The 120,092-nt window shown below is 37.8% G+C and overlaps 12 protein-coding genes and 1 pseudogene across 17 annotated transcripts; 5 read left to right on the forward strand and 8 right to left on the reverse strand.

The window, feature by feature from the left end:
* Nucleotides 1-6,467: 6,467 nt before the first annotated feature.
* Nucleotides 6,468-8,375, forward strand: LOC121762979 (splicing factor 3B subunit 6-like protein). The gene is made up of 2 exons (XM_042159007.1): nucleotides 6,468-6,684; nucleotides 7,845-8,375. Exon 2 carries the CDS (start codon nucleotides 7,853-7,855, stop codon nucleotides 8,231-8,233), a length of 381 nt encoding a protein of 126 aa, XP_042014941.1. The 5' UTR covers nucleotides 6,468-6,684; nucleotides 7,845-7,852; the 3' UTR covers nucleotides 8,234-8,375.
* A 1,445-nt stretch (nucleotides 8,376-9,820) lies between these two features.
* On the reverse strand, nucleotides 9,821-11,136 carry LOC121760038 (60S ribosomal protein L31-like). The gene is made up of 2 exons (XM_042155641.1): nucleotides 11,005-11,136; nucleotides 9,821-10,239 (listed from the first exon to the last, which is right to left on the reverse strand). Exons 1-2 carry the CDS (start codon nucleotides 11,088-11,090, stop codon nucleotides 9,960-9,962), a joined length of 366 nt encoding a protein of 121 aa, XP_042011575.1. The 5' UTR covers nucleotides 11,091-11,136; the 3' UTR covers nucleotides 9,821-9,959.
* Nucleotides 11,137-12,452: 1,316 nt separating this feature from the next.
* On the reverse strand, nucleotides 12,453-14,697 carry LOC121760376 (60S ribosomal protein L31-like). The gene is made up of 3 exons (XM_042156058.1): nucleotides 14,559-14,697; nucleotides 14,310-14,388; nucleotides 12,453-12,777 (listed from the first exon to the last, which is right to left on the reverse strand). Exons 1-3 carry the CDS (start codon nucleotides 14,695-14,697, stop codon nucleotides 12,498-12,500), a joined length of 498 nt encoding a protein of 165 aa, XP_042011992.1. The 3' UTR covers nucleotides 12,453-12,497.
* A 7,961-nt stretch (nucleotides 14,698-22,658) lies between these two features.
* LOC121761073 (ADP,ATP carrier protein 1, mitochondrial-like) lies at nucleotides 22,659-25,333 on the forward strand. 3 transcript variants are annotated; one of them, XM_042156662.1, is made up of 4 exons: nucleotides 22,659-22,741; nucleotides 23,581-24,084; nucleotides 24,187-24,558; nucleotides 24,655-25,333. In XM_042156662.1, exons 2-4 carry the CDS (start codon nucleotides 23,587-23,589, stop codon nucleotides 24,949-24,951), a joined length of 1,167 nt encoding a protein of 388 aa, XP_042012596.1. In that variant the 5' UTR covers nucleotides 22,659-22,741; nucleotides 23,581-23,586; the 3' UTR covers nucleotides 24,952-25,333. The 3 variants fall into 3 exon arrangements, with proteins under 3 accessions (XP_042012596.1, XP_042012598.1, XP_042012599.1); XM_042156664.1 differs by having other exon boundaries at nucleotides 22,676-22,741; nucleotides 23,585-24,084; XM_042156665.1 differs by having other exon boundaries at nucleotides 22,677-22,737; nucleotides 23,585-24,084.
* A 690-nt stretch (nucleotides 25,334-26,023) lies between these two features.
* On the reverse strand, nucleotides 26,024-38,044 carry LOC121761288 (pheophytinase, chloroplastic-like). The gene is made up of 7 exons (XM_042156933.1): nucleotides 37,023-38,044; nucleotides 35,443-36,209; nucleotides 34,808-35,034; nucleotides 34,538-34,729; nucleotides 34,285-34,441; nucleotides 34,057-34,105; nucleotides 26,024-26,391 (listed from the first exon to the last, which is right to left on the reverse strand). Exons 2-7 carry the CDS (start codon nucleotides 36,193-36,195, stop codon nucleotides 26,222-26,224), a joined length of 1,548 nt encoding a protein of 515 aa, XP_042012867.1. The 5' UTR covers nucleotides 36,196-36,209; nucleotides 37,023-38,044; the 3' UTR covers nucleotides 26,024-26,221.
* Nucleotides 38,045-40,254: 2,210 nt separating this feature from the next.
* On the forward strand, nucleotides 40,255-45,466 carry LOC121762879 (U3 small nucleolar RNA-associated protein 21 homolog). The gene is made up of 7 exons (XM_042158895.1): nucleotides 40,255-40,543; nucleotides 40,631-40,658; nucleotides 41,117-41,217; nucleotides 42,331-42,534; nucleotides 42,655-44,551; nucleotides 44,649-44,866; nucleotides 45,042-45,466. Exons 5-7 carry the CDS (start codon nucleotides 43,039-43,041, stop codon nucleotides 45,189-45,191), a joined length of 1,881 nt encoding a protein of 626 aa, XP_042014829.1. The 5' UTR covers nucleotides 40,255-40,543; nucleotides 40,631-40,658; nucleotides 41,117-41,217; nucleotides 42,331-42,534; nucleotides 42,655-43,038; the 3' UTR covers nucleotides 45,192-45,466.
* A 1,961-nt stretch (nucleotides 45,467-47,427) lies between these two features.
* Nucleotides 47,428-51,315, reverse strand: LOC121761407 (protein FAR1-RELATED SEQUENCE 5-like). The gene is made up of 3 exons (XM_042157055.1): nucleotides 51,150-51,315; nucleotides 49,032-49,743; nucleotides 47,428-48,902 (listed from the first exon to the last, which is right to left on the reverse strand). Exons 1-3 carry the CDS (start codon nucleotides 51,202-51,204, stop codon nucleotides 47,468-47,470), a joined length of 2,202 nt encoding a protein of 733 aa, XP_042012989.1. The 5' UTR covers nucleotides 51,205-51,315; the 3' UTR covers nucleotides 47,428-47,467.
* A 14,106-nt stretch (nucleotides 51,316-65,421) lies between these two features.
* On the forward strand, nucleotides 65,422-66,651 carry LOC121760377 (exopolygalacturonase-like). Its single transcript, XM_042156059.1, has 2 exons — nucleotides 65,422-65,541; nucleotides 65,599-66,651. Exons 1-2 carry the CDS (start codon nucleotides 65,422-65,424, stop codon nucleotides 66,649-66,651), a joined length of 1,173 nt encoding a protein of 390 aa, XP_042011993.1.
* Nucleotides 66,652-71,563: 4,912 nt separating this feature from the next.
* Nucleotides 71,564-73,708, reverse strand: LOC121762199. Of its 3 annotated transcripts, none has more exons than XM_042158008.1 (3): nucleotides 73,351-73,708; nucleotides 73,165-73,274; nucleotides 71,564-72,044 (listed from the first exon to the last, which is right to left on the reverse strand). In XM_042158008.1, exons 1-3 carry the CDS (start codon nucleotides 73,382-73,384, stop codon nucleotides 71,856-71,858), a joined length of 333 nt encoding a protein of 110 aa, XP_042013942.1. In that variant the 5' UTR covers nucleotides 73,385-73,708; the 3' UTR covers nucleotides 71,564-71,855. The 3 variants fall into 3 exon arrangements, 2 of the variants coding, with proteins under 2 accessions (XP_042013942.1, XP_042013941.1); XM_042158007.1 differs by having other exon boundaries at nucleotides 71,564-72,062; XR_006042176.1 differs by having other exon boundaries at nucleotides 71,564-72,062; nucleotides 73,200-73,708.
* A 212-nt stretch (nucleotides 73,709-73,920) lies between these two features.
* On the reverse strand, nucleotides 73,921-78,776 carry LOC121762197 (zinc finger BED domain-containing protein RICESLEEPER 2-like). Of its 2 annotated transcripts, none has more exons than XM_042158006.1 (6): nucleotides 78,490-78,776; nucleotides 77,663-77,789; nucleotides 76,872-77,038; nucleotides 76,334-76,410; nucleotides 74,191-76,236; nucleotides 73,921-74,116 (listed from the first exon to the last, which is right to left on the reverse strand). In XM_042158006.1, the coding sequence occupies exon 5, from the start codon at nucleotides 75,875-75,877 to the stop codon at nucleotides 74,612-74,614; it is 1,266 nt and encodes a 421-aa protein (XP_042013940.1). In that variant the 5' UTR covers nucleotides 75,878-76,236; nucleotides 76,334-76,410; nucleotides 76,872-77,038; nucleotides 77,663-77,789; nucleotides 78,490-78,776; the 3' UTR covers nucleotides 73,921-74,116; nucleotides 74,191-74,611. The 2 variants fall into 2 exon arrangements, with proteins under 2 accessions (XP_042013940.1, XP_042013939.1); XM_042158005.1 differs by having other exon boundaries at nucleotides 74,191-76,253.
* On the reverse strand, nucleotides 75,883-87,041 carry LOC121760378 (exopolygalacturonase-like). Its single transcript, XM_042156060.1, has 6 exons — nucleotides 86,934-87,041; nucleotides 85,819-86,849; nucleotides 77,663-77,789; nucleotides 76,399-76,410; nucleotides 76,125-76,253; nucleotides 75,883-75,975 (listed from the first exon to the last, which is right to left on the reverse strand). The coding sequence occupies exons 1-6, from the start codon at nucleotides 87,039-87,041 to the stop codon at nucleotides 75,883-75,885; spliced, it is 1,500 nt and encodes a 499-aa protein (XP_042011994.1).
* A 6,332-nt stretch (nucleotides 87,042-93,373) lies between these two features.
* LOC121760379 lies at nucleotides 93,374-94,900 on the forward strand (annotated as a pseudogene).
* A 17,814-nt stretch (nucleotides 94,901-112,714) lies between these two features.
* LOC121762149 (ABC transporter G family member 15-like) lies at nucleotides 112,715-117,003 on the reverse strand. The gene is made up of 9 exons (XM_042157948.1): nucleotides 116,420-117,003; nucleotides 115,680-115,759; nucleotides 115,115-115,576; nucleotides 114,912-115,034; nucleotides 114,592-114,723; nucleotides 114,210-114,494; nucleotides 113,864-114,136; nucleotides 113,683-113,790; nucleotides 112,715-113,255 (listed from the first exon to the last, which is right to left on the reverse strand). Exons 1-9 carry the CDS (start codon nucleotides 116,652-116,654, stop codon nucleotides 112,899-112,901), a joined length of 2,055 nt encoding a protein of 684 aa, XP_042013882.1. The 5' UTR covers nucleotides 116,655-117,003; the 3' UTR covers nucleotides 112,715-112,898.
* Between the last annotated feature and the right edge of the window lie 3,089 nt (nucleotides 117,004-120,092).

The raw sequence follows: 120,092 nt of genomic DNA on the forward strand, positions 1-120,092 counted from the left end.
GGGCGGTGGAGGTTCGTCAACGCCGGGGACGCAGGGTTCGGCGACGCCGGGGGGGTACCAACCACCCAATTTTGACCTTGATGCAGATGTTCGTCCCAACGTCCCGCGGTTTTCGCAGGGATTATCCCAGATCCGGGAGGATTTTCCAGTTGATCCCACGCCGGGCATCGGCCGAGGCGGTGGAAGTGGGCGAGGCGGTGGAAGTGGGCGAGGCGGTGGAGGTGGCCGAGGCAGTGTACAACCCCAGACGGGCGAGGACGAGGAGAAAGAAGAGGAAGAGGATCTTGGCCGACATCCGTACAACAACCTCGAAACGATGGCCGTGTACAACGCCTGGATCACGGTCTCGTACGATCCCATCGTCGGGAATCAACAAACCCGGAAGTGTTTCTGGGAAAAGGTTGTCGAGGTCTACCACCAAATAAAGCCGAACCGCTCCCGCAAGCGCACACTTAAAATGATCCGCTGTCACTTTGACCGAGTCGACCGACAGGTCAAAAAATTTTGCGGCATCTACTCGACTGAAGAGGCGCGCTACCAAAGCGGCACCACGGCCACCGACATTTTGACGTCCGCTTTGCGCGCCTACTACCAGGACGAGGGACATCAATTCAGATTTGTTGATGTTTGGCAGGCCGTCAAGGACGAGGAACGATGGGCCGGCGGTTTCCACTCCAGCTCGGGCTCAAACTCGAAGCGCACGAAGCATACGGCGAGTGGCCAATACTCGTCTAGTGCTGGTGCGTCTGGTGGTGACACTGCTGAAGGCATCAGCCAACATGATGCTGAATCCCAGGAGTTTGCGGGTACGGTCGGCGATGCAGGAGGATCCGCGAGTAGGCGCAGTCGGCCGCAAGGGACGAAGGCGGCGAAAGCGGCTAGAGCAAGGAAGGGCCGAGGCGAATCAAGCCAGCCGGCCTCAGGATCGGGCTCGCGAGGAGGCTCGGACACACTTATGGTGGCTTACATGACCGCCACAATGGCGGACACTTCCCGCTTCTCGCACTCCCAATACGCGGCCTGGTGGAACGGAATTGTGCATATGGCAGCACAACTTGGCCTTCCGACTCCCCCTCAACCTCGACCGCCTCCGGAGGATGATTAGCCCTTCCGATTAGTTTTTTTTTATTTTGTGTGTTTTTTTATTTTGTGTGTTTTTTTATTTTGTTTTAATTTTAATAAAGTGTGTTTGTTTAAATTGAATTGGGTTTTAAAAAAAATTATAAATTAAATTGAATGAATAGTAATTAAGAGACGGTATAGAGACGGTTAAGAGACGGAGCGTTGCAGGTTCCGTCTCTTAGTTAAGAGATGGAGGCAAAAAGGACAGTGGGGCCCTCAAATAGTGCTCAAATAGTAGTTAAGAGGCGGTTTAAGAGACGGTATAGAGACAACATTGTGGATGGCCTGAGATGGTTCCCGTTATGGTCCTCCAAATTTAAGATTATATCTCGAAGGCCCCAAAACGTGCTAATATTTTATTTTGGGGAGAAAATCTGGAATAAATTAGTAGCAACTAGGTGGCTTTCGGTTTACTGGATAAAATACTACTAAAATATAATTTTGGATTGAGTTAGGTGGTGTTCGGTTTCTAAGATAAAATAATACCAAGATAAAATTTAAGATTGAGTTGTGAGATTATTTTAGTCATAGGGGTTAGCTATGACTAATTATCTCATGATTATCCATCTAGGATTGAGTTATGAGGTTGAATCTCATTAACCAAACACACTACAAATTTAATCTCGGATACAATCTTGCAAACCGAACACCCCCTTATAGGACTGTTTTAGTCCTATTGGATTAGCTATAACTAATTATCTCATGATTATTGAATTGTGAGATTAAATCTCAGGAACCTAACACACTACATATTTGATATCGGGATATAATCTTGCAAACCAAATACCCGTAGAGTATTATAACTATGCCTCTAATGCAAAAAAATAATCCCTTAATTTTTTATTACTACCTCTGTCTCGCATTAAGTGTCACATTTAGTGTGGACTCGGGTTTGAAGAAATGTAAAGAAAAATGAATTAAATAAGTTAGTGAACTATGGGTCTCACTTATAGTATATCAATTTTATAATAAAATATGAGTAGAATTGGTTGGTGGAATGTGAGGTTTACTTACCATTTATGGTAAAAGTGAAATGTGACTCTTATTGTGGGAGGACCGAAATGACAAAATGTGACACTTAATGTGGGACGGAGGGAGTATCATCTTATTTCTCTTTTTTATTCTCTTACATTATCATTTCTTCTTTTTTAGTAGTAATAGTGTTATCACCCGCGCTATGCACAGGACAAAAGATTTTCAAGTAATGAAGATATATTAACAGCTAAATATATTTTTAAAAAATGAATATAGAGTAAACAATATAAAAATTTATATATACAAAATATAAACTAATTATAAAGAGTATCTATAACATTATAAACAACACAAAAAAGAAATTTGTACTTCTATCAAGATACTGTATTGAACCCTTTCATATTCAATATATGTTTTTATACAATTTTAATATCTAATATGAGTGTAGTAATATTAAATAAAAGAAATAACTAGGAAATATGTGGACGAAAATAAAGGAAAATATACTGCTACATCCAAAAGAGAAAAAAAACAAATAATTTGAACAAATAAATAGTTTTAAATTTCGAATTTGAAATGCTATCAGCGCTCAAATATACTCGACCCTGAAACTGATCCAACGAAATCAAGAACTTGTTAACCTCATCAACAACGTCCAACGTGGGAGCAAGTATAACACGATCTTGCAAACAATTGCTCAAGTCTTCGGGATCCATATAAGAAAGATAAATTTTTGAAATAATGGTTTTGAGAGAATATCCAGCATTAGATAAAACAATGTCAGAAGGAAGATGAATATTCATTTCGCTATCACTCAGCAAACGATTTTATACAGTTTTAACTTTTGATGCGAGAGGGATGAAATAAAACAAAATAGAGGATAAAGAAGATATAAGGACATTAATATTTAAGAATAAGATATAAAAAAAGAGAATGTGCGCTAATATATTAACAGTAAATATACATGTTTATGTTTCAAGTATAAACAAATATAAAAATACACAATGCTAGTTAGTATAATGTTTTTTACATTTAAAATGAAAAGAAAACATACATATTTTTAAATCATGTATAGTTTATACTAAAAAAACAAGAATACAAATAGTCATCAAACAAATTACAACAAACTAATAGTTAGATTGCATAAAAGATAGTACTATCTAACATATTCATACTTCTCCCTTCTCCCTTCTCCCTTCTCGGGTCACGGGTCATATGATTTTCACTTATTAAATACAAATTTAAAGTAATTCAACATAAATAAGAAATAACATAATTATATACACTTTATAATTAAAGAAATGTATATCGTATTATCTCACTCCAAATAAAGCATTTCGAAAAGAGATTATAAATATTTTTATTTTTAAAATCAGAATATATGGAGAGAAAATGTTTTTGGGAATAGAAACATATATCATGATATATGTGGGAAAGGTAAAATAATTTTCTTAGCATATTAAAACTTTGCTTGCAATTATTTATGGTTTTACATAGCAACTGTTTTACTTTGGGAAGAAAAAGCTGTTTTTGGGAAATGAAAAAATTTAAATTCTATTTGTAATGGTATGATAAAAGGGGAGTGATCAATTGCTAACTCATCATTTAATTGCTAATTGTAACTAATTTAAGACCATAAGATTTTAGAAATCTAGTGGTCTAAAATTTGCCATGTATAATTTTTATTTTTATTAATTAAATCGAAAAAGATAAAAAAACTACCAAATTAGGGTTTTGGATGAAAATGTCAATATAGTATTTTGAAAATATCAACACAATGCTTTCGAAATGTCAACACATTGCTTTAGAACATCCGCAACGACGGCCGTCCAGGACGTCCGACCGGCGTGCCGGAAGTCCGCGTGGGATTTCCGCCATTAAGCAGCAGGGAGGCGGACGCGGACGTGCATTGCGGACACCGAAGTTCTACGGCATTCCGAGGACGTCCGTCGTGACGTCCGCCATTACGGTGCCACGACGGACGTTCCGATTTTTATTTTTAATTTTTTTAAAAAAACTCTATATAAACGGCTCGTTGAACTTCATTTCATTCGCACCACTTGTTTTAACAAGTTTCTCTCTCTACTTTCATTTCTTTTGAAGATAAATGGAGCACCACGATAGTGATTCCCCCGCCACGAGCGAGTCACAAACGCTGACTTTTCCGTTAGAGTTGGGGGAAATGCCGTCAGAAGTGCACCGATATCCGGGATGATGCCCGGAATGGCGCCGATGATGCCCCAACCCCAAATGGCGGGGATGATGCCCGGGTACTACAATATGTACCCCCCTTGGTGTGGGATGATGCCCCAAATGCCCGGGATGAGTGCCGCAATGACGGGGATGATGCCCCAAATGCTGCGGGGGGAGCAGGCAGGGGGTCCCCCAATCACTTGGGGACAATGTCTATCGCCCCTACATGGATTTATTGTCTAGTGATTCCCCCAGAGTACTTCTCTGGAGACTCAGTTCACCGACATTGAGACTTTCTCTTTTGAGGAGTTGGGGCTATCTCTGGTCAGGGAGTCTCCCACTAAGATGCCACCGGTGGCAGGGAGGACGCGGAAGCAAGGGAGATGGAAGAGCAAGGGTAAGGGCACTACCTCGTCCTCGTGTGCGGGGAACGAGGGTGGGGCGGGGGCCGAGGAGGAGGGGGAGGAAGCCGGCGGGAGAAAGAGGACCATCTGGAGCATAGGGGAGTGTGTCGCGCTGGTGAAGGTCTGGATCAGTGTAGTCAAGGATCCCTACGTCGGGGCTAACCAGCATATCTACAGAATGTGGTGGCGCATTAGCCAAAGCTACCTCCAATTCAAACCGCCAGGTGGGAAGCCTCACGATGGAGAGCAATGCCGGAAACAATGGGAGCGGCTGAGGAGACAACTCAGCCGATTTGCCGGCATCTACCAAAACAACCTCCGCACGGCAACCAGTGGCATGTCCGCCGATGATATGAAGCTTCTATCTCATCAGCAGTTCCCCAATAGTGAATTGAGTTTCAAGGAATTCAAATATTGGGAGGTCTATCTTGTGGTGCAGACTTCCGCCAAGTTTAGTTCGGGCGTTGAAGCCGGCTGGCCGAAGCGGACGAAGATCAACGCCTCCGGGGAGTACAGCAGCAGTGTCGGTTCCCACGAACTCCCTGACGCCGAGGCAGAGTTCCCGACCCCTCAATCGTCTTCCCGCCGCCGTTGTCCGGTTGCGCGAATGGCTAGGGGAAGCGCCAGCGGGTCCCTCGAGGTCCAATCGATAGCTCCTTCCCAGATCGATCCTGAGCTCTCCTCACTCGCCCGCATACAGCAGCATGAGACCCTGATACACACCATGGAGAAGTGGTATGCAGCGACTGACCCCTAATACAAGTTGATGTTGAAGGATGTCATCGACAGTATGCGGCACGATTTGGGGATGCCATCCCTGCCCGTGAGTAACGTCGGGACCAGCCACGGGCACGGCGGGACTGGCGGCGGGGACGACGAGGAGTGAGACGGGGGCCGCATTTGTTGAAGCTTGAGGTTATTTTTTTAACTATGTATTTTTTTAAATAATTATATATGTTTTTTGTTTTAAATAAAGTGGTTGCATTTTCTCCGTATTCGTGTCGAAATTTTAATTCCATAAATTGTTTAATTTGATGAATTTGTGAATTTTTATTATTGTGGATGTCCGTGGGGATGTCCGCCATTGTGCAGTGGGATGTCCTTATGCCGTGGCAGTGCAGTGAGATGTCCTTTTGACGTGACAGAAGGTGTTTTGGGAAGTCCGTCGGGATGTCCGCCGGGACCGTCCCACTATGGATACTCTTAAGAATGACATTCTACGTGTATTATATTGACATATTTTATATACTATGTTGACATTTGTTGTTGTAAGAAAAAATTGAAAATTTTCAATTTTTTTTCAAATTTTGACATCGGAACATATGCAAGTGAGATCTCGTTAGAATCCTTATAAAATTATCTTTAATTTGATATATATTGTGCGAAAAAATAATTTAAATCGCGAAAGTTATATGCGTTTTAAAGTTATATGATATTTTTCAAAAATTAATTACAACTAATTTGTTGTAAATTAACCTTTATACCCTTATTGACATTTTTTGGTGATTGTATTGACATTCCGACCCTTAATTTAAATATCTAATAATTACTATTATTTAATTATAATTAACAATTAAGAATTGAGTTAACAATATAACACTCAGCCACGTTATAAAAGTGCCTTTTTTGCATATAAACAATATGCTGAAAAAGATAAACTAAATTATAAGCATATTACAATAAAAGTCCAATCTAGTGCCTTTTTTGCATATAAACAATATGCTGAAAAAGATAAACTAAATTATAAGCATATTACAATAAAAGTCCAATCTAATGCCCAAGTATTATACGTAGATTAATATACCAAACCCTACTACTTTTCGAAACCTACACCAACCAGATCGGCGCACCCAATTCTCTATCCCTTTCTCTCCGCCGCCTAGACGACCACCGCTGCTTCTGCCTCACCGCCGTTGATGTGTGTGTTCCAATAGCGTTAGGTCAAGGCGGACTACTCTCGATCTCACATCGTCTACGACTCTACGCTTAGGTAACTTCTCTACTCATTTCTCCGAAATTCCTGGTTCAATCATTGCAGCTCGACTGGTTTCGTAATTTCCCTCGATATTTCATCGCTTTCTTAACTTAGTTTCAAATGTTGTGTTTCTGCTGTTTACTAAGTAATTTTCGGCTTGATTTATACTCACCTTTCATATTCTGTACCCAAATCTTAGATCTGAAGGATGTGTATGCAATGATGCAGTTTTTTTTCACGATTTAGTATCTCTCTCATCATGATGGCATTTTTACCTACTTTTAGTTCATCTTTACCGATCTGATGCACATCTTGAGTTCCCCAGGACTTAATGTGTAATTCTACTAGTGATTGATGTTAATGTGCTGTTGATTACAACAAAACTTGATTTCATGAAGTTGTTATGGTTGAATTTAATCGATTGGCTTCGTGTATTCAGTATTAGTTCTAGTTTCGTAGTAATGTTTTTAATAAGTAAAACGTGTTGGAACTTTCCGTGTATTCAGTTTTAATTCTCAGTTTTTCTAGATATAGCAATGGTCATATTTCTCAAGTGATTACTCAAGATTGTTTATTTTCTAAAATTTTTTTGGTGGTTTTTTTGGTGATTCTAGGGATATAACAAATCTATCTTTGTTGCTGGCTTATCGAAGAATGAATTTCAAGTAATTTATTTGAGTCGGACATGTAATTTTCATAATCATGGCATTTTCTATTCATAATTTGAAATCAACATTTCAAATCCATCACATTTGCTTTGATGATTATACTTATTATAGTATATCATAAATTATTTTGTGATAATCATTTAGCTGGTATATGTTTTACATAATAATGTGATTTTGGATATTCACCTCCAAGTCCACCCCCTCCATCCTCTTCTGTGCATTGTGCATGCATGGTGTGTTATACCTGGATCTCATGTCCAGTTTTGCATTTTTTTGCTTAAGTTAAACTTGAGAAGAATCACAGGGCTTGAGATCTTGTTCTGGTATGTCTCTATATAACAACCTTAAGTGAATCATACTCCAAATGTCAAATACAGTTAATCTTTTTATCTCTGTTGCTTACTTTTTGTGGTGATACTCTGTACCATGATCGCACAGGTGGATGTATATCTGTATGAGTGGTATTGTTTTTATTTCGCTTAAAATCAGTTTCTATTATTGATGCAGGTGCTACAATGGCGGCAGCAATCAGCCTCCGCAAAGGGAACACCCGGCTCCCGCCGGAGGTGAACCGCGTGCTCTACATTCGGAACCTTCCGTTTAACATCACGAGCGAGGAGATGTACGACATCTTTGGCAAGTACGGGGCGATACGGCAGATCCGCATCGGCACCAACAAGGACACTCGCGGCACCGCCTTCGTGGTCTACGAGGATATCTACGACGCCAAGACTGCCGTCGACCACCTCTCCGGCTTCAATGTGGCGAACCGTTACCTGATCGTCCTCTATTACCAGCAGGCCAAGATGGGGAAGAAGTTCGACCAGAAGAAGAAGGAGGAAGAAATTCAGAAGCTCCAGGAGAAGTACGGCATCTCCACGCCCAAAGATAAGTAGTACTAGTAATTAATTTCATGTTATCTGGAAAATAGATAGCTTAGGAATATTGACGATAACGCAAATCAGCTATGAGTTTGGATGTGTTGTATTGTGTTGTTTATTGCTCCATATTTTATATTTGCAATAACAATTACTGATATAGTAGTATGCATTAAGATTATATGTTAAATTAAATGACAACTCGTTTGACCATACCATGTTATAAAATAGAGGTGGTGAAATTAAAATATGTATAACTACTATAATTCAGTATATTTTAATTTTAGTGGGGAAGATGAGTGGAGATTGCAGTGTGATTTGTATTGTTCAAGTTTGTTAATTTAGTGATTTATTATTATTTTTATTTGTTTATATTCCTATTATTGCACACAATTACGCATGTCCTACATGTCTCTCTTTTATGTCGATATATATTTTTAATGTATGTGTCATGGACACACGATATTTTGCACACACTAATTATTTATTCTTTTATTTAATACTAGTATTTTATAAAATAAGATACATTAAAAGCAGAGAGAGAAACAAAATATAGTATCATAATATTATATGCATGGTAAAAAAATGTATACCTTTAATAGTATATTTAACTAATCAAAATTTAAAAATTTAACATATTTTAAGTAAAATCATAAGTAAAACTTCTTTTTGTTGGAAAATACTAAAATTAAGCATATATTGAAATCATAGTTTAAGTTTCTAAGTCCCAACATTGATATAATAAAATTCATTACTTTTATCAAATATTGAAATTTTAAAAAAATTGGAATATAGTGATGTATTTATATTTATTAAACGCAAGTTATATATCCAAAATAAGAAATTATCTCTAATAATAAGTTTATTAGAAAATTGGTACATGTAATTTAGTAGTACACGTCAATCATGCCCCAACATATACATCAATAATTTCTCGATTTTTCTTTCATTAAACATCAGATTATAATCAATATGTGCTTGTGATTGACCTTTTGCAGTACGGGTCGAAAAGTGTTTTTATTGGTGTGTCTTTTGTGTTCAACTTTTAGAATCGAAACTTAATTGATTATTTGAGTTTTTATTGGTATAGTAAATTATTATTATACTATATATTTGTGAGTTTACAACTTGTTATAAAGATTTTATTTCTATTTTATAAATGTGAATTCAGTTTTTAAATAATGCAAGTATAAAATTATTTGAGCGTGCATCGCACCACACAAGTTTGACACTTGCATGAAATAATCCTCCACATTCAGCTTAGACTAAAGATTATAGGATTAAGTTAGTTCAGTTAAATACTTAATGCTTCTCTTTTAATCAGTAAGTTATAGTTTAAGTTAGTTAAAGTATGTTTGCCTAAATTGTAACTAAAAACAATTCTTTTTTAATTAATAGATTATAGGTTAAGTTAGCACAAATATGTGTGCGTGAATTGTAACTAAAAAACAATAAAGTTCTAATCCATTTTCAAATCTGGAATAAATTAGTCCGATAGAGTCGAATGTAAAACAATTGTGAAAGATTTTTCATATATTACTAGTAAAAAACAGGGGTGTAAACCTTTTTTTTTTGAAAAAACAAAACGAGTTTTACAACTAAAAATTAGCAAAAAAACGCTTGAAAGCCGTATTATGAAATGAATACCAAATTCCAAAATACAAATATGAGTTTCGAACACACAAGGGGCCACAACTGCATAACTTTAGTAAATAGAAAACCTATCAAAATAAAATATGGATTTTCACTCTTCCTCTTCAATGACTTGGGTTCCCAATCCCTTCAACCCTCCTTCCGGAATTTCTGCAACGGTGACCAAAGAATAGAGCTCTTCCTTGGCATCTTCATCGTCATTTCTCTTGCGTGCAATGCGAACACGGATCCTTCTTGGCACACTCCGGATTCCACGGCTCCATATGTGCTTGTTCAACTTGACATCAACCCTTACATCATTTGTTCCCATGGCCTTCTGGGCAAACTTCCGAATCTCCTTGATAGCATTCGGTGCCTTCTTCTTGAAGGTACTGAGTACATTTCAATAAGCCAGTCATAAGTACAATCCAACGCACCAATTAAATTCAAAACAAGCAAACGACATATAGCTAGCTAGATTCACTATAGCATTGTATTCTAATATTTTCAGTATGTAAATATATGGCATCAATTATAACTCATAGCTATGCTAAAATCAATAAGACTAAAGCTCAATCCAATTTTACAAAGATGGAACTGCATGCTACATAGCAAGGACTGTTTTTTCATAGAATTAGACTAAAATTCAATATAGTGTTGTAATAAATACTATCGCATGCATATAACTCTAAATATAGCTCAACAAAAACTAATAAAAACAATTATACAGTACAAGCAGATGCCGGGCTAGTATTTAGTTGTATATTCACCAGGTAGCAAAAAGGTACTATATGAAATCTACAATAACTAGTGATCAGTTTTCATTTGAAAGACAATTACTTAAAATAAATGAATTAATTCATTCTAATATTCTCCTAATTCATGTGCTTCTGCTGCACTTCTATACTTTTAATTACTGATTTTGACCCACCATCCAGAATAGAAAAGGCATACGAAACTCAAGCAGAAATTAATCTCTACAGAACAGCAACATTTCATCTATCATTTTCAGACATATTGGATCGCAAATAAATATTGAGAATCTGATAACATAGCAGCAATTAAGCCTAGAGATTGAAAAGATAATGAAAGAAAGTAGCAAATAGCTCAGATACGGAGAGAATAGTGTGTATCTCGTAGAGAGAAGCGTTTCATACCATCCGTGGAGACGTTTGTGCAAATTGATGGTGTATTCTCTGGAGACAACCTCCTCTTTCCTTGGCTTGTTGACCTTCTCCACCATTGTTGCTGCTTCAAAGTTTTTCGCCTCTTTCCTTTTGTCTGCAGAGGAAAACAAACCCTAGCGATTTATGTGTGATTTTATTTGGGCTTCAGCGTTAAAAGGCCTATTTCTGTGGGCCATTATATTCATGGTGGGCCTTAATAATAAATCTATTAGCCTAATGTGAGGTAACCAATGCAATATTAGTCACTTAGCTATTCTACTTTGATTCTGATATTTTCTGTACATTTTAGAAATTGTTCCTGTTTTTTTCTAGCCTTTAACTTATGTGAGAAAAATTTATTTTTTAAAAGTTTAAAGTGTCATTTTCGTTTTCCATTTTAAATTATGTGATTTATTTTTCAGTTATTAAATTTTAATATTACCCCATTAGTTACAAAATAAACTTTCAAATGTCACAAATTTTAATGTATAATTGAAAAACTAAAAATAAAAAGAAAAAATAATTAAAGTATTGTTAGTGCAGTATAAATCTCCCAGAGAGGGGTAAGGGGCTTAAGCCCCTTCTATCGAGATATTTTTCCATTTTTTTCTACTTCTAAATTATTTGAAATTTTTAAAAAGAAGACTCCCAAAATAAGTAATATGAGTAATATTTTTATATTATGAAAATTTATTTTTTAAGAGTGAGCAAATATTTTGAAAGAAGTGTATTGTCCATTGACTTTTACTTGTAAAGTTAATTTTAAAATTCTCTAATTATATAAGCATTAATTAATGATTAGAAACTATAAACTACTCCTTTCGTCCCACTTTAGGAATCTCAGTCAATTTTCTGCATTTTTTTTATAAAAATGATAATAAATAGTTAAAGTGGAGAAATGGTAAAGTAAGAGAGAATAATGTTGAGAAGACTGGGAGGGAGTAAAAATTTTTATAGCAAATAAATCGCTAATCTCAGTTTCAAATTTTTTTTCCAAAAAAATCTACTTATATTCTACAACTCAATCATAGTAGCAGCTTCAATTTGTATATACTTATTTCTTATACTACATCCTTCTCTTAAAAATAGAGATAGAGGAAATATATGGAGTATATAGGATTATAATTAATGTTGAACTAATTTCGAACTATCTAACCCTTCATTTAAGATTGTTTTAATTCATTTTAGTGTATTTTTAGTTTGTTTCAATTCATTTTATACAGAGTCCATTTAAGACCATTTTATTTCATTCTTTCTTAATTGAAATAAAACAATTTAAAATGATGTAATAATAAACTAATAAATCTATGTATGAAATGAATACATCCAAATTCCACAATATACATATGAAAAACAGAATATGAAAAAACGAAAATCCATTATCTAATTGCGTAATATCCCTTGTTCTGAATTTCCAACACACGAGGAGCCCACAAGTGCAAAACTGAAGTTAATAAAAACCTATCAAAAGAAAATATGGATTTTCACTCTTCTTCTTCAATGACTTGGGTTCCCAATCCCTTCAACCCTCCCTCTGGAATTTCTGCAACGGTGACCAAGGAGTAGAGCTCTTCCTTGGCATCTTCATCGTCATTTCTCTTGCCTGCAATGCGGACACGGATCCTTCTTGGAACACTCCGGATTCCACGGCTCCATATGTGCTTGTTCAACTTGACATCAACCCTTACATCATTTGTTCCCATTGCCTTCTGGGCAAACTTCCGGATTTCCTTGATAGCATTTGATGCCTTCTTCTTGAAGGTACTGAGTACAGTTCAACAAGTCAATCAACTTCATACTAAGCGAGCAACAAAGCTAGCATAAATATAGCATTGTAATAAATACAGTCATTATGTGAACATATAATATAGATTTCATCAACTATAACCTCATAGCTACGCTTGATACTTACAACAAATTAAACAATACGACTAAAGTTCACTTCAATTTTACAAAGATGGAACTATATATATAGCATGCAGAAAGAAATTTATAGCACAAATCTCACATGGTATAAGTATGATTCAAGGCAAACAAACAATTCATTAATTATGCACCTTTTCACAAAACTATCAAATCAATGTATCAAGCCAATAATAGAACTTTTCATCATAGGCAACTCGGTCTGATGTCCCTAAACATGAGTATTTCTAAGTTTTCTATGTTATGCTCATGACTATATTCTCCTTGAGTTTTTTTTTTAAAAAAAACAAAACTAACAAAAGTAAGCAAAAACAACTAAACTCACGGTCCACCACTTCATCCCCTCAAACTTATTCAAAACTACGTTAATAAGTTTGAAAAGTCGGTAGTAGGGACGTGAGTAAACTAAGAAAACAGATTAAACTAAAACAAAATCAAATATGAAAAAAAATGATACCAGTGTTGGGTTGCCACCCAACAAGCGCTTGGTTAAACAATTAAGCTTTAAAAAATATACACAATTCATGCAAGATAAAATAGTCTCACAATACTATGAACATAAACTGTGTGCATCAACAATCAAGTAAAAGGGGTATTCAAATTTCATCCACAAAGATCAAACATACTCAAGCACAATCAACAACAATTAATTCCAAAAATCCAATACTCACAAATTCATCATTGGTCATCAAACTCCAATCCAAACTACCAATACATATCAACAACAAAGTCATTCAATGAAAGAATTCAAGTTCAAAGCTCAGAAATTAAAAGAAGAACATACCTTGTGTTGGTTGACAATTGGGCATAAGAATAATTGGTAGAATCCAAAGAAATTGACTAGGTGATGAGAATTTGAAGGGTGAGTGTGTGAATTGTGTGGAGAAAACAAAATAAAAAGTGGGGAACTGGGATCTAGCGTTTTTTTTTTTCTTTTAACAGAAAATTTTTGAAGTTTTTTAAATATTTTTTAAAAAAAACGAAAAATCAGAAGCAAAATAAAACAAAATTAAAAAAACAGAAAATATTTTAACGGAAAAAAGTGTTTTTTCAAAATATTTTTTTATTCAACAGAAAAAAAATAATTTCCACAAACTAAACAGAAAACCCAGAATTTTTTTTCAACGGAAAATCCCAGCAGCCGTACCATTTTTTTTTTTAATTTTTTTTACTTCAGCTCTATGGAGAGAAACTTCAGCTCTACGGAAGAAAAACAAACTAAACTAAAAAATTAACAAAAAGTGGAGAGCAATTAACATGGAATTTTATATCTCACCCACGCTCTACGGAGCTTATCAAGTGATGCAGCAGTAGATTGTGCAGACACAGAATTTGACCGTGGACACATAAAATTAAACCCACACAAATGGTACCTCAGATGATATTTCAGCTTGACCTTGGGTTTTTCAGCTTTACTTCTACCTTTCCTGCATGCATGACTTAATTGTGGATCTTCAACAAAATCAACTTCGTCAGCAATAAAAGAATTAAAATTATAGAGAGAGAGGGTTTGAAAGATTTCACCCATTCGTCGAATGTATGGATATGTTCACTCATCACTTTGAGTAGCCCATCGTATCTCTTCTCTGTATCTTCCATAAAACTTGTCAAAGCTTTCATACCAGTGTCCCACCAATCCTTGATTTCAGAAACCTTCTCTGCACGTCTCTTACTTCTTTCTAAGAATCCACTCATCACGTCTTCAAAGCTCTCACAATCCCATGTCCAAATCTGAAGCCTACTATATAGGGAATAAGGCATTGTTGTGCTCTTTGCTCTCCTCAAATATCTCGAAAAAATAAAATAAAATAAAATAAAACAAAATAAAATAATAATATTATACTCTAAATTAGTATTGTCAACCTTTCTACAATATCAGCTTAAAGTAATAATATTCCCCGGCAACGGCGCCAAAAACTTGATGCACTATTTATTAGTACTAAAAATACTTGCAAGTATACAAGGTAGATCTAGTATAGCTAAAAGTCAGTATCGAGATATCGAATATATGGAATAAGATTGCAACTGTCTATTATATACTAAGCGTCATATACTATCTAGAGACACAAGATTTTAGTTTTGGATTTATAAACTAGACAGAAAGAAATAAACAAATCACATAAAACAAAAAAATATAAATAACAAATAATACAAAACAGGCTAAGGAATGTAGAGTTTTAGGAACCACAATCAAAAGCTAATATCCAAATGACTTCCTTGAATTACGGTCTCTAGAGTTACTAAACTATCACAGATGTAAAACTATATCTTCTTTTGAAGCATATAATTTGTAGATTGCTACCTAGAACCGAAGTCTCATTCCTAGAACTAGGCAACAACTCCTGAAAGCTCCTAAGATAAATTTGCTTCATTCAAAGGCTCAAATCTCTCAATTTTATTGGCAAAGACGTCAATTTCTGCTCTTTCAAATTAGACTACTCACTTCTCAATTCTTGTAGTAAAATCCACATGCATTTATTAGATGGTCAATCAAATAAACGTATAAGCACAAGAGAAATTGAAATAACCACAATAGCTAACAAGGAAAAGCACTTGAATAAATAACTCAAAATCATAGCATGTTTACCAAAAATTCTACAAAAGATGTTTAATACTTATAAACAAGTAAAACAACAAAAAGTACTAGACATGAAGAAAAACAAAACAAAATAAAACCTAAGGTTGAATGATGTAGTGTTCAGTCTTCTCTTGACTGGATCAGCAGAGCTCCGCTCAAATGGAAGAATAGTATGTGGAATATGGGATGAAAGAAGTATAGAGATAGAGGATTGGAGGCTTTGATATAAATATTATGAATTAGGTTATGAAGTATATATAGGCTTGAAAAAGGTTTATGATTGGTAAAAAGTATCCTCCAAGTAATGGTAAAGATGGTAAATTTGAATTCTTCAATTAATAGGAGAGATTTGGCAACAATTTCTTTCCTTCCTTAATTTCCGCCTAATTTCCGTCTGCTTTTGACTGAACTGCACAACGTTCGTAGAATGGCCATAACTTTCTCCACAGAACTCCGATTTAGATGTTCAAGGTACCCATGCGAAGCTCTTTCAAAAAAGAAGAGAATGGTATATAGTAAGTGTAGGAAAGAAATCAGGCACATTATATGTAATTGATATGGAAGAATAATTACCTAAGATAGAATGCATTAATGTAAAATTAGGTTTACCTTCTTTAGCATAGTTGTAGCCTATATATGAGTTGTATAGCCTCTGTGAATAATCGATCAATGAAGAATGAACCTTTATACCAATTTTTACATGGTACCAGAGCAGGAAGAAGCTCTTAGGCTCAGAAAATTCTCATCATAGCCCGAATATACCAATCCCGACCTTTTTTTCAAGCCTAAACGATCCAGAAAATACCCAACCTACAACACAGAAAAATGTCAGGTACAGAAGACAACAAACCAGATCCAGAACCAGCGACGAAACTGAAGAATAACAAGAATGTCATCGTGGCATTCAAACTTAATGGAACGAACTATCCATTATGGTCAAGACTTATGAAAGTCAAGATCGGAGGCCGAGGAGCCTATTCACATATCAGGAACGAACCCCCAGAACCTGGGAGCAAGGGTTATGACGATTGGGAAGAACGACTTGGTGGTATTCTCGTGGATCGTTGACAACATCGAGAATGAAATAATTGCCGACTTCGCCCACCACCTAACGGCCAAAGCGCTTTGGGACAGCCTCGCCATCACATTTGAAAACAAAGCAGATAAGTATCTCATCTATGATCTAGAGGAGAAAGCAATCGCAATTAGACAAGGGGATCTAGATTTGGAGACGTATTACCGAAGAATCAATGGTCTGTGGATTAACATAGACCGCTGCCAAAAGCAACCCGTTACATGTTGCGACAAGGGCGTGAGCCAATACAGAACACACGCAAATGAGAAGAGACTGTTCAAGTTTCTGACCGGCTTGAATCGAGAGTATGACTCAATCAAATGAGAAATACTCAAAGAGGACCCTTACCCATCAGTCGAGGCAACATACAGATGGGTGAAGACAGAGGCGGCTCGACGGAACATCATGCCACCAGCATCGCCTTATCCCACCGACGCCATCGGCAATTATGCCGGAGATACATCATCTGGGGGTATCGGGAGCGGATTTGGCGCCCAGAGCCAACGCTCATCTCCGCGACACGGACCATCACGCCCCGCAGCTACCGGCTGACTGGGGAACCGGCAAGACACATCCAAACTCTGGTGCTCGCATTGTGGCAAGCAAAAACACACGTACGAGACGTGCTTTAAGAGGTTGGGGTACCCAGAATGGTGGGAAGAACGACAGAGAGCAAGAACGCCCCAATCTCAGGCCAAATTGGTAGACGGCGTAAACGAGGAAGGAGCACCGAAGCAAATCGGGACCAACAATCATGGGGGAAATGGTGGACAAGGACCGACCGTGAACTCAGGAGCTTAACCCGGCGGCGGCAACGTGAGGGGGGCCGGCAATTTGCCGGACGCACGGAGATGGTGGATGGGTCAGACGGGAAGAACGACGGATGGAATGGAGGTAAAAGGGTTTGGTTTAAAACCAAACCCTAGCTTTTTGCCTAAATTATATTGTCCCCCACATAAGTCTCGGTATTTACAGAATGAGCCCCAGAATTTTGAAATTGAACCCCCTGATCCCTATAAATCCAGATTTGACCCCAACTGCAATCCAAAATATCATATTGGCCCCTATAGCCTTGGAAATCAGAAATCAGCCCCAATTTTGTGTGACTATTTTTCAAAAAATCCGTTCTCACCACTTGAAAACATTTCCGCTGCATTTCATGTTGGTAATATGACTGATACACATACGAAGGGGTGGATTTTTTACTGTGGAGCAACCAATACTATGACTCCAGAGAAAGATGATTTTATTGATCTAAGTTGTGAAGTTGATAAATCTTATATTAGAACTGCTAATGGGGAATTGATCACAGTTGTCGGGTCTGGAACTATTGAAATATCTCTCACTCTTCGTCTTAAGAACTGTCTTTATGTTCCCACTTTATCTCAGAGACTCATGTCTATTAGTCATGTCACGAAGGAATTGAACTGCACGCTCCTGATGCACCCTGATTTTTGTATCTTGCAGGATATTCACACGAGGAGGATTCTTGGGCGTGGCACTGAGAAGCAAGGACTCTACTACGTGGACGAGGTAGCTCAACATGGTAGTGCGATGCTGGCTCACGGATCCACGAAACAAGAAACTTGGCTTTGGCACCGAAGACTAGGCCACCCCTCCCCGGGTTATTTTAAACTACTTTTTCCGAAACTTTCTATTCCTGTTGATTTTTCTTGTGCAACATGTGTTTTGGCCAAGAGCCATAGACAATCTTTTAAACCTACGAATACTCGAATGAATTCTTTATTTTCCTTAGTGCATTCTGATGTGTGGGGCCCAGTCCCGATTGTGGGTGGAAACGGTTTTAAGTATTTTGTGATATTTATTGACGATTGCACTAGAATGACATGAGTCTATTTTCTAAAACATAAGTCTAAAGTATTTAGTAGGTTTGCCTCCTTTTTTAAGCTTATCCAAACACAGTTCCACACTACGATTAAAACCCTTCGGTCCGATAACGGGAGGGAATTTGTGAACACTACCATGGCCCAATTTTGCACAGAAAAAGGTGTTATCCACCAGACCACTTGTCCATATACACCCGAACAGAATGGGGTAGCTGAGAGAAAGAACCGAACAATCCTAGAAATGACCCGAGCCTTGATGATTGACTCCAAAGTTCCAACTTCCTTCTGGCCTGAAGCAGTTGCTACTTCTATCTATCTCATGAACAGACTCCCCACGAAAATTCTTCGAATGAAAACACCTCTTGATACCTTGTCCAAACTTGCCAAAATTCCCGACCATTTGAACCTTTCACCAAAGATCTTTGGCTGTACTGTCTATGTTCACATCCCGAAACATGAGCGAACTAAACTGTCCCCGTGTGCAACCAAATGTGTCTTCGTAGGATATGGGTTGAATCAGAAAGGGTACCGATGTTTTGATCCCCACGCCAAAAAGATCATCACTACTATGAACTGTAACTTCTTGGAAACCGAATTCTTCTACCGAACCCACCTTAGTAGCTAGGGGGAGAGTGATCCAGGTAGTACTAGTGACTATCTAAGTTGGGTTGTGCCATTGTCAAGCTCTTCGATTGAGGATCCAACAGAACCAGTTGTCACTACCGCCGAGCAAGTCTCACCACAAGAGTCGACTTAACCACTGCCTCAAGACCCTCCTCCGATGATATCCGAGGTAATACCTGACTCAGAATAGTCTTCAAAACCTTTTTTGGCTAACCCAGTTGAAACAGAGCCTCAAGCAGAGGAAAATGGCATCGATGGAGATACTGGACGGTATATACTCCCACAACGTACAAGGGGGATACCGCCAAAGAGATACTCCCCTGAGAAGATAGGAAAGAAAAGCCGATATGGAGTAGCGAACTTCGTACAAGGAAATCTATCTAAAATGGCAAAGGCTTTTGCGGCTGCGTTGTATGAAGAGGAAGAGATCCCACAAACGGCCGAAGAAGCAATGAAACATAAAAAATGGAGGGAAGCCATGCTTACTGAGATGAGGGCTTTGATGAAGAATAACACGTGGGTAAAGCGCAAACTACCTAAAGGGATTAAAACTGTTGGGTGTAGATGAGTATTCATAATCAAGAGAAGGCCGGACGACACGATAGACAGATACAAAGCTCGACTTGTGGCGAAGGGATATACTCAGACGTATGGTGTGGATTATGCTGAAACTTTCTCACCAGTAGCAAAGATCAACACAGTTCGAGTGCTATTCTCCATTGCCGCCAACAGAGACTGGCCACTTCATCAGTTCGATGTAACTAATGCATTTCTCCATGGGGAATTACCGAAGCCTGTCTTTATGGAACCCCCTCCTGGGTTCACTCAAGATTTTCAGAATGGTGAAGTCTGTCAATTGAAGAAGACACTTTACGGATTGAAACAATCCCCACGGGCATGGTTCGGAAGGTTCACAGAAGTAATGAAGAAATATGGGTACAAGCAGAGCAATTCAGATCACACTCTGTTTCTCAAGAAGAAGAATGGGAAGATCACGTGTTTGATCATATACGTAGACGACATGATCATCACAGGGGATGATGAAGAGGAAATTGGCGAGTTGAGAATGAACTTGTTCAAAGAATTTGAGATGAAGGATTTGGGGTTACTCAAGTACTTTCTGGGAATAGAGGTACTACGGTCGAGACAGAGAATCTTCATAAACCAAAGGAAGTACATACTAGACCTATTGGCAGAAATTGGGATGATAGACTGTAAGCCAGCAGAAACCCCCATAATTCAGAATCATGGGCTACAGTTAAAGGAAGGAGCAAGACAGACCGATAGGGGGAGATATCAGAGATTAGTCGGAAAACTGATCTATCTATCCCACACGAGGCCGGACATAGCCTATGCAGTGGGAGTAGTGAGCCAATTCATGCATGCACCTCAGGAAGAACATTGGGAGGCCGTGCTGCGAATAGTTCGATACTTGAAGGGAACGACCGAACATGGAATTATGTTTAAGAAACATGGTCACATGGAAGTTCATGGTTTCACTGATGGTGATTGGGCTGGCAATCCAAACGATAGACGATCAACTGCAGGTTATTTTACCTTCATGGGAGGAAATCTTGTGACGTGGAGAAGTAAGAAACAGAAAGTGGTAGCACTATCTAGTGCAGAGGCAGAATTCCGAGGAATCAAAAGTGGGCTGACAGAGATATTGTGGCTAAGGAAGCTTATGACAGAATTAGACCTACGCCCTAGACATCCATGCAGGCTATTCTGTGATAACAAGGCAGCAATTAGTATATCTGAAAATCCGGTCCAGCATGATCGAACCAAACATGTGGAAGTAGACAGACACTTCATCAAGGAGAACATTGAAGCTAAAGTGGTGGATCTGCCATATGTCAAGTCTGAAGACCAATTGGCGGATATTCTGACGAAAGCGGTGAACTCAAAATCGTTTAGGGACGTATTGAGCAAGTTGAGTATCGAGAATCCCGTTACTTAACTTGAGGGGGAGTGTAGGAAAGAAATCAGGCACATTTTATGTAATTGATATGGAAGAATAATTACCTAAGATAGAATGCATTAATGTAAAATTAGGTTTACCTTCTTTAGCATAGTTGTAGCCTATATATGAGTTGTATAGCCTCTGTGAATAATCGATCAATGAAGAATGAACCTTTATACCAATTTCTACAGTAAGCACTGATTGGACTTTAAACTCGTTGGCAGATGAGCTCGAACAGAGGCTGCTGCACCTTGGCCATTTTTACACCTTTTTTCTATCTTTTTCAATTATTTATTAACAAACACGTCAAAATACCAAAATATATAATATATGCAATTTAAGAAATCTAGACCATAAAAATATGCAAAATGTTTATCAAAGCACGCACTGCTTTTTCACAGCGCAATAAGTTAATAGTAACTGGCAATAGTTTCATGGTTCAGTAGGACTAAAGTTCAACTCGAGTTTACAAAGATGGAACTACATGCTATAGTTATAGCAAACACTGCTTTTTAATAGCGCAATAAGTTGATGACTGACATAGATTCATGGTGCGATAGAACTAAAGTTATCAATTCAAATTTACAAAGCACAAGAAGTTGATGACTGCATAGTTTCATTGACTTGGTAAGTAATCTAATATATACAAAAAATAACTTTATGGGCCAGAAATGCAGTACCAATAATTTCTGTGTGTGCATTATTGTTTTTGTGTGTTAATTGATATACATAAACAAGAACACGTATAACTGGAAACTGTATGCTTCCACTAATCTAGTATTTCAATACAACTGAACTAACAATCTTCTCACGGGAAAATATTTTATGAAATTTATAATAGTAGTAAATATAGCTCAACAAAAACTAATGAAAACAATTACAGTCCAAGCAGATGCAGGGCTAGTATTCAGTTACACGAGTATATTCACCAGTGAGCCAAGAAGCATCCATTGAATATGGAATCTATAAGTTTTGTTTTGAATCTTTGACATACAAGTACTAAAACCAATGAGTAAACTACAAAAATGGTCCCTGGACTATGGGTTTATCTTGCCTATAGTTCCTGGACTTTAAAAATATCACAAGACATCCCTGGACTAAGGGTTTATCTCAAATTTGGTCCTTTTGCCATTTTTTGATATGAAAAATACCCTTTTGAGAATTTGGGCAATTTGATCTTTTTACACTTTTAATATTTTAAATCTGATATTATTTCAGTGATGTACTAAATCTGATACTATTTCAAAATTATCATTCTTCTTCCCTTTTGCCATCCTTCACTTTGTTTCTTTATTTCAATATTAGATTTAATTTTATAAAATTAAGTTTTAAATTTAGATTTTTAAATATCAATAAATTTTTAGTACCTTGATTTCAGCACGGTTTTAATAAATGTAGAGAAAAATGAGTTGAAATAGTTAGTGAAATATAAAGCCTAATTATATATTAGTTTTATTTATAATAAAATGTGAGTGTAAGGAGTTAGTGGAATGTGTGCGGTTTACTTCCTCTTTATGGTAAAAAGTGAAAGTAGACCATTAATTGGGGATGAGCGAAAATGACAAAAGTGGACCATTAATGAGGGAGAGAGAGTAATATTATCGTGCTATAAATATATCCCTCGATTTGCTCACTCCGCCGTTGATGTGTGTGTTCCAATAGCGTTAGGTCAAGGCGGACTACTCTCGATCTCACATCGTCTACAACTCTACGCTTAGGTAACTTCTCTACTCATTTCTCCGAAATTCCTTGCTTCAATCATTGCAGCTCGACTGGTTTCGTAATTTCCCTCGATAGTTTATCGCTTTCTTAACTTTGTTTCAAATATTGTGTTTCTGCTGTTTACTAAGTAATTTTCGGCTTGATTTATGCTCAACTTTCATATTCTGTACCCAAATCTTAGATCTGAAGGATGTGTATGCAATGATGCAGTTTTTTTTCACGATTTAGTATCTCTCTCATCATGATCCTACTTTTAGTTCATCTTTACCGATCTGATGCACATCTTGAGTTCCCCAGGACTTAATGTGTAATTCTACTAGTGTGATTGATGGTCGTGTGCTGTCGATTACTACAAAACTTGATTTCATGAAGTTGTTATGGTTGAATTTAATCGACTAGCTTCGTGTATTCAGCATTAGTTCTAGTTTAGTAGTAATGTTTTTGATAAGTAAAACGTGTTGGAACTTTCCGTGTATTCAGTATTAATTCTCAGTTTTTCTAGATATAGCAATGGTCATATTTCTCAAGTGATTACTCAAGATTGTTTTTCTTTCCTGTGGTTTTTGTGGTGGTTTTTTTGGTGATTCTAGTGATATTGTGTATACTAATAACAAATCTATCTTTGTTGCTTGAATAATCGTGGCTTATCAAAGAATGAACGCACAAGTGGATGTATATCAGTATGAGTGATATTGTTATTATTTTGCTTAAAATCAGTTTCTATTATTGATGCAGTCGCTATATTATGTTGCTTGCCTTTTCATTCTGACCTTTTCTATATTTATGAAGCGTACAGATTTTTGTATCCTAATGTGCACTTTTTTCATTTGAAAAGGTAGCAATGACTATGGACAAGCCACACTACCCCACAACTGCACAAAAGTTGTCTGGACAACTTTTCAGATCAACCCCCACTCAGCGTTTCGGAGCATTTGAAGGTGGTCAGCCTCAGCCATCTTTATATCAGTCACAATATAAATATGGGAACTACAGTAATGCTGCATTGACATATCCATGTCAAATGACATGCGATCTGTCTTTGGTCAAGTCTACTGCTTCCCCAGTTTTTGCACAAGCCCCTGCAGAGAAAGGATTTGCGGGCTTCGCCATTGATTTCCTCATGGGTGGAGTCTCTGCGGCGGTGTCCAAAACAGCTGCAGCTCCTATTGAGCGTGTGAAACTGTTGATACAAAACCAGGATGAAATGCTAAAGACTGGTAGATTGTCTAAACCATATGGAGGCATTGGTGAATGTTTCTCAAGAACAATTAAAGAAGAAGGATTTGGTTCTCTGTGGAGAGGAAACACCGCTAATGTGATCCGTTACTTCCCAACCCAGGCAAGTTATATGATTTTTGTTTTCTGAACACTGGTAATATGTTTCCTTTTACCCCCTAGTGTATATAGTAATACTAAATAAAATCTTTTGAATCGTTTGCAGGCCTTGAATTTTGCATTCAAGGATTACTTCAAGAGGCTTTTCAACTTTAAGAAAGATAGGGATGGTTACTGGAAATGGTTTGCTGGAAACCTGGCTTCAGGTGGTGCAGCTGGTGCTTCTTCTCTCCTCTTTGTTTACTCTCTGGACTATGCTCGTACTAGATTGGCTAATGATGCCAAGGCTGCAAAGAAGGGAGGAGAGAGGCAGTTCAACGGCTTGATTGATGTCTACAGGAAGACTTTGGCATCCGATGGTATTGCTGGACTGTATCGCGGATTCAACATATCATGTGTAGGAATCATTGTTTACCGTGGTCTCTACTTTGGAATGTACGATTCATTGAAGCCAGTTCTTCTCACTGGCACGCTGCAGGTATCTATAACTCTAAATATATGAATCTTCATCTGCATTTTAAATATTTTCGATTGTACTGACATAGCTGTCTTTGAAATAATTTGCTGGTTTCAGGATAGTTTCTTTGCTAGCTTTGCCCTGGGTTGGTTGATCACAAATGGTGCTGGTCTTGCATCGTACCCAATCGATACTGTTCGCAGACGTATGATGATGACATCTGGTGAAGCAGTGAAATACAAAAGCTCGTTGGATGCGTTCTCACAGATCTTGAAGAACGAGGGTGCCAAATCTCTGTTCAAGGGTGCTGGAGCTAACATTCTGAGGGCCATTGCTGGTGCTGGTGTGCTTGCTGGATACGACAAGCTGCAGTTACTCGTCCTTGGAAAGAAATATGGATCCGGTGGCGCATAAAAATGCTCTGATGATGATGATGATGATGATGATGATGATGATGATGAATAATGAGGGCGTGGGTTTTTCACCGGTAACAAACGGTTTTATACAATTTTGAATAATATGTTGATGGTGGAGTATGTGTATCCCCAAAACCATCTTGCTCTTTGATTATTTAATATTTTGATGGAGTAGTAGTAAACTTTGCATACGGTAAGTAGGCAATGCGGCTGAGGGCCTGATTTTCGGATTTAATATTTGGTGTAGTGAAGTTTGATGGTAGTTCTGTTGCATGTATATTACTCAGTAAACAGTTACTGAGAGCTCCTTTTGAATTTGTTTCCAAATAATGGTACTTGGCATTTTTTTTAGCTTGAAGAAAGGCGATTAGTTATTGATATATCTTATATTTGAAGTATTTTATGTGAAAATATCAATGCATCACATGTTTTATTACCAAGGCTGACATTTTTTTCTTGCATGTTTTTATCAATCTTTATGGTTTGATAACTCTGCAGTATAACATGTTTTTTGTCTATTAAATTTTGAGAAATACTAAAGCTACTTAGTTACTAGTAGTACTTTTGTTAGATTTACATCCTTCAAAAAAGTTTACTTTTAAAAGAGGGCCAAACGCCATGGTTTGAAAAAACTCGATATGATGTGATTTTCAGAAATTTCAAAGTTTGGAAGATTCTTTCTCCTCAAAACAAAGAAAAAAAAAAGAATGTGTGGAAGATTCTAGCAATTCAAGTAACGTAGCTGGTCAACATTAAGCAACAAAAGGGGTGAATCATGAAATTTGTAGTCATACTTTTCCACAATCGAAAATACTAAAGAATTTTGTGTAACGAAATTTTCTATAATTTTAACAATAGACTTATACTTGATCAAAATCAAGTTTGTTATTTGCACTTGAAAGAATCAGCCTGCCAACTCGAAGCATGCATAGAATTAATCGCTCAAATAAAATTATATGACCTAATGCAAAAATGTCACATCAGTGATTATTTAAATTTAAATTAGTTTGAATTGGCATCAATTAAGGTTTATTAATGTTTATCAAAGACACATAAATACTAGCCATTTTAAAGAAATCAATAACTAATTTCAATCCTCACCAGTCACCACTTAGGCAAGCTTATGTCACAAAAGCAGTAACTAATTTCCACAATTGATACATACAGAAAACTAGTCTTGTGACTAACAACTTATTCTACAATACTTCAGTAGGCAGACTAATAACCAAAAATCATGATTATACAAAAGGCCATTATTTCTACCTGTTTCAGATGAAAAGAGCTTTCAGCTGATAATTTAACCAATTCCAGACAGATAACTTGGAGCCATAGAACTGCACCTGCACCGATCTTCTAGAACCTTCTCTCGTAAATTCCAAGTCCTTGCAGACGCCATGCTCGCTGCTTTCCCCATCGAGCAAAGGCAGCATGGCCGAACCATCTGATGGAGTACATACTAAACAAGGTACTAAACAAGCCCAACAGCAGTAAAGCCCATCAGCCTAAAGCCCAAGAAAGAGTATCAGTTCGGCATGACTAAAGAGTATCAGAGTTCAGTTCGGCATAACCAAAGAGTTCGGCCCCAGCCTACAGCTCGGTAAAAGCCAACCAATCAAACTCTGCTCTCAGGTCGGCATCAAGCTCTACTCTCAGATCGGCAAAAGCTGCTCGGCCATAATTCAGCAGTTCGGTCTCAGTATTTGACCGAACTAGGAGATAGTGGACTCATGCAGGATTTCCACCTCCACTACACCCACGATCTATTTAGTGGTGTCAAGCAGTCATTAACTCATGCAGGATAGTGGACCCATGCAAGATCGCCACGATCTCCACGACATCCACTACCTAGTAAATGGCTGCATGCCACGATCTTGGTCCTTTGTATAAATAGAACCCAGATCTGATAGATAGGGTTACATTCTCTCGATCTCTAGAGATAAAATACAAAATAGCAAGTCTGTATTGTAAGCTGTAGAAAACAGATCAAGCAATACAACTCTGCCTTCTTTTCTTCCCGTGGACGTAGATTTACCTCAGTAAATCGAACCACGTAAATTCTCTGTGTCGTGATCTGCGTTTTTCCTGCATTCATCACCGTCAAAAGTTCGTGGATTCATCACTGGCGCCGTCTGTGGGAAACAGAGAACCAAATTTGTGATAAAGCGAATTTTTGACCCTTTTTCCACCCCAAAAAAATGCATACCAGATCACATAACACCCATAATACCGTTCGTGATAACCGTGAGGAAGCTAGTCCAGCTCGCAGGTCTGAAAAACGGCCTCGGGAGACATCTACCTCCGGTTCTCACGAAGAAGGAACAAGCCACTCCAGGAGTCATCGCACCGAGTCTTCCCAGCAGCCCGATTTAAATGAAGCTGTCAAGCTGTTCTTGGCCGAGAAGCAGGAGGAGTTCTTAACCTTCCTGCAGAAGAGCCAACAGCCGGAGAAGACAACGACGGATTCTCCCTCCTCATCTAGGCATGAAAGTCACTACCGCAGTAGTGACGTGTCTTCCAGGAGAAAGAATCCTCAACCCCGACATGTTCCTGTTCCTCCTCGGTACCGGAACCACAGGAGAACTCCATCTCCTCCGTACCGAAGAGATGTCGGGTTCGCCATGTACGGAGCATTAAAGACTCCGTTCTCGGACGATATCACCCGAACTCCTTTGCCGCGGAACTACCGAACTCCGTCGATAACCTATGACGGACTCGTGGATCCTCATGATTTCTTGGGACGCTATCAATATAACATGGCGAACCAGGGTCTCAACGAGGTCCACATGTGCAAGCTGTTCCCCGAGCTGCTCATCGGGAACGCCAGAAGGTGGTTCGACAGCCTTCCTCAAGGCAGCATTAGATCCTACCGAGATCTAATGGATGCTTTCCACAGGAGGTTCTTTCAGAAAGCGGAAGCCCGGATCACTTCGGCTCAGCTGCTTTCTATTCGTCAAGGTCGCGACGAAAAAATCAGCGACTTTATGACAAGATTCCACAAGGAATGCCTGCAAGTAGACGATCTCAACGATCTGCTTGTCATCTCGGCATTCCAAAATGGAATCCTGCCTGGAGCTCTCTACAGGAAGCTCGTTGAGTGCGGTCCGCAGACAGCTCAGGAAATGTGGGACATTGTGGACCAGTACTCCCGGGCCGATGAGGCAGACCGTCGCAAACGGTCGTTAGACAGCTCATCGTCCCGAGGAGACAGAAGGAAGCCCGATCATAGCGATCAGGGGCATCCTCGCCGGACTCCATTTGAAAGAATTCAAAGGGCTCCGGTGCGAGACAGATTGGGACCCCGTCTCAACCCCGAGAAGCCGCCTGCTCAGTTCGTACCGCTGAACAAGTCAAGAGCGGAAATTTTCGAACTACATTCCGATATGTTCGAAAGACCAAAGCGGATGACGAAATCAGCCGTGCGGCGACCTCAGGATCAATATTGCTCCTTCCATCAAGCCCACGGACACGATACCGAGGAGTGCCGAGATTTGGCTGCAGGTATTGATGTTCTTGTGAAAACAGGAACGTTAAAAAAATACCAAAGCAAGCAGCCGAAAAAGAACAAAAGGCAGAGAGGTGCGAACTGCAATCCTCAGGATCCGAAAAGACATGAGGATCCCGAAAACGACGACGAGCCGCAATATGATGGAGTAATCCAGACTATTGATGCTCTCCCTGCCGGGAAGACTAAGTCGTCCCTAAAAGCAGAACGCAGAGGTTCCAATCAAGAGGAGCCAACACATAAAAGGCTGAAGAAAGACGAAGTGATTACATTTTCAGATGCCGATCCCGTCCCAGCCATCTCTCCTCACCAAGACGCTATTGTCATTCAAGCCGGAGTGGCAAACAAACTGATCCACAGAGTATTTGTGGATACAGGAGCATCAGTCAGCATTCTTTTTAAAGAATGTTTCGATAAAATGGAAGTGGATCCAGCTCGGCTTAGTCCGGCTCCACTTCCTCTGAAAAGTTTCGCCCAGGAGGACACCCGCCCTGAAGGCATTATCAGCCTTCCGATCACGGTGGGAAAAGCGCCTACAAGCTCCAATACGATGATCGAGTTCTTTGTGGTGAAAGCTCGGTCCCCGTACAACATCATCCTGGGGAGAGACTGGCTCAACACAGTTCGGGCCGTTTGCTCTACTTATCACCTCACCATCAAGATCCCTACTAAAGGAGGGATAGCGGTCATCCGAGGTGACCAAAAGAGAGCAAAGGAATGTCTACAAATTGCGCTTAGAAGTGCCGAGCAGTCAGATCGGCACCATCAAGCATAGCAATCACAGCAGCCGGAGTCAGAGGCGATGACCGAAGTCATACCAGAGCCGAACTCGATGACAGTTCAGCTGTACGAAGACGATCCATCCAGAACGGTTAAGATCGGCTTCGCGGGAACGCCTCTACTTCGGGAAAAAACCATCCAGCTCCTCAAGGAGTATAAAGACGTCTTTGCATGGTCTCCGTTGGACATGACCGGAGTGCCCCCCGAGGTAATCACTCATCGGTTAAATATTGATCATTCGGTCCGGCCGATAAAACAGAAGCAAAGACTCTTTGCGGCAGAACGAAGTCAAGTCATCCATGACGAAGTCCGTCAATTATTGAAGGCGGATGTGTTATTCGAAGTGAAGTATCCTTCGTGGGTGGCCAATCCTGTCATGATCAAGAAAAAGGAAGGAGGATGGCGGATGTGCATAGATTTCACCGATCTAAATAAGCATTGTCCCAAAGATTGCTATCCCCTTCCGAATATAGATAAAAAAGTAGAAGCTTTGATCGGCTTCGAAATTTTCTGTTTTCTTGATTTATACAAAGGATATCACCAAGTGTTGATGGATGAGAGTGACGCTCCGAAAACAGCTTTCATTACCGATTTCGGCATTTTCGCTTATAAAAAGATGCCATTCGGTTTAAAGAATGCCGGAGCCACTTATCAAAGGATGGTAGACAAGCTTTTTCGGCACCTGATTGGAAAGGAGGTCGAAGTGTATGTTGACGATATAGTCGTCAAAAGCAAAAGCACTTCGGAGTACGAGCACAACCTTAAGTCCACTCTCAACGTGCTCAAGAAAGCCAACCTCAAACTTAATCCCCAAAAGTGTACCTTTTTGGTAGATTCGGGAAAGTTTCTGGGTTGTTGGGTTTCAAAGGACGGACTCAAGGCAAACCCCTCAAAAGTTCAAGTCGTTCAGAACATGGCAATGCCGAAGTCCATACATGACGTGCAAAGGCTAACCGGATGTCTAGCCGCACTGAATCGATTCCTTTCCCAAGCAGCCGAAAAGCAACTGCCGTTCTTCAAGGTGTTGAAAAAGGCACCAAAGTTCGAGTGGGGAGCCGAGCAGAAAAAGGCCTTTGACGAGCTCAAAAGTTATCTAGCCGAGCTTCCTATTCTCTCTGCTCCAACCGAAGCCGAAGTAATATTCTTATACTTAGCGGCATCCGATCAAACCATTAGCGCGGTGCTTGTACGAGAAGAAGGCCTAAAGCAGTTTCCCATCTACTTTACAAGCCGAGCATTAAGAGGTCCAGAAACAAGGTATCAACCTCTGGAAAAAATTGCTCTGGCATTAGTAAATGCAGCAAGGAGACTGCGGCCATACTTCTATGCTCACAAGGTATGCGTCTTAACCGATCTGCCTCTTCGGCAAGTTTTGACCAAGCCAGAAGCATCAGGCAGAATCGCCAAATGGGCCATAGAGCTGGGAGAACACTCAATCAAGTACCTACCTCGGAAAGCCATCAAGGGACAAGCCTTGGCAGATTTTCTTGCAGAGGCCAAGTTCGATCAAGCAATCCCTGTCATTGCAGAACAGAAAAATTCTGCCAATGCCGAACTAGCACAGCCCTTGGAATCCGAAGTAGAGCCGCCAGACTGCTGGAGCGGATTCGTAGATGGAGCTTCAAACAAGATGGGAAGTGGAGCTGGTATTTTACTCGTCGCTCCCGACGGACACGAGGTAACCTACTCACTTCGGTTCCTATTCCCCACTACTAATAATGAAGCTGAGTACGAAGCCCTCCTTGCCGGACTCCAGTTAGCGCAAAGTCTGCTCGTCAAATCTCTCAAAGTCCATTGTGATTCACAAGTCATAGTAAATCACATGTTGGGTACAAGTGAAGCCCGTGACGAGAGAATGAAGAAGTATTTGGACAAAGCGCAAAGCATCAGCCGAAGTTTCTCCTATTTTCGGATAATCCGCGTTCCCAGGGCGGAAAATAGCCGAGCAGATACCTTAAGTAAGTTGGCCTCAGATCCGAGCTCAAAGGCGGAAGAATTAATGCATCGAAGCATTGATGAAGCCGAGGTACATTCAGTGTCCAGCTCGCCGAACTGGATGACGCCGATCTTGCAGTATCTGGATCAAGGACAATTGCCCGAGGATAAGAGAGAAGCTCGGAAGATCACGTGCCGAGCACTTCGGTACGAATTTCATGAAGGAGTCCTCTTTAGAAAGTCTTACCTCCAGCCGTTATTGCGGTGCGTAGGACCAGAAGAGACGGACTACATCCTCAGAGAAGTTCATGAAGGATCGTGCGGCAGCCACATCGGAGCTAGAGCTTTAGCTAAAAAAGTTCTAAGATGGGGATATTATTGGCCAACCTTGGTACAAGAAGCAGTGCAGCTCGTCAAGACATGCCCGAAGTGCCAAATCCATGCAAATATCCCAAGGATGCCGCAGACCGATCTATTCACTATGCAAAGCCCTTGGCCTTTCATGCAATGGGGCATAGACATAGTGGGACCACTTCCTCAAGCTCCTCGGCAAATGAAATTCCTAATCGTTGCCGTGGACCACTTTACAAAGTGGGTAGAAGCTGAACCATTAGCTACGATAACGAGCTCGAAGGCATTGGATTTCGTCTGGAAGAACATAGTGTGCCGATTTGGCATACCCCACATCCTCATCTCGGATAACGGGACTCAGTTCACCGACAAGACGTTCAAGAATTGGTGCCAAGAGCTGAATATTCAACAGCGGTTCACTTCGGTCTCTCATCCACAAGCAAACGGACAAACGGAGGTAACAAATCGTATCCTGGTGAAAGGGTTAAAAGCTCGGTTAGAACAAGCCAAAGGACAATGGGTAGAAAATCTCCCTCAAGTCCTATGGTCCTACCGAACTACACCCACAACCTCCAACGGTGAAACTCCGTACAGTCTGGTGTACGGCACTGAAGCCGTAATTCCGGTGGAGATCGGCGTACCCAGTCCCCGAACTCTAAATTTCTCCTCAGAAATGAATGACGACGGACTGAGAGCCGAGCTAGATCTTGCCGAAGAAAGAAGAGAATTGGCATGCATAAAAGCAGCCAAGTACAAGGAGCAAGTAGCCCGGTATTACAACCAAAGGGTGAAGAAGCTGCAATTTCAAGTGGGAGATCTCGTCTTGAGAAACAACGAAGTAAGCCGAGCAGAAAAGCTGGGCAAGCTCGAACCCACATGGGAAGGTCCGTATCGGGTGTCAGAAGTCCTCGGCAAAGGATCTTACAAATTGGCTCACATGTCAGGAGAACAGGTACCCCGAACATGGCACATTTCCAACCTCAAAAAGTTCCATTTGTAAGAGACAGTCCGGTCAGTCAGTCTTGAGTCCTGTTCAGTCAATGTGCTTTATTTGGCTTACTTGGTCTTTATTTGTCTCTGTGCGTTTTTGTGTGTTTTGTCTGTCTCTGTGCGTGTCGTCTCTTACAAATGGTACTGAGGTATCTTGTTCTTCGAAGGCTGATCCCCTTCTTAGAACATATACAAGCCAACGATTGTGAGTCAAAGCTTCTACAGAAGATACAAGACCACAATTCAGCTTAAACAAGCAGTTCGTCTGAAACGAGCTGCAACAAGCCAACGATTGTGAGTCAAAGCTTCTACAGAAGATACAAGACCACAATTCAGCTTAAACAAGCAGTTCGTCTGAAACGAGCTGCAACAAGCCAACGATTGTGAGTCAAAGCTTCTACAGAAGATACAAGACCACAATTCAGCTTAAACAAGCAGTTCGTCTGAAACGAGCTGCAATAAGCCAACGATTGTGAAGTCCAAGCTTCTAAAGAGGATACCAGACCACAATTCGGCTTAAAAATCAAGCACTTCGTCTAAAACGAACTGCAACGAAAGTCCGATTCTCGCGATAAAACTCGCCGAATTAGGACAAGGGAAAGTCCGATCCACGCGATAAAACTCGCCGAATTAGGACAAGGGAAAGTCCGATCCCCAAATTAGGACAACGGAAAGTCCGATCCGAGCGATAAAACTCGCCAAATTAGGACACAAGCTTAGTCCGGTCAAAGATGTTTATTTCATCAGACCAAAGACGAGTCCGGTCAAAAAAGAGTTCACTTCATAAGACCAAGGACAAACATCGACTTACCCCGTACCTTTATCCAGAATGCCGAAGTAATTCACTTCGCTTTCCGGGGGGGGTAGTGATGGAGTACATACTAAACAAGGTACTAAACAAGCCCAACAGCAGTAAAGCCCATCAGCCTAAAGCCCAAGAAAGAGTATCAGTTCGGCATGACTAAAGAGTATCAGAGTTCAGTTCGGCATAACCAAAGAGTTCGGCCCCAGCCTACAGCTCGGTAAAAGCCAACCAATCAAACTCTGCTCTCAGGTCGGCATCAAGCTCTACTCTCAGATCGGCAAAAGCTGCTCGGCCATAATTCAGCAGTTCGGTCTCAGTATTTGACCGAACTAGGAGATAGTGGACTCATGCAGGATTTCCACCTCCACTACACCCACGATCTATTTAGTGGTGTCAAGCAGTCATTAACTCATGCAGGATAGTGGACCCATGCAAGATCGCCACGATCTCCACGACATCCACTACCTAGTAAATAGCTGCATGCCACGATCTTGGTCCTTTGTATAAATAGAACCCAGATCTGATAGATAGGGTTACATTCTCTCGATCTCTAGAGATAAAATACAAAATAGCAAGTCTGTATTGTAAGCTGTAGAAAACAGATCAAGCAATACAACTCTGCCTTCTTTTCTTCCCGTGGACGTAGATTTACCTCAGTAAATCGAACCACGTAAATTCTCTGTGTCGTGATCTGCGTTTTTCCTGCATTCATCACCGTCAAAAGTTCGTGGATTCATCACCATCCGACTCCAGGTTCCGGATCCAACCACGCAGGAGAAAGTTCACAACCTGAGTATATAAGCATGAGATATATTGAAGAGATAAGAAAATTTGATGGATATTGAAAGCCAGAATCATGATCTCTTTGTTTCAAATATCTTCCATCTTTTCAGGAGTTTTGGAATCTTAATCAAAACACACCATAAATTTCCTGATGGTCACATAATTAAGGAAAATTGGCAGCGTACCTCAGGAACCTCGTCATGGGGGCAGTGACCGGCAGGGCTTATCTCGTAATATGGAGCATCTGGAACTCTACGTTTCACCTGCAAACCCCAGACAGGCCTCACCCAAGGGTCATCCTTCCCGTACATGAGACAAATGGGTGTTTTGTTCATTCGACACCTACGTTCACAAGCAAGAAGACATCTAAACTAATTGAAACGAGAACAAGAATGCTAAAACATCACATACGTGCTGCAACTCGGGTTTTGCACCGACCTGTCCAAATTTTCCTCAAAGGTTAGTCGCCCCTGAGGAGCAAATATAATAGAAGCAAACGATGCAGCAGCAGCTGGATGTCGTGTGGTCTCAATGATACGAGAATACACTTCATCAACATCAGTTGTATGATCTGAGTAAACTTGCTTCAGTATCTCTGTGACACTTCTTGGATCACTTATTTTCTGCCATCTAGAATGGTAATAGAAATGTTACATGCTTCAACAGAGAAAACTAATGGATGTTGCAGAAAAGATTCAATGAACTTACAGAATTTCGATAAACTTTTTGAGGCTAGAAGGGAGAGGGAACGTTCCCGCCCAGGGGAAGAGTCGCGATAGTCTTGGAGATCTTTCACGATTAGGGAGAAATCCCCAAAACGGCGTTGCATTGAGCAAAGCTACACCTTTTACTAATTCAGGGTGGCATGCTGCAAAATACAGAGCCACAAACCCTCCAAGAGAATTCCCCACAAGATAAACAGGTTCTTTAATCACCTGCAATACTGATGCAATACTTCATCTCTTTACCATATTGGTTCAACTAAATAGTTTTCCGTATGCAGAAGATCAGATTTTCGATCTACAGACACCACCAGATTCAATAATGTAGAATGACATGTAATGGTATAGCAATATAACAGAGTTCCTACAATGCAAGCTAGAAACAACAAGAATTGGAAGATAAGATTCCCCCTAAGAAAAAATGCAGTGGCAGCTCATAGCAATGCAACTAACAATATTTAGCTCACAAAGAACATGCAATCAGACAAATAAGATCGAACATAAATTGATGTCGGTTTGATGGCATTATAGAATGATTAACACTATTTGGTTTGAATATATGAAAGTCATTTGCAGAAGAAGCTCAAGAAACGATGATAACGTTCAGAAACTCTGTGTTACCTCTTCTATAAAACAGCGTACTTGATCCCTCCACAGGTCGACTGAAAAGACAAGCTCTTCAGCCCAAGTCTTACTCTCATCTCCGAATCCCCAAACACTTGTTTCTCCATCTAACGAGCCCTTTTCTCTGTCTTGAGACTGCAAAGTTGGATCTTCAACCGGTAATGACATGCCCTGGCCAAGAAAATCTAAAGCCCACACTTTGTAATCACGACCAAGATCTTTGAGCTGCTTCTCATAATGAAACGACCCCACACCGAATCCAGGAAGAAAGAGAACTGGTGGGGAATCAGTATTCTCAGATCCTGATGTATCATAATGAACAATTAACTTCGGCTTCCATTCCCAGAAACGGCTGCTGATTAAATCTACACCATCACCATTTCCTCCGCCTGGCAAGCTAGGAATCGATACCTTGGGGATTGACCGAACACCATCAGACACACTGCTACCACCCTCTTCACCATCAAGAATATAAGAGTTAGAAGTTTCAGTTATGACACTTGAACCAACATGTTCATACTTGTCACGAGAGCGAACTCTCCCTGACCTTTGATGTTGGTGGAGCCTCTTCAACCTCAGACTATCTACACAAGAAAATCTTGAAGACGCAGACCCTGGTTCTGATAGAAAACAAAAGAACCTCTCCCCCCTCAGTATGGGGAGATTGGATCTCCGAATGTTCAAGTGGTTAACCCCTCTAGAGTCTAAAACATAACAGCAGCGTGCAGCGTGGCAAGAAATGGTCTCCATCGGCCAGTGCCACTCTGGAAAGGTAAACCAAATGAAAAAATCATTAACACATTCAAGTTGGTATATAACAAAATGATCAATCTTTCCTTTTAGGGGACGCTTACTTTCCATGATCGATAAGATACATGATTGCGTATTTTAATCCTTGTTACTAGGATTTATTTTATCCCACCCTTTGAATGAGATGTGAATCAAGTAAAATTAGTTCATGTGATAGAAATGATCAAGGCTCCATCTTAGTACAATGGATTAACCTACACTACTATTATCAATGCTGGTTAATCCTCAAAACTAAACGCGCCTTAGGCATGAACACGATCCTTCATTTTCTTTGGTTTTTCCATAAACAGACGCTGCACTTCCATTATAGCTCGATCTGCCCCTTGATCTTCAAATCGAGGAGTTCATTCTGAGATAAATCGTTTTAATTTGGTCCAAATAAATAATCAAATCATACAACTGTATAATACTCATTCCTCTCAAAATCTACAGATCATATTTCTTTCAATCAAAATGAGAGAACTGAACTAGATATGACCAGACAATAATTCTACAGTGTTGTAATGACATAGCCTTAAGATTTTGAAGCATCCATATACTGACAAAAATGTAAATTATGTCCACATATTTGGCAATTCCTCAGACAATGTCCAATGAACTGAATTCACAGTTAAATAAACTAATTTAGTTACAAAAAACAGAGGCTGACCAGAAAATTAAGAAGTTCGTTCTGTCACTAATAATATCAAACCAGGACTAAAGAAAGCAACTCATCTACAGCAAATTACTGCCAAAATAAATGAAGAAAACGAAGACACAATCTTTACCTCTAAGTCTAAAGCCCAGATGTCATATGGAGTATTATTAGACCAACTTCCAAGAATCCAGAATAAATTAACTGCTTCTTTTGATTTTGAACGCAATAGAGAAAATCATACACGTAACTTAAGAGTTGCTTCAGTGTCTACCTTTCTTCGAAAACCATGTAAATTTTTAATCCTAAGTTAAAAAAGTGTTGCTATTTTAATTTTTCAAGCCTTTTTTTTTTTAATTTCAATTTTGAGGTGAAGAACGCTGAGAGCGAATTGTGACTTCTAAATATGTGAACCCCTTTGTTTGAGGGGCCACCGAAGAGATGACACCTGGTTTTCTGTTTTTTTCCGTTCCATTTTCGATTTACGGATTTGGAAGTTAGATAAATTTATATACTCCATTGTCTCCCTTTGGCATTTTGATCCATCTAAAAATTTAGTCGGTTTCATTTTTGAATTTTTTTCCTCATAAAATACGTATTTAGTTATTTAGTTTGAGCATACTTTAATAATTTTACTTTAGGAGACGAAAGGAATATTACACTTCATTATAAATAAGTTATTTAGTTTGAGCTTAGCTCTATATAGGCATGGGATTTTGAGAGAAAAAACACCACACAATGCACAACTTAGAGCATAAGGTATATAGAAAATGTATCATCTATTTAACTTCTAAAAAAAGTAAAACATACGTTCCAAAAAGTAAAATATTGTAATTATATGGCTCTTGCAAGTTACCACAACTCACTTTCACATTTTCCACGCATACATTTTATTAGGTGCGTGCGTGTCAACTCATTCTGGAAATTTTATCAAGAACATCAATGCCTAGTTGATTTGAGGTGTTCATTATATTGTAGTAGTACTGTTGGAAGCGAATTTCTCCTAAACTCGACTCGTAGGTTTTTTGGTTTGATTTGAATTTTGCTTCTTTGTTTGCTTGTCATTCGGATTAATATCAACTCTATTCAGATCTTCCCTTCATAAAAAAACATTTATGATATGGATTGACCATAATCAACCAAATAAGTATCAAATCTCATGCTCTGTCTACAAATATGTCCAATCAAAGAAGTCATGCTAATCGAGAATCAACCAAAGAAAAGTTCGAAAAGCTAATCACGCCCAAACACAACAAATCATTTCGGATGCAGTTGCAGAGAGATACTCAAGAGAGCCGTAATTGGATAGAAATTGCGATAATTTTCCCAACTGAATTCAAATTTTTACAACGCAGCAAAGAAAAAAGATATGAAACTCATCTCTCAATTTCCCCTCTTCCACAGCTAAACTCAAAACACCACGCGGAACTGCGGCGCGTCAGAGCCACTCGCGGGCAGAATCTCCCACCGGCAGGGCTCGAGCTCGTCGGAGACGGGGCAGTAGCCGGCCAGCGTCACCTTATCGGCGGAGGCGGCGACCGAACCGAACTCGAAAACCGAGATATCCGCGTCGGGCCGGCGGACCTCCACCGCGCCGTTCATTCCGGGGGCCTCCGCCGCTTCGAGCTTCGGGCCGGCCGTAGCGGGTTGATCCTTTTTAGGGGCGCTGTTGCTCCTCCCTCCGGTGAACCAAGAGAGAATTCCCATGGTTTATCGCTGCACTAGGGTTTTTCGTTATCTCAACTCAAACCGAAATTATCGAAATTCCAAAGCATTTTGCTTTTCTGTTGAGGAGCTTTTATCAAGTTTTTCCTATAGATTTATTTTTGTGGGCTATGATTGAACAGACATTAGCCCAATGGAGAATTGGTGACACATTCCCATTTTGAATGGGCCATTTGTGGGCCTTTTTGAAACCTAGGCCCATTCGATGTCCACCTTAGACTAAATGGAGTACATAATATATAATACTAGTAGTAATATTTATTTGATGTTTTGCAATTTATATTATGGATTTTTTGTTTTATTAAAAACATGTCATTTGTAAATTTGCACTAACTTAATTCTATTTGAGCATATGAATTGCATTTACAAAAAACAGTAGTTTATTACTTTATGTTCCTAGTTAATTAATTAGGATTAAATGTTATTTCATATATGGGATAAGTACCATGTCAAATTGGATACCCGCGGATACCCGATCCGAAATTTTTGGATACCCGGTCCCAAAATTTCCAAAATTCAATATCCGATACCCGACCCAAATTTGATTTTCGGGTACCCGGATACCCGACTCGGGTATCCAGTCTCAATTGTGATTTTTATTTATTTATTTATTTTAGAAATTAACTACAAACTTTTAGAATTTATTTAATATTATTTAATTTGAATTTAATACAAAGTTGAAGTAGTATTCAAGAGAAAATAACTACAAACTTTTAGAAATACTAAATTCTTGTACTAGTTCGAATTTAAGAGAAAATAACTACAAACTTTTTGGAATACAAAATTCTTGTAGTAGTTCGAATTTAAAAGAAAATAACTACACACTATGAAAAGTACAAAATTCATAAGTTATAGTACATATTAACATCTTTCATCCATCCACAATAAGTCAATAACCATCAAATTCATAAGTTCAAACATCCATCCTTTATAAATATCACAATTCAATAATTCATACGAATCGAGATCTAACAATAACATCATCAAAGATTCAAAATTCAAACTATCACAAGTCATTGAAATTAAAAAATTAAATTACATATCTTATACGATACGCTAACTATTAATCGGATTAATTAAACTGTAGTTAAGAAATTAAATTACATTTAATCATCAATCCTGATTTTTGCTTATAGCGACATTCTCTGTAGTTTGATTTTCCTAAATTGAATTCGACGTGACATGTCGAATTATGTAGGTATACAAATTGACTAATATAAGAAAATGATGTCACTTTTTATGGATGTAAATAAGGTCATTTTGTGCATTACAACTTACATGTGTTAAAAAATTTGTCCCAAATTTTGATGAGATTCCAAATCAAAGGAAATTTACTAAACTGTATAAGTTTATAATTTTTTCCGATCAAATTTCAAATTGGTAGAAAATATAAATATTCAATAAAGAATTGTAATTTTGGGATCTACTAGCCAGTAGCTACTTATACTATTAACTACAAATATAGGAGTAATTTATAGAAAAATTAATTATAGTATAAATTCGTCTACTCATGATATGAAATCATTGTTGAAAAATTGAAAAAACAACCAAACTTGAGAGAGAAAAAAAAGGAAAAAAGAATATAGATAAAATCGGCAATCATTCTTGAAAATTTAAATGGGCTTTTCCAACTGTCTTAAACCCCCAAAAGCTCTTTCCCTCGCCGCTCAATAGCTCTCCTCCTTCACCGGTGGCGCGAAGTTGTTCACAGCCATCCTCCGCCGTAGCACGCGTTTTTTCCATCTGTTTATCGATTTCACATCTTTCTACGAATCTGTGCGAGAGCAACTAACGCGATTGATAATGGGGATTTTCGAGCCGTTTCGAGCAATTGGATACATAACTACTCAAGTGCCCTTCTCCGTACAGCGTCTCGGCACCGAAACTTTTGTCACCGTTAGCGTCGGCAAGGCTTTTCAAATATACAACGTATATACCTTACTTTTGTTTTTCTCTATTTGCATTCTAGAGTATTTATCTTTGAAGAATCTGACGTTTAATTTCATCTTCTGGCAGTGTGCGAAGCTCAATTTAGTACTCGTTGGTAAGCTTTTTGAGGACAAGCTTCTGCCAGTATCAATCTCATTCTTTATTTATTCTTCCGGTTATTTTTACCTTATTGTTCCTATCACATTAATTTCATTTTTGCCTTAATATAATAGAGCGGAATGGCTGAAAATAGGGATCTCCTTGAGTCGATTTCTAGTTATTTGCGTATCATGATACAAATAAATATTTTGGATGTGCATACTCAAGTAGCTTAGACTATCCATGGATGGATATCTCGGTTATAAAGTGAAAGAGCGGCAGCTTCTGTTGCTCTCTTCCTATATTTTCCACATTTTTTTTGTATTTACTCGTTAGATGTGAATGTGATTGCATTAGATTTGGCAACCATAAGTAGTATTACTATAAAATTTTGTATAATCAAGTTGCTTTTATTCTCCAGTTCAAAGCTTTTAATGTCTATAGCTAAGTTATTATTTAATGTGGAAAACGCAGGGCCACAACTACCAAAGAAAATACGAGCTTTGGCTTCGTATCGGGACTACACATTTGCTGCGTATGGATGTAATATCGCTGTTTTTAAACGTGCTCATCAGGTACAGAGGATAATCTATAATTTTGGAAGTACTATATGATGTTGTGTATAATTCTTGAATATACTTATGATTAAAGTTATTTTAAAGTAGTAAAGGATGGGAAGAAAGTCTATAGCGACTGGAACTGCTTAATTATTATGTTCCCCCAGCCCCATAAAGATCACGGAAGAATTCATGTCACCAGCCATGACACTTAATGTAGTTTTCTGCTTTGGTTTTGCATCCTGTAGTAACTACTTATTTAGCCCGTGTTTTTCTTTCATGTTGATTAATGCTAATTAGTAATTACTTCCACAAGATGTATTCTTAATAGAGCTCTTCACTTATATCTTCTTAATTCATCTATCACTAATACATAAGTTTCATTTTTTTTCTTCCTCATTTGGTTTCCTTTAAGCGCCTTGATTATATGATTAATTTTCAAGTTTTGCTTAGTGCTTGGCTTTTGAGCACATTGTGCATCATGATTCTGATAAGGCACTTGGGACATGGAAAATGAAAATTAAGTAGGTGCCCAATTTCAAAAATACTTTAGCTTGAAATTTTAGATTCATATAGTATATGGCTAGTTCTATACATCCATAGGTAATAGACCAGTTCAGTAATTTAAGTAATTCGGTAGCAATTTTAGACTTACGTCATCATTATATTCTAATTTTTATTTCTATGGGTTGCGTTAGAATGGGTAGGACTTAGGTGATTTAGGCTTCTTATCTTCTTGAATTATACAGTATTATTTTCATTTGGTATTTATGCAATTTATTTTTTCTTAATGAATTATAGATTTATAGTATGTAGATAAAATATATACTCCATCAAATAAAAAATAATTATGTATTTTTGATGTATGATATCTTTATTTTTGAAAATGACCCATTTATGTCTCCGTATCGTATATGTATTTCGTATTCATCCCTAATCCCTATGTTTCTTAGCTTATGGGAACTCAGCTTCTCATTCATAGGTGAGAATATCTGGACTTTGCAGGATCTCTTCTTGAATTACTTGCTGTAATGTGGCTTTGGAATATATTTTCCAGACTGGTCATGATAATTTTGGCTTCTATCATTCTATTAACATAAACTGAAGTGATTCTCTATGAACATTTTACAGGTTGCGACTTGGGAAAGCCATAATGCTAAGATTAATCATTTGCTACTGTTTGGTGAACATATCTTAAGCCTTGATGTAAAAGGCAATATGTTCATCTGGGGATTTAAAGGCATAACTGATAAGAATTCTCCAGTTGATTATATTTCACTCGGAAACAAGTTTTCGCCTAGCTGCATTATGCATCCCGATACTTATTTGAATAAGGTAACTTATTTCGTTCATCAATGATATGGCACTGGTGACATGTAAGAAGAAACCCCTGTATCCTGTTATTACCAGCTTTATTTTTCTCTGGACTTTTTCTCACAAAAGCATTGCAAACAGATAATTGTTGGAAGTCAGGAAGGTTCATTAGAACTATGGAATATCAGCACAAAGAAAAAACTTTATGAATTTAAAAGCTGGAGTTAAGCCATATCCTGTTGTGTTTCATCTCCTGCACTAGATGTTGTTGCTGTTGGCTGTTCTGATGGAAAAATTCATGTTCACAACATACGATATGATGAAGAAGTGGTCACTTTTTCGACTAGAGGTTCAGTGACTGCTCTATCTTTCAGCACTGATGGACAGCCACTTTTAGCATCTGGTGGTTCATCCGGTGTCATAAGCATATGGAATCTTGAAAGGAGAAGACTCCATTCTGTTATTGGAGAGGCCCATGATTGCTCAATAGTCTCTCTTCACTTTCTTGCAAATGAGCCTGTGTTGATGAGCTCATCAGCTGACAACTCTATAAAAATGTGGATTTTTGATACTAGTCACGGGGATCCTCGTCTTCTACGATTTAGAAGTGGGCATAGTGCTCCTCCACAGTGTATCAGTTTCTATTCTAATGGACGACACGTCCTCTCTGCTGGCAAGGATCGTGCCTTTCGGCTGTTCTCTGTCAGCCAGGATCAACAGAGCAGAGAACTTTCTCAAGGCCATGTATTAAAAAAAGCAAAAACACTCAAGCTGAAGGAAACTGAAATAAAACTCAAGCCTGTAATTGCATTTGATGTTGCTGAAATCAGGGAACGTGATTGGTGCAATGTGGTTACATGTCATATGGATACTGCTCAAGCCTTTGTCTGGAGGCTTCAAAATTTTGTGATTAGTAAGAACATCTTGGAGCCATGCACACAGAACCCAACACCAGTTAAGGCATGTGCCATCAGTGCATGTGGTAATTTTGCAGTTGTAGGGACTGCGGCTGGTTGGATTGAACGATTTAACCTGCAGTCAGGTTTTAGACGAGGCAGTTACATTGATATGACAGAAGGCAGGTCCTGCGCCCACAATGGTGAAGTGGCTGGTGTCGCTTGTGATTCAACCAATACTGTTATGATAAGTGCTGGTTTGAATGGCGATATAAAAGTTTGGAACTTTAAAGGACAGGATTTGAAGTCCAGATGGGAAATAGGTTGTCCAGTTGTCAAGATTGTCTATCACCGATACAATGGTCTTTTGGCTACAGTAGCAGATGACTTAGTTATCCATTTATTTGATGTTGTTGCTCTGAGAATGGTTCGTAAGTTTGAAGGTCACACAGATCGTATAACTGATGTGTGCTTTAGTGAGGATGGTAAATGGCTTTTGACTTCCAGCATGGATGGGACTCTCAGGATTTGGGATGTAATCCTGGCTAGACAAATAGATGCTATACATGTTGATGTGTCTGTGACAGCACTGTCTCTATCCCCAAATATGGATGTCTTAGCTACAACGCATGTTGATCAAAATGGTGTTTACTTGTGGGTGAATCAGGCAATGTTTTCTGCCCCTAGTAAATCTGGTTCCTATGGGAGTGGCAAAGAAATTGTGAGTGTCAATCTACCGTCTAGCTCAACTGGGAATTTCCTTGATTCAAACTCCAATGAAGCTGACAAGCCAAGTCCTCAGGAAGTGCTAGATGTTCCTCTCTCCACAATTGAACATGAACAGATACCAGATCTTGTCACCCTCTCCATGTTGCCTAAGAGTCAGTGGCAAAGCTTAATCAATCTAGATATCATAAAAGCTAGGAACAAACCAATTGAGCCACCAAAAAAGCCTGAAAAGGCCCCTTTTTTCTTGCCATCAATTCTGTCCCTGTCTGGAGAGATTGTGTTTAAACCTAGAGAATCTGCTGAAGGTGATAAGGATTCAAAAGCTGGTGAAACAGAGAACATAAGGATCAAAGCTGACATTCCAGCATCTCAGTTCTTACAATTCCTTCAACAATCTGCAGAGGAAAATGACTGTAAGTTCTTCTCTACTCAACATTGATTGTCTCTATTATTTCAATTCAAAGGCTATCTGATTCTGAACCTCATTTATATGCTCTTGAATATCTGCAGTCGCAGCCTTTGCGGATTATATCAAAGGTTTATCATCTTCGACTTTGGATATGGAACTTAGGATGCTTCAGATTGTAGAAGAGGATGACTGTGACACCGAGTCCAGCATCAGACCAGAAGTCCAATTCATTGGACTTCTGCTAGATTATTATATACTAGAAATTTCACGCAGAAACAATTTTGAGTTTATACAGGCTATGATCCGGTTATTCTTAAAGGTAAGATTTCATCCTTTCTTATATGTTATGAATATTATCAGTACTGAGTAATGTGGCAGTATCGAACAAACCCTAAACGTATCAAATTGGCTTATTGTATGCTCTGTATTAGGTTGTTGTTTATTACGTATAATTATTGGATGTTCATCTAAGGTCACTCTTTGGTTATGCACAGATCCACGGTGAAAGCGTACGCAGCCAACCTATTTTACAGAAAAAAGCAGAGAAGCTTCTTCATATTCAGTCTGCAATATGGCAAAAGATAGATAAGTTGTTTCAGAGCACGAGGTGTATGGTTACATTTCTCTGCACCTCACAATTTTGATTACAATTTTTGCTGTATTTTTTCACAACAATTTTGTTTCATTTCTATACTTATTGTATGTCTTAGACCATCCACAACGCGTCCCGCCCCGGTCTCGCGTCTCGTCCCGGAGGGACGGGTTCGCCGCGGGACGCGTTGCAGCGCCCATCCCGTCCCCAGCCCGAGCCAGTCTCGTCCCGTAGCCCGTACCCGCGAGACGCCGGGCGCGCTGTCCCGCCACGCGCCTGGGACACGTGGCACTCGTCCCTTGGGTGCGTGTCGCCCCGCGAGTGGGCGACGTCACTGATGACGCAATAATTCGTTTTTTTTTAAAATCGAATTTTTAATTTTTTTTATACAAACAGTAATATTACTGTTTGATTTATATTTTTGTTTTTTTATTTATTTTTATTTTTTTTTACTCTATAAATAATCTTATTTCATACTCATTTCAAACACAAACACACATCTATTCCTCTCAAATCCTCTCTATCACTCCAATTTGCATCTTCAATCACCTAAAATAAATGGATTCTTTTGAGCAAATGCGTCAATTAATGGAACAATCACTCGAAGAAGATCGACGACGGGAGGCGGAGGAAGCCGCGCTACCCCCACGACGCTCCCGGAAGTACATCAATCGGAACCGGGAAGAAGCTGCCGCACAGTTAGTACGCGACTATTTCTGTGATAACCCGATTTGGGGAGATTCCTACTTCCGTCGCCGTTTCCGCATGCGGAAACCGCTATTTCTCCACATAGCGAATACTTTGGCGGCCAGGGAAGAGTTCTTCCGAGAAGGGTTCGACGTGGTCGGCCGTCCCAGCCACACGACGCTGCAGAAATGTACTGCAGTCATCCGGCAGCTTGCGACTGGACAAACGGCCGACATATTCGACGAATACCTGCACATCGGAGACACCACTGGGCGCATGTGCTTGCTCAACTTCTGCAGAGGCGTCCGGGCAGCCTTCAGTGACGAATTTTAATAAAGTGTGTTTGTTTAAATTGAATTGGGTTGAAAAAAAATTATAAATGAAATTGAATGAATAGTAATTAAGGGACGGTATAGAGACGGTTAAGGGACGGAGCGTTGCAGGTTCCGTCCCTTAGTTAAGGGATGGATGAAAAAAGGACAGTGAGGCCCTCAAATAGTGCTCAAATAGTAGTTAAGGGACGGTTTAAGAGACGGTATAGAGACAGCGTAGTGGATGGCCTTAGTCTCAGACACTGAATCAGTTCTCACAGTAGACATAGAGATAGAACCATATGTTTTTCCAATGATTTGTAACTGGTTGATCCTCTGATAGTAATACAATGAAAAATTCAAATCTTGGCGAGGGCCGTGGGCATTTTATTATTCCGGTAGTGTTTTCGGGATGTAGTTAAGATAATGTGAAGATAGGATTTTGATCCACATATGATTGTACAGTACACTCTCAGATATAGAAATTGAATAAATTATTATCTAAAGTTTAAATTTGACCTCAAATATTTGTTCAAAATAAGATTTTATATATTCAAATGAAAATGCAATATTTTTCTTTTTCTCTATCATCTTTATATAATTATATCAGTTGAATTTAGTGTAAATAATTGGAGATGTTCTTAGAAATGATAACACTGAGTCATTTTTATTAGGACTGATAGATTATAATGCTCGCAGAATTATTCCTGAATTGTAAATTCAACACAGATACTATAAATTATTCAGATGCAATCTCAACTAAAGAAGATATTAAGGATTAGCCACTATTAATTTGGTTTGGTAGTTTTCATCCTTCATATTTATATATTCAAGCTATACGCAAAATTATGATTTTTTCACTACTGTCTGGTATTGATAAGTATAGAAATAAAGAAATAGAAACTTTTATTAAAAATTTACACCATACTAATAACGCTTGTACAATTCAAACATGCAAAAACATGTACTAAAAAAATATAGTCATACCTTTGGGTCATACTAACAAATGTTATGTGTCATAACAAAATATGGCTACATAGGGTCACAATAATATTAAATTCGAGTCATGACGTAATGATTAGGTTTTATATTACAAAAAATTAATCTAGTCTATTATGTCATAATAGATGAATATATAGGTCATGAAAATGTAAGGGTAAAATTAGTCAGAATAAACCAAAATTTCATTCATTACATCATCCTATTGACAAACAGAAAGCCACACGCATTGATGACTGACATCAGTAATTTCTACATACGTAACTTTGCAATCTAAGTGTTCTCCAGAAATGAATTAAACGAACATTACTTAAAAAATAAAAAACTTGAATCAAACATCAGAATTTCTTCCGGACTGCATCTTTTCTTTCTCTTTAAATTTGTCGCAATTCCTTGAATCGTAGTGACCCCACTCCTGACATTTCTTGCATTGACGCATATGCTTGCTCTTAAGCTTCAAAGCCTTCTCGACTCTTGAAGGGAGTCTACTACCACATCCCTTCGTGCTAACGACTTCAGGTGGATGTACATCTACTTCCTGGGGTGCCTCAGCCCCATAAGATTCCTCCATTATTTTCTTCTTCTGGGCTGTAGACGTTACAACCACATTGGAAAAAATCTGTTGTCGAGCTTCACGCACTATAGATGTTAGCTCATGAATTTGATCAATATCAACAGACACAGCCTGGTAAAGACCCAACATCTCTCCCAACAAAATTGCTTGGGCCGTCTTCTTCTCATCAACATAAACATGTGTTGCTACATCTGGGTTTTGGACGGCATGAACAACCTTAAGCAGAGGAGATTTCAACCATCGACCTCCAATCAGATACTCAGGAATCAATCGCAATTTTTTGTTCTTCAACACAAGGAAGATGTGGCTGCATACAAGACCAGCCCTAGAAAACATCTTACAACCACATAGACAAACATAATCCTCCACAGATAATGTGACAGACCATGTGTTTGAAAAATGATCTACAACCTTGTAAACCTCTGGACTTGAATCATTAGATATTGATACCAGACTGCAGTGGTTATAAGCCTCCAGAATCTGTTCTTGAATTTCCTTGAATGCACCATCAGTAAATATTGTGGATGCATGCTTCTCAATAGACCATTCTGTTTTCATATTTGCAGTGGTATTATAATCCATATAATCCAGCTTTGCGGAGTAGTTTCGTTGGGCATCAACAACATTATTGAAATTCATTAAAAAAACAAGGTTCGCCCTGGACTGAGTATACCTCTTGAAAAAACTATTCTGCGATTCCGAAACAGATGTCGTCTTTATCAAAGAACTATAAGGAAAGTCCCTAAAGTAGGCTGGAACCCAATACTTTCTTGTTTCGAACATAGAAACGAACCATTCAGAGCCAACAAGTTCATAAGTCTCCATCACATTCTTCCACTTGTCTTCAAAGTCAGTGGGTTCAATTAACTCAGACCAAACGTATGAATTCAAATCCTTTTTAAAATCAGGATTACCAAGAAGTGACTTAGGAACCTTTTGAGCGACTTTTGCCATGATGTGCCACACACACCATTTGTGACGTGTATTCACAAGAACTTTTTCAACGGCTACTTTCATGCCCAAGTCTTGATCAGTAATTATCAACTTGGGATGTATGCCCATGCATTTCACAAACTGCTTAAACATCCAAGAGAACGAATCCGCGCTCTCACTACAAAGCAAACCAGCTCCAAAGGACATTGCGCGCCCATGGTTGTCCTTACCAGTGAACGGAGCGAAAATCATTGAGTACCTTCAAGGAAACATAAAATAATATTAAAAGATTTACACGTGTTTAATGATATATCAAATAATATGTCATAATAAACTCAAATCGTAGCATAACAGATAAATGCATCAATTTTAATAAAAAAACTTCTACCTATTAGTTGAGTACGTAGTATCAAACGAAACGATGTCACCAAATTGCAAGAAATTCATCTTGGCCATAGGATCACACCAGAATAAATGAATCAGACGACTACAGGAATCAACTTCATACTCGTACGTGAAGGCATCACAATTTTCCTTCTTCTTCTTCAACTCATCTATAATAATTTGGGCGTCATATCCTTCAGCGTATCTTCTGATGTCCCATGTGTAGTTACGGATGTCCAACATAGTACACCCAACAGACTCATAACCTCCCATCAATTCAGTCAACAGCTTGAAAGTGAGAGATGGCCCGATATTAGCACCAGCACAATCTGAAATAAATTTTTGATGAACTAGTTCAAGCTGACGATTTAATCTCATGAACTTCTGGTGTTGTACCTCAACCATGGGGTGGTTGTGTTCTTCGTTAAAGTGTTGAATTACGTAACCACGGTCAGAATCAAATTTGAATGCAACACAAGCATTACATCCACATTTTTTGGATTTACGTCGTTGTTTGGGTTGCTGATCGTTAAACTTATGTTCACCCTCTCTGTTACACACCATGTAAAACCGTATGGTCATATCATCAACCTTCTTTGAACCATTCTTCCTTGTATCAAATCCGACACGTCGACCATAGTTCTCATAAAATTCAATCGCGTTGTCCAACGTGGGGAAGCTACGACCAACAAATGGTTTAAGCTCTATAGGGCATTCTGGGATATTTAAATATGTAAAAATTCATAAACAGAACACACGAAACAAAAACGATTAAAAACCAACAAGCAACCATATACTGGGTGTAGAATGATAATGGGTCATAATAGGCTTAAGTCGTGGCATACATCCAACACAAATATCATATATGAAAATGAGTCATACTATACTAAAATCAAAGCATAGTGAGCAAAACGCTCAAAAAAGCCATTTGACAAAATTCACACAAACAATGACGACGACATAAACATATTAGAAAATATGAACAGTAGCATAGCAACCTAATGAAAATAAAAAAATATGACGATAACCAGAATTCCCAAAAACGTCAACAGAGTATGATGGATATTAACAAAAAAACCATCATACACTGGGGGTTAGGATGATATTAGGTCATAATAGGCTTATATAGTGGCACAGAACTAAAAATAAATAAAATATGAAAATGTGTCATACTATACACAAATAGAAGCATATCGGACAAAACGATCAGATAATATATTTGCAAAGTTTCACCGAAACGCCTACGGAGAAATAAACATATTAAAAGATGTGAAACGGAGCATAGCGAACAAATGAAAAAAAAAGACAATGACCATAACCTGCATTCCCAACAACGTCATCGGAGTATGATTGATTATCTACATGCGAAGTAGGAAGAGTTTCAGATTCCATTTTTAAAGTATGGAAACTGTAAACTATGATTAAATATAATTACAAATTGAACAGATTAAACTGGAACGCAAATGGAGATGTGTTCTTCAAACGATGATGATATATTTTTAACGCTTGAAAATAATACTCTGGAAGTATTACACTGCAAATTTGGTGTAAGAATGGTTACAAATGATGAATCACAGAGAAGATGCGGTTGAAATAGATATAAACCAGAATTGACGCATATTCTTTGATAGAGGTAATATATATTGCCGACCGCAAGGAAGGAAGAAGGCGGCGGCCAACCGCCTTCGCACCGCGACTCCATCCGCCCCCGAAGGAATAATAACATAATTCACAAAACCGATTCGTAGTATTAAAAACACGATACATAAAACTTCTGAAAAAAAACCGATTCGTAGTATTAAAAACACGATACATAAAACTTCTGAAAAAAAAATAAACAGGCCATAGAAGAGAAACCAGACAGATCAATACTACAATAAAAAATTGTTCATTCCAACTCAAAATCAGTTCATTACTAAAACAAAACACATAATATTGTTATCATTCAATATTCATAACAAACATATACACAATTCGCTAAACACATAGGAGTAATCTAGCACGTATTCGGAGGACATGAGTAATCAATAAATATCATTAATTCAATCCGAGATTTCAGCTTAATAGGAGTAATCAAACACGTATTATGTGTAGTAATGAATTCGATACACAATATAATTACCTCGTGTATTTCGATAAACCAAATTAATAAGTGTAAATTTTCCAATACCGCCCATTCCGACAAGTGCAATTGCTTCAGGAAATAATCTCTTTGATTGCCATATTGATCAGACAATCCAACCATTATTCCACCAAAATTATTTCTTATAATCTCCTCCTACATAAGATGATGGAAGGATATCTGTAAGTTGAGAAAGGTTGGGAATGAGATTCTATAAATCCTGCATATTATTTTATGGTGAAGTGGACAACATATATAGATGGAGGCGGAAGAGAGAAAGGATATGAGATTAGGGCTCATTATGTTTCTTTGTTTTATTGGCATATTTTATAAGGCAAAACCCACCTTCAAGCCCACGTACTTAATTCAATCAATTGTTTTATTATATCTTTATATGATTTGCTTAATTTAATAAATAATTATGCCTTAATTTTATTTAATTTATTTTAAATTAACAAATCTTTTCATTTGGTGAAGTTTGTCGTTATCTGTATATTATTACTTGTAATCTAACCAATTTTATGAACTATTCGCAATTTAATATAAATATTAATAAAATGCCAAATAAACACTTTTAAATTAGGCCTCCTGCTTCGTCTCCATCTTCGTTGATACCTACATTGCCGATGGTGGTGCCTGGTGGCAGAATTTTTATTATCATGTGGTGTCAATTAAAGGGGAACTGAGGGAGTATATCAAAGAGAATATATATATATACATAACATATTTATAATCTATTTATCTGAGATGTGATCAAATACAAACCCCTATCTATAATATAAACTATAAACTTTAATCATACACACTTCTTGTAAGTAATCAACGGTTAGCAATGAGATTCATATGTCAATGTCAACGCCTAATACAAATTCTGTCACTGGGGGAATGTCAAAGCCTAATACAAATTCTGTCATGGGGGGAATGTCAATGTCAACGCCTAATACAAATTCTGTCACTGGGGGAATGTCAACAATGTCAACGCCTAAAGTTTGTATAGTTTGTATTATAGAGGGTTTGCAGATTATCATGACCCTCTATAATCTATCTATCTATACATGTATAAAAGGCGAGTTTTGACCTTGATTTTAATATCTACTATAAGATATGGGCATGAGTTCAAATATTTAAAAATTGTAACCTCACTATATAATTCAAGCATAATTAGCGTTATATATTTCAAACATAATATACCGTTACAATTTTATTTAACATATCAAAACTAATAATGATTCATAATAGTAATAAGTTGAAACGAGTTTTAACAATTTTGTAGTAATAATTTTTCATTCGTTAATGCATGAGAAAGTGGGGTGGCAAATTCATCATTACGAGTATAAAAATTTTCAGTTTTTGGCGGTTACAATAAGTGGAGGAGCTAGGCTGCATTCTATTTTCAATTATTATCATTATGTTTTCATTTATGTTCTTTACATAAATCAAAGTTGTAGACATTATATATATGCATATTGCCTCGGGAGGTTTGAGAAAAGGCACTGCATAAAGAAAAAGAGTATTGTATTGTGACATTTTTGGCCAAGACTTCATTTTGAAGGAATTATCTATTTATCCATTCAATGTAGTATTTTTCGCTCTCCTTAATTCACCCATCATTTTATGCATTTTTATATTTTGATTATTATGTTATTATATTATGAGTGAATTACAAAAATGGTCCATGGACTATGGGTTTATCTCCCCCATAGTCCCTGTACTTTAAAAATATTGCCAAACAACTCTGGACTAAGGGTTTGTCTCAAATTTGGCCATTTTCCCATTTTTTGTACGAAAATACCCTTTTGAGCATTTGGGTAATTTGATCTTTTTACACTTTTAACATTTTAAATCTAATATTATTTCAGTGATGTACTAAGAGCATCCACTATGTTGTCCCCCTCCCCACCGTCCCTTAAACTACTATTTGAGGGCTCTATTGTACTTTATTCCTCCATCCCTTAACTAAGGGACGGAACCTGCAACGCTCCGTCCCTTAACCGTCCCTTATTCCGTCCGTTAAATTACTATTCATTCAATTTCATTTTTTATTTTTTTTCTAACTCAATTCAATTAAAACAAACACACTTCATTAAAATTAAAATAACATTACAACATAAAATAAAAATAAAACTTAAAATTTTTTAAAAGAAACATAATTAAAATCTTAAAAAAATAAAAATGACATAATTTAAAATACAATGTTATATGGACATCCTTGAATGTTTTATGTTTCACTTTCGATGTGGGACAAAATCATTCTTGGATGTCTCTATAAAAGAGAAGCAACAAAGAATGATTTTGTCCCACATCGAAAGTGGAACATAAAACATTCAAGGTTGCCTCTATAAAAGAGAAGCAACCAAGAATGACTTTATCCCACATCGAAAGTGGACCATAAAACATTCAAGGTTGTCTCTATAAAAGAGAAGCAACCAAGAATGACTTTGTCCCACATCGAAAGTGGAACATAAAACATTCAAGGTTGTCTCTATAAAAGAGAAGCAACCAAGAATGACTTTGTCCCACATCAAAAGTGAAACATAAAACATTCAATGTTGTCTCTATAAAAGAGAAGCAACCAAGAATGACTTTGTCCCACATCGAAAGTGAAACGTAAAACATTCAAGGTTGTCTCTATAAAAGAGAAGAAACCAAGAATGACATTGTCCTACATCGAAAGTGGAACATAAAACATTCAAAGTTATCTCTATAAAAGAGAAGCAACCATGAATGACTTTGTCCACATCGAAAGTGGAACATAAAACATTCAAGGTTGTCTCTATGAAAGAGAAGCAACCAAGAATGAGTTTCATAAATTCGCAAGCCCGTCAAATATATGTGGGCTATTACGAATTTCTTGTATTTATTTATTTGTAAAAATTGTTTTTAAATATAAAAACAATTTTTATAAATAAAAAGTATATTTTTTAAAATTCGATTTAAAAAAAAAAATTGATTTATTGCGTCAGCGTGACGACGCCCACTCGCGGGCCGGCGAGTGGGCGTCACGCACGACGCCGGGTCGCGCCACGTCGCCTAGGCGCGTGGCGAGACGGCCCGTCGCTTGTCTCGGCGACACGGGACGCTGGACGGGGCTCGGGAAGGGACGGGACGGGGAGCTTCAACACGTCGCGCGACGGACCCGTCTCTCCAGGACGGATCGCGGGATGCCGGCGCGTAGTGGATGCTCTAAATCTGATATTATTTCAAAATTATCATTCTTCTTTCATTTTGTCACCCTTCACTTTGTTTCTTTATTTAATATTAGATTTAATTTTTCCTTTTGTCATCCTTCACTTTGTTTCTTTATTTTAATATTAAATTTAATTTTATAAAATTAATTTTTAAATTCAGATTTTTAAATATCAATAAATTTTTAATAATTATTAAAATTATTAAATAACACAAACTGATAGTTTTAATCAATATTTAATAGTGTCTAATATTTAATCAATAAGGTATGTCGACACCAACTTAGTTTTAATCAATATTTAATAGTTTTAATCATAAATAAATCATATAACACGATTTATGCTGAAATAAATATGCATCTAATGTAAGACTAATATAATTTTCGTTTATTTATTTGAAAACAATCATAATTAACTAGAAAATTTCAACCAAAATACTCCTATATAAAATTTTTAGTAGTATCAAATTTTTAGTTAACTTCATAATATCTAGTCACAAGCAATTATAACAACAGAAAGAAAGCTAAATAGAATAGCTCTTATTTTTCCATCATGATTAATATTATTTTTCTGCACTTCCTCAATTCAGCTGAATATTACATTAAATAACAAAAACTAATAGGTTTAATCAATATTTATAGTGTCCATGAATTAATAGTTTTAATTAAAAAAAATTTATTGATATTTAAAAATCTAAATTTAAAATTTTATTTTATAAAATTAAATCTAATATTGAAATAAAGAAACAAAGTGAAGGATGACGAAAGGGAAGAAGAATGATAATTTTGAAATAATATCAGATTTAGTAAATCACTGAAATAATATCAGATTTAAAATGTTAAAAGTATAAAAAGACCAAATTGCCCAAATGCTCAAAAGGGTATTTTCGTACCAAAAATTGGCAAAATGACCAAATTTGAGATAAACCATTAGTCCAGGAACCATTTTTGTAGTTCACTCTTATATTATATTTATTATTGATGATGATTTTGAATTTTTGGTATCTTTATTATTGATGATGATTTTGAATTTTTGGTATCTTTTTAATATTTTATAATTATTTTGATGATATATATTTGGAATCACATCACAGAATCGTGGCTAATGGTATGGAAGGACCAAAATAAAGGTATTTATTAGTTATTTTTTATTGTTTGGACCAATAGTAATAATAATTGGTTTCTTGATTTGTTATTTTACTAATTGGTTTCTTGATTTTTTTTCATTATATTTTGCCATCCATAATTCGTCCATCACTCTATGCAATTTTATATTTTGGTCAGTAGTTATCAACTTATCATATTATATTTGTTGCTGATATTGATTTTGATTTTTTTTGTATCTTTTAATTTATATTTGTACATTATTTTGATGGCATACAATCAGAATTTCATCACATAATCGTGGTTAATATAATAGTCATGGAAGGGTCAAAATGAAAGGTATTTATTGATTATTTTTGGCTCTTTAGACCAATAGTAATAATAATTGGTTTCTACATGCGTCTAAATTCACCAGTCACATTGTCAATTTTAGATTTTATAGATATATTAATGAGTATGTATGAATCAAAATCTTCCTTCGATTAGTAGTAATTTTTAAAATTTAATGTTTGGGCTTCGACTTTGATTTTCGAATTTGGGGACTCCTGGTTGGAATATCGGTGTAATCTGCCTATTTTATGGAGTTGATTCGGTTGCTTCGTTAATTGTTATGTAGCGGCGTTTGAAATGGTTGTTTAAGATTATATGCGTAATACAAACTGAGCTTATGTTTCTCTAATATATAATTAAATAAAACGAATATTAATTCAAAATTTCAAAATTCAACATATTTTAAATCAAATCCTAAATAAAAGTTTTTGTTTTAAATGTGAAAAATACTAAAATTCTACATATGTTGATATCATGTTTTGACTTTAAATGTCCCATCATTGTTATAATTGAATTCACTAATTTAATAAAAATTGTTTTGAAATGTAAAAAAAATCAGAATATCGTATACAATATTTATATTTATATTTATTAAACATAAAATTTATGTATCTAAAGTATAGAATTTTCTTAAATAATAAATTTATTAAATAAATTAAAACACGTAATATATGATAGTTTAACTTGGATTTGCACGTCAATTGTGCCCCATCGAATATATAAATATTTTTTTGTTTTCTTTCATTAAATAAAGTGTATTCTAAGTGTGTTTGTGGTTGACCTTTTTGTAGTAAAGGTAAAAAAGTGTTTTAAATAAATTGTTATTGAATATTTTTTTTAATTTAGATCTTCATATAATTATATTATTTTTCATTACATAAATGTGAATTCACGGTTTTAAAATAGTGCTTATAGAAAATAAATTGGATCGTGCATAGCACGGGTACGAGCTCTAAGTAAGTTGAAGTTTAACTTGGTCTGGCATAAATTGTTACTAAATTTTTATTATTCAAAAGCTACCTCCTTATACAAAAAAGATAGACAAAGTTGTAGTGACACGGATTTTAATGCGCAAAAGTAAGAGAGGGAGTGAGAAAAAAGGTGATGGAAGTAGTGTTAGAGCATCTCCAATGGCGGCTAGCGGGCCGGCTAGCCGATTTCCGGCGCTCGCCGGTCCGCTCGCCGAACCATTAGAACCGGCGAGCGCCATTTCGGTGAAAAAATCGGCGAGCTCTGGCCGATGCGCTCGCCGGTCTGCTCGCCGCCATTGCAGGCTTAGGACCGGCGAGCAATCGGGGAGCGAATTTAATGTTTTTTTTTTTATTTCGAAACACTATATATACGCGATTTGCACGTCATTTTCATTCGCACCACTTGTTTTAACGAGTACTCTCTCTATCTTAATTTCTGTACAAGATCAACAATGGGAAATGAGCAACGTTGGTGGTAGTAGTGGTGGTAGTGGTGGGGATGATGAGGAGTACGATCGTCGAATGAACGAATCATTAGAGGCCTATATGAACCGTGAGATTGATCGGCTGCTGCAGAGGGCCTTGCAGCCGGCGGTACCTCGACCTCGACCACGGCCAGTTGTCCACCGCCGAACAGTGATTGAACGTGATCACGTAGCTGCACATCAGCGCCTATACGCAGACTACATCGCACAGGAGCAGCGGTTTAACGACAACCATTTCAGGTGCCGTTTTAGGATGAGCAGAGCCCTGTTTATGCGTATTGTTAATGCCTTGGAGCAGCGATATCTGTATTTCCGCTTCAGGCACGATGCGGCTGGCATACCCGGCCACACACCTATTCAAAAGTGCACTGCGGCAATCAGGCAGTTGGCCTACGGAGGCGCGGGAGACATGTGGGACAAGTACCTCCACATCGGTGAGTCGACTGCCCTTGAATGTATGAAGTATTTCTGTTAGGGCGTGATTGAAATTTCTCGTGATCAATACCTTCGAAGCCCTACTCGCGAAGACTGCCAGTATCTGATGCAGATGCACGGGGAGAAGCATGGGTTCCCGGGTATGTTAGGCAGCATAGATTGTATGCATTGGGAGTGGAAGAACTGTCCCGCTGCCTGGAAGGGGTTCTACACGACCGGCTACAAGGGAAAGAATCCCACGATGATCCTGGAGGCCGTTGTTGACTACCGGCTATGGATTTGGCATGCGTATTTTGGGATAGCTGGGTCGAACAACGACCTCAACATCCTCAACTCGTCGCCCCTTTTCAACGAGCAGTGTCAGGGCGTCGGTCCGGCCATCAGTTTTGTCGCCAACGGGACCCAGCATGATATGGGCTACTACTTGGCGGATGGGATATACCCTAGGTGGCCCGTCTTTGTGAAGACGATCAGATGCGCATCGGATGAGAGGAATACCTACTTTGTGAAACGCCAGGAGTCTGCGCGCAAGGACGTGGAGCGCGCATTTGGTGTGCTCCAGTCTCGATGGGCGGCAATTAGGGGTCCAACTCGTTTGTGGCATATCGACTGCATTGCTGATATGATGTGGCAGGAGGAGTTTGTGGCTGGGCTATTGCTGGGCGAAAGCCACTGGAGATGCCCTTAGTGGATTGTGGGGTTTTTTGTCCACATTATATTTAAAACTTTTTATTTTAGAATTGATCTAATTTTGATGTATGATCCAAAATGATAAAATTAGTCTATATTTTATGGACAAAGATGTACTATAATTATAGTAATTTATGATATTTGATGTTGCAGGTGTGGGTGAGTACAGATAAAGAGATCATAGAGCAATCGTTCGTAAAGTCATGGAAATAAGTTATATTTGGAGGAAGTCAAGCATCGCACGTGTAAGTCATGAAAATCTGCATTTTTAATTGTTATTTATAAGCCTTCGTTAATTAATGTATGTATTCGTGAAATATGCAGAACAAAGTGGATGGAGCTAGAAAAGTATCTCAAATAATTAAATCTCAAGTCATTTGCAATCAAGGAAGCTTCAATTTATAACATTAAGACGAGATTAAAATAAAAAGGGATTTGAACCAATTTGAAGGATCTAGCTTAACTAAAACAAGTTAATAATGTAATTAATATTATTTCATCTATTTCAACTTAGTTGAGTCGTATTTCTTTTTGGGATATTTCAACTTAGTTGAGTCATTTATATTTATAGCACAAAATGAAATGTAGTACTAGTATATAATTACCACTTACTTGAAGGTTAGTTTAATACCGTCATGAGTTTGATTAATATCGAGCCAAGCTTTGAACTTTATTTATTAGATACTTTGAGAGTTAGAAGCGGTTTCGAGGTACGCATAAATATTACTCTATCCATCCTAGTATAATTGAGTTGTATTTTTTTTATCACTTTTAATCTTTCTTACTTATTATCCATCCTATACATTTTATCTTTTAACATATTTACTTTATTTTATTCCAAAATTAATTCTCTTTCTAACTTATTGATTTTATCTTCTTTACTTTATTCACTAAATACTTTAGTTATATTTTATGTTGAAAAGAAATGCTTCAGTCATAGTGAGGCAAATAAAATACTTAGCGTCTTGTAAAATACTTATAACATTATCTAGAGTCTATTTATAATTTTATACAACGACTATTAACTTCTTAATACAATTAAGTCAACTTTTGTACTCAAATGAGGCGGAGTGAACAAATTAAAACATCATAATTTAATGCTACTACATTTTCAAACCTTATAGAATTAGCTAATTAAAATTCATGATTTAAAAAACTATTAACTTTGTAATACAATTAAACTACCTATTCCTTTTTCTTCATTCTCTTTTCCCATTTTGATCACTTGGGCTTCTAATGGACTACATCAATACTTCCATTTTTCGTGGGCCGTTCACTGAGACAACCCATATAGCCTTCCCAATAAAAAATTATTTATTTATTTAACAATTATTATTCTTTGTATTTGTATTAATATACTTTTTATTACAATCGTATCACCCTATTTAAAATAGGTGGGAAGTGATAATAATATAAAAAACTAATACTAGACGTATTTTAATTGAAAGCCCATTTAGTACCACAACTTACAATCCAATCACATGTGAATTTGTCTAACCCTATGGATCTCTTAATCATCCTCATAAAGATGGTAATGGATTTGGACGAGAAAAATAAGCAGATCACAACATAAGGGTGTGTATCTTAACCATAAATCCAGATGTCATGTATACATTCTTGAAACAAGATCTTCATGGAGAGACATTCAAGTTGCAACACCCTCGTTTTACTTTATGTTATTATATTATACGTGGCCCATATTTAATTTAACTAAAATGTAATGAATAAATTTCGAATCCGACTCTATATGAGACCACTTTTAGCAATTAGTCTTAAATTAAAAGTGCAATAACTTTTAAAGTCAAATGTTTCTCACCGGCCACATTCTTGAGTGGAACGTGATTTTAGGAAGTGTTGTTAGGTGGAATAAAATAGAGAGGAAAAAGGTAGTTGAATTCCGTGCAATTCCGAGGCAACCCTCTCCTTCATCAATGGCAGTTCAATGTTCAAAGCAACATCCTTCATAGATTTTTGAGAAATTGAAATATAAATTATTTTCATCAATTTTTAACCGTCAACCGTGTTTTAAAGTCTAGAGTTGGTCCCTTATATCTGCACAAAAACCTATTTGGTCCAGATATTTTAAGTATGTTAGCTTTTGGTTCTAGACAATATGTATTGGTCCATATTTAACTCATCGATTACGTAAGCACCATGCGAATTTCAAGTCACAAGCACTGTGCAAATTTCAAGTTGCAAGCACTAGGCAAATTTCAAGTCTCAAGCACCGTGCGAATTTCAGAGGCATTCAACCGCTAGTACATTTTGCATCAAAGCAAACAAATCAGCATTAACTTTTACTTTTTTTTACAAAGCGTTGAGTCCTACATTGCTTACGAAATCGTGATCAACCAACTCAGTTTTGGTTGTTTCTAGGAAGTCAATAATTTCAAATGAAACAAGATCAACGGGTTTTTGAAATTCTAAATAATCACTCAAAGGCTTAACACCACACAAATTTTCTATAGTAACCTTACCGCATTCCACAAGAGCGATGAGTTCATCGCGGCTCAGTTTCTTCAACTCCTCGGACTCCGTAACCCCATATTTTACGACAGCAGTAATGTCATGCGATTTACCGATAAGAACTGTACCGTGCTGCAGCATTTCGATCAGATCTTCCTTCTGGAGTTGTTGTGGCTGCGCCTCTGGATCGGGATCTGGCACCAGCACCACAACCCCATGGCGGCAGAAGTAGTCGAGTTGCTCCGCTGCGCTCCTCGCCATTCTAGATTTTTTTTTGATGTAGAAGAAAGTAGGAGTAGTAGTATTTTTTACTTTAGGCGTCCCATTTATTTATAATAGCAACACTTCTATAATTGTTAATATCCCACTGGAATCGGTCCAGAGCCTTTGTCCTATCGGCAAAGAGCTTAGACATTATTGCATGAGATGCCGAGTTATTTGTAATTTCCTCCCTTATATAGGAGTTAATTTGCCATCAGTTGTAATTTCCTCTTATATAGGAGTTAATAGGATAGAAGTTTATTTGTAATTTCCTCACTTATATAGAAGTTAATAGGAGTTTATTTGACATCGGTTGTAATTTCCTCTTATATAGGAGTTAATAGGATAGGAGTTTATTAGTAATTTCCTCCCTTATATAGGAGTTAATAGGAGTTTATTTGACATCAGTTGTAATTTCCTCATATCTATAGTATAAGAGTTTATTTGTAATTTCCTCCCTTATATAGAAGTTAATATTTCATCCCTTATATAGGAGTTAATTTTTTAGTATAGGAGTTTATTTATAATTTCCTCTCTTATATAGGAGTTAATTTTTTTTTTAAAAATATCCCACTGGAATCGTATATGTTGAATTCAAAACAAAATAAATTATCATTTCTTCGAACATTAACCAATTTTTGGAACTCGCCTTTGATGAGTTTAATTTACCACCTGCAAAATATAAACAGTAAAAAAATTTAATTCAAACAACACGGAAAATGAATTTTTTTTATTTAAACAAATGAACTTGGGAAACACATGCCCTAGCGAAGAATAATTGAACTGATTTGTGAAATTGTCGCACGTGTTTCAGTGTCAACTCTAAAAAATACTACTCCATAATCAATTTATCAAAAATACTACTCCATAATCAATTTATCAAAAATACTACTCCATAATCAATTTGATACCTACATTGCCGATGGTGGTGCCTAGGGCTGGTAGCAGAATTTTTTAGTATCATGTGATGTCAATTAAAGGGGAATTGAGGGAGTATATTAAAGAGAAAAAATATATATACATAACATATTTATAATCTATTTATCTATCTATAATAACTATATAAAAGATGAGTTTTGGTAAGTATTTATAAATATTGGGTATGAATTTAACTATTTATAAATTTAAAACTAGTTACATATTTTCTTAAATAAATTTGGATAAATGTTTAAACAAATACTCCATAGTAATTAATATCGCAATTACCTCATGAATAGTACACTAAACAAAGAAATAAGACAATAGTGGAACAATCATGCTTCAGTCAAAAAACAAAAAAACAAAAAAAAAACAAACTTGTCCGTCTGATCATTATAGCCATGCCTAGCCAAATGAATTGAGCAATACGCAATTTAGGCGAATTTGATATATAGACGTTCATATAGAACTATGGAAGTTTCCCAAATAATGAATGATTTTAATGCGGCAGTTATGTTTGATGGCGGCATTAATGAGATGAATATTGCTTGTAACTTTTTCCTTAACTCATATTCCACTAATCCTTTATATTTACATTATACTCCCTCCGTTCTAAGATAAGCGAAGCGCTTTTTTTTGTACAAGATTTAATGATTGATATTTAAATAGTTAAAGTGATGAGAGTAAAGTATAAGAGTGAAAAAAAAGTGGAGGAGTGAAGAGATAATAAAGTAGGTGGTGAATAAATTAAGAAAGATGATTTTTTGATAAAGAGGGAAATGACTCATTTATAGTGAGACATCCAAAAAAGAAATATGACTCGTTTATCTTGGGGCGGAGGGAGTATTATAAAATAAATATAATCCATCCCTCACTAAGTAAGGCATTCTTTTTCGATATGAAATTTTAAAAAAATGTGGTTTTGTTAGTTAAGTGGTGAAAAATAAAGTAAAAGAGAAAACACAGTAAAGAGGAAAAAGTAATAGTGAATACCAAATATGAAATGACTAATTTATTTTTAAACATCCCAAAAAGAAATATGAATCACTTAACAAGGGACAAATAAAGGGGAGTATATATAAGTGGAACCTACATTCCGCTATCTTTTTCTATCAACTTTTCTTTATATTTCTTAAAACATGCGTCAAAGTTAAATAAGACTCTTATTCGCGGACGAAGTAAGTATTAGTATTTTATATTTATACTAAAAACATTCTTAAATTCAATTATGAAAATACTAATTGTGTTTATCATTTCTAAAATGAAATATCCAACTAAAATACATTTATGCCATGTTTGATTGCCAAAATTCTGTCTGCGAAAATAATCTGATTCTTCAAATTTTAAATTCTTGTGTTTGTTTCGATTTATATTCAAATTGGGAAAATAATCAAAATCCCAAGAACAAGGAAAGTTAGTACAACTTTCCAGGATTCTGAATCCTAACTTTTCGTAGGTATTCTTTTTCCTAGTTTTAGGATTCCCACATATTTAATGCAAATAGTATAGTTTTATTATTATTATTATTATTATTATTATTATTATTATTATTATTATTATTATTATTATTATTATTTACAATGTTTTAAAAATAATTTAGAATGATAAATTATACTTAATTTTAGTATAATAAATCATTTTAATTAAAATTATCATAATTATAACTATATTTTATAATATTTCATAATAGTAATTAATAAGTTATTAAATAATTAAAATATAATTATATAATATAAATCTTATAAATGAATTAATTATTATTATTTTATAAATTAATAATTAATCAATAAAGTCATAGTGAAATTTTAAAATATAAATTTATTCAATTATAATATCCATAAATATAATAATAATTATTATTATAATATTTATTATAATCATTTATTATTATAATACTCCATGTAACAATAATTACAATTATATTATTATATTTATGATGGATAATCCATATTTAAACTATTCATCGTAATAATAAATATAATAATATAATAATTATTATTATTTGTAATTAATAATTTATTAAAAAATTATATTATTATTCTTTTTTATAAATGAAAAAATAATAAGTGGAGTATATTTTTAGTTTGATGTTTCAATCAAATATAAAATTTAAAATCTTGATATCTTCCAAACATAGGAAATTAAAGTTATTAGGAATCATATTCTCGGGATTCATTTTCACAGAAATTATTTTCCTTATCAACTTTACTTTCCCGTCAACCAAACATGACCTTACAATTAAATAGTACGGCATTATATACCTTAATTCAATACTGATGAAATTATTAATTACATTAAATGATTAGGATAAAACATATGTAGAGGTTCTTATAAAAGTGCATTTTGTTTCACTAGGTCCTTCGATAAATTTTTAGCTCATCATATCCTTGTACCTACATTTTGTTTCATTAAGTCTTTTTATAATTTTTTTTTCATTAGGTCCTTTTCCTAATGTAGTTTGATTCAAGAGGTTTTTATACTTTTTTTTTAATTTGGTCGGATCTTTATTTAATGGATTTTAAAATTTAATTAACTTTTCTTTAGTTAATTAAATTTGTTTTTTTATATTTGTTATGGATTGAATTCAGTTGCAATATTGACTCAAAAATCTTGTGAAACTGGAAAAGTTATTAATATTTCCCATAATCAACTTATAAATTTATCATTTTTTAATGATTCTTGAATCGATTTTGTAAATGAATTAATTTCAAATGAATAAGATTTAACCACAAAACCTCTTAAACTAAAATGCATTTGTATAAGGACTAATGAAACAAAAACTATAAAAGGACCTAATGAAACAAAATGTATTAGTACAATGATCTAATGAAATAAAAATTTATAAAAAGACCTAATGACAGTAAAATGTAAGTATAAGGATCTCTATATGTGATTTGCCCATGATTAACTAAGAAAGTAAAAAAATTAATTAAGGATAAATATTTGTTTGAGTTGACCATCTATTTTGGAAATGATAACTACAATTAGTATTTTCATAATCAAAATTTACTATGTTTTTAGTATAAATATAAAACAATAATGTCCAAGCATATCATGCGTTTAAATATATCGGAGCTTATCATTTTATTTTAGAAATGATAGTCACAGTTAGTATTTCATAGTTGAATTTAGTGATGTTTTATTAGAATAAATATAAAATAAGCATAAAAAAGGAATGAAAATGTAAACGAGGGAAAGAAATAAAGGAGCATTTCATGAGTATAATGTTTAAATAGAGAGGAATGATTTCGACTCTTTGATATAGAAATAAGCAGTCAAAGAAACCTAATATTCTCCAATAAAAGCCAAGCAACACTCATTTCTCCTAATCACAAGTCTCTAAACCGTTTTATTGTCATAATTTAGGACCACTTTTTCAGTAATCCCCAGAAAAAAAAAAGAAAAAAAGAAAGCACATCCCATCCACGATGTATAAGAATATGATATGGTCACTAATTTTAGTTTTGGCATTACTACTGAAGGCGAATTCGGAGGCATTGTTCGACATCAGATGCTACGGAGCGGAGCCAGATGCAGACATTAGTGAGGTAATCAATTAATTCAAAATTTATCATTCCTAGATAAATTAAAATATGGACGTGCAGGCATTGACGGAAGCATGGAAAGACGCAATGGCATCAACAACGGCAAGCGTCATCTTGATCCCAGAAGGGGATTGGACATTGAGCCAGGCCCTCATGGAGGGGCCGAACAAAGCCCCGGTCAACCTTGTGGTGAGTGGCACCCTGAAAGCTTACCGGGACCCGGCCCAACTCCCTGTGAAGAGCCGAGATTGGGTGACCATCAACCACGTGGACTTCTTGACCATCTCTGGGGGCGGTGTGCTCGACGGGCAGGGCCAGGAAGCTTGGAAAACAAACGACTGCAACAAAAACAAGAACTGCGCGAAGCTCCCCATCAACCTGAGCTTGAACTTCATCAACAACTCCATCATCGAGGACATCACCACAAAGGATAGCAAGAACTTCCACGTCAACTGCATCTCCAGCCGCAACGTCACCTTCAAGCGCTTCACAATCAACGCCCCTGATGAAAGCCCTAACACCGACGGTATCCACATTGCCCAAAGCAACCGCATCAAGGTCATTGATTCCATCATCAAGACGGGAGACGACTGCATCTCCATGGGGGATGACCTCACCGATGTCCTCATCAAGAACGTGCAATGTGGGCCCGGCCACGGCATCAGCATTGGAAGTTTGGGAAAGAGCGTGGAGGAGAAGTATGTCAAAGGGATAATCGTGCAGGGGTGTACCTTCACCAACACCCAGAACGGGATCAGGATCAAGACATGGCCATCCGCCCCGGCCACACTCACCATCTCAGACCTCCACTTCATCAACCTCACCATGGTCAATGCCGGAAACCCCATTGTCTTTGATCAGAAGTACTGCCCATGGAACCAATGTGACTTGAATAAGCCATCCCTGATCAAGATCAGAGATGTCGTGATCAATAACATTAGGGGCACCAGCGCCACCTCGGATGTCATCAGCTTCATCTGCAGCAAAGCCAAGCCTTGCGACAATGTTAGGATAGGATACATTGATCTCAAACACAACGGAGAAAAGGCCACCACCATATGTGAAAACATTAAGCCCATTTTCTCCGCCACGCAGAGTCCCCGCGTATGCTAGGAGTTTACATCTTTGATTCCACTATTTTTGATATGTAGTTTCAGAGATGTAGTTGTTTTTAATAAATAGGAGTAATCAGTAATTTTAGTTCTCCAAATCATACTATTATTAGGGTTACGGGAGTTTTCCAGCTTTGTTTTTGGAGTATTTTTCATTGAAAACAGTATCGAGTATGGACAATTAAAGCAACATAGTAACATCATATAAACTACTCCCTTCTTCCAACAAATTTTATCTACTTTTCTTTTGGATTTATCGCAACTAAGATGACTCATATTATTAAAAATAGAAATCTCTTTAACCATACTTTATTATCATTATTACTTTATTCTAAATCCACTTACCATACTCTCTTCGTCCCACTTTAAATGAAACATTTCTTATTCACCTCCAGAGTTTATATACTTCATTCGTCCCGACTAAGTTGAGTCAAAAATTTTGGGCACAGAGTTTATATACTTCATCCAAGCCCCTTGGCCTAGCGGTAAAGGGCGCTGGATACCGCGTCCATCCTGGAGGTCACGAGTTCGACGCCTGGGAGGCGCATCTTGGGGATTAATTTCCCTTGGGGGTGATGGGTTCACTGGCCTGGACCCAGGCGCTGGGGGAAGGTAGCCTGTACCCATGTTTGGGGGAGGCGGCCTGGACCCGTGCTTGGGGGAAGGTAGGTGGGCTCGTTTGTCCCCACCCAGACAACGAAGGCAACTCAATGGTAAGACGTTTCACCTCCGACCGTTAGGCTGGGGGTCCAAGTCACTTCGGAGGTAGATGGGGAACCATCGTTGATCCTCCTTTTTTAATTTGCAAAAAAAAATAGAGTAAGAAAGATAAAGCGGGAGTAAAGTAGTTGATAGAATAAAGTAAGAGTGATTGGATGTTAGGTTTTTTTTGTCAAAAAAAATTACTCAACTTAATTGGGACATCCAAAAAAGAATACGACTCAAACTTAGTTTGGACGGATTGAGTAATATTGTTTTTTAGTTAAAGTAGAAAGAAAAAAAAAGTAAAGAAAGTGATGCTTCAAATTTTAATAAATGTGTCATTTAGAGTGAGACGGTAAAAAAATTTACTCATTACTTAGAGTGGGATGAATTGAGTACAAAATACTATTGCATAATTTTGGTGTTAGCCCAAGAAAGGGGTCACCATACGGAAGGAGTATATAACATGTTCATGTTTCAATAACGACTAGTATTAATAATTTATAAATTTATAATATTTTTTGATAATTTTGTATTAATAATTTATAATTTTATAATATTATTTGATAATTTTTATAAGTATATTTGATCATGGAATTACATGATGAAACTCAGTATAAATGATAAATAATTTAATCAAAGAAAAACTTTGTTATAATAAAAAATTAGAATTTGAAATTAAATTAAATTAATTACTCCCTCCGTCCGAGATAATTAGTCCCATTTTTCCATTTCGGTTCGTCCCACATAATTTGTCTCATTTCATTTTTTACCATTTTTGGTAGTGGACCTCATATTCCACTAACTCATTCCTACTCACATTTTATTATAAAACTAATATATAAAAGTAGGACCCACATTCCATGAACGGTGATAAACAATATCGATTAACAACTGGGCTATAAATCATTCACGTTTAATAAATCTGAATGTATAATACTCACTATGTTTCGTCAAATAGAAACTCTTCTATTCTAAAAAATGGTACGAACCATTAGTTCCCCACCAATGCGGGCCTGCTGCAATTAGAGCATCACAAAGTTTGCACTTTCCTTTCGGCATCTCAACAGGTGGATTGCACTTTTCTTTCGGCATTCTAAAAAATGAGTCCCACAATCCACTAACACTAATTTCACTATTTTTTCTCTTTCTTTGTCTTACTTTATCAATTTTTTTTCTCTCTCTCTTCCTTCACCAATTTTGTATTAAAACTCATCTCATTTCCAAAGTTCGCCCTCTTTCTTGAAATACTTAGCTAAACCATGTTTGCACTTAAGGAACAACTTCACACAATATGTTCTTATTGTTTGTCTTGAAGGAAGTTGTTGATGTGGACAACTAGTTGATAGAATCTTCTAAAATCTTCGTACTCCACCATCCTGAATAGTTGCTAGTCGAGGATGATCATCTCACACGTAAAAGTCTACTTGCCTTTTGGTCAAACTTCCAACTAGTCAAAGATGAATTGCCACTCGTGTATCTAGGACATAGTTCAACACAGTTTGTCCTTTATTATTGCCTTCCTCTTGTGCCTTCTTCTTCAAACAAGAAATGGTATGAACCATTAGTTCCACACCAGTGCGGGCCTATCACAATTAGACCGTCACAACGTTTGCACTTTCCTTTCAACATCTCAACAGCTGGATTGCTTCTTCATTCAGAATAATGTTGTTGCTCTCTTGTAGCGTGTTCATCATTGAGATATGACTGGTGTTCTTCCACTTGGTCTTGCAGACATCCTAAATTTAGTATAATTTGGAAAAAGTTAGAACATATCCAATTAGACATAAGAAAATCAATGTATAAAAAATGATAAGCAAATCATATTGAATCCTATATTATGCAATGACAATATAGGCAACTATATAAATACATATTACCTCCGTCCCAACACTTCAAAAAAGGAGGTGTTTACCGAGCACCAAAGTGGTCGGCAAAAAGGGGAAAATGCTCGGTATATCACACTTTACCGAGCACTTTCCGAGTACTTTAGGTGGTCGGTATTTGCTTCGTCGGCATTTTTCACTGAGTGCTTGTTGGTGCTTGGCAACCTGGTCAACTAACCCATACGCGGCAATGGCGAGCACATCCATGTGCTTGGTGTTTTGGAGAGGTGAGAGGTTTGGATGCAGAGAACATGGTACTGTTCGAGCAGGTTGGCAAGCACGTATATGTGCTCGGATAACTGCAAGCACGAATGGGTGCTCGGTGTTTTGGAGAAGTGAGGGGTTTGGATGTAGCGAGCACAACCATTGTTCGACCAGGTTGGCAAGCACGTATATGTGATCGGATAACTGCAAGCACCCAGCAAGCACCTATTGGTGCTCGGTATTTTCGAAAGGTGAGTTTGGATGCAGCAAGCACAAACTCTAATTCGAGCAAGTTTACGAGCAAATCCATGTGCTCGGAAGTAGGTTATTCTGGAATTTTTAAAATATATATATATATATATATATATATATATATATATATATATATATAGGGGTGCATTATAATGATAACATCAATTTATGTGATAACCCTATAACTAAATCTCCACCACACATTTTTAAAATATGTGGTCTAGATTTATTCTAACAAAACTATCATTTTATCAAATAAAACTATCATATTTCGGATATATTAAGGGCAAAATTGTCATTTCGTTATAAAATTGGGCGGGTAAGAAGAAAACGCGAATTAAACGTTGCATTCTATTTCTCTCACACTCAAACCCTCCGAATCGCATTTCAAACCCTTGCTGCTTCAGTTTCGAAGGAAAAATCATCCAAATTCTGGAATATATCGAAGGAAAACGCTCAAGCATCATCGAAGGAAGGCTGGATGAAGTTTATTATTTATTTCACTTTTGTTTTTGCTCGATTTTATCATTTTGCCAGAGATTCTCGCTTTTTTTAGATTCTATAGTTTTTTAGTGTAGATTTAGAGTTACATATGACAGCATGATGAATTTACTTTGAATTTACTTCATACTTGGTTTTGTATCATCAATTCATACCTTATTCCATGATTAATTATTGTTTTAAATTATAAAATGATAGTTTCAGGGGATAAAATTATAGTTTCAAATGATAAAATGATACCAGGGATAGAAATCAGTTGCTTCTACTAATGTATTGTATTTCATACCAATCATTGGCTTCTAAGCATCATCACAAACAGGAATGTACATACCTACAAATCAGTAAAACTATCATTTTATCAACTTAGAGTATCATTCTATCCAGCAAAACTATCATTTTATCAACTCAGAGTATCATTCTATCCGGCAAAACTATCATTTTATGCAGTAAATCTAACATTTATAAGCCAAAAGTATCATGTTAACACATAATCAGCAATGCATAATATAATTACATAATATCATGAACTGATTTGTTGCCCAGTTTACGAATGCCAAAACCAACTTAACGAGCATAATGTTCATAGAAATCAGCTGCTTCTACTAATGTATTAAATTTCATACCAATCATTGGCTTCAAAGCATCATCACAAACAGAAATGTACATACCTACAAATCAGTAAAACTATCATTTTATCAACTCATAGTATCATTCTATCCGGCAAAACTATCATTTTATCAACTCAGAGTATCATTCTATCCGTCAAAACTATCATTTTATCAACTCAGAGTATCATTCTATCCGGCAAAACTATCATTTTATGCAGTAAACCTAACATTTATAAGCCAAAAGTATCATGCTAACACATAATCGGCAATGCTTAATATGTCATTTTGTCAGGTTAAAGTATCATTTTATCAACTTATATGCAAAATTGAAAACATCTTCCCGGTCACAATAATGCGAGAAATATGGAAACAAAATCTGGAGATTATGGAATAATGAACCAAATCGGAACAAAATCTGGAGCCTATGGAAATAAAACAGGCGAGAAATATGGAAACAAAATCGCTGAGAAAAGAGAATCGAACTGAGAGAGAGTGAAAGAATGGAGCGAAATTCAGAAATTAAATGAGGGAAATGACGTATTTACCCTCTGCGCCTTTTTTATGAAGTAAATCTAAGTTTGAATCTCAGCCACAAGATTAGAAAATTTGTGTGGTTCAGATTTGGTTATAGAGTTATTACGTAATTTGGGGGTTATCATATGATCACAACTCTCTCTCTCTCTATATATATATTCTATAATTTTAATTAATTTATAAAAATTAAAAATTATCAGATATTAAAAATTAATCAAAGCTTAAATAACATTAAAAAGATAAGATTGTTTAGTAAAAATATATAAAAATAAGATTGTCTTACAAAATTACACTAAATTACACATTTTTCATTTGTCCCATTTTTTCATTAAGAAGGTGCATCATTCGATCTTCCATCTGTTGCCCCCTTTTAGCGGCTTCCTCTCGCATCTGTTGCTTGCTCCCTCTGAGCTACTTCCTCACGCACCAGTGCAATTTTCCTATCTGAATTGGCTTGCACTTTTTCAATTTGCAGTTGCATTTGATCACGATGTTCTTTAACTCGTTGCTCGAGCAGTTCATCGACCTGGCTGGCTAGCATTGACGGGTGCAGAACCAACAAATGAGTGAGTAGCTAATGGGAAGTATATGCGTGTTGCTTGCTCCGCGCCATAAATTTGTTTTCTCTTCTTCACCTTCCCAAAAAGCTTCAAGAAGATGGCTTCATGATCCGGGTTCTCTATTCCTTCAGCCTGTTGTTCTTCAGCCCGTGCCATAACGTCATCCTTCCATTAAACAAACATGAAAAACATTCAAAATGTGTAACAACAAAGGGGAGAACCTCACATGCAACAAGCTCATCATAGAATATCAATTAAACTTCATAGGAAAACAGTAAATAAAGCCAATCACACAATTTTGTAGAACATTATAAAGCTACAGATTCAGAATGAATATGATTCTGGTCTTTTGGATGATCAGAAATCGGATGACCAGAATCATATCTGCTTAAACTCTCCATTCAACGCCAACACAATCTTGTTGCAGTTGATTCACACACATCTATATTTATCAACACCAATCCAATCTCGTAGTTTCTATGACTTGCAGTGATGCATTGCTTCAGTTTTTACCATAATATGCAGACTCGCATTGTTGCACAGAGACTGATATCAAGTTATTGTTGGCTATGCAGAGAAAATCAGTAGTTCACATCACTACTGGAAGCCAGGCTCTTGATGAACAGTTAGGAGGTAATAATCAATCTTCTGTGTGATTTCCATTTGAATTCATCTGCATAGTATGCTGAACATAGATCATTTGTGGTGAAGGTGGGATAGAAACTTCTGCAATAATAGAAGCTTTTGGGGAATTCAGGTGAATACTATTTTCAGCTAACTTAATCAAAAGTTAACTCAAACTTTTAATTTATTAGTTTCATGATGCTAACCTAAACTAGTATTCTGATATCCATAACCAACATTTGATTCAGATCTGGAAAGACACACAGCTTGCCCATACTCTGTGTCTCTACTCAGGTGATGAGCTAAGCAGAAGAAGCCTAGACTCTTTAATGGAATGACATTTGCATATACTTTTTGTTAGTAGGAAACTGATATCTAAATTGCTCATCACAAATGTATTCTAAACCTAGCTGTGTGTTGATAAATAAGAAAGACGTGCAATGTAATCTAAGGATGAGGAGGGCTCTAAGTATGAGAGCTCTAAGCTTCTCATACAACACAATTAATCTAACTTTCCATAAAAAACTCTTAAAAGCAATACTACTAGCAATACTCATAGCATAAGACAACAAATTTAGATAATCACATACTACAATCCCAAATAAAATTTCAGAAATCAAGACAAACATGTGAAAAGACTTACTACAATTTGTTGAGCACGCTGCGAACACAACTCACCTTGTGAATCACCGTTCCTTAGCTTGTGGGTCTTTAGAAAGAACTCCGTAAATGGGGGAAGTTTTCCATTATTCTCTTTGGACATTAAGAAAATGTAAAAGGATTTAAAAACAACAAACAAATCAAACTAATGAAATACTATAATTTTTACCACTTTTGCTGTTGTCTCCGCAAATGATATACATCCATTACTATGTGTGCCAAGCGCAGTCTCAAGCCCTTGTTTACGGTTTGCCGAGCACCTCTCGGAAGCTTCAATACTCTCGGGTAAATTCCAGCCTTTTTGGTAATTTGACCATTGGGCTACGTCTTCTTTTTATAATAGTTGATGAAATCCCCGTATCTAATTTTGCACTTGCTAATAAAAACCTCCTTGCACTCGTCTTAATTAGGGGTGTGCATTCGGGTTTCGGTTTGATTTTTCACCCTAACCGAACCGACCCCGAAAAACTGAATTTAGCCTAAAACTAAAACCGAACCGAAACCGAAAAACCGAAAACCAAAAACCGAAAAACCGAACTTAAAAACCCGAACTAAACCGAAAACCGAAATTATATAAAAAACCGAAAAATCGAAAACCCTTAAACCGAAAACCGAATTAAACAACCGAAAATCTGGAGAGAAAGAAAACAGTACAGAAACTTAGAAATTTTCAACCTACAAAACATAACATGATAAAAATAATAATATCCCTAATCCATCAAAGGCATCAACCAACAAATACAAATATGCAATCAACATTCCACAATAAAAAACATCAACCAAAATGTCTTCAATAGTTTCAACACATTACATCAAAATAAATCCAAAATAAAGTTCCACAACAAATCTTCAATATTGTCCAAGTGCAAGCAAGTTTTAACAAATAATGGAGATTGATTAATTTGTTGAATCTTGAGTAGACATCAATGCAATACCTACACAAAAAAGAGTTATATAAGTACTATAAATGAAATAATCAATAACAAAAAACTTAAATGTATAAAAATACCTTCTATCTTTTGGACATCTTCAAGAATTTCTTCAACACTAAATTTGGAAGATTTGCGAAGACAATTTTGACCACGAACAAGATACTCGGCAACTTTAGGACTTAAAGAGCTCCTAAATGGATCAAGAACTCGGCCACCGGTGCTAAAAGCGGACTCAGATGCTACAGTGAAGATAGGAACTGCTACAATATCACGGACAGATTGGGAGAGTACAGGATATTTATATTCATTATTTTTCCACCAATCCAAAAGGTCAAATTTTGACCCACCACTCTCAATATCCTCCTTAAGATATTTATGTACATCAGTGACTTCATCATGCCTTTTGTGAAAAGTCTCATACAAGGAACCCACCATTTTCATAGCATTCTTCAATACATCATTATCATCACGTGTAGCATTCAATTTCAATTTTGCATGTCATACATTTTGTTGGACGATTGGTTGTTTGTAATCACCACACATGTTAACTAATTCAGCCTCAACTTCATTTCCAAATGAGTTAGCCAACTCCTCATCGTACATTTGTGCCAACACAAGTTTCACCAACTTCAACTTGTATCGAGGATCAACAACAGCAGCCATGAAAATGAGCTTATTCATCTTCCTAGGATTCCCCCAATACTTGTCAATTTTTTCTTTCATTTTCTTTGCCATGATACTCAATTCAAAATCACCCTCTATGAAAGCCTTCAACAATGCATGCACTTTGTAAATCTCATGTAGAAATAAATTAGAGGTAACATATAAAGATCCAGAAATCCTATTAGTTGCCTCATAAAAAATCCTCAAGAAATTCAACATTAATTTTGCTTTCCTCCAATCTTCCTCTTTTGGCACCCCGTGCACTCTATCTCCATCCACATCCTCATCCTCATCATCATCAACTTCAAGATCCTTATGCCTTACTTCAAGATCCTTTTTATATGATGAGTCTATCAACTCATATCTATAGAAAGCTTTCTCAAAAGTTGTCGCAGCTTCTAACATGAAGAATGTTGAGTTCCATCGAGTTGCAACATCTAAGCACAACATGCTCTTACTAGATATTTTTTCTAGTTCACAACACTCCTTAAATTTGCCCAGCCTTGTAGATGAGTGCCTAATAATCCGAACTGCATTTCTGATTTTCTTCGCCGAAGGCCCAATCTCTTTCAAGCCTTTTTGCACCACTAAATTGAATATATGAGCAATGCACCTCATATGCATATAGTCACAATTTCCTACACTTTCCCCCCATTGCCTAATAGTTCTTTTCAAATAAACCAATGCAGTATTATTCGAAGAAGCATTATCAACGGTAATCGTTAACACCCTATTGATTCCCCAATCATGCAAGCACTTCTCAATTTCCAAACCAATATCTATACCTTTATGACTAGAAATTGGACAAAAATTAATAATTTTTTTGTTCAATTTCCAATCATTATCAATATAGTGAGCAGTCAAACACATGTAGTTCACCTTTTGACAAGAAGTCCATGTATCTCTGGTAAGACACACTCTTTGGTTGGCCGATTTAAGCAATGTCATGAGGAATTTTTTTTCATCTTCATAGAACTTAAAACAATCACGTGAAACTGACCATCTAGATGAAATCTTAAACTGAGGACATGACTTCAAACAAAAGTATTTAAAACCCTCCCCTTCAACAAACTTAAAAGGCAACTCATCCACACTGACCATATAAGCTAAAGCTTTCCTAAGCTCTTCTTGCTCAAAATTCTAACTACTAAGTGAAGAGCTTTGACCAGATTGTAACACCAACCGTGTTGGCCTAGGACCTGTAGTTGAAATTTTATTGCATTTACTCAAATGTACTTCAAGTGAAGAAGTGCCATTCTTAGATTCTCCACACAATGTTTTCGCACAATGCACACTTAGCTCTCTGTTTCTTATTGTTATCTAAGAATGGAGTAAAATGATCCCAAACCTCTGATCTTTTCTCCATAGTTTTCCTCTTTTTTGCCTCTCCTTTGTCTTGAGGATCCTCAGATGGAATATCTTCAGCTACATTATTTTCGATGGTATCTCCAACCGCTTCCCTTTCATCACACAACATCTATAATAAGAAATATTCAGATATACTTAGCAATCAATTTGCAACTTAACAATACATAAATTACATAATGAATAACTTACATTACAACTTGATGCTGAATAATCTATGTTGTAGAGTGGAGAAAAACCGTCTGCCTTTTACTTACTAAATCTGAAATCTGAAAGTATGAAAGAAACATGTCAAAATTAGCATAACAGTATAACACTTTCTTCTTCTACACAGCAGCAGCGGCTGCCATTTAACAGCTACATTTAATCTGAAATTTAATTGACAGAAATCAAATAATCTGAAATTCAAATTGACAGAATCTGGAAAAAAATTTAATTGAGAGAATCTTGAAAAAAATTCATTAACAGAATCTGACACAGTGGAATAATATAAAACAATCTAAAATTTCATTGATAGAATCTGAAACAATCTAAAATCTGAAACAATCTAAAAATTTCATTGATAGAATCTGAAACAAAAGGCAAAAACTAATAATCAATTAATCATACTTCCATATTAGGAACTAGGTAACTTAATAAATAAATGTTGAATTATTAGAGGGATGGAAGAATTTGCAGGCTTACAGCTGTGGGTTTAGGGATGCAATTGAAGGTGTAAGTAGAGATTTACCTGGAGTCGGAGCTGTGGAGAGTGGAGACGACGGTGTGAAGGGCCGATAGGAGCTGGAGGAGCGAGGGGCGACAGGCGACGGCTGGAGGGGCAACCGGCGACGGAGGACGATGGAGTTGGTGGAGGGATTTAGGGTTAGAGGGAGAGGAGAGCCGAGAGCAGCGGATCTGATTCAGAATTCAGAAACGTGAGTTTCCAATTAGGGCTTTTACTTTTAGTTATAATTAAATAATAGTAACATATACTCCCTCCGTCCCGGGCTACTCGCTCATTTCCTTTTCGGCTCGGAGATTAAGGAATGAGTGTATAGGAAAGTCAAAAATGACGGCTGTAGGTGAAATTTTTTACTAAAAATGGAAAGAGTGCAAGTAACTTGGGACGCCCAAAAAGGAAATAAGTGCGAGTAGTGCGGGACGGAGGTAGTATATAATAAAATAAATAATTAAATAAATTCGGTTATTTGGTTATGCGGTTTTTTTCTTCGCCCAAACCGAACCGAACCGAAAAACCAAAATTTTTGTATTTTCAAAACCGAACCGAAAAACCGAAATAACTGAACCGAATTTCAAAATTTCGGTTTGGTTCGGTTCGGATATTCGGCTTCCGGTTTTTTTCTCACCCCTAGTCTTGATCATAAAACTCATAGTTAGCCGGTTTCTACAAATTAACACAGAATGACAATCAAATTTAAACCACAAAATAAGATATTAACGATCGTAAGTAATCTTACTAAAAGAGGAGAGAGAGAGAGAGATAGAGATAGAAAAAATATATATAATGCTCAAGTTTACCTTAAATTCAGCCCAATACATGTTAATGTATTCCTTGTTTAGAGTTTTCTGACTGAATCCATTCGGGTCAACTATCTGCTTGAAATTATGCGTACATATGTTTGCCACGACAACGGAAGGATGCAAGCTGCACGTCAATATATGGTTAGTTAACTCACAAAAATAATGATATAAGTGAAATTATCAAATCAATTACTATTTCTCCCCTGGTAAAGTAGTTAAAATGGAATGCACATATTTTTTGGGACGGACGAAAATGAAAAGTGAACATATTTTTATGGGACGGAGGGAGTAGATGATTTGAAGTCATACGTATGTTTCTTTTACAGAGTTTTGCAGAGAATTTGTCAATAGGATCCAAGTACTTTAATAGCCTTAAATTGCAGAACCCTTTACAAGACATACACTCTAGAACATAGAATCAAAAACTAGAAAAATTGACTAGAATTAAACACTCAAATTCAAACAAACCATCCACATGGAGTCCTCATATCTTTCTCTCCCAAATAAAATCAAAACCAAGAACAAAGGCGCAAAGCAATTTAGAACATAGAATCAAATGCAAATTGACAAATTTATTTAGAGCAGGGGAGGGATCAGTTGCACAAAACTACATGAATCAATAACCAAAATTAAAATTAAATCAGCAAACAGAAAAATCAAAAGGTCGTTTAGTAAAGCTTGTAGATTGAATCACGCATTCCTTATTTCTAATTTATGCATTTAGTCTAACTAATCGATCTAATATCCGAGGGCATAACTCATGAGTAATCTAGAAATTTCAGTATAATTCAATGCAAGACTACATCTTAGGAGTAATTAAATACCTTATGCTATGGATTTGCATAGCAAGAGTAGTTTTACCGACAGGTAAATTTTCCAATACCGCCCATTCCGACAACTGTGATTGCTAGATAAGATGCTTTCCAAATCGATCAGATAATCCAATCATCATTCCACCAAAATGAATTCTTGAGAAAATAGGTTGGCCTACTCCTACTTCCTCAGGTGTCTCCTCCTCTCCCATCTCACGGAGGGATAGATACTCTCAAGCTGAGAATAAATATAATATGTTAAGTAGTTTGATGCTTGGCGGCGCAAGAGAAGGAAATTAGGGCTAACTGTCTATTTATTTTTAGTTTCTATTACTCTCTCCATACTTTAAAAAAATAGACTATTTAAGTTTGGTACAGAGTTTTTTTATATATAATTGGTAAAATAAATAAAAGGAGAAAAATAATTGAAATTGTATAATAGATGGTGGAATTGATAAATGATATAAAAGAGAAGGAGAAAAAGTTTACCTAAATAGATATGAATTCTTTATATGGGAAGGACGAAAAAGAAAATATTACCTATTTTTACCCGAAGGAAGTATTATATTGACATATTATAAATTGACTCAGTAATGATGAATTAATGACGTACACCAATTTGTATTCCTCACATGAATATCATATTTTTGGTTCACCATTTTTAGATTAACCATTTCTTCATTTTTCAATAATGATATTTTATTATTCAAGCATCGTGATGATTTGGACTTTTATCTATAAAATGATGAATTTGATGGAAATGAATAAAAAGAAATACTAGGAGATATGTTTCTTTAATTTACAGTTTGAAAATACAATTTGATTGCTTGTGTTTTTAGAGCATTCACATCCGTGCTCTTACCAGCAAGCATGGATGTGGGTCCGGCCCCACTTTTTCTGCCTGCTCTTAGGCAAGAGCACAACACCCACACCCGTGCTCTTCCGTAAGGACGAGCACAAGGGTCCCACCATTCTATTATTCAATTTAAATAAAAACATTTTCACAAAATTAAAATTCATTAAAAATACCTGGAATAATATTACAAATTACAATAAAATTAAAAATTACATAATTAAATCCTAAAAAATAAAAATTACATAATTAAAATCCTAAAAATGAAAATTACATAATTAAACTACTAAAAATTAAAAATTACACAATTTAAGCATAAAAATGCCCCCGGTGAAGACTAATCATCATCCGGCAATACCCTCAACGTTCTTTGTAGGCCCCGTATCATCGCCGCATGCGATTGAAGTTGCTCGGGGGTCATATTTGACCTATCGGCCAAATTGAATTGGGCAAAACCCCCCACAACGAGTTGGTGGGGGGTTGTTTCCAAAATACTATTAATTAGCATATGGTAAGTTAAGGTGTCGAGCCCACGAGGAACGATGGCATCCGTTATGTATTTCCACACTTGGAAAGGTTTTGGCGATGCCGCCACGCACTAAATTGGGGGTGGGAACTGAACTATGAAATATAAATAACACTTAACCTAATGTGGGAACTAAGAGTGCAAATATAATGTAATATGAAGAAAACAATTAAACTGGAACACAGACTGGGCAAGTTGATGAACTGGGCAACTCAGACACATGCGAGAATCAGAACTTTTCGGAAATAAAAACAAAGTAGCAACTTGCACGACTTTTACCAAGTTCGGAAGCAAAGGAGCTAAATTAAAAGCTAAGGAAGATAAGCTAAGTGGTGGCTCCTAAAATAAAGCTAGAAAACTAGGATAGTGACCCTTAAGTGGCTAAAATAATTAACTCCTAAAAGCTAAACTAAATCATATGTAAATGGAAGGTGGAGTGCAGAAATTAACTAAAAGCTAAATGACTGCCACAATTGAAAAGAAAGCATGTACTTGTTGTCTCCCAAACCCTATTACCCAAGGTGTAAAATCAATGGATAAAAGCCTACAACTAATTGTCCCTTCACTTGACTTATAAAAGTTGATTTTATCTACTAATCCTACACTAAAAGGACACAAATTAGGTGAGAGAAAAGACTACAAGGCTGCTACATAATTAAAAATACAAGAGAAACTCAAAATCATCAATTAAACTACCTAAACCTGCATTGAAAACACCAAATGAATTTCAAAAAATTAAAGCACTTTGATAGAAGCTTAAAAACAACAACAATGGAAGATGAATAACAAGACAACAAATTAAGCAACAAACATTAAACTTAAAACATGCAAATCTAGTTAATTTAGGTGATTTAAACTCTACAAGAACACAAGAACTAAGAGTAAATGCTTTAACACTAGAGAAATAAATACACTCAAGATCTTAAAGATCGGCCTCCAACAACCATTAACTAGAGAGTAAAGATGTCGGAAAAAAGATTCAACACAAGTGCTACAAAGAAACTAAAGCATTAAAGAAACTAAAATCTACTACAAGCTTCAACCCATGGTGAACAAAAGATCTTGGCAGCCTTGAGTTTGAAATCTCTCTTCTTAAGGAAGATAGAAAGGTTTTCTAGAGAGAGAATAAACTAAAACTAAACTAAACTAAACTAAACTAAACTAAAGTGATTGGTGATTCTCGGAAAGTTCAAGTATTTTTAATACATATATCTAATAAAAGATATTTTACTTCTTTTTTTTACTCTCCAAGGGAAGATATGTGCGTGTGTAGCAAGTGACATCTGTCCTTGATAAGTGTGGAAGTGGCTTTAATCGTTTTCCCTTCGGGTTTAAACTGGCCAGTCCAACAGCTTGGACAGTTTGCATTCTTCCGATTTTTTCTTCCAATTCTTCCACATTTTGCCTCCTTTTTGCATCACTCAACACAAATGCCTTTCTACAATGCCTCCAAACCATAAACGCAATTCCCTGCCAAAACAGCATCTTCTCATGCAAATATTCAACTAATAAGTGCGAAAAGTGATCAAATCCGAGTGACGAAAACTAGCCTATCAATGGATCGCCATTCATATATGATTTTGAGGTGAACTCTAAGGGTAGGCTTAGGCCTGCTTAACCGGGCGCTTCTGGTTCTATCAGGTTCGGTTTGATCGGGTATCCGGTTACAAAATTTCATGAATTCTGGTTCAGAACCAACTAGTTCTTACTCGGCCAATTCCGGTTACGACCCGGATCCGATTTGTAGTTTTAATTTTAGTATTTCTGAATAATTCAACATCTATAAATATAGCAATTTATACCTAAAAATTCAAAGAAACACACAAAAATACAAATTAACTAGATAACAATATTCATCATCCAATATTCCAATGCCTAAAAATAATAATTTAATAAATACCTAAAAAGTATAACACCTAAAAATTAAAATCAACACGCAACAAAATACTAACAAGTAGTATACACCTAAACACATGCAACACCATACACACAACATCTTAAACACATACACACGACACCTTAAAAACACACACACACAACCCCATGCACACACACGACAACCTCAACACAGGCACACACACGACATATACACACACTCAGCCCCTATAAGATAATTGGATACTAATTAATATCTTATAAAATCTAAAATTGAAAATCTAAAATTGATTTATTATTCAGTTCCGGGTAATAACCGGTCGGTTCCGGGTAGAATCGGAACCGGAATTTTTGAGAACATTAGAACCAGTACCGGAACCGGAAAACCGGTTCCCGGTTCCTCAATTACCTGGTCGGTTCCAGTTCTGATTTTGGGTACCCGAGAACCGGAGAATCGATTAAGCAGGCCTAGGTAGGCTGACTCGTCTTTTCTAGTGTGATCCATTACCAAGAACAATTGTCATTTGTATGGTGACATTATATCATTCGACATAACCTACTCAACAAATAGGTATGGACGATAAGTAGTTATTGTTTTAGGTTGCATGATTTTGTGATTAACGTTTATATGCATGAAACATGGTCTCGACTATATAGATTAAAATATTCTGTGTAAATGATGATCTCTTAATGGTTCCTGATGAAGTACGATACTTTCAGGATGAACTATGCTTTTCCATACATATACCATATGTTTTAGTCATGTTTATAATATTTCTTTGCGCTAGAACTTTTTCTCTTTCTGAAGAAGCGATGTTAATGTCCTTATGAACTGATTGAGTTACATGTGATAGAACGCAGGTACTGCATGATATTTGTGCCGTTCATGGGCAAAGACAATCATGGCAGACCTGTTACATTTGGTGCATGCTTGTTATTGAAGGAGAATGCCGATTCTTTCTCATGGTTCAAACAGTTTGTTATATACATGTGCTCTGCACCCAAATTGATCATTACTAATCAGGATTTGGGAATGCAGATCGCTGTTGAGAGTGTTCTAGTTGATACGAGACATCGATGGTGCATGTGGCTTATTATGTTTAAGGTTGTTGAAAAATTGCCCAAGAATCAGTTTGGCGATGAAGATGTGATGAAGGAATCGAACAATTGTGTATTGTCTGAGTTGATAGAGCACAATGAATTCGAAGATACCAGACATGAAATTATGGAAAAATATAGAATTACAAACAATGATTGGTTTTCAACAATGTTTGCCTTACGAAAATTCTAGGTATGTCAATTGCATGATACTTACTATATAGTATATGGTCTAATTACAGTGTTCAAACATTTTTATTTTATGGTGAAGTATTGGTTTGGTAATAACGAATCTATTTCCTTATGTGATGATCTACAGGTGCTTACCTTCTTTCGGGATTTTCCGATGAGTTCATTAATTAAGAACACCTCTATATCTGAATCTCAGAACAGTTTCTTCAAGAGGTAATCCAAGTCTCGCTGTAATATTGTCGAATTTCTTATGAATTGCAACAATGCGTTGGATGCCCAAAGGAACAATAACAATAGGTTTGAATATCTAGACTCTAACACGACCCCAACATTGAAAATAAATTCGTCTCTTGAGAGACATGCGTCGACAATCTACAATGATAGTGGTTTTAAAGCAATTCAGGATGAGATTGAGGAAGCAATTTATATTTTCTCCATGGTAAAGACTTCAGTCCATGATGATACTAAGATTTATGTGATCAATGACAAGTTCTCGAAGAACTGGTTCGTGTCATACTCCATGTTGTAAACTCTTAAAGAGGCTTGGACTCGTATGCAACCATATTTGTTGTGTCTTAAGAAACAAAAAAATTAAGTTGGTCTCTGATTAATCACATGGAGGATGTTGGTTAAAGTCCAATTTGTCAAACCTGTTTATTGTGACTTTGATGATGATAATGAAACAACTCTCGTTGTGGATGACGCAGGACATGCATGGAGGGATTTGCATGGTGATATTTATGAGGTTGCACATACAAATAAGTGAAATGTTGATCACATTCGTGCATTTGGCCATATTATTGCTGAAGGAAAGAGTGAAGGGCTTGTATTGTCTATTAGTGATAAGAGGTAGTGAAATAGATGTATATCCTCCTGACGCTTTCAAAAGCAAGGGTTCGGGAAAATAACTTGTTTCATGCCTTGCGAAAGCTATGAAGATGAGTGTGAAGCCTGATCGTAAATGTGCTAAATGTCGCAATTCAAGATCAAGGAGAAGCAGAAAAAAAGTAATTCATAATCACTTTTACATAATGAAGTATTTATATAATTTAATTTGACTGCTATATTAATATTTGATTCTCTAGATTTACATCAAATTAGCACTTCTATATAAATTGATGTCCACTTTTTCCGATTTAATTTAATTTGTGCTTAAGTTCAATATATAATGAATTTTTCCAATACAATTATGAGTTTTATGTAATGAACTAAAAGGTGTCCCTCCTTATAGATTTATGTAATCATATATTTCTTCATCGTAGAGTGTAATCATTACAACATATAATCACTGTTACGGTTAAAACACAACTTTCAGTAAAAGGATACCAAATTACACCATCTAATATACAACTTATTCATCTTATAATGTAATAATTTCACCCAAATAACGAAAGATCTTATATTTAACTGAATCTACTTTGAAAATTTTAATATACATAACTTCATTCAAAGAAATAATTTTTCTTCACTTCCCAAAATGACTTCATTTTATACAACAATCAATTCACATTACAAACTTAAGATGAAGCAAATTTACACACTCAAAAAGTTTTGGAAAAAAAAAGTTGCAGAACAATCAGAAATCCAAAATTAATAACTGAAAGGGTAAATTTTTTTTAAAAAAAACAGAAGTCTAACCATCTAAAATCACTAAAAAGGGAACACAAATTAAACCAACATCTAGAGTTAGCTCACAAGAATTTTCTGGTGTAGTTAGCTGAGATTTTGTTCTCTGCTTTCCTTTCTAAGCACGCCCTATATATATGGTCCCATTATATGCAATTCCACCCCTTAGCGCAAAATTAGATACCAAATTAGGACCATTTAATCTTATTTTTGATGGATTAGATAAGGTGATGTTATGTTACTTCGCGCCTACTTCTCAACTCCAATTCCCTCCTACACCAACTTCCCAACTCCAACTCCAACTCCAACTCCTACAACAGAATTAATGTCTCCTTCTTCTTACCCCGACTCCATCTCCATCTGCTGACTTCAGCATTTTCATCCGCTGACTTTAGCATCTCCATCAGCCTCCATCAACTGACTTCAACATCTCCACGTGATTCGAAATGGTTGACAACTGAAAATCATCAATGAAACCTACTTTTATTTTTTGTTTGTCCCAACCAAGATGACCTATTACTAAAAATGAAAAATCTCTACTTAACACACAAAGTTGCATAAAATCCTGTGCCGCCCAAGGAAGGGGTCGTCTTCCTTGGGACGGAGGAGTATTGTTTTTCTAAACTTCTATTCAAAATGTATGACTAAAATTGATTCGATTTTCTGTTTTAGATGGACGCAGATTGTGTTCTAGCAGAGCGTCTCCATGAGGTAATACATTGTATTTAAGCTTTATAGTTTACGAAATTCTACTTTACTTCATTTGTTCTTAATTTGGATTTTGATTTTTGTCTAATTAGTTCATCAAACAGAGTGAAGAAAGATCAACATAGGCGTCAAATATACTCGTAGGAGGGTGGCTAAATCTCAGCAGGTCGAGGAAGCAAATCCAGTGGATTATATAACAGAAAACCGTGTTACACTATATAATGCACACCACTTAACTTGATGCTTATCAAAGTAGATGTTGAATCCATGTGTTCTTTGTCTTGCAGAAATATAAATCTCTGATACTCTATAATAGAGCCAGGAACGTTTTACTGATTATTTTAAAGAAAAAGCTACATCTCTGAAAATACATATAAAAAATGGTGTAAACAGAGATGTAAACTCCAGCAAGCCTAATAGTAGTATGATTTGGAGAGCTAGCTAGCAGACGTGGGGAGTTTGCCTGGAAGAAAAGTAGGGCCTAATGTTTTCACATATGGTGGTGGCCTTATTTCCATTGTATTTGAGATCAATGAGCCCTATCCTGATGTTGTCGCAAGGCTTGGCTTTGCTGCACATGAAGCTGAGAACGTCGGGGGTGGTGCTGGTGCCCCTGATGTTCTTGATCTCGACGTTGCTGATCTTGATCAGGGAGGGCCTACGCAAGTCACATTGGTTCCATGGGCAGTACTTTTGATCAAACACAATGGGGTTTCCAGCATTGACCATGGTGAGGTCGATGAAGTGGAGGTCGGATATGGTGAGTGTGGCTGGGGCGGAGGGCCACGTCTTGATCCTGACCCCGTTCTGGGTGCCGGTGAAGGTGCACCCCTGCACGGTTATCCCTTTGATGTTCTTCTCCTGCACGTTCCTCCCCAAACTGCCGATGCTGATGCCGTGGCCGGGCCCGCACTGCACGTTCCTGATGAGGACGTCGTTGAGGTCGTCCCCCATGGAGACGCAGTCGTCTCCCGTCTTGATGATGGAGTCGAGGACCCTGATGTGGTTGCCTCGGGCGATGTGGATGCCGTCAGTGTTAGGGCTGTCACCGGGGGCGGAGATAGTGAAGCGCTGGAAGGTGACGTTGCGACTGGAGATGCAGTTGACATGGAAGCTCTTGCTGTCCTTGGTGGTGATGTCTTGGATGATGGAGTCGGTTATGAAGTTCAAGCTCAAGTTGATGGGGAGCTTCATGCAATTCTTGTTTTTGTTGCAGTCATTCCTCTTCCAGGCTTGCTGGCCCTGCCCGTCGAGCACGCCACCCCCCGAGATGGTCAGGTGGTTCACGGAGTTGATTGTCACCCATTCTTGGCTCTTCACGGGGAGTTGGGCCGGATCCCGGTAGGCTTGCAAGGTGCCTCTCACCGCAAGGTTGATCGGGGCCTTGTTTGGCCCCTCCATGTGGGCTTGGCTCAGTGTCCAATGCCCTTTTGGGATCAGGATCTTGCTTGGCGTTGTTGATGCTATTGCATCTTTCCATGCTTTCATCAACGCCTGCACATATTTATATTTAGCTAGGGATGATATTAATATATACTCATTTGGGTCATGCATCTCAATTTTTACTTAATTAATTACCTGGCTGATGTCTGCACCTCGCTTCGCTCCGTAGTTTCTTACGTCGAACACCCTCTCGGAATTCGCCTTCAATAGTAACTGCAAAACTAAAATTACTAACCATATCATTTTTTTATCCATCTTGGATGGGATGAATTACTCTGAAAATGGTGCAAAAGATTGTGGGAGTAAAACGGCTTAGGAGAGTTTTGATTGGGAGAAATGAGTTCAGATGGCTTGACTTATATAGGAGTATTTGGTACCTAAATTCGACTGCTTAATTATCTCTAAACAAATAGGATTGAAGTTTGTTATTTTCTCATCATCCAACAACAGAATAACCTCTTTAATGACTTTCTATAACAGTGCATCTTTTATCCATACAATACTGCTTCTATGAATTACTATGTTACGAAACATAGTATGTTTTAATAATTAAAAAAGAAACTTATCATAATTAATTACTTTTAAGTGTTGGATAAAAGACTCATTTCATTTATATCTCACATTTATCACAAACAAAAAAAAGGCAAATGACTTTCCTGATTTTTAATATCATATTCCAAACCCACAAATAGAGGAAAGACCACTTTATTTTCTTTCCCATATTTTCCAGAGCAATAGAGATAAGAATTGGACAGGCAAGAATAAGTGAAGACGGCCAGCAATTAATCTAATGGAGGGTAACTCTGAGTATTACTCCCTCCACCCCCTAAATTTTGTCTCACTTTGACCGGACACGGGTTTTAAGAAACATAATGAAAAGTGAGTTGAAAAAGTTTGTGGAATGTGAATTCTACTTTTATATATTAGTTTTATAATAAAATGTGAGTAGGAATGAGTTAGTGGAGTCCACTACAAAAAATGATAAAAAGTGAAATGAGACATATGTTGTGGGACGTACGAAAATGGAAAAATGGGACAAACTTTCAGGGACGGAGGGAGTACATTAATTTAGATCAAATAATCGTGTTCATCTATAAATTCCTTCATTTTTGTAACTCTTCCATAACATTTTATAATTGGCATACTTAATTATTTTATTTTTAAATTAGAGTGAACTACATAAATGGAACATGCACTTTCACTTTCGCATATAAATAGTCCATGATCTTTATTTTATACCGTTTTTGGTACCTATAAATCACATTTTTGGTGCCTGATAGAATTTTCACCCCAAAATGCCATTTAAACAAATACATTTTCCCATTTGTATCATAAAGGATAATTTGGGCATTCACAAAACTAGTACCAAAAGTGATATTATAGTATCTTCTCTCATTTTCCTCACTCTTTATACTATTATTATTAATCAATATTAATATTATTATTTTGATGCTATAAATTAATAATTAATTTATTTTTAATATCATTGAAATATACATAATTATAATTATAGTTATAATTATTTATATTTTTAATAATATTATTGTTATAATACTATAAACTAATAATAATTAATAACTCATTACAGTATAATTATTTAAATTATGAATCATATAATAGTATATAATAATAATTATTATTATTTTATATTAAATTAATAACTAATCAACCTAGTCTTAATAAAAATTTAAAACTGTGAATTGTATTCATAATGATATAAAGAGTTGAATATTTTTAGTTTGGTGTTTCAACCCTAAAATAAGTATAAAATAATTTGATAAAAAAAATATTCAATTGATTTAGTTACTTTAAATAATTAATTTAATTAGGTGTTTTGTTCTTGATTTATATTATGAATGCAATTAGATGTACGTATAAAACACTAAAAAGAAAGAAGAAAAAGAAGAGAATAGAAAAAAGAAGAAACATAAACTAAGAAGGAAAAATAAAGAAGAAAGGAGGATAAAATATTAAAAAGAAAGAAGAAAATGCAGAAAAAAGAAAGAAGAAGAAACTAAAGAAAAAATAAATAAATAAAAAAGGAAGAAAAAAAAATCATATGTTTGGTATACTATTTAATTGAAATTTGTAAAAATATCTTCCGCACCAAAAAAAATCAACATTTATGTAGTTCAATATTTAATTAACATAAAATTTCCAATAGAAACAATGAAGATGTGCACTGCATGTAACCTTACTCCATACCACGTTATTGAAAAATGACTACTCAGACATGAAGCTAAGTAAATGGGACTCTTTATGCAGCTTGGACACATTCTTTAATTACATAATTTGTCAAAAAATTGTTGGTTTGACATACCTTATTTGGTATCTCTATACTGGAGAATTTTTTCCTTCCTTCATTCCAAGTTATTGAAAAATGACATGAAGTAAATGGGACTCTTTATGCAGCTCCGACTTATTCTTTAAATAGTTCAATTTGTCAAAAGATTATTGGTTTGACATATCTGATTTGGTAATGTGTAGAATTTTTTCTCCATAAACTCAATAAATAAAAGACAAACCAGTTTAATTAACACATAAATTATACTATCAATATCTTGGCAATATACCCATGTTATGTGGGCCATGGGCCATATGGTTCTAAGTTTATATTTTAAGTTTAATATAATTATATTTTCAGTTAAATCAGTCAGTTTATCAGTTAAAACCGATATACCGAGAGTCATCATCGCTGGCCGGCGTTGTCATCACGTTAAGGATGGGATATATAGTTTCCTCACCGGAGTTTAATTTCTTCACTTATTCTTGCCTTCTCAATTCTCAGCTATTCATATTGGTATGAAAAAATATGGAAAAAGAAAATAAAGTTGTCTTTCGTCAATTTGTTGCTTTGGAAAATGAATATTAAGAATGTTCATTTGCCTTTGATTGTTTGTAATAAATGTGAGAAACAACTGAAATGAGTATTCTATCCAACACTTAATAGTAATTATGATAATTTTCTTTTTACTAATATTTATTATTTAAACATAAGTTTGTTAGCGCATCCTGATAGTAAATAAGTAATACATAGAAAGCATTATTGTATTCATAAAAGATGCATTATCATAGAAAACATTATTGTATGGGTAAAAGACATCAATGTATAGTTAGTAAGACCATCCACAACGCTGTCACTAAACCGTCCCTTAAATTACTATTCGCGGACCCCACTGTACATTTTTACTACATCCCTTAATTAAGGGACGGAACCTGCAACCCTCCATCCCTTAAATTACTATTCATTCAATTTCATTTTTTATTTTTATTTCCAACCAAATTCAATTAAAAACACACTTCATTAAAATAAAATAAAATTACAACATAAAATAAAAATACAACTTAAAATTCAAAAAAATAAAAAAAGACATAATTAAAATCCTAAAAAAATAAAAATGACATAATTTAAAATACAATTTATAGAAAATAAAAAAACTACTCCGCCAACGAATCATCCCCCGAAGGCGGTGGAGGTGCACTGAAGCCGTGAGGAGGCGGAATGTCAAGTTGTGCTGCCATAAACGTAATTCCGTTAAGTCAGGCTTCGTATTGGGCAGGCGTCATGCGGGAAATGTCCGCCATTGTGGCGGTCATGTACATGGCCATAAGGGAGTTGGGGGGTCCCCCCGAGCCCGCCTGGCTTGATTCAGCTCAGCCCCTCCTCCCTCTAGCCGCCTTCGCCGCATTTCTCCCTTGCGACCGACGGCGCCCACGGGAGGAACCCCCGGCATTGTCTGCCGGGGTCTCAACCTCTTGCGAGGCAAACTCTTGTGGACCGCTGCCCGAACCGTCCTCACCAGACGAGTATTGGCCACTTGCCGTGTGCTTCGTGCGCTTCGAGGTCGAGCCCGTACTGGACCGCACACAACCGACCCACCTTTCCTCGTCCTTGACGACCTCCCAAACATCGACATATTTGAATTGTTTGCCGGTGTCGTCGTAGTAGACCCGCAAAGACGACCTCAGAATGTCGGCTCCCGTGGCTCCGCTTTGGTAATGAGCCGCTTCATTCTTGTGGATGGCGCAGAATTGTTTGACCTCTCTGTCGACTCGGTCAAAGTAAGCGCGGAGCATCTTATATGTGCAGCGGCGGTGGTAGGACTCGGTGACCTTTTCCCAGAAGCACTTCCGGGGTTGTTGATTCCCGATGATGGGATCGTACGATACGCTGATCCAGGCGTTGTACACCGCCAGCCTTTCTTTGGGGCCGTACGGATACCGGCCTAGATCCTCCTCCTCGTCCGCCTCCGCCCTGGAGCTTCCACCGCCTCGGCCTCCTCCCCCGCCTCGGCCTTCTTCCGGAGTGGGTTCAACGGAATAATCCTCCCGAATCTGGGATAATCCCTGCGAATACCGCGGGGCGGAGGGACGGGTGTATGCATCCACGTCAAAATTGGGTGGTTGGTACCCCCGGCGTCGACGAACCCTGGGTGCCCGGCGTCGACGAACCGGAACCACCCAATGTGTTGTACATGCTCCCCCAGTCGCCGAACGCGTTGAGATCCCACCCGCCGGAGCCGCCACCGCCGGAGTTTCCGTCGCCGGACATTTTGTGATGAGATGTTAGATGAAAATTGGAGAGGAAATGAAGATGATTTGGGAAGAATTGATGTGTAGTTGTGTGTGAAATGATGATGAATTAGGAGTATTTATAGAGTAAAAAAATAATGGAAAACGGCTAGAAACGGTAATATTACCGTTTTTAATTTTTAAAATTTTTTTATTTAATTCGAATTAAAAAAAATGATTTATTGCGTCAGCGTGATGATGCCCACTCGTGGGCCAGCGAGTGGGCGTCACGCATGGCGCCGGGCGCACCACGTCGCCTCGGCGCGTGGCGAGACGTTTCGCCACTCGTCACGCCGTGACGGAACGCGGAACAGGCTGGGGACGAGACGGGGCGCTGCAACGCGTCACGCCACCGTCCCGTCCCTCCGTGACGGAATACGGGCAACCCGCGTGACGCGTTGCGGGTGGCCTAAGTAGTAACTTCAAAAGAATAATAAAAAATGTTTAATATTATCTAAGTAGTAACTTCAAAAGAATAATAAAAAAATGTTTAATATTATCTTATCTTTGAAACATTATTGTATGTGTACAAAAACATCAATGTATAGTTAGTAACTTTAAAATAATAAAAATAATAATAATAAAATGTTTGATGATTACTTGTATCCGCCCCTAATCTGTACGGTTTTCCGATCATGTTCATCATTCGTCTAACTCTAAGATAACACATTTCTTAGTCGACACAAGATTGCATGTATCTGGTCAGGTTGGGTAGGGTAATACCAGCTATCTGTTTTTACACCCCCTTCAAATGAGTTCTGAGTTTTGGGTCATTGCATTCAACTTATTTTTGACATTTCATAGATACCCGCTGGACATTTTTCTTTAACTTGTTTGGTTACTTGATAACTCATTTGACTAGTTATTCTAACATAATAAACTTCACTAAAATTGGCTTTTTAATAGATGAGTAATCCTCTTTTTATTCTATTGACATATGTAGTTCCTAGTTTTATTGGTTAATTTCATAATAGTCGCTAAACTATGGGTTAATTTCATAAATAGTCGTTAAACTATGGTATTTGTATCAAATAGGTTACTAAACCTTAATATTTACTAAAATTTAATAAAATCAAAGGTACTAAACTTTATTATTTTATGTCATTTGGCATTAAATTTTTGGATAATGTTACAAAGATGAAGGAAACTATGGATGAAGAAGATGATTTGATATGAATTAATGTAATACTTAGAGTTGCCGTCCTCTAGATTAATTGCTGAAATTGCACCGTCGTCATCACCGGCCAGAGTTTAATTTCAAACTTGTCTTTCCTGTGTTTGTGGGTTCGGAAAATGAATTTAAAAATCAGTAAAGTTCATTTGCCTTTGTTTGTTTGTAAAAATGTGGGAAATAAATGAAATGAATCTTTTATATAATACTTAAAACTAATTGTGATAAGTTCCTTTTTTATGTATATATTAATTGATCTTAAGTTTCTTAGCATAATAACACACAGAAAGCAGTATATTATGGATAAAAGATATGTGTAAGAAAACATTATCTAAAGAAAAAGATTATATATTGACTTTATTCTCTCAATTTGAATATCATCAAAACAACGACATTGTATGAAATAATCAAGAAAAATATGAAATTTTCTAATTTAATATTCTGATTTTAAATTTCATGGAATGGCCTTTAATTTTGGCTAAACTTCATGATTTAGTTGCTAGTAATTCATTATTTATACATAAGATTTTAACCATCTAAAGGATGCATTATCATAGAAAAACATAATTCTATTTGTAAGAAAACATTGTCATGACCATACATTAATCAGATATACGAAGAAAGTTTGACTTTAAATGATGGGATAATAAACTTAATCCTCTTGGTGAAGAGATAAGCAGTCAAAGAAAAAATTTACTCACACTGACTCCTATAAATACCCCAAACACAGTTCTACTAATCACAACTCTCCTAAGCCCATAATCTTATCATCTAAAAGAACAACTTTCAAAAAAAGAACAAAAAAAGGATCCATTTCGTGATGAATACAAAAATGATATGGTCAATAATTTTAGTTTAGCAATTACTATTGAAGGTTAATTCGAGAGGGTGTTAGACATCACAAAATACGGAGCACAGCCAGATGTAGACATCAGCGAGGTAACTAGTTAAGTAGAAATTCGCATACATGCATGATTCAAATGAGCATTTGTTGGAATAAGGAAATCAATTAATTGGAGAACAAGAAGGCAAGGGATGAAGTTATGGCAAGAATAAATAAGGAAAATAATTAAAGATTATTGAAAATCAAATACAAAGGATATTAGTATAATTAGAATATATTTTCCACGTATAGCTAGAATTAGAGCCTATAAAAGGTTGTGTAACCATTGAGATAATCAATTTAAGTCATTGACAATGTAGTCTTTGAAGTTCTCCCCGTCTTTTACTTTCTGCAATAGTCTTTTATTTTTCGCATTGTATTTTCTAACAGCATTATCCCTAAATAAATTATGAGCATGGAGGCATTGACGAAAGCATGGAAAGACGCAATAGAATCAACAACGGCAAGCCAGATCCTGATCCCAAAAGGGGATTGGATGTTGAGCCAAGCCTACATGCAGGGGCCGAACAATGCCCCGATCACCCTTGAGGCGGAAGGCAACCTTAAAGCCTACAAGGAAGTGGAAAAACTCTCCGTGAAGACTCGAGAATGGGTGACCATCAACTACGTGAACTTCCTGACCTTCTCCGGCGGGGGACGTGCTCGACGGGCAGGGCCAGGAAGCCTGGTTATTGAATGACTGCTACAAAAACACATCCTGCCTGAAGCTCCCCATCAACCTGAGCTTGAACTTCATCAACAACTCTATCATCCATGACATCACCACAAAGGATAGCAAGAACTTCCACGTCAATTGCATCTCCAGCAACAACGTTACTTTCTAGCACTTCACTGTCTCCGCCCCTGGTGGTAGTCCTAACACCGACGGTATCCACCCGAGGCAACCACATCAATGTCATCGACTCCATCATCAAGACGGGAGACGACTGCATCTCCTTTGGGGACGAACTCAGCGACGTCCTCGTCAAGAACGTGCAATGTGGGCCCGGCCACGGCATCAGCATCGGCAGTTTGGGGAGGAACGTGCAGGAGAAGGACATCAAAAGGATAACCGTGCAGGGGTGCACCCAGAATGGGGTCAGGATCAAGACATGGCCCTCAGCCCCGGCCACACTCACCATCTCCGACCTCCACTTCATCGACCTCACCATGGTCAATGCTGGAAACCCCATTGTGTTTGATCAGAAGTACTGCCCAAATCACCAATGTGACTTGAGTAAGCCCTCCCTCATCCAGATCAGCAACGTCGAGATCAGCAATGTCAGGGGCACTAGTTCCACCACCGACGTCCTCAGCTTCATCTGCAGTGAAGCCAAGCCCTGCGACGATATTAGGATAGGGCTCATTGATCTCATAATCAATGGAAAAACCGCCACAACTAAATGTGAAAACATTAAGCCCATCTTTTCCTCCACGCAGAGTCCCCGTCTGCGCTTAATAATCAAATCATATTAGCTAGGGTTACTGGAATTTACATATTTGTTTACACCATTTTTGATATGCATTTTCAGAGACGTAGCTTATTTTAATAAAGATTCCTTGCTCTACTATAGTATCATAAATTCATGTTTCACTTCCCCTGAATCCACCAAACAAGGTTAATAGACTATTTTGATTAGATAAACATTATCAATAATGATAAATTCACTGTACAATGGGATTTATGTTGAATTTACCAGTGAGGTGAGGACAGTAAGTGTATGATACTAATAATATTAAAATAATATTAGGGTTAGTGGAATTTACGTCTTAATTAATTGCATCTATTAACCTGCGGAAGCAAAAATTTAACAAAATGTACCCTAAAATCAATCATTTTGGTTTCAAACACATAAGCATTTCTCAACTTCATTATAAATATATACTCCCTCCGTCCTGATAAATATGTAACATTGGGATTTCGGCACGGGATTTTACTTAGTACTCTTTTTGTTTTACGAGTTAATGAAGAAAGAGTAAAGTAAAAGTAGAGATAGAGTAAATTTTTAATGTGGGAATGATTGCAAAATTTTGAATACGCATTGTAAAAAGAAGGATGGAGTAGAAAGGCTCTGATGAAAGTGGAAGGCAAACATTCTGTAATGATTCGCGCTCAGGTTGGCGTTTTACAGAGAGACGCCATCTCGGTTGGCGTGTTTAAGGAAAAACGCCAACGGAACTGGCGTTTTTATTCAGAAACATTTTTCACTTTTTCAATTTTTCATTTTTCCATGGCCTGCAATACAATAGGTAACATATTGACTACTACATAAGTCCACAGACGTAACATATTGAATACTACATAAGTCCACACAGTAATCAATACATAAGTCCACACGGTAATCAATACGAAAGTCCAAGTAGTAATCGATACATAAGTCTAAACAATCAAGAAGTCGGGCAGTTGCGCCTGTCGAGACCAGGTTGACGGTATTGTTTACAACGTCGTCGAGCTCGTGGCTGGTCAGCTTCACAGACATCCATCTGATTAGGAATCCTAGTTGTACGGTACCGACCGCTACTTCGATGCATTAACTGAGTTCATGGACACTGCAAAGTCCATTCAGGCACGTCCCAATAATCTGGGTGTCTGAGTGGATTGAACACCCGAGAATATTGGTGTATCCAAACACTTGTGTGGCATACGGGATTAACAAGTGGCATCATGTTGTCGTTTCTAAACCGCGCAACTGCCACTGCATGTGAACACGAAAGTCTCCACATTTGCCACTTTAGACATTTGCAGTTCAACTCCAAGTACAACACCTTCCACTTGTTACCACCCTTTCCCCCAATTCGACGTCTTGTTCGAACCACATAAATCCCTCGAATTGAGCTTGGTGCTCTCACATTATGTAATTGACCTTTTGCATCATTTTTGCACACCTTTTCATGCGCCCACGGGGTAAGTTGTGTCGCACACTGTCCTGATGCAATTGCTCGCTCATTAAACCATTCTATTGTCCTCCAAAATGTCATATCAATGCAAGCTTTGATTGGAAGTTCTCTTGCGCCTCTCAACACATTGTTGTAAGATTCCACTATATTAGTAGTCATCTCACCCCATCTCTCGTTTTTTTTATCGTACGCCAAATTCTATTTTTCTTTATCCACGATATCAAGGTACTGCAAAGCCTCGTTGTTGACGTCTCGATGTTAACGACGTATTTTCTTAAACTTGCGCTTTTTGGTAGCAATACTCATTTTCCAAACCAATCTTTTAACCATGATACATTTGTGATTCTGCAGAACATTCTTTCTAACATGTACCGAGCAAAACCTGTGATGACCTTTAGATTCTTCTTTCCATATGGGAGAATTCATTGCATCTATGATTCCCACGTGCCTATCAGATATTACACATATTTCATGCTTTGCTACATGAAGTCTAATGCGTTCCATAAACCAATTTCAACTTTCTTTGGTTTCCTCATCAACAATGGCATATGCAACAGGCAAACATTTCTTATTAGCATCAAATCCAACGGCAATAAGAATTTTACCTCGACATCGTCCACGTAGATGAGTTCCATCAACGGTTAAAACTGGTTTGCATAGTTGAAAAGCCTCCACAGCTGGTCCAAAAGCCCAAAATACGTACTTTAATACCTTGTTCATACCGTGGCTTAATATGTCATCATGCAACCATTCGATAATTATACCAGGATTTTGTCTTTGCATTTCATTCAAATAAGCCGATAAAACTTTGAATGACCACTCCCGTCCACCATATACAAGCTCAATAGCTGTCCTCCGAGCATACCATGTTTTCTGATAACTAATTTTCACATGAAATCTATTTTCAATATCCGCCAAAATAGCATTTACCTTATAGGTAGGATCGTTTTCTATCTGATGTAGAACACTCAATGATATCATGGACGGCGAAAGATTAGCGTGCCCATTATAATTACAATCTCCCATACAAGTATGAGCAGTGCTAAACACTCTAATTTGCCAGTGTTCATCATGCTTTCTCAATGTTGCTCGACACTCCCACATACATTTCGGTAATGACTTATCTTTCGGATTTCCTTGTGGCCACTTACAAACTGCATGCCATCTCTTTCCTTTACTTTCAGCAATTGTATATTGTCGGATCTTTTTCAAATGCCAAAAAGTCACAGTTGTCTTCAATTCCAACCTCGTTCGAAATTTAGTATGCAAACCGACATTGCTAGGATCTTTTTCACTCCAATAATGCACACTCGGATCAGCAGGCTCAAAGTTCTTTGGAGCAAAACTATCATACGTACCTGGTAAGGTGCGAAAATAGTTCATTCCTCATTGTGGGAACTGTGGAACTACTCTTCCTCCAACTGTTCTTCCTCCAACTGCTGTTTCTCCAACTACTGTTTCTTCAGCTGTTGTTTCTCCAACTGGAATGGATGGTCTTGAATCAAAAAATTGTTCATCATCAGATGGATCACCATCTGAGTCTGTACTAACACTGTTTACATCTTCAGAATCATATAGTGATTGTGGCTCAAGAAAGTCGGCTTTACCAGGACCTATAATGTCATCAACCACATGACAATTGTCACTGTCCCCTAAACGCACGCCTCCAACATCAAAATCTTGTGTTGCAGCGAAACTTGGTTCTTGGGCTCTCGTAGACGTACCAACATCATAACTTTTGACATGATGACTTATTTGTTGAGTAATTGCCGAATACTCAACAAATAATTCAATTTGACCTCCTGTAGTCATACTCTCACTGAACATTAGTGGCATACAAACTTCTTCTAGTAGAGTACCTATAAACGTGACCTCGGATCCAACGCATATAGTACGTTTCCATATTATTTGAACTTTGTTTTTAAATATGCTTATCCCCATCCTTTCACTAATTGTTTCCACAAGCTTATCATAGGAAACACTTTCATCCAACATAATAAATCCTTTTGAAAAAGGAGGATCATATGAAATAACTGCTTCGGGAATTATCTTTCCCCCCAATATAAATTGACACACCACGGCATACTATCTGCAATAATGTAAAACACAAATAAATATGTATTATTTTTACATTTATCATTATGTAGAGTAAGCCAAAATTGGTCAAAAATTAGATATTAATTACATCAAATATATACTATCATAACAATCCATCAAATATTGATAAAAAATTAGATATACTAGAATATATAATATCATAACAATCTATCAAATATTTCTATTAATTACACTACAATATATATTATCATAAAAATACCTCAAATATTGGTCAAATTATGAATATACTAACCGATTAGGAAGACTAATGTTTGGAAGAATGAATCAAAATCGAAATCTTCACCCTCAAATCGCCGATTGTGTCGACCCGAGCAAGAGTTTCCTTAAGGTTTTTCACATTTGGGGAGAGTTTTCGCAATTGGGGAGGGAAAGTGATTAGGTTTCGCGTTTTTGGGAGAAATCTTGCTGATATCTGGTTCAACGCTAACATGCCAACTTGGATGGCGTGTTTAACATAAAAACGCCAACGTTGAAGGCGTTTTTAACCAGAACACGCCCACGTGGATGGCGTTTTTAAACACGAAGAAAACGCCATCAACGTTGGCGTTTTTAAACCAAACACGCCAACCTAGTTGGCGAGTTGAAATAAGTACCGTATTTTTTTAAATTGACAAATTCTCTGTAAAACGCCATCACGGTTGACGTTTTCACTTAATAAAACGCCAGCTCGGTTGGCGTTTTTCCCATATATGGAGCAATTAACAAAGTGGGTACATTTTTGTCAATGTAGTGGTAGAGTGCCCCCAAACCCGATTTTCTCCTAGATTTATGTATTCATATATAACTGATCACTATATGAATTCTTGTATTCATATAATTTTGGTCCTAGATTTTTATTCTATGTTCTAAAATTCTTGTCTCTTGCTTTTGATTCTATGTTCTAAAATGTATGTCTTGTATTTTGGAGAAATTTTTGTGAGAGGGCATCGAAATTTGAGGGGATTAACATACTTGAATTTGATTGGTAATTTCTCTGCCAAACTGTGAATCATAGAATAGAAGAATGAATAAGAAATAAAATATCCATCTACGATTATGTGTCCCACTTTGACATTTGTATAGTTGAATGTTACATTGAATTGCATTAACATCTTAACTTCATATTATGACGATGTTGTTTAGTTAAATAAACAATCAATTTTACTCACTCAAAAGTCAAACCTATCAGACATCGGACACACAAAATTAATGTGTTTGTGTTAAGCCTTCTGGATTTGTGTAATTAGTTCAACTCAATAAAACATTAGGCCGACTCATTACTAATCGGGTCACCTGGCCGGGTGATTTTTTATTTGCAAAATTCCACCTGGCCGGGTCGTTCATTTGTGAAGAAGAGTTCCAGAGAGTTTCACCCGACCGGTTATTGTAGAGTGTAATAATTCCACACGGCTGGGTCATTAAATTGTGAAGGAGAATTCCAGAGAGTTTCACCCGATCGGGTGATTTTAGAGTGTAATAATTACACCCGGCCGGGTCCGCTGCGGCGAGCCTTGGGTATAAAATCAGGTACCAGCTTCTCGCCCATTCTCACCCGGCGCCCGCCCGTTCTCTCCTTCTTCGAGTTTTAACACAAAACACACACAAATTCACATTAATCTCCCACACCCACCACAATTTCACTCCACTCTTCCACCAATTTCACCGCATTGAAGAACTTTGTCCGATTAATTTGAGGAAATTTGGGGTTTTTCAACCTTGCTCACAAAGGGAGGAAGAAACTAAATTTTTGTCACTCTAAGCACCAAAGGTATGGTCTTTCCTTTATATTCTTGAATTTTTTTGGGGGCTTTTGTCGAATGTTAAGTATGAGGATCATGTGGTATGCTATAAAGTTAGGGTTGGAAGTTTTGCATAAGTTTTGCTATAGTGGAGCTCGAAATTGATAGAAATTTTTGTGTCCAAATTGTTGTGGCTTCCATGAGTAGAGTATGCTATGTGTGATTATGCTTTTAGTCTATGTGTGAATTTGGGTGATGGTTATGTTGTTTTGGCATAGGGATTGAGTCTATTTCCCTCGTTGTGTGATGTGCCATAGGGATTGAGTCTATCTCCCTCGTTAGGGAGACTTATGTGGATAATGTGTTGAGTATGATGTGCAATGGGGGGTACACACTAGTAAGGATTGAGTCTGTCTCCTCGCCATTGTGTGTGATGAAGTTGATTGTAGGAATCGAACCTATCTTCCTAACTGCATTTGCTTTACTTGCATGTTTATATGGTATGCATGAATTGAAACTTGTAGGGATTGAATCTATCTCCATATTGTAAGTTCTAAGTGCAATTGAGTTAACGAATGGCTTATGCAAGTACTCGATGTTAGCTAAAGTTTGGGGGAGTTCGAGAGCTTTATTGATTAATATGTCGTGGAGAACGAATTTGTACTAATATTCCTCATTTTGGGTACAAATTGACATGGCCCCACTCACTCTCAAAGCTCAAAGGTTGGTTTCACCCTACGGAAAGGGGAGTCAAAGAAGTGGGATGTCTTAGCCGCACTGGATAGCTTGCCTTCACGGTATCCCAACTGGGGCACACTCAATGGCCTCGGTATCAAGCAATCATGGGACCTCCTCGCTGAGTCAGGGCACCTCACATATCTTTTCACACAGAAGTTCGGGTCCTACAAGGCCCCTCACAGTAGAGTTCTTCATCACACTCCATGTGGAGACCTCAGGGAAGAAAATAGAGTTAATATCTTTCCGACTCTTGAATGAAGAACACAACCTCACCGTTGCAGAGTTTCAATTATCTTTTCAAGTTGATGGGAGAAGGTGAAGAAGGATATACGGATGACCCTGTACCTGCAGACTATGATCGAGACGATTTCTGGAAATAGAAAACAAAGGTCAGATGTTTGGAATCACTATAAAGTTGAATTGGAAGGTGATGGTTTAAAGATATGTCTGTGCGTGTTTTGTGTCCATTAATATTATCGAATTTCAAGTAAATCTGGAACTGAAAACATGCTACGTCATTTGGATAATTGTGCTACAGAGTAAATGAAGGATGTTTGTGAAATTCAGACAAAGAGTAAATATAAGTTTAATCCTGATCATTTTCTTGAGTTGCTATGTTCTGCTATAGTTGTTCATGATTTGCCATTTTGATTCGTGGAGTACGTACGCATTGTAGCTTGTTTTGAATACCTCAAATGGGATATTAAGTTGGTTACTAGAGACGCCGTGGATGTCGATATCTTAAAAATGTAGAGTTTGGCTTCAGATTGTTGGGGTTCCATTACTACCGATGGTTATATTTCACTAATATGTCAATTCATTGATGAAGATTGGGTCTTACAGAAGTTGGTGTTGAGAATTATTGGTCAGATTTCTGTATGAGCTTGACTATCACGTAGTCTTTGATCCATACTACAAGCCTCACCTTGTGGACTTCTTTTAAAAAGCTATAAGACCCAAACTCTCGTTAGTTTTTGTTAGTGAAAGATTGTCCGTCTTGATTGAAGATTATTGCAAGTGTTACAATGACAAATTTGATCTTGATAGAAGTGGAAATTCTACTTTAAGTAGTTTAAATTGTGACTTCGCAAATGTAGATTCAATGGCAGTGGTGGAGGTAAGTTACTAACTTCGTGTTATATTTTATCGTCGATTTTATTTGTGTTTATTAATTCTTCATTTTTAGTTGCATCTTAACTGCCGGAGTTTAATTTATTAGATGTTGAGTGGATTGAGACAACAAAAATCACAATTGGAGTTGGTATATGGAAGAAAAAAGATAGGATGTAAAATTCAATCTTGATATATGATGGGGTACGAACTAAACAACTAAACCCTAATGGCGAGCCCAATAGCAGTGACGGCCCATTAGCCCAAAACCCAAGAAAGAGTATCAGTTCGGCACAACCAAAGAGTTCAGTTCGGTTCGGCACAACCAAAGAGTTCGGTCGCAGCCTACAGCTCGGTAAAAGCCAACCAATCAAGCTCTACTCTCAGATCGGCAAAAGAACCAATCAAGCTCTACTCTCAGATCGGCCAAAGCTGATCGGCAAAGTTCAGCAGTTCGGTCTCAGTATTCGACCGAACAAGGAGATAGTGGACCCATGCAGGACCTCCACGACCTCCACTACACCCACGATCTATTTAGTGGTATGAAGCAGTTGTCAACCTGCAAGCCACGATCTTGGATAGTGGACCCATGCAGGACCTCCACGACCTCCACCACACCCACGATATATTTAGTGGTATGAAGCAGTTGTCAACCGGGAAGCCATGATCTTGGTTCACATGTATAAATAGAACTTAGATCAGATAGACAAGGGAGCTCTCTAGATATCGAATCTCATATAGCAAGTCAGTGTTGTAAGCTGTAATCCAGATCAAGCAATACAAATTTGCCCTCCTTTCTTCCCGTGGACGTAGATTTACTTCAGTAAATCGAACCACGTAACTTTCTGTGTCGTGATCTATATTTATTACCTGCATTTATTACCATCAAAAATTCGCCCAATCATCACTGGCGCCGTCTGTGGGAAACAGAGAACCAAATCTGTGATAAAAGCGAGTTTTTGATCCTCTTCCACCAAAAAAATGCATACCAGATCACATAATACCCGTGCTTCCGTCCGTGATAACCATGAGGAAGCTAGTCCAGCCCGTAGGTCTGGAAAACAGCCTCGTGAGAAATCTGTCTCCAGTTCTCACGGTGAAGGAACAAGCCACTCCAGAAGTCGTCGCACCGAGTCTTCCCAGCAGCCCGATTTGAACGAGGCTGTCAAGTTGTTTTTGGCCGAGAAGCAGGATGAATTCTTAACATTCCTGCAAACAGGCCAAAAGCCGGAGACGAAAACGGCGGATTCTCCCTCTCCATCCAGACATGAAAGTCACTACCGCAGTAGTAGTGTCGCATCTCCCCGGAGAAAGAATCCTCACCACCGACATGTTTCTCTTCCTCCTCGTTACCGGAACCACAGGAGAACTCCATCTTCACCATACCGAAGAGATGTCGGGTTCGCCATGTATGGAGCGCTGAAGACTCCATTCTCGGATGATATCACCCGAACTCCGTTGCCGCAGAATTACCGAACTCCGTCAATGACTTATGACGGGTTTGTGGATCCTCATGATTTCTTGGGACGCTATCAGTATAATATGGCGAACCAAGGTCTCAATGAGGTTCACATGTGTAAGCTGTTTCCCGAGCTGCTCATCGGGAACGCAAGGAGGTGGTTTGATAGCCTCCCTCAAGGCAGCATTAGATCTTACAGAGATCTAATGGATGCTTTTCATAGGAGATTCTTCCAGAAAGCGGAAGCCCGAATCACTTCGGCTCAGCTGCTTTCTATTCGTCAAGGTCGCGATGAAAAAATTAGCGACTTCATGACGAGGTTCCACAAGGAATGCCTACAAGTAGATGATCTCAATGATCTACTTGTCATTTCGGCATTCCAAAATGGAATACTGCCAGGAGCTCTCTACAGGAAGCTCGTTGAATGCAGTCCGCAAACAGCTCAAGAGATGTGGGACATTGCGGACCAGTTTTCTCGTGCCGATGAGGCAGACCGTCGAAAACGGTCTTTAGACAGCTCATCTAGAGGAGACAAAAAGAAGCCCGATCATAGCGATCAGAGGCTTCCTCGCCGAACTCCTTTTGAAAGAATTCAAAGGGCACCGGTACAAGGCAGATTGGGACCACGTCTCGATCTTGAGAAACCGCCCGCTCAGTTCGTACCATTGAACAAGTCGAGAGCGGAAATTTTCGAACTGCATTCCGATATGTTCGAAAAGCCAAAGCGGATGACGAAATCGGCCGCGCGCCGAAGTCAGGATAATTATTGCTCCTTCCATCAAGACCACGGTCACGATACCGAGGAGTGCAGATTGCGCTTAAAAGGATGATTGACAAGCTATTTCGGCACCTAATCGGAAAAGAAGTTGAAGTGTATGTTGACGACATAGTCGTTAAAAGCAGAAGCACTTCGGAGTACGAAGACAATCTCAAGTCCACTCTCGACGTGCTCCGAAAAGCCAACCTCAAACTCAATCCCCAAAAATGTACCTTTTTGGTAGATTCGGGAAAGTTTCTAGGTTGTTGGGTTTCAAAGGAAGGACTCGAGGCAAATCCGCTAAAAGTTCAAGTTGTTCAGAACATGGCAACGCTGAAGTCCATACATGATGTGCAAAGGCTAACTGGATGTCTAGCCGCACTGAATAGATTCCTTTCCCAAGCAGCCGAAAAGCAAATGCCGTTCTTCAATGTGTTGAAGAAGGCACCAAAGTTTGAGTGGGGAGTCGAGCAGAAAAAGGCTTTTGACGAGCTCAAAAGTTATTTAGCCGAGCTTCCTATTCTCTCTGCTCCAACAGATGCCGAAGTGATATTCTTATACTTAGCGGCATTAGATCAAACCATTAGCGCGGTGCTTGTACGAGAAGAAGGCCTAAAGCAGCTTCCCATCTACTTTACAAGCCGAGCATTAAGAGGTCCAGAAACAAGGTATCAACCTCTGGAAAAAATTGCTCTGGCATTAGTAAATGCAGCAAGGAGACTGCGGCCATATTTCTATGCTCACAAGGTATGCGTCTTAACCGATCTTCCACTTCGGCAAGTTTTGACTAAGCCTGAAGCATCAGGCAGAATTGCCAAGTGGGCCATAGAGCTGGGAGAACACTCAATAGAGTATCTACCTCGGAAAGCCATCAAGGGACAAGCCTTGGCAGATTTTCTTGCAGAGGCAAAGTTCGATCAAGCAATCCCTGTTATTGCCGAACAGAAAAATCCTGCCAAGGACGAACTAATACAGCCCCAGGAATCCGAAGTAGAACCGCCGGACTGCTGGAGTGGATTCGTAGATGGAGCTTCGAATAAGACGGGAAGTGGAGCTGGTATTCTACTTATCGCTCCCGACGGACACGAGGTAACTTATTCACTTCGGTTCTTATTCCCAACTACTAATAACGAAGCCGAATACGAAGCCCTCCTTGCCGGACTTCAATTAGCGCAAAGTCTATTTGTCAAATCTCTCAAAATCCATTGTGATTCACAAGTCATAGTGAATCACATGCTGGGTACAAGTGAAGCCCGAGATGAGAGGATGAAAAAATACTTGGACAAAGCGCAAAGCATTAGCCGAAGTTTCTCTTATTTTCGGATAATCCGCATTCCCAGAGCGGAAAACAGCCGAGCAGATACTTTAAGTAAGTTGGCCTCATATCCGAGCTCAAAGGTGGAGGAATTACTACACCGAAGCATTGATGAAGCTGAGGTACATTCAGTAACCAGCTCGCCGAACTGGATGACGCCGATCTTACAGTATCTAGATCAAGGACAACTGCCCGAGGATAAGAGAGAAGCTCGGAAAATCACATGCCGAGCACTTCGGTATGAACTTCATGAAGGAGTCCTATACAGAAAGTCCTACCTTCAACCGTTATTGCGATGTGTAGGACCAGAAGAGACGGACTACATCCTTAGAGAAGTTCATGAAGGATCTTGCGGTAGCCACATCGGAGCTAGAGCTTTAGCTAAAAAAGTTCTGAGATGGGGATATTATTGGCCAACTTTGGTACAAGAAGCAGTGCAGCTCGTCAAGACATGTACGAAGTGCCAAATCCATGCAAATATCCCAAGGATGCCGCAGACCGATCTATGTGCTATGCAAAGCCCTGGCCTTTTATGCAATGGGGCATAGACATAGTAGGACCACTACCACAAGCTCCTCGGCAAATGAAATTCCTTATCGTTGCCGTGGATTACTTCACGAAGTGGGTGGAGGCTGAACCATTAGCTACGATAACGAGCTCGAAGGCATTGGATTTTGTCTGGAAGAACATAGTTTGCCGATTTGGCATACCCCATATCCTCATTTCGGATAATGGGACTCAGTTCACCGACAAGACATTCAAGAATTGGTGCCAAGAGCTGAATATTCAACAGCGGTTCACTTCGGTCTCTCACCCACAAGCAAACGGACAAACGGAAGTAACAAACCGTATTCTGGTGAAAGGGTTAAAAGCTCGGTTAGAACAAGCCAAAGGACAATGGGTAGAAAATCTTCCTCAAGTCCTATGGTCTTACCGAACTACACCAAAAACCTCAAACGGTGAAACTCCGTACAGTCTGGTGTACGGCACTGAAGCCGTGATTCCGGTTGAGATCGGCATACCCAGTCCCCGAACTCTTAATTTCTCAGCAGAACTGAATGAGGACGGACTGAGAGCCGAACTAGATCTTGCCGAAGAAAGAAGAGAATTGGCCTGCATAAAAGCAGCCAAGTACAAGGAGCAAGTAGCCCGGTATTATAACCAAAGGGTGAAAAAGCTGCAATTTCAAGTGGGAGATCTCGTCTTGAGAAACAATGAAGTAAGCCGAGCAGAAAAGCTGGGCAAACTCGAACCCACATGGGAAGGTCCATATCGGGTGTCAGAAGTCCTCGGCAAAGGGTCTTATAAATTGACTCACATGTCAGGAGAACAAGTACCCCGAACATGGCACATTTCCAACCTCAAGAAGTTCCATTTGTAAGAGACAGTCCGGTCAGTCAGTCTTGTGTCTAGTTCGGTCCTAGGGGTATGTGCTTTCTTTGTTTTTTACTTGTTTTTCATGCTTGTCGTTTTATAAAAGTTTAAAACCTTTTTCGTCTTTTTTATTTGTCTTTATGTGCGTTGTCTCTCTATGTGCGTGTCGTCTCTTACAAATGTTACTGAGGTATCTTGTTCTTTAAAGGCTGATCCCCTTTTTAGAACATGTATTAAAGACAATTGTGAGTCCAAGCTTCTCAGGAAGATACAAGACTCCACAATTCAGCTTAAGAAACAAGCAGTTCGTCTGAAACGAACTGCAAAAAGGGAAAGTCCGATCCGAGCGATAAAACTCGCCAAATTAGGACAAAGGGAAAGTCCGATCCGAGCGATAAAACTCGCCAAATTAGGACAAAGGGAAAGTCCGATCCGAGCGATAAAACTCGCCAAATTAGGACACAAACCAAGTCCGGTCAAAGAAGTTTACTTCATAAGACCAAAGACGAGTCCGGTCAAAGAAGTTTACTTCATAAGACCAAAGACGAGTCCGGTCAAAGAAGTTCACTTCATAAGACCAAAGACGAGTCCGGTCAAAGAAGTTTACTTCATAAGACCGAGGACGAGTACAATAAATGAAATAAAAAATCGCTGAACTGTAAGTACGCAGTGATAGAAGCGAAATGAAAAAAATTTTCATTTATTAAGTCTTGTTCGGCATACAACTCCGCTGCCCTACGAGAGGGCGTTACGCTATTACAAAGGACTATTCTACTGTCCACGGTTGCTAAAGTTGAGCCACCTATCCGAAAAATCCTCATGATGCTGAGTTCGGGCGTTCCGAGCAGTTGAAGAATAAGTAGGTGGACGAGCTGCTCTGATCGATCTACCGCCTCTTCCCTGAGCCCGGGAAGCTCTAGCACCTCGGCGGCGAAGAGTCTCTTCACGAAGCATTTGTTGATCTTGCTCACTCATAATCACAGCTCCTCTACGAACTTCAGTCCGTCCTTGTCTTGACGTTTCCGGTTGCTCCTGAGTCCGTTCTCGTCTTGATGTTTCCGGTTGCTCCTGAGTTCGTTGCTGATTTGGAGTAGGATTTTGAGCAAGTGGATCAGAGGTTTGAGCTGGAGTGTGAGCATCTGTTGGCGGGAAATGCCTAAGGAATCTCTCGATTGAAGGACGCCGGGAAAGAATGATGTCGTACCGAGAAGCCCAGCGCCGCAATGATTTCACAACTTGTTGGCAAGCCGAGCTCTCCAGCGCATTGTTCCTCCGGAGTACATGAAGCTCCTCCCACAGTTCATCAACTTGATTCTGAACTTCAGATATGCTCATTCCCCCGCGTCCGCAGATGAAATCCTCATATGCAGTCCTCTCAGCGACGACAATATCCAGCTCGGCCTCCAGATCCTTCCTTATGGACTCTAAGTCCTTATTGTCGGACTCCAGCTCCACTGAACGAGCCAAGAGTTCGTCATACTTCATCTGGTCCTCTATGGCTTTTTTCTCAGCTTCGTTTAAAGCCGAAGAGTATAGCCGCTTCCAGTGAAGTACCTCCAACTCCTTAGAGTTAAAGAATACAAAACAGCTAGGTCAGTTCGGCATTTCAGCTTACCGAGCAGGCAGTAAACCACAACAGGAGTAAAAGAGGTCAAGAAAAGCTATACGAAGACACGAGTGTAGAAAGAAAATTTTTTCATTCATAAGAAAAAAAATTTTTACACAAGGAGGGCTTCAAGGCCATTTTACAAGAAGGAAGAAAGAAACTAAACTAAGAGAAGGGAGACGAAATCATACTCCGCCAGTTTCATCTCCGGCTCCCCTCCGGGTTTCAGCTTCTCCCTCCTTGTCCACCTCGGCTTCAGCCTCAGCCTCCCTACTCCCCCCAGCCTGCTCGGCGCCCCCATAGCCGATCTGCTGCACCTCCTGCTCGGCCTGCCCGTCGCCGGTCTGCCGATCCGGCTGCTCGGTCTCCTTGCCGGCCTCGTTTTCCTGCTCACCCTCTCCTTGGAAAATTGGAGCGGGTGAAACAGGTCCCAAGGAGGCAAAGATGGCCTCCATGTTCTCGTCCCGGTCAGCTCGGCAATTACGGACTCGGTCAGCAGAAAGCAGGACCGAGGAAGACGCGAGCTCGTCAAGGAGCGGCAGACTCTGGAGACGAGCTGCAATTTCTCGGCCATACAGCGGCAGGACGACTTCGGGTCCCTGCTCAGCATTATCGGTCATCAGTTTCAGCAGATCACCGACAAAGGCCGAAAATTGATTGCTCAAAAAGAGTTTCTCCGCGAAAGCACGGAGAGCCTCCCCTTGGGCAACCACGGCAGCAGCCTCCCTCTGTTTCGACTGCTCTCTCTGGATAATGAGCTCGTTTTTTGCCCGCTGTGCCTCATCCTGAGCCGAGATCCTAGCAGCCCTTGCCTTCTCAAAGTCTGCCCTAGCCTGTTCGGCCTGGTGACGAGCAGCAGTCAACTTCCTCTGCATCTCAGCATAGTCGCTGGACGCTTTAGAGAGTTCAACTGCGACGAGCTTGCTGAGCATATCGTTCCTCTGAAAATGGAAAAAGGAAAAAGTCAACCGAGGGGCCACAAAAAATACAGAAAAAAAAGCAAGGCCAGAAAATCAAGAAGAGAATTCACCTCGGCGAAGTCCGTGGGCCATAAAAAGGGCTCACAGATATGTTCCGAAGGAGGCGCCAAGACCACGTCTTTCTCTGGCGCTCTTGGGGGCTTCTGAAGCTTCGCCTTCCTATTTGCCGAAGTCGACTCCGGCTTCTTTGGATCCGAAGAGGTCTTTTGCCTCTTCGGATTCTTCTCGGCATCAGACGCCGAGCTGGTGGTATTCGGCCTCTCCGGTTCCTTAGATTCGGAGGATTTGCGACCGAGCTTGTTTAGCAAGTTCACTGCCAAAAAGCAAGAAAACAAGGTTAGTTTTCGTCGTCAAGGTAGTAATGCATAAAAAAGAAATCCTCACCCTCAGTCTCGTCGTCCGAAGACGAGGAGTCGAACACGAAGTCGCCCTTGACGAGCTCAGACTCCAAGTACTGCGTCCTAATCATAGGAATCTTATTGAGCTCGCCCTCGAGCTCGTTCAACGGTTCTAACCGAGGATGAGGAATTACGGACTTCGGCCCTCTCCAGGGAAAGCCCGGAGCCGCTGTCCTATTGTAAAAAAAGAAGCGATTTTGCCATTTCGGCCATTTGGTTTTACAAAAGGCTCTAAAGGGCTGTAAAGGGATCAAGTAAAACCAAGATCCCTTCCTCTTAAACTGGAAGAAATTAAGGATTGCCCTCAGAGACAGATCCTTATCTAGCCTACGCAGTTCGGCAGCAAAGGCCGATAAGTGCCTCCAAGAATTCGGAGTCACCTGACCTAAAGGGAGTTGGAAAAAATCAAGAAGCTCTACAAAAGGTGGGGGAAGAGGGAAACGAAGCCCGCATTCTAAGCAGGCTTCGTAAACGGTGGCATAACCCTCCGGCGGCGAGTTAGCCCTATGATCGTCGTCGGGAATCACCACCTTCCCCCCGGGAAGAAGATATTTTCCGTGTAGGGATATCACAGTGTCCTTACTCAAGATGCTGTGAAAGTATTCTACGGTCTTCTCCCCGGACTCTTTCCGGCTAGAAGATCCCTTACCCCCTTTCCTACCGCTACCTGACTCAGAAGAAGAAGAAGAAGACATGATTCTTACTCTTTGAAAGTCTGAAGAAGTTCTGAAGAAATTCTTGAAGGAGCGGAAGGAAATTTTGCGCAAAAGAGAGAGAATGCAGAAGAAACAATAGCAAAAGTGTTCCAATGATGGAAAATGGTAATATTTATCAGATTCACAGAGGCATTTCAAATCCGTAGCGCCGTTTCAAATCCCCCTTTTTCTGGATTCAACGGCCGGATTTGCTATCGCATTTAATGCAGACACGCGCATGGCACGTCCCCTGACGTCAGCCTCCCCCTTACACTCATCCAAAATGCCGAAGTGATTCACTTCGCTTTTCGGGGGGGGTAGTGATGGGGTACGAACTAAACAACTAAACCCTAATGGCGAGCCCAATAGCAGTGACGGCCCATTAGCTCAAAACCCAAGAAAGAGTATCAGTTCGGCACAACCAAAGAGTTCAGTTCGGTTCGGCACAACCAAAGAGTTCGGTCGCAGCCTACAGCTCGGTAAAAGCCAACCAATCAAGCTCTACTCTCAGATCGGCAAAAGAACCAATCAAGCTCTACTCTCAGATCGGCCAAAGCTGATCGGCAAAGTTCAGCAGTTCGGTCTCAGTATTCGACCGAACAAGGAGATAGTGGACCCATGCAGGACCTCCACGACCTCCACTACACCCACGATCTATTTAGTGGTATGAAGCAGTTGTCAACCTGCAAGCCACGATCTTGGATAGTGGACCCATGCAGGACCTCCACGACCTCCACCACACCCACGATATATTTAGTGGTATGAAGCAGTTGTCAACCGGGAAGCCACGATCTTGGTTCACATGTATAAATAGAACTTAGATCAGATAGACAAGGGAGCTCTCTAGATATCGAATCTCATATAGCAAGTCAGTGTTGTAAGCTGTAATCCAGATCAAGCAATACAAATTTGCCCTCCTTTCTTCCCGTGGACGTAGATTTACTTCAGTAAATCGAACCACGTAACTTTCTGTGTCGTGATCTATATTTATTACCTGCATTTATTACCATCAAAAATTCGCCCAATCATCAATATACTTACATATTAGGAATGAAAGTGCCCACATTGCTTACATGGCTTGTGAAATTGTGAGCATTCCCGTTAATACAGTTGCTTCAAAAACGAAAGCCACTGGATAGCTGGCATTGGATGGACAAGTGTCGGAAAGACCACTCTTTCTATACAATTGGTCGAAAGGTGGCATTGGATGGACCAATGTCGGAAAGACCCGTCTTGCTATGCAACTAGTTGAAAGGAAGATTGAAGCACAAGAAATGGTTCGTTGTGTTGTATGGTGTATGGACATACAACGAAAGCCTTATTAAAGCATCATTGTATAAGATAGACCTTTCGTAATCGTACTCAATTGTCTTGATATGTACAATGTAGTAGAAATATTGGTTATCAGTGTCAGTCTTTTAGTAGTTAATTATTGTATGTTAGTGTTTTTAGGAGTTACTAAAATATACTAGCATATTAGTACTATATTTTTAAATGAGGTGTAAGTTCATTACTACACAAATGTTCCCATCAAAATATGTATTTTCCGGAGACTTGGGATATACATGGATTACTTAAATTAAATTCAATGTAGTTGGTTTTTAAATTAAATGTTGAAAGAAATGTTTCCTATAATTGTTATTGTCAATGAACATTCTTCTTTTCCGAGCAGAACTAGCAGCTATATACTCTCACCATGGCTAAAAGGTTTGTAGTAGCTTAATTTGCAATATCACATGTTACTTTATTGCTTCCTTGACTCGCGAATTTTATTTTATTATATTATTTTATGAACAAACTAAATCAACACATGCCATAACTAGATTTGTGTGAGACTCAAAATGTTACTACACACAAATAGACTCTATGTATACTCTAACACTCCCTTCAATAGATAATAAAGTAGATAAGTGAACAGACTATATATAATGTACGAAAGAAAATAAAATAAGAGAAATTCAAAATGTAGATTTTTGATATGTAGAGAAATGATTCAAAATAATGTAGGACAATCCAAAATAGAATACGACTTAAGTAATGTAGGACGAAATATATATGCTTAGCTGTCTATGTGGTTGGTGATTCGATTCATGAGTCTACTACCAACTAAATTGCAATTCATCGTTAACTAAGAAAAACAACTGTTTTTGTTCTTATTCATAATCAACAAGCACATAAATCATATCAACAAATTTATAGTGTTACATTTTTATTGCCTTCATCAACATAACACATAAAACATACAACTTGGATTCTGTAAAATCATAAAGCTATGGCTACAAAATGTGGTTGTATATATACCATGCAGCTACTGTGGGAGGGGAGAATTAAGGCCTTCTTGGGAAGACAATGGAAGATTGTTCCTTTTAGAGGAACGAGATATTGTTCTGAGCAGCGTGGATGGTCGTTTCTTCAGACGGTATGCGATTCTCCTCGCATAGAGTGAATGCAGATACGGCCCTGCTCTCTCTTTCAGCTTGAGAATCACAAAGAAGAGGAATCTGTAAACTACGATCAGAGCATACACTGCGCATAGATCCCACCACTTGGAATGATCTAATGACAAACCGAACATCTTCGTCAAGACATATTCGCCGGTCAGTTTTGGATCACCAGGGAATAAAGGGTCGAACACGAGCCCCAGCATGTCGTTCTTGTATCCTCCCTGCAAAATAATAAGGTAGAGTCGAGATTGAAAATTCGATCACTAGTGAGTTGAACGAAGCTGATCACAAACAACCGCAGGGGTTTGCAGGTGTTTAGTCATTTACTATTTAGGATTGATAATAGCCATTTAAATCACGAATTTTGATCAATCATATAAAGATTGAAACAAAATGTTAAATTACGAATTTTTTCGAGTATCTCATTTGTGTATAAAAAAGGTCTTTTGGTAAGAGTAAAACCGACGCCATTTCATAAAAATAAGTATTTTTCTATTTCTTTTTTTAATGAAGCAACGTCTTTTTAAGCATCCCAAAAAATAACTTGAATTAATATATTTGATCAAAATTCGTGATTTAAATTATAATTGAGATCAATACTAAATACTCCCTCTGTCTTGCAAAGTTTGTCACATCCTTCAGAAGTACCTGCAATGACCATGCCCCGTATCCAATGAACGAGACAGGGTAGCGCCAAAAGGGCTTAGGGAGGTCGGGGAGTAGACGGAAAAAGCCGGCGGTCATCATCATAATACCCTACAAACAATTAAGTAATGATAAGGGAATAGCTGGATGAAAAGAGGCAGACAATGAATTTTTTTTCACTTACAAGAACTCCGGCTCCAGCTATGATCCCCATCAAGAAGTTAGGGACTAGTGAAGCCACAATCATCATCACACTCTCTACCATAGCAATGCATCCGAACAAATTCAGACAGAAGAAGGCGTAACGCGAAAATTCATACTGGTATTTCACCATAAAAAACGTTATGGTCCCGGTAATAGATGAGATTGCAACCAAAAACGGCAACGAAGAAAAGAAGTTTGACAATATGAACACGGCCACGCCATAGTAACCATTTAGCCTCTCGCGATAAAACACCTGTTTGTCAATACACGAACTTTCACTCAATACTAGTTTTACACATAGACTATGCACAATTTTGTGTACATACCTTCATTTCCTCAACAAAGGAAGGAAAACCTCCTATGGACATGAAAGTCATGTAACCGGTGACAAAGCCAGCACAAGCGCCCCGAGCTAGTATGGCTGTGTAGCTGGTGCCAACGTCGTAGAACAGAGTCCCAACACATAAAGCAACAATGGTGTATATGACTATCCGAGACCAGTAATATCCGATGTCACGAGACATGTTCAAGAACGATCTCTTTGTCAACGTTGTTAGTTGCTTCGACCAGCTAGCTTGGCTTCCTTTTATTGCTTCAGTGTCCAGCCCTCGCTGAAATTCGCGAGCTAGTTTTGTGTCAAGGCCATGTTTCACTTATTATTATAAGTATTGTTTATACTTATCTTCGTTTTTTACGACGAAAACTTACGACATGGGAGATTTCTTGCATCCTCAATCTTGCCATTTGTGCATACTCGGAGTGCTTATAGTTCTCAATGAGAGTTGCTCTTATATCTGCTGTCACCGTATTCAATAGAGGATCTGATTTACTGTCGGTTTCCTGTAAGAAAAGAGGCCTCAAACACTTGATATAGAAATTCAGTATTGATGTGTTCTGATACAGACTAAATAGGAGAACTCAGCCCAAAAGACTAGTCTGTTAGGAGAGAAAGCTCATTTAGTCTATATACCTCACACCAGTTAGTTCTCACAATCGATGTGAGAATTGAGTCTGTAACATGTTCTTACACGAAATATCTGTGAGCTAATCAGTGTCGTCGTGACAATGTCAAAGTCCGAGTTGATGCAGCGCAGGAAATGGTCGGATGGATTCCGCCTACTCGGACATGGAAATCCTGATTCTGCGAAAAACTGAAGATCAAATGTAGAAAATTAGATCATAATGTATAAAAGGACTATTAAGTAGCAACGGAGATAAACACGGACGATACCTGTATCGCGGTCTTAGCTTCGCCAAAGTAAACCGTTTCCCCTCCAGAGAGGAGATAAAGATCATCAAAGAGGGCGAAAACTTCGCTGCTAGGCTGGTGGATGGAGGAGATAATAGTCCTTCCGTCCCGGGCAAGATTCTTGATGGACTGGATGACAAAGAAGGCGGCTGCGCTGTCAAGGCCACTGGTGGGCTCATCGAGAAACATGAGGCGAGGGCGTGTGAGGATCTCGAGAGCAATGCTGACTCTCTTCTTTTCGCCACCACTTACGCCTCTCCTCTGCCAGGTTCCTATCTGGCGATCAGCGCAGTCTTGGAGGCCCATCTCCATGATGGTCCCCTCCACGACTTCTCTGATCGCCTCCTTAGTCATGGAGCTCGGGAGCCTCAGATTGGCCGAGTAGCTTAGCGTCTCTCGCACTGTCAGAGTCCCCAACAACACATCCTCTTGTGTCACATAAGCCTGTTTTTATCCCATTAAAATCAGAGTTAGGGGTGAAAATATAGATTTTTGGGGTGCTCGAGCTCCCCCTATGCCGACATTGGGCCGTTCTTGAAGTACATACCACAACACCGTAGTCTAGCCTCTGCTTCTTCCCATTCAGACGAATACTTCCGGTCATGACAATGTTTCTTGATAATCTACCTGTGTAAATGATATGCAAATCTCATTAAAATTAAACATATTTGGAAAATTCATTATAAATAAAAATCAACTAAATTCAAGATCCTAATTTAAAACCACACCAAAGTTGAGAACATAAATTTAATTGAAATTATACATATAAAAAAGACTAGCCAACCACTTTTGAAGGCATTAATCGATTGATTGACTCATTTTCATCCAGTAAGTTCATACAACTAAAATTCATCACTTTTTGATAAAAAGGTTTCTCTTTATTTCATTAAAGAAGTTCATCACGTTAATCATCTTCCATCTTTTGTGTCAATTCTTTTCCTAGAGAAAAAATATTATGAACACAAGTATTTTTCATATTCAACAATTCTCTATCACATAATAATACTCAAGAGAATTTAAATTGAATTAATATCTCAATCATTATTTGATAAATCATCGTTTCTATTTGCTAAATAATCGTCGATCAAATAGGTAACATGTATCTTTTATGCTGTGATCAAATGATGACTTAACGTAAGCAAAATATAAAAATTATAGTTGATGCATCATCATCATATCTAAAAGCATCATATAGTACTATAAATTACGAAAATTCAATCAATAATGACAATAAATACTAACAACTAATCCAATTCCAAATTCATAAAAAAAGAATTAGATGTTGACCTGCCAATGCATCAAGAAGGGTGGACTTGCCGGAGCCAGAAGGACCCATAATAGCCATGATCCGACCCGGCTCGGCATATCCGCTTAGCCCATGAAGCAACTTCCGGGTCGGACCCTGCCCGAAATTCGGCAGCACCACCGTCAGATCCTCCCAAACCAAGTATGCTTGCCCGTCATTCCGCGGCATCGCCGTCTCTATGTGGCCGCCGCCGCCGCCGTCTGCCTCTATTTCCATTTGTTTGTATACTAAATAATTTAACGGAAAAACTAACCGCTTTTACCAATAAGGAATCTCAATTCTCAATGCATAGCATTTCTATCTTAGACAAAAATAAAACACACTCACAAGTGCACATATATATGCATGTGCTACTGCATATTAATGCGTCTTAAATGGCGGGGGTTTATAATATTAATTAATTATTGTTTGCTATTATTGATTACTTCAACACTACAATTTAAGTTTCTAATTTTATTTTAAAATAACTATGATTAAACTATTGAAATTAATAGTGGTAAATAATGAGCCCTAAAAATTATGGAACAAGTGATTGTAATTAAAATGTATAAAATCTAGGAAGCTATAAGATTGTTTTTGTGTGTAAACTTAGAAGGGAAAGGGGCAGGTGGAGAAATGAATGAATTGGGGACAATCCAAAGTAATTGGTTTGCAGTTGCATTCATGGTTATAGATTATAGTAATTGACATTCATGGTTACAATTGTCTAATTTAAATCCGTCACAGCTGCACCTGTTAACTAAAGTTATTGGGTGGGTGCCCACGACACGTGAGCTCTTAATTTGTTTGTTTTCTATTCAATATAATTTAATATATTAAATTCGCGCTTAAATTCCAAATATGGTTAGTATGTTGGATAATTATTAATAATATAATAGTACATTATTTCATTATTAGGCCCCGACAATCCAACTATCAAATTAATAATAACAACTTAATAATAATAATAATAATAATAATAATAATAATAATAATAATAATAATAATAATAATAATAATAATAATAACAATACCATTATTACTAACAACATCAATATAATAATAATAGTTAATAATAATGAGAATAATAATAATAATAATAATAATAATAATAATAATAATAATAATAATAATAATAATAACAATAAGTCTTAGTATTGATCACTATTGAAGGCATTTTCACTTTAGATCTCCCGTTGAGTATAAATTTCTGCAATAATTTAAGACAATATTAAATTTTCAAATTAAATATTAACAGATTCAAAATAAAAAAAATTGCTTTGTTGGATATTGCAGAATATATTTTCCTAATCAAGCTCAAAATTATGTGTGGATTTTTCATAACTATTCATATCGTCTCTTTTTACAAATTAAATATTAACTCATTTAACGTATAAGTCTGGTAATTGTTTCCAAAACTTTTAACACGTTCGAAACTTAGAGCACCCGCAACGCGTCGCGCGGGTGTCGTATCTCGTCCCTCCGAGACGAGACGGCAGCGAGACACGTTGCAACGTCCCGTCTCGTCCCGGACTCGCCGAGACGCCCGGCCCACCGAGACGGCTGGCGCGCGCTGGCGCTAGGCGTGACGCCCACTCGCCGGCCTGCGAGTGGGCTTCGTCACGCTAAAGCAATAAATCATTTTTTTTAAAATTCAAATTTAATAAAAAAAATTTTAAAAATTTAAACGGTAATGTTACCGTTTTCGACCGTTTATTTTTATTTTTTATTCTTTTTTTACTCTATACATATTCATATTTCATCCTCATTATACACACAAACACACATCTATTCTTCACAAATCATCTCCATTTCCTCTCCAATTTTCATCTAACCTCTCCAATTTTCATCTCAAAATGTTCGGCGACGGAAACTCTGGCGGCTCCGGCTTGTTTGACATCAACGCGTTTGGCGACTGGTGGGCATGTACAATGTCTTGGGTGGTTCCGGTTCCAGTTCGTCGACACCGGCGGGGTACCAACCACCCCATTTTGATGTGGATACATACGCCTGTCCCTCCGCTCCGAGGTATTCGCAGGGATTATCTCAAATTAGGGAGGATTATCCGGATGAACCCAATCCAGAAGGAGGACGAGGCGGTGGAAGCTACAGGGCATTCGACGCCGTGGAGGAAGAGGAGGAGGCGGCTAGGAGGAGGAAGATGTAGTCCGTCATCCGTACAGTCGCAAGGATACGATGGCTCTGTACAAGGCCTGGATCAGCGTCTCGTACGATCCCATTGTCGGGAATCAACAATTCCCGAAAGTGGTCCCGCCACCGCACATTGAATATGCTCCGAAGTCATTTTGACCGAGTCGACAGAGAGGTCAAAAAATTTTGCGGCATCTGCAAGAATGAAGCGGCTCATTACCAAAGCGGAGCCACAGGAGCCGAAATTCTGAGATCGGCTTTGCGAGTCTATTTCGACGACAACGGCAAAGAATTCAAACATGTCGATGTTTGGGAGGCCATCAAAGACGTCGAAAGGTTGGCCGACGGTGTCCAGTCCAGCACGGCTCGACCTCGAAACGTACGAAGCACACGACGGGTGGCCAATACTCGTCTAGTGGGGGCGGTTCAGGCAGCGCCGCACAAGAGGTTGCCTCGCAGGAGGTTGAGAGCACGACAGACTATGTCCGTGGGCGCCGTCAGCAGCAAGGGACCAAGGCGGTGAAGGCGGTTAGAGGGAGGAGGGGCCGAGACGAATCAAGCCAGGCGGGTTCCCAAGGGCCGCCCTCCTCCCTAATGTCCATGTACTTCACCACCACGATGGCGGACACTTCCTAGATGATGCTCGTCCAATATCAAGCCCATCATGTCAGCATTGTGTATCTGGCGGGACAACTTGGTATTCCGCCTCCATTCGGTGCACCGCCACCGCCTTCGAGGGATGATTCGCCGGCGGAGTAGTTTTTATAATTTTTATAAATTTATTTTTTAAATTATGTCTTTTTTATTTATTTTGCCACGAATTTAATTATGTATTTTTTTAGGATTTTAAGTTGTAATTTTATTTTATTTAATGAAGTGTGTTTTTATTAATTGAATTTGTTGGAAATAAAAAAAATGAAATTGAATGAATAGTTAAGGGATGAGACGGTTAAGAGATGGAGGGTTGCAGGTGATGTCTCTTAGTTAAGAGATGGAGTGAAAAGTACAATGGAACTCATGAATAATTAACCGATGAGACGTTTAAGAGATGGATAAGAGACAGGATTGTGGATCGCCTCATAAGTTTCGAATTATATTTTCAGTTCCCATCCCATGTAATCATTATTACAGGAACTGTTACCGAGAAAATATAGTTTGTTGTTGAGACTTAATGATGATTTAGACTTCAAATGGCCAGTGGCTGACTTGCTCAATGCAAGGCTATAACAAAGAAGTCGTCGTATATACTCCCTCCATCCCAATAAATATGAAACATTTATTTTTCGACATGAGATTTTATGTAGTGTTATTTTGTGAGTTAATAAAGAGAGAGTAAAGTAAGAGAGAAGAAAAAGTAGAAAGAGTATTATTTCCATTTATAAAAACGGGTCATTTTTAATGGGACAAACTAAAAAGGAAAATGTTTCATTTATAATAGGACAGATGGACTACTACATTTGATATTTATATAAAATTAAAATGAAAATTATATGAGTACTTATACTCTCCCCGTCCCATAAAAAT

This window comes from Salvia splendens, chromosome 13, assembly GCF_004379255.2.
Source record: "Salvia splendens isolate huo1 chromosome 13, SspV2, whole genome shotgun sequence".
Taxonomy (NCBI): Eukaryota; Viridiplantae; Streptophyta; class Magnoliopsida; order Lamiales; family Lamiaceae; genus Salvia; species Salvia splendens.

Coding starts and splice junctions, on each gene's coding strand:
- LOC121762979 (XM_042159007.1), top strand. CDS start 7,853: ATGGCGGCAGCAATCAGCCTCCGCAAAGGGAACACCCGGCTCCCGCCG.
- LOC121760038 (XM_042155641.1), bottom strand. CDS start 11,090: ATGGTGGAGAAGGTCAACAAGCCAAGGAAAGAGGAGGTTGTCTCCAGA. Junction 10,240..11,004: donor CACAAACGTCTCCACGGATG/GTATGAAACGCT, acceptor AAATGTACTCAG/TACCTTCAAGAAGAAGGCAC.
- LOC121760376 (XM_042156058.1), bottom strand. CDS start 14,697: ATGCCTTATTCCCTATATAGTAGGCTTCAGATTTGGACATGGGATTGT. Junction 14,389..14,558: donor CAAGGATTGGTGGGACACTG/GTATGAAAGCTT, acceptor ATTTTGTTGAAG/ATCCACAATTAAGTCATGCA. Junction 12,778..14,309: donor AAGCTGAAATATCATCTGAG/GTACCATTTGTG, acceptor AACTGTACTCAG/TACCTTCAAGAAGAAGGCAT.
- LOC121761073 (XM_042156662.1), top strand. CDS start 23,587: ATGACTATGGACAAGCCACACTACCCCACAACTGCACAAAAGTTGTCT. Junction 24,085..24,186: donor TCCGTTACTTCCCAACCCAG/GCAAGTTATATG, acceptor AATCGTTTGCAG/GCCTTGAATTTTGCATTCAA. Junction 24,559..24,654: donor TTCTCACTGGCACGCTGCAG/GTATCTATAACT, acceptor TGCTGGTTTCAG/GATAGTTTCTTTGCTAGCTT.
- LOC121761288 (XM_042156933.1), bottom strand. CDS start 36,195: ATGGAGACCATTTCTTGCCACGCTGCACGCTGCTGTTATGTTTTAGAC. Junction 34,730..34,807: donor AAAAAGTTTATCGAAATTCT/GTAAGTTCATTG, acceptor TTACCATTCTAG/ATGGCAGAAAATAAGTGATC. Junction 34,442..34,537: donor TTTGAGGAAAATTTGGACAG/GTCGGTGCAAAA, acceptor TTGTGAACGTAG/GTGTCGAATGAACAAAACAC.
- LOC121762879 (XM_042158895.1), top strand. CDS start 43,039: ATGAGCTCATCAGCTGACAACTCTATAAAAATGTGGATTTTTGATACT. Junction 44,552..44,648: donor ATCTGCAGAGGAAAATGACT/GTAAGTTCTTCT, acceptor GAATATCTGCAG/TCGCAGCCTTTGCGGATTAT. Junction 44,867..45,041: donor TGATCCGGTTATTCTTAAAG/GTAAGATTTCAT, acceptor GGTTATGCACAG/ATCCACGGTGAAAGCGTACG.
- LOC121761407 (XM_042157055.1), bottom strand. CDS start 51,204: ATGGGCGGTATTGGAAAATTTACACTTATTAATTTGGTTTATCGAAAT. Junction 49,744..51,149: donor GGTTTATCGAAATACACGAG/GTAATTATATTG, acceptor TAAATATCCCAG/AATGCCCTATAGAGCTTAAA. Junction 48,903..49,031: donor ACTACGTACTCAACTAATAG/GTAGAAGTTTTT, acceptor GTTTCCTTGAAG/GTACTCAATGATTTTCGCTC.
- LOC121760377 (XM_042156059.1), top strand. CDS start 65,422: ATGTATAAGAATATGATATGGTCACTAATTTTAGTTTTGGCATTACTA. Junction 65,542..65,598: donor CAGATGCAGACATTAGTGAG/GTAATCAATTAA, acceptor ATGGACGTGCAG/GCATTGACGGAAGCATGGAA.
- LOC121762199 (XM_042158007.1), bottom strand. CDS start 73,384: ATGTATATCATTTGCGGAGACAACAGCAAAAGTG. Junction 73,275..73,350: donor CGGAGACAACAGCAAAAGTG/GTAAAAATTATA, acceptor TAATGTCCAAAG/AGAATAATGGAAAACTTCCC. Junction 72,063..73,164: donor AGCGTGCTCAACAAATTGTA/GTAAGTCTTTTC, acceptor GTTTAATGGAAG/GATGACGTTATGGCACGGGC.
- LOC121762197 (XM_042158006.1), bottom strand. CDS start 75,877: ATGGTCAGTGTGGATGAGTTGCCTTTTAAGTTTGTTGAAGGGGAGGGT.
- LOC121760378 (XM_042156060.1), bottom strand. CDS start 87,041: ATGATATGGTTAGTAATTTTAGTTTTGCAGTTACTATTGAAGGCGAAT. Junction 77,790..85,818: donor AGGCCCTACTTTTCTTCCAG/GCAAACTCCCCA, acceptor ATTGACGTGCAG/CTTGCATCCTTCCGTTGTCG. Junction 75,976..76,124: donor CTATGGAGAAAAGATCAGAG/GTTTGGGATCAT, acceptor TTTCAACTACAG/GTCCTAGGCCAACACGGTTG.
- LOC121762149 (XM_042157948.1), bottom strand. CDS start 116,654: ATGGAAATAGAGGCAGACGGCGGCGGCGGCGGCCACATAGAGACGGCG. Junction 115,577..115,679: donor GGCTAGACTACGGTGTTGTG/GTATGTACTTCA, acceptor GGATAAAAACAG/GCTTATGTGACACAAGAGGA. Junction 113,791..113,863: donor TAGCTGGAGCCGGAGTTCTT/GTAAGTGAAAAA, acceptor AATTGTTTGTAG/GGTATTATGATGATGACCGC.